Source organism: Sminthopsis crassicaudata, chromosome 5 (genome assembly GCF_048593235.1).
Source record: "Sminthopsis crassicaudata isolate SCR6 chromosome 5, ASM4859323v1, whole genome shotgun sequence".
In the NCBI taxonomy this organism is placed as follows: Eukaryota; Metazoa; Chordata; class Mammalia; order Dasyuromorphia; family Dasyuridae; genus Sminthopsis; species Sminthopsis crassicaudata.
Window position 1 is genome coordinate 203,276,052 of NC_133621.1, and position 125,134 is coordinate 203,401,185.

At 43.0% G+C, this 125,134-nt stretch overlaps 6 protein-coding genes and 3 long non-coding RNA genes across 9 annotated transcripts; 8 read left to right on the forward strand and 1 right to left on the reverse strand.

Annotated features, from left to right (window-relative positions):
* The first annotated feature begins 223 nt into the window (after positions 1-223).
* On the forward strand, positions 224-23,282 carry LOC141543766 (uncharacterized). Its single transcript, XM_074269492.1, has 22 exons — positions 224-457; positions 538-694; positions 1,835-1,960; positions 2,859-3,000; positions 3,872-3,903; positions 4,511-4,543; positions 10,632-10,679; positions 10,939-10,992; positions 14,107-14,160; positions 14,403-14,504; positions 15,757-15,864; positions 16,598-16,651; positions 16,876-16,974; positions 17,671-17,778; positions 18,642-18,695; positions 18,926-19,027; positions 19,762-19,869; positions 20,603-20,656; positions 20,881-20,979; positions 21,676-21,783; positions 22,641-22,694; positions 22,925-23,282. The coding sequence occupies exons 2-22, from the start codon at positions 592-594 to the stop codon at positions 23,113-23,115; spliced, it is 1,833 nt and encodes a 610-aa protein (XP_074125593.1). The 5' UTR covers positions 224-457; positions 538-591; the 3' UTR covers positions 23,116-23,282.
* A 72-nt stretch (positions 23,283-23,354) lies between these two features.
* LOC141543934 (uncharacterized) lies at positions 23,355-31,285 on the forward strand. The gene is made up of 13 exons (XM_074269599.1): positions 23,355-23,467; positions 23,657-23,868; positions 24,602-24,655; positions 24,880-24,978; positions 25,681-25,788; positions 26,643-26,696; positions 26,927-27,028; positions 27,763-27,870; positions 28,604-28,657; positions 28,882-28,980; positions 29,677-29,784; positions 30,646-30,699; positions 30,930-31,285. Exons 1-13 carry the CDS (start codon positions 23,355-23,357, stop codon positions 31,118-31,120), a joined length of 1,356 nt encoding a protein of 451 aa, XP_074125700.1. The 3' UTR covers positions 31,121-31,285.
* Positions 31,286-31,382: 97 nt separating this feature from the next.
* On the forward strand, positions 31,383-39,281 carry LOC141543935 (uncharacterized). Its single transcript, XM_074269601.1, has 13 exons — positions 31,383-31,512; positions 31,739-31,873; positions 32,607-32,660; positions 32,885-32,983; positions 33,676-33,783; positions 34,647-34,700; positions 34,931-35,032; positions 35,767-35,874; positions 36,608-36,661; positions 36,886-36,984; positions 37,677-37,784; positions 38,644-38,697; positions 38,928-39,281. Exons 1-13 carry the CDS (start codon positions 31,383-31,385, stop codon positions 39,116-39,118), a joined length of 1,296 nt encoding a protein of 431 aa, XP_074125702.1. The 3' UTR covers positions 39,119-39,281.
* A 76-nt stretch (positions 39,282-39,357) lies between these two features.
* Positions 39,358-47,279, forward strand: LOC141543936 (uncharacterized). The gene is made up of 13 exons (XM_074269602.1): positions 39,358-39,470; positions 39,660-39,871; positions 40,605-40,658; positions 40,883-40,981; positions 41,674-41,781; positions 42,643-42,696; positions 42,927-43,028; positions 43,763-43,870; positions 44,604-44,657; positions 44,882-44,980; positions 45,673-45,780; positions 46,642-46,695; positions 46,926-47,279. Exons 1-13 carry the CDS (start codon positions 39,358-39,360, stop codon positions 47,114-47,116), a joined length of 1,356 nt encoding a protein of 451 aa, XP_074125703.1. The 3' UTR covers positions 47,117-47,279.
* A 99-nt stretch (positions 47,280-47,378) lies between these two features.
* On the forward strand, positions 47,379-55,295 carry LOC141543937 (uncharacterized). Its single transcript, XM_074269603.1, has 13 exons — positions 47,379-47,508; positions 47,735-47,869; positions 48,603-48,656; positions 48,881-48,979; positions 49,672-49,779; positions 50,641-50,694; positions 50,925-51,026; positions 51,761-51,869; positions 52,604-52,657; positions 52,882-52,980; positions 53,677-53,784; positions 54,646-54,699; positions 54,930-55,295. The coding sequence occupies exons 1-10, from the start codon at positions 47,379-47,381 to the stop codon at positions 52,919-52,921; spliced, it is 885 nt and encodes a 294-aa protein (XP_074125704.1). The 3' UTR covers positions 52,922-52,980; positions 53,677-53,784; positions 54,646-54,699; positions 54,930-55,295.
* Positions 55,296-59,614: 4,319 nt separating this feature from the next.
* LOC141543938 (uncharacterized) lies at positions 59,615-67,216 on the forward strand. The gene is made up of 12 exons (XM_074269604.1): positions 59,615-59,867; positions 60,601-60,654; positions 60,879-60,977; positions 61,664-61,771; positions 62,609-62,662; positions 62,893-62,994; positions 63,728-63,835; positions 64,569-64,622; positions 64,847-64,945; positions 65,634-65,741; positions 66,579-66,632; positions 66,863-67,216. Exons 1-12 carry the CDS (start codon positions 59,615-59,617, stop codon positions 67,051-67,053), a joined length of 1,284 nt encoding a protein of 427 aa, XP_074125705.1. The 3' UTR covers positions 67,054-67,216.
* A 16,421-nt stretch (positions 67,217-83,637) lies between these two features.
* Positions 83,638-88,021, forward strand: LOC141542672 (uncharacterized). The gene is made up of 4 exons (XR_012482232.1): positions 83,638-83,735; positions 86,592-86,612; positions 87,792-87,823; positions 87,930-88,021. It is a non-coding gene; the product is annotated as an uncharacterized LOC141542672 (long non-coding RNA).
* LOC141542673 (uncharacterized) lies at positions 83,730-120,469 on the reverse strand. The gene is made up of 3 exons (XR_012482233.1): positions 120,405-120,469; positions 118,639-118,810; positions 83,730-84,094 (listed from the first exon to the last, which is right to left on the reverse strand). It is a non-coding gene; the product is annotated as an uncharacterized LOC141542673 (long non-coding RNA).
* On the forward strand, positions 88,893-102,267 carry LOC141542671 (uncharacterized). The gene is made up of 5 exons (XR_012482231.1): positions 88,893-88,926; positions 92,005-92,115; positions 93,582-93,621; positions 100,502-100,610; positions 102,109-102,267. It is a non-coding gene; the product is annotated as an uncharacterized LOC141542671 (long non-coding RNA).
* Positions 120,470-125,134: the final 4,665 nt, after the last annotated feature.

Genomic DNA, 125,134 nt, shown 5'->3' on the forward strand with positions numbered 1-125,134 from the left:
GACCAGAAGAATGTCTCACTCTAAACTTTTGTTGGTTTTGCCATTCCAAAACTTGATTTAAAGTATTATTTTGAAATTATTTGAAGGGGGATGTTGGGAAATTTCAGGTGAGTAGCTACCCTTAATCCCCCTGTCTTAACTACATGGTAAATTACTGGTAAAGTACAATTATGATATCTTCAAGAGCGATTCCATTTTTAATGTACTTTTAATGCAGGGAAAAGTATGTGGTCTATGTGGAAATAATAATGGAGATCTCAAGGATGATTTCACTACAAGGCATGCATCAGTAGCTGTTGGAGCATTGGAATTTGGAAATAGTTGGAAAACAAGTCAAGAGTGTTCAGACACAGTGGTACAAGCTTTTCCATGTGATTCTAATCCATATTGTAAAGCATGGGCTTTAAGAAAATGTGGAATCATCAGAGATAGCACGTTTAAAGACTGCCATAACAAGGTAACACTTTCGTCATTCTGTTATTTACAAAAATGTCCTTCCTGATTGCAGAGAAAACTCATATACTGTGTGCTGTTTAGGTCAATCCTGATGCTTACTATACAGCATGTTTGGAGGAAGCCTGTGCATGCGATATGGAAGGAAAATACCTTGGGTTCTGTACTGCTGTGGCCATGTATGCAGAAGCTTGTAGTGCAGTTGGAGTTTGTGTCTCTTGGAGAAAGCCAGACCTTTGCCGTAAGCAAAATAACAGACTGCAATAGCCAATATAACAACATTTTACATAGAACTGTTCTGCTCGGGGGGAAGGATTTTTTTTTTAAAAAGAATCACATTCTTTAAATAAGATTGTATAACTAGAAATGTTACTTGTTTGAGTAATTATTTGTTTTTGTGAGAACATTTTGACAGTGGTAGTGGTTCAGATTTTCAGTTTTCATTGCTCTTGTTTCTAAAAAGAATACCTGGATGGAAACAAATGCATGTCTACATGCATACGTACATACATACATAAATATATGTGTGTATGTATAATATATATCATATCAATAAATTCTTTTTGTATTTCTACAGATAATAATATCACTTAGTACAGTCCTGGATCTCTGAATCTCTACTCTAAGTAGTGAATTCCATTTCATTTCATTAAAAGTTAAAACTATTAGAAAGCTTTTGCATAATTCAATTCATTAAACATTTATTGAATGCCTATTAGAGGTCCAGTCCTGTGCTAGGCTTTGGGGGTATAAAGAAAAATATAAATTTATTTCTGCCTTCAAGTTGCTTACACTTGAGAGATACAAATTGTACAGAAATAAATAGTTATACAAAGCAATTTCAAGAGCGAAAGAGTGGTAATGACTGGAAAATCTAGAAAGGCCTAATGTAGGAAATAGCATCTGACTTAGTCTTGAAAATTCTTTGAGTAGTAGAAAATACCTTCCAGATTGGGGAAGTGGGAGAGAGGTGGGAGAGAGAGTTGTGCAAAAGCATAAGGCAGAAGATAGAATATCATGTACAGTGAGTAGCTAGGTCAGTTTGAATAAAATGAAGACTAACTTTAAAAGATTTTGCTTCTAGTGGTCAATAAATTACAGTTTTTGTTCTGGTCAAAGGAAAGTTCAGTTTTTCAAATGCAGTCTTAAGCAAAACTTAGAAACATATTTAGAACATCCTGTAATTTATCCCATGTGTTATCTTATAGATAATCTTTATGTAGAAAATAAAGTCAGAGGAATTGACTAGGAATGAATGAAATATTGTATAAATTCATTACCTCTTTCACATGAGAACTTTTTAAAAAAATCTATTTTGGTAAATGAAAGATTAAAGTTATCTCTCCACAAATGAAAGTAATTCAGCACAATTCAATTACAGCTGTCTATTGTGATTTTTACAATGCTCCTGGTGAATGCAGCTGGCATTATGAGCCCTGTGGAACAGTGAAAGCAAAAACATGCAAAGATCACCTTATTGGACAAAAATTTGCTACTCTTTTGGAAGGTAAGGAATTTTTTGATAAATTTCTGTGGAACATAAAGGAGTCTTGCTTTGTAAAACTGTAAGGTACTACATACAATTTATTTACAAAATCTGTTTTGCTCATTTCCTAACAAATAATGGTTAAAAAGTAAAAACATTTTTTGCAATACAATGTTAGCATTTGTGTAATGTATTAAGATTTGCAAAATGCTTTACATACACTATTTCTTTTTAATTTCACAACAATCTTCTTGAAGCAAATGCTATTATTGTTTACATTTTATAGATGAGGAAATTGAGGCAGAAAGTGTTTGAGATACTATCCAAATTCAAGGCTTCTTAATTCCAAATTCAACACTCTACCCATTATACCACCTGACAAATGGATGGATTTTGCCTTTAATAAATTCATTAAGGGAAACAAAAAAAATTACAATAGCCACACTTTTTTGTGGGAAAGTGATACAACTCAAAATAAAACAAGTTGATATCAAGAATTCAAAAGCCTAACATATCCAGAATATGAAATGTTAAGCCTTGAACTAATTGTTTATATCTTCTATATCTCCATCTATAATAACTGATATTCAGAATGATGATACTTCAAGAATCTTAATCACAAAAGAATATACTCCCTGTTGTAAGAATTTTGAAAGACTCTCATTAATGATACTGGAAATGAAAAAAAATTATTTACTGATACTTAACTCAAAATTTAATTATAATTTTATTATTCTAGTTAATTGAAGCTTTGTAGGAAAGATTTAGTCTGAGTCCTGTTGCTTTTATAAATTCTTCTAATATATGTGAAGTCTTGACATCATCTGTATTTGGCTATGGAATAACTAACTTTACCAAATAAATTTATACATGGTGATATCAATAGAGTTGCAATTAATTCAATAATTTTCATATACAGGTTGCTATGCTAAATGCCCTGACAGTGCCCCCTATCTGGATGAAAACACCATGAAGTGTGTCAAATTATCAGATTGCAGCTGCTTCTACAATGATGTAATACCAGCAGGTGGAATGATTGAAGATGAATGTGGAAGAACATGGTACAGTACTTATTATTTTTTCTAATATTCAATTCTCCATCTGAAATTTTATTCAAAATTAATGCACTGAATACATTTGGAATAGGGCATAGAGTGATAGATTTGATGTCAGGAGACCTGACTTTGAATCCCTCTGATATTCACTACTTCTTTTGACAATGGTTATGTTTCTCCATGACTTAATTTATGAGTGATTCTCAGTATTGGTGTATAGAATTCCCATATAAATGAAATCTCAGATCTTTGATATATAGTACAGACAAATGCATGTCATTTTCAATTATAATATTCATTAAACCAAATAACAGATTTTTTAAAAATAAATTATTAGTTGTGTATTTCTTGAATATTTATATCATCTCATCTGGATATAACTTTCTTAGATAATAATTTTCATAGTGCCAAATACTGGAGACATTTCACAAAAGTCTGTTAGTTAAACATATCACACTCCAAATATATATGATACCAATGAGGCTTCAGGGAAGAAAGTCCAATAGCTTATATTTTACAGCTTATATCTGTCAAAAAGCAGAATGGTGTTGGAAGGTGAAGATGCAGAAGTTAAATTCATGTCCTGCTCTTTGTTTTAAACTGTCTCTTTTTAACAAGGAATATCCATTGAAATAACTAGGAATGTTATGTAGTGTAATTGTAGATGTGAATTGTAAATTGTGGTTTTGTTTCTTCTTCAGTAGTAAGAACAAACATTACTGGTATTTTGAGAGTAGAGCCTTCAATTGTATTTCAATATTAGGCAAAAGTTATTTTTTTGACAGTAATTTAGAAGTGAAAGAGTATATATTCTAAAAGTCTACTTTTGTGAGGAGGAATGTTAATTATCATTCTTATTTTTTAATTTAACTTTCAGTTTTTGCATAGCAGGACAATTACAGTGCAATGGTGAGTAATTGTATTTTTTTTTCTCCAATTGATTTATGAAAGAATAGATGATGAATTTTCCCCATCAAAAATTCACACATTATAGAAAATATACACGCTATCCAACTTATTGTAAAAACAAAATTTAAAAGTGGACATGCACATGATTTACAATATTATCTCTGCTATCTCCTTGCCAGTACTATGTAGTCTGCTTCCCAAAGCCATTTCCTTCCTAGCATTTATTCTGGATAGTTGACACATGAATTGCTACTGAAATGAATTCCTACTATCTAGGATCTCACCTACTGAACTATCTCTGGAAGCCATGATGCAAAAGCTATGAACCTGATTATCAATCAAAGTATTCTAGAATGTGAATGGGGAACAGCTTAGAAAGAGTGACCAAGTCCACAAAAGAGTCAGTTAAGAGTGACATGCAGCCATGTGAACAAACATTTTGATATCTTCATTACTTCTGTATTACTTCTTGTTTATTTTCTCCTGAGAATAGAAAATGTCATTTCTAAAAAATTAAAAGAATAGAAATGTCATAGCAGATACAGGTTCTAAACCAGAAGATAATATTTTTTCTTTGCTTTTAATTGCTACTTTGTGATTATTACAGAAGCTACTACACGTCCTGCTTTGACAAGTTCAGGTAAATGCTTCGTATATTTATATCCAAGTACTTTTCAGTTTGCTATTGCATATTTTTTTTATAAGAAAAACCAAGTGATGAGCAATTTGGATCAGTCAATGTACTGAAAAAGAATTATTAAGTAATACATAACAAGAACTGGGAGAGATGATAAAGGATCACCATATTTTACATATTTAAAATATGTGATATCTACTTTCCATACTTAAGATTTCTAATTAGAATTCAGAATTTAGCTTAAAAATGTGAACCCTAGTGGAATGAGACATAGAAATGAAAGTTTCCATTGAAGAAAACTTTGTTGAGTTATAAAACACTGGAGTGAAATTTTATAGTACAGAAATAAAAGCAATTGACTTAATTTTTCCCCTAAAAATTTATTTGGTTGATTTTTCTTCTATAGGATTATTTCAATTATGCCCACACAATCATTCTAGCAGAAAACAAATTAGACCTCTTTCAAACTAACATTATAGTGAAGAGGACTCCCTTTTAAAAAGTTGTCTATACTTTAGAAATCTATATTCTCCTACCTCAATATGAAGAAAAATGACTATTCTAGGAGTTGCTATATTCTCCAAACATAATAATTTTCTATTGATTAACATCACATTTAGCCCTTTTAATCACAAATTTTGAAGTGAATATGGCACCAAGTATAATGTTATTTGCATTGTTGGAAAAAAAAAAAACCCTGGTTGATCCAGTGGATAGGTAGGTAGATAAATAAATATGGATATATATATGGAGAGAATTGAATGGAAATGGAAAGGAATATACCTATTTCTCAGTGATTCTGGTATCTTTGTAAAAGTATTATTATTATACATATATTAATACATAAAAACTTTATAGTTAAAAGCAAAAATAATAAAAATATGTTCAGATTATAATTCAGTAAAATTTTATTTAATGAGTACACCAAGGAAATATAGATTAAAAACTAATTGGAGATTAAACAATCTAATTTTTTAAAAAATCAGTGGATTAAAGAACAAACCATAGAAACAATCAATAATTTCATTAGAATGATAATGAGATAACATATCAAAACCTATAGGATACAGCAACAGCACTGATTAGAGGAAAATTTATATCTTTAAGTGCTTATATTAATAAAATAGAGAAAAAGCAGATTAATGAATTGGGTATGCAGTTTTAAAAAACTATTTACAATCTCCAGTTAAACATTAAATTGAAAATATTAAAAATTAAAGGTAAGATTAATAAAATTGAGAGTAATAAGAAAGCCTACCAAATTAATAAATAAAACTAGGAGCTGTTTTTATAGGGGAGGGAAATTAATAAAACTGATAAATAATTTGTTAATATAATTTTAAAAAGAGAAAAAAATCAAATCACTAGTAGTAAAAATTAAAACTGTGATTATCCTATTAACAGAGGTGAAGTTAAAGCAATTATAAGAAGTTATTTTGCCCAATTATATGTCAAACAAACTTCTTTTATGAAATATGATGCTAAACCAAGAAGAGTAAAAATAGAGAGAAAAAATTATATATCAATTTCATTAATAAATGTGGATGCAAAAATTCTAAATAAAATACTAGCTAAAAGATTATACTATATTACAAAGATATGTATTATTATCAAGTAAGAGTTATACCAGGAATACAGGAATGGTTTAACATAAGGATAATCTTAACATAATTGATCAGATCAATAATAACATAAAATCACAAATTTGTAAATAGCAAAATTATGTCAATAATTTTTAAGATCATATGATTTTATTATTAGATGCAGGAAAAGCTTTTGATAAAGTTCAACATTTATTAAAAACACTTGAAAATATTGGTATAAATGGATTTTTTCTTAAATTGACAAAGCATTGGCAAGTATTTGAAGCTTTTCCAATAAAACTAGATATAAAATAAGGCTACCCATTGTCACCAACTTGTTCAATATTGCATTAAAAATCTTGTCAATAACAGTAAAAAAAGAAAAATAGAATCAGGGAATGAGGTAATAAAACTATCTCTTTTGTAGATGATATGATGATATGCTTATAAAATCCTATATAAGATATAAAATCCTAAATACAAAACTAAAAAGTTGAAACAATTAATAATTTTAGTAAAGTAGCAGAATATAATATAAATCCACACAAATAACCTATATATTATAAACAAAACTCTATAAGAAGAAACAGTAGGATATGGGCATCTTTTTGAAGAACAAAAAGTCAAGAATATCATAGGAAAAAATGAAAAAAAATTAAAGGAAAGAGTTTTAGCAGTATCAGATCTTAAACTATATTATAAACTATGTAATAGTATAATCAAAATTATTTCATATTGGCTAAAAATGGAAAGGTAGATAAATGGAAAAGAGTAGACATACAATTTACGGCAGGAAATAAACATAATAACCTTGTATTTGACAAGTGTGATGATTCAAGATTTGGGGATAAGAATTCATTATTTGCTTAAAATTGTTGAGAAAGCTGAAAAGTAGTATGGCAGCTACTGAGCATAGACCAATATCATATTCCATTTACCAAGAAAAAGTCAAAATGGATTTATTACCTAGAAATAAAAGAGAACAAGAAAATTAGAAAAAATGGAACATACTATTTATCAGCATTATGAATAAGTGAATAATTTATAAATAAAGAAGAGGTGGAAAGCAAAGTAAAGTTTAAAGTGGATGATTTTGATTACATTAAATTTTAAAAGGTTTGTACAAATAAAATAAATATAGCCAATATTAGAAGGAAAGCAGAAAATAGGGGCAAGGATTTATGACAATTTATCAAATAAAGGTCCCATATTTAAAATATATAAAGAACTTTGTCAGATCTAAAAGAATATGAATCATTCCCCATTTTGATGAATGGTTAAACAACATGAACAGGCAGTTTTCCATTGCAGAAGTCAAAACAATTTATAGTCATATGAAAAATGCTCTAAATAATTATTGATTAGAAAAATTCAAATTAAAGCAAACTTTAGATATCATTTTATAGCTACCAGACTGGTTAAAATGATTGAAGGGAAAAACAACAAATGTTGGAGGGGATATGGAAAAATTAGGATGCCAATTCATTCTTGGTGAAACTGTGAATTGATCCAAAACTACTTTGAAGAACAATCTGGAATCATGCCCAAATAATTACTAAATTACCTATGCCCTTTCACCTAGCAATAACACTGGTGGGTTTATTTCCAAAGATGATTAAGGAAAAGAATCTAAATATTCCCAAATCTTTATAGCAAGTCTCTTTGTGTTGGCAAAGAACTGGAAATTCCAGGGAAGCCCTTCAAATGGTTAACGGGTTAACAAATTGTGATATATGATTTTTATGAAATACTTCTATACTATAAAAAAAAGATGAGCTCATTGATCTCATAAAAAACATGGAAAGACTTGCATGAAATAATGAAGTGCAAAATGAATAGAACCAAGAGAACACTGTATACAGTAACTGCAATATATTTTTTAAGACTAACTGTGAGTGAATAAGTTATTTTGACTATTATAAATACCCAAATTAACAATAAAGGATATATGAAGGAAGATGCTATCTAAAAGAAAGAAAGGTAGATCAGGGTCAGGTTGTAAAAAATTGTAAATACCCAAAGGAAAAAATTATATTCAATCTTAGAGGTTGCAGAAAACCACTGGAGTTTGAGGGACAAAGTCAAATCTGTGCATTAAGAAAATAATTTGGCTGGATTGCAGCCAAAGAAAGATTTGAGAGTAGGAGACTATTTAGGAAAAAGTTCACAAGAGCATGAACTAAGGTTGCGATTATGTAATAGTGAGAAAGCAAGAGAAATAATAAATATTGTGGAGTTAGAAACAAGGTTTTGTAATTGATTTTAAGTAAAATAAATCATATATAATAATACAGTATTTACATAAACAATAAAGTATTTATACTTAATATAATGTATATATAATAAACATGTGTTATCTATAATAATATAACTAGGATTATAATATATAATAATGTAAAAAAAAAACCTCCAGAGAAAACAGTCAACACATACTAGTCCAATCTCTATTTTCTATGTAGCTTCATATGTCACTTGAATTCTCTATTCATATGTACTAATTAACAAATAGTATGAAGCCTCTACTATGTCCCAGGGATACAAATACATAAATTAATCAATCCCTGCTATCAAGGAGTTTATATACTAATGGAATACATTATCTAATGTAATATATAACATATAAAATATTTATAAATTATATTACATATGCTATATACTATAGTATATATTACATCATGTATACATTATACATGATATAATATGTTATGTATAATATATTAAGTTTTATTTATATATAAAAACATATGTTATATGGCATAAATAATATATGATAATATATAACATAATACAGTATATAATATTATAACATAATATACAAATATATTAGTGCAAAATGAGTAGAGTATATATACAATTATATTTTCATATTATGTTATAATATATTCTGTATTAATATATTACATAAATATATATTACTCATATCTATTTAATGTATATGTAATTTACATATCATATAGAATTTGATGTATTATATTTCGTAATTATAAGAATAGAGATGATAATTGTACCAATTAAAGCTGAAAAGCTCATTAAGTGCAAAAGTATATAAAAAGAGAACTCAATATAAGTCCTTGAGGTAATCATACTAAGGGGGAATGTTATAGGCCAGAACTCTGAAACAAGAATTCTTACAAGGTGTTAAGTCAGTGGAATTGATGAGACAATGGTTATCTAGTTTAGAATGGTGCTTAATAGTTCTCTAAGTTCAGTATGATTGATTTAATTTTACAACAACTAATGGTTTCCTGGTGATATAATGATTGGCTTATACTCAGTGCAAAGCATATAAGCTGGGAGCTTATATGAGGAGAGAATAGAGACAGATTCATTACATCATCCACCTTTGTGGTGGCTGGAGGCTGAAGCAAAAGCCCTCGGACTCAAGACTCAGGGCCAGAGAAAGCAAGGCAAATTTACAACAAAAGCTGCCCCAAGACCTCCAGAAAACCAAACTAAGAACATTACAGGGGAGTGATACAGATGACAATTCAGTTAAGAAAATTATTTGCCCAAAACAGAATTGACATAGAGCAATGATCAAGCAAACTCTTAGAAAGAAACTGAAATTCTTGGTTGGGGTCAATGAGGCTGCATCTATAATAACAAACATAATTCAAAAAGCCAGGCCAGGTAAGGCCAGATGAGGCCAGGTAAGACAGAGCATGGAAATCTAAGGGGTTAAGATGAACCAGTAAACTAGTGCTGAGAGAACTGTATATTATTCATTAACCAAAATGATTAGAGTGGGGCAGCTAGGTGGCGCAGTGGATAGAGCACCAGCCTTGAATTCAGGAGGACCCGAGTTCAAATCTGGTCTCAGACAATTAACACTTCCTAGCTGTGTGACCTTGGGCAAGTCACTTAACCCCAGCCTCAAAAAAAAAAAAAAAAAAACAACCAAAATGATTAGAGTATCAGAGTCAATGCTTTTATGAACTTAACTTGATTCACCTGAACTTAAATCTTTCTATTATGAAAATTCAATGCCCTGCTTCAGTTAGGACTGACATGCCTTTGTGGTAAAAGGCTAATATTATTATATTGCCTTCTGGCTGTGTTATCCCTTGCCAAATCATGGACATGTAAATTGGTCACCTTTCTATTCTTAGATTTTTTTCCTTTTTTATTAGGAAATACCACACTATCATTAATTCAGATTATCACCAGCTCAAAAGGTACCATCTTAAGTGGCAGCTAAGTGGTACAATGAATATACCACTGGCTTTGATGTCAAAAGGACTGAAGGCAAATCTGGTCTCAGACACTAGACACTAGCAGTGTGACGTGGGCAAGTCACTTAATTCAAATTGCTTCACGAAAAAGAAAAACAAAAATAAAAATAAGGCATCATCCTAAGTAAGAAATCTCTTAGCAAATTGTCCTTCAGAAATTTCCTGATCCTACCATCAGTCCTTTTTGAGTATTAAAATGCTCAAGAAGTTTGAATTTAGTGAAAGGATTAAATTAATAATAAAGCATTAATATTGTTCTGCTTTTCTCTTCCTCAGAAGCTACCACTAAATCACTAGCCAGTCAAGTCACTGGAAGTAAATTAGGTAAGTGCTAGGCTTTTTTTCTGCATCATTTAACTATAAAATAAGATTCCCAAGTCATTGCCATTGTTATTTGTCAGATATTTGTCATTGACTTGGTTTGTAGAATAGCGAAGAATCACAGGAAAACAATTAATTTTCCCAAGAATTTCCCTAGAGGAATCCCTAAGAGAGGGCTTCTATTGCCTCTATACTATGATGGATTGGTACTTACACAGACTTAGATACTGGTAAGTTAGACTCATTTCCTTTTCCCTTCCAGTTACCAGTGGGCAAACATTGGACACAACTATTACAATGGGAAACCTCCAAACAGGTAAACCAATAGTCAAGTGGTGCATCTTAGTCAAATGTAAGTTCCTTAATAGGAAGATCTGTGTCAGTGTTGCCTTTGTATGTGTGAATCTATTTAATGTAAGGAAGCCTGGAGAAGTACCTTTCTGTGCTTCTAGATCTGTGAGGATCAGTTGTGGTATGTGCTCTGCTCATTGGGAAAGGGATACTGCCATGCTTATCCATTACCTTAACCTTTCCAGGAATGACTGGGACAGTTTTAGGTTGAATTAATACATATGGAAATTTCAGCACAGAGGCGATAGCCACCTGGAGCTGAAGCCTCTTCCTGCTCCTCTTTCAATTCCTTCCTCTTTCTATTCTGTAGCACATGATTCCTCTCCCTCCCTTCTACTCCATCCATTTAAATGCAAGTCTCCCTTTTATTTTCAGTGATGCAAACATGCTGCTCTCTCTCTTACACACATACACACACACACACACACACACACACACAACATGTTCTGTTTCTCTTCGGATTTCTTTTATTGGATGTTGTCAGCACAGACTTTCCAACATCTTTCAGATCCCAAGGCTCTCACTGTTTACTTTTTCCTGTGTTATTAAAGAGGTATATTTTCAGCAGGAGGTAATGGATGATCCATAGCTGAATATTAAGTCAGTAAGCTTTGTTCACAATTGGCTTGGTTTTTTTGAAATGTTACTACTAGACATTCTTTCCCCAAACTCATAGCATACTGCCAAATTATGAAAAATAAAGGACATGAGCAGCCAACAACAGCCCTCTTCTCCTTTTCATCAAATCTAAGAAAGTTCCTGAGGTTGGTGTGATGGCCACTGGATTTACCCTAGCAACCAGATTGTTGGAGTCCCTGAAACTCTATGCAGTGGTCTTCCTTTGGACTTGAAGATCAATAATGGCTTGACAATGCTCCACTTATAATAGAAAGACCATGGATTCTGACCTATTCCCCATTCTTATTGCAAACATTAATAGACTCATCTCTATCTCTCATCCCTGGAAATCCCAGCAAAGGAAATCCCAGATGGCTATCTGGGAATGAATCCTATTCCTCTCCCTCTTTTTCTTTTCCTCTTCTCAATTATTTATCCATTATAAAACATTCTTCCTCCCTCGTACTTTCTCTGGTTATTTCCATAAGCATATATCTGTTTTTTCCCGCTCTCTTATCTTCTATGATGTGAACAGAGATATACTCACTTCCAGACCCATTCAATAGTACCACCAACCTTGCCATTACTCAGGTTTATGTATTAAGTGCTATCCTTGATTCCTTACTCTTCAACATCTCATATATAATCTGTTCCTAAAACCTATTGATTTTACCATCATAACATTTCTCTTGTATGATCCCTTTTTCTCTCTAATTGCCAATATCCTGGTGGAGACTTTATTCAATGCATGAATTGATTTTCAATGAGCTTTCTGGTTGGTCTCCATTCTACAAATTTTCCCCACTTTTATCACTTCTCCACACAACTATCAAAATGATATTCCTAAAGTGCAGGGCTGATCATGGCAACTCTCTATTTAATAAACTCTAGTGATTCTCTATCACTTGGAGGTTCAATTATAAAATCCTCTATTTAACCCTCCCTATTACCTAACCCTTGAGATAATACAAGTAGCTTATGTAGTCATGCAGATATACACATGCAGACCTATTCATTAAATACATGCATCTAACCAAAGGTACATATCTATGATCTTAAATATATAACTGTGCAAAGAGACCAGTTCATCACTTTTCAGTTGTTCTCTGCTACTCAACCACCACCTGTTTCTCTGTTGTTGCCTGAAAAGCAACCACATCCATAGGAGTCAGTGGAAAAACATAACCTCCTTTTGATCTGCTGTTTTACCAAGCATTCTCACCCTACTGACAAACTTTGCTGCCAATCTTCCTAGGCATCTTTTTCATATCATTGTTGAGAGGTCTAGAAACTACCAATGCTGCTACTGATTCTGAGGTCCTGCTGAGGTACTGAGGCTGGGGCTAGGGCTGGGTCTGCACTGGGATTGCCAACTAGATTCCTACCCTGTTGCTACAGACCTTTTCTGCTGACCTTCTAAGTCTTCTTTGGTGTCTCTGGGCTGAGAAATCTGGAAGTCATCAGTACTATCACTGACTCAAAGGTTCCCAGACCTATTCCTGCTTTACTGGCACAGACAGGAGCAGGGCTTCATTGGACCAGCTTTCACCAAGACTTCACACCAGACTTCCACCCGGGTATCACAGACCATTTCTTCTGACTTTCTAAGTCATCTTTGACTGGAAAATGTTCTACTCTGTCTTTTTTGGTGTTCTGACATTCTAAAGTTTATTTAGAGTTATCATTTAAAGGAATTTGAAGCAGTTCAGAGAGATCGGGTGAGTTCCTGCCTTTACTCTGCCATCTTGGTTCTGCCTCCTACCTCAACAGTTTTCAAAAATATCTGATTTTTTAATCACTTTCTTTTAAAAGCTATATTTAAAATCTAACAACATCTAGGTTAAAAAGAAGTTGCTTTGTCTAATATTTCCATTAGAATAGTTTCTCAAATTTCACTACGTAAGAGAATTTAAACAAAAAAAAAAAACCCACTATAAACAATATCATGTATTTAAACAAGACAGAAAAATTCAGATGACATAAATTCAGTTAATTGCATTAAGGAATTATCCCATATGAAAATCATCAATCTTATTACTGCTACATTTTAAACCTAATTTAGAGTTGTCAGGTATGGGAAAATTGCATTCAGATCTAAGAATCACAGAAGTTTAAAGCAAGATCCCTTTCATGAGTAGATGAAACATATTTAGCTACATATAAAACCTTTTTAACTATATCTCCTCCACATTTTACTTTTAACTCACCATGCAAAATAAATTACTTAACTTTCCAAGAACACTCTTCCTCACAGTCAAATCAAGGTTACCCATTTGAACATTTGATTTTATAATACAGAACATATTAGACTTATATCACACATTACACTCACAATCAAACTCACAGAAACATATATGATTTGAGTGATTCAGATGTGCCAGTCATCTATTTAATTTAGGGAATGTTCAGAAAAGAGTGACAAAACATTCTTTTGATCTGAGTTTTTTCATAATTGTTGTAGGAACAAGTGGAACATCAACAGGAAGAATGGAAACCTTTGGAAGACCAAATGAAGGTAATTGAGGAAAGACAAATTTAAATTTTTTTTCAGCAGTGACTATGACAAAATAACTCATTAGGTAATCAACAAGCCTATATGGAAAGTAGCAATATGCATGAAAACCCTAAATTGACGAGGCAGTCAAATGTGGAAATTTTCCATCAGAGAATAGACTGCATATTTGCAAAAGAATTTCAAAATCCAGACCATTCCATGTCCATTAGCTATACATCTAAATATCCATATATTTATCACAGAAGGAGTCTTGAACCCAGGAATCAATCCAACAAACACAGCTAAAACCACCCCTAATGGAAGATCAACAGCTGACAGTGACAATTCAACTAGAGCCCTTCCAGGTGAGTGACATTTCATAGATGTGCTAAACACTTGGTATCTCTTCCAGCCAGCCTAGTTCTTGATGGAGCCTGTGTCAGTTGGGCCATGACTAAATTACTTCCCTTTGGGTATGAAAAGACAGGAGGCTCATCGACGTTCTTGGTTCACTGAGGACCAACATTTGAACTACCAAGTAACCTCCTCAGCCAAAGAAGTGGACAAGGAGTACTTCATTTTGATTCTGCCAGGCTACCTAGAACTTACCCAAGGGACTCTCATTTCCAACCATGCTAGCTTCAGAAAAGAAGAAAACTCATTTGTTTGGCAATGGAGCATACACTGGCAAGGCAACTAGCATTGTATTGGTTGAGGTGATCTGAGAATATGAAAGCCAGTCTTTCCAATTCTTACTCTCATTGGGAATGTATTTAAGAATAAAATTAAATTATGGGATTTAGAGATGATCTTTTCCTGTTTGCAAAAGTGCTACCTAAAACCCATTCTCTCCTTTCAATTCCTCTTCTTCAACCATGTTTGCTTCTTTCACTTGCTTTGGGGGTGGAATAAACAGAAATAAATAAATAAATAAACAAATAAACAAATAAATAAATAAACAAACAAATAAATAAATAAATAAATAAATGAATGAATGAATGAATAAATGAATAAATGAATAAATGAATGAATGAATGAATGAATGAATAAATAAATGAATGAATGAATGAATGAATGAATGAATGGATGGATGGATAGATAGATAGATAGATAGATAGATAGATAGATAGATAGATAGATAGATACATAAATGAAAAGCCGAGAAGGTGTTGATTGGCCTTCAATCTGTGGAGTTCTCTGTCTGGAGGCAGATGGCGTTTTCTAACCCAAGTGGATGGGGACTGCCTTGCCTCAGGACAGCCCTGCAGAGAAGCAAGGCTTTCCTAGACGATCATCATGCAAACTGGCTGTGGCTGGATACAATGTATTCCTGGCTCTCCTGCTTTCGCTCAGCCTCAGTTCATGTCAGTCTTTCCAGATCTGGCTGCAATCAGCTAGATCATCAGTTGTGATAGAATCATCCTATTGCATGACCTTGGGGGCCACCACTTATTCAGCCATTCCCTAAGGGATGGGCATCTACTCCTGTCCCCCACTGTGTGTCCCCACCAAGGGAGCTGCTCCAACCTCCTTCCATCCCAAACAGCTGCTTCCGTAGTTTCTTCCTTGCCATTGGCCCCTCTTCAACAGGGCGTTTTCCCTTTCTTCTCCGTGTAGAAGCCGCCACATCCGCTGGAGGCACGGGGACAAACAGAGCTGAAACCACTGCAACGGGAAGATCGGCAAGTGCGAGCTCCACCTCCACTGCCAGCACTCTCAGCCAAGGTGAGCCAGTGGAAGAGCAGACATCTGCTGAGCCTTTGCAAAGGCTAGCTCACCAAATAGAGCCAAGCCAAAAGCCAACTTCCTTGCCCACAGTGAACGCTTCTCTCTGCCCTGTGGCTTCCCAATCAGCCCCAGTAGGGAAGCTCCAAAGCAGCTTAGCATTGGTTCCCTGCTCGGGACACCCATTTCTCGGCTCCAAAGAGTCACTTGCTGGTGGTCTAGCTTGACCTTTCCTAGCGCTTTGTCCTTGGCCCTTCTTCTTGGCAAGGGAGCAGAGGGGAAGCCTTCTCTTCCTCATGGCTCCATTCGAATTGCTGAGGTTTTCTTTCTTTAAAACTCTCTATATGGCCAAGGCACCGATTGAAGCAGGAACCATCTCCTAAGAACGCCAAAAAAATGCGGCTGGCCAGCTGAGTCTCTTTGGCCTAGCTCTGCATTCTTCTTCCTCCACGTTTGATCTTTGCCCCCTCCTCTCCTCCACGCTCCACTTGCATCCCACTCTCCTGTTCCAAGGATACTCTTCCTTTCAGTCCCGCCAATGGGTCCTCTTTCCACATTTTGCTGTTTTCTTCGAGACACACAGACCCAATTCCCAAGGCACAAAAGCAGACACAGGCAAACACCCCTAGGATTTCAGCCCTCCAAGAGTGCATGTTGACACTTCCCTTCAGCATTGTGCAGAAGGTGATCACAAGACAGGTTTCTCACTTGACTTGTGTGCCCATTGTTGCAGGCCAAAGTGGAACCTCCTCAGCGCCCCAAGACAATTCTTCAAGTGCCAACCCAGGTAATTCTGAAAGGACTGCTTCAGCACCCTGTTGACACCACTCAGGAATAGAATCGGGAGGGCCCCTGGGAAACCACAGGCACACGTGATATCCTGGCCCGCCAATGTAGCCATGGGCCCTCAGAGATTCACGCCTGCTAGCCTCAAGGCATCTCCCCTCCAGGTGAGCGTTCCATGCCCTCTGCCTGTACATCTGATTCTCCCTTTCTCCTCTTTCCCAAAAGCAATGGTGACCTCAGGAGCCAGTGGGACAAACAGAGCTGAAAGCACCACTAAGGGAAGAACAACAGCTGGCAGCGGCCCTTCCACTGGATCCCCTCTAGGTGACGCACATTTCCCACCCATCATGGAGCCTTGCTGTCTCTCTCCTCCAGCCTTGCACTTTGATATATCTATATTTTTACATGCATATACGGAGAGAGATAGATATACATAAATATACATGAACACACACACACACACACATACACAGATATAGATATAGATATAGATATCTCATTGTCCATCCATAGTTTTATATTATGGTGGTTTGACATGGAGATTCCCTTTTGTAATACCCATTTCCTTCTCAATGATGTTGGGAGGGAAAAAGCAGAACCAAGGGAAAACAAGCTGAGTGAGAAGGAAACACTGGCCACAAAGAGGAAAGAGAGAGCATGTGTTCATTTTCACTCAATCTCCTTAGCTCTCTTTCTCGATGTCGATGGCCTTTTCTCTCCAAAGCTTCTTGGGATTGCCTTGCATCACTAAAGCACTGAGGACAAGCAAGTCTTTCAGGGTTCATCATCACAGAGGCTTCCTGGGATGGCGGCCACTGGATTCCTGCTTCAGCTTCTTTCGCTCAGCCTCAGTTCAGGGCAAGCTTTCCAGGGCTTTCTCCAATCCGCATTTTCCACTTTTTGGGTCACCACACAAAGAGCGGCTCCCAACTCCTTACACACCCAAGAGCTGCTCCATCAGCTTGTTCCTTGACCTTGCCCTGCCTTCAGCTTCGCATTTCTGCTGTCTTCTCCTCCTAGAAGGGGCCACATCTGCAGGAGCCATGGGGACAAACAGAGCAGAAACCACCCCAGCGGGAAGATCGCCATCTGCGAGCTCTAGCTCCACTTCCAGCTTACTCAGCCAAGGTGAGCTAGGGGCAGAGCAGAGATCTTCTGGGCCTTCAATAGATCCTTTGGAAGGTCTCCCTCGAGGCACAGACGGAAGCCAAAAGGGAGCCTCGTAACAGGCATGGCCCGCTGTACTCTCAATCCGTTGGTTTTCCTGGCGGTCAAAGGCTTCCAACTGCCATGGTGGAGGCAGCCCCCACAACCTGGGAAGCTGAAAAACAGCTTGCCATGTTTTCTCTCTGCTCGGGACAGCCCCGAAGCCTCACTTGCTGGCCCAGCGTGACCGTCCCCACAACTTGCGGCTTTGCCCTTCATCTGCTTCCCGGGCAAAGGGGCATATTTTAAGCCAGCTCTTGCTGTGGGGTCCATTACAATGGCGACCCCGATCTCGGAAACTTTGTACATGGCCAGGCCACACAATGAGGCAGGAACCATCTCCCCAAAAAAGTCCAGAAAGATTCAGCGGCTCAGCTGAGCCTGACTGGCCTCTCTCTACCTACTGTCTACCTCCACATTGGCAGCCGCACCTACTTGGCCTCTAGAATCCCAATCTGCTCTTCCAAGGACACTCTTCCTTTCAGGTCCAGCATGGATTCCCATTTTCACATGTGGCTATTTCCCCAGGCAGCACCCGAGACTCCCACACTACAATCACACTGACACACACATACACACACACACACACACACACACACACACACACACGCACACACTCACACTCACACACACCCCCAAGGAGCAAACACACGCACATAGACACATCCAAAGACAGATGGGATTTCAGCTCTCTGAGTGTGCATACCATCGAATTCCATTCGCTATGAGGCTGAGGGGGCTCCCAGCACGGGTTTCTCATCTGAGATTTGTCCCAATTGTTGCAGGCCCCGGTGCGACTCCCTCAGGGACCAAGGACAACTCTCGAACTTCCAACCCAGGTACTTCTGGTGAGATTGGCTCAGCACCCTGCTTCTCGTGTTACCCCTGTGCCCCCAGTCCGGCGAGCCAGACAGTCGCCCGAGGGCCCCTGAAAAACCTTGGTTGGCCCACACGTAGCCCTCTGCCCCCCAGAGTTCCGCGCCTGGAGCCCTCAAGACATTTCCACTCCAGATGACCATTTCATGGCCACTGCCTGTACATCTGATTCTCCCTTTCTCCTCTTTCCCAGGAGCAACGGGGACTACAGGAGCCAGTGGGACAAACAGAGCTGAAAGCACCACTAAGGGAAAGTCAACAGCTGGCAGCAGCAGTTCCACTGGAGCCCCTGCAGGTGACGCCCGCTTCAGAGAGAGCCTAAGCCCTGGCTATCTCTTCTTGCTACACTACTTCTTTTCTGGATATAGATATATACCTATATAACATTTTGCAGAACCAAGGGTGTTTTCCTGCTGTCACATGCATAGTAACCTTAGGAATACACAATTCCTTATGAACTCTGTTGGGAAGAAAAATGAGAACCCAGTGGAAAAATCACAAGAGAGACACAAATACAAACAGAAAAAAATAAATTAAATAAAACAAATAAATAAATAAATAAATGAAAAGCCGAGAAGGTGTTGATTGGCCTTCAATCTGTGGAGTTCTCTGTCTGGAGGCAGATGGCGTTTTCTAACCCAAGTGGATGGGGACTGCCTTGCCTCAGGACAGCCCTGCAGAGAAGCAAGGCTTTCCTAGACGATCATCATGCAAACTGGCTCTGGCTGGATACAATGTATTCCTGGCTCTCCTGCTTTCGCTCAGCCTCAGTTCATGTCAGTCTTTCCAGATCTGGCTGCAATCAGCTAGATCATCAGTTGTGATAGAATCATCCTATTGCATGACCTTGGGGGCCACCACTTATTCAGCCATTCCCTAAGGGATGGGCATCTACTCCTGTCCCCCCCTGTGTGTCCCCACCAAGGGAGCTGCTCCAACCTCCTTCCATCCCAAACAGCTGCTTCCGTAGTTTCTTCCTTGCCATTGGCCCCTCTTCAACAGGGCGTTTTCCCTTTCTTCTCCTTGTAGAAGCCGCCACATCCGCTGGAGGCACGGGGACAAACAGAGCTGAAACCACTGCAACGGGAAGATCGGCAAGTGCGAGCTCCACCTCCACTGCCAGCACTCTCAGCCAAGGTGAGCCAGTGGAAGAGCAGACATCTGCTGAGCCTTTGCAAAGGCTAGCTCACCAAATAGAGCCAAGCCAAAAGCCAACTTCCTTGCCCACAGTGAACGCTTCTCTCTGCCCTGTGGCTTCCCAATCAGCCCCAGTAGGGAAGCTCCAAAGCAGCTTAGCATTGGTTCCCTGCTCGGGACACCCATTTCTCGGCTCCAAAGAGTCACTTGCTGGTGGTCTAGCTTGACCTTTCCTAGCGCTTTGTCCTTGGCCCTTCTTCTTGGCAAGGGAGCAGAGGGGAAGCCTTCTCTTCCTCATGGCTCCATTCGAATTGCTGAGGTTTTCTTTCTTTAAAACTCTCTATATGGCCAAGGCACCGATTGAAGCAGGAACCATCTCCTAAGAACGCCAAAAAAATGCGGCTGGCCAGCTGAGTCTCTTTGGCCTAGCTCTGCATTCTTCTTCCTCCACGTTTGATCTTTGCCCCCTCCTCTCCTCCACGCTCCACTTGCATCCCACTCTCCTGTTCCAAGGATACTCTTCCTTTCAGTCCCGCCAATGGGTCCTCTTTCCACATTTTGCTGTTTTCTTCGAGACACACAGACCCAATTCCCAAGGCACAAAAGCAGACACAGGCAAACACCCCTAGGATTTCAGCCCTCCAAGAGTGCATGTTGACACTTCCCTTCAGCATTGTGCAGAAGGTGATCACAAGACAGGTTTCTCACTTGACTTGTGTGCCCATTGTTGCAGGCCAAAGTGGAACCTCCTCAGCGCCCCAAGACAATTCTTCAAGTGCCAACCCAGGTAATTCTGAAAGGACTGCTTCAGCACCCTGTTGACACCACTCAGGAATAGAATCGGGAGGGCCCCTGGGAAACCACAGGCACACGTGATATCCTGGCCCGCCAATGTAGCCATGGGCCCTCAGAGATTCACGCCTGCTAGCCTCAAGGCATCTCCCCTCCAGGTGAGCGTTCCATGCCCTCTGCCTGTACATCTGATTCTCCCTTTCTCCTCTTTCCCAAAAGCAATGGTGACCTCAGGAGCCAGTGGGACAAACAGAGCTGAAAGCACCACTAAGGGAAGAACAACAGCTGGCAGCGGCCCTTCCACTGGATCCCCTCTAGGTGACGCACATTTCCCACCCATCATGGAGCCTTGCTGTCTCTCTCCTCCAGCCTTGCACTTTGATATATCTATATTTTTACATGCATATACGGAGAGAGATAGATATACATAAATATACATGAACACACACACACACACACACATACACAGATATAGATATAGATATAGATATCTCATTGTCCATCCATAGTTTTATTATGGTGGTTTGACATGGAGATTCCCTTTTGTAATACCCATTTCCTTCTCAATGATGTTGGGAGGGAAAAAGCAGAACCAAGGGAAAACAAGCTGAGTGAGAAGGAAACACTGGCCACAAAGAGGAAAGAGAGAGCATGTGTTCATTTTCACTCAATCTCCTTAGCTCTCTTTCTCGATGTCGATGGCCTTTTCTCTCCAAAGCTTCTTGGGATTGCCTTGCATCACTAAAGCACTGAGGACAAGCAAGTCTTTCAGGGTTCATCATCACAGAGGCTTCCTGGGATGGCGGCCACTGGATTCCTGCTTCAGCTTCTTTCGCTCAGCCTCAGTTCAGGGCAAGCTTTCCAGGGCTTTCTCCAATCCGCATTTTCCACTTTTTGGGTCACCACACAAAGAGCGGCTCCCAACTCCTTACACACCCAAGAGCTGCTCCATCAGCTTGTTCCTTGACCTTGCCCTGCCTTCAGCTTCGCATTTCTGCTGTCTTCTCCTCCTAGAAGGGGCCACATCTGCAGGAGCCATGGGGACAAACAGAGCAGAAACCACCCCAGCGGGAAGATCGCCATCTGCGAGCTCTAGCTCCACTTCCAGCTTACTCAGCCAAGGTGAGCTAGGGGCAGAGCAGAGATCTTCTGGGCCTTCAATAGATCCTTTGGAAGGTCTCCCTCGAGGCACAGACGAAAGCCAAAAGGGAGCCTCGTAACAGGCATGGCCCACTGTACTCTCAATCCGTTGGTTTTCCTGGCGGTCAAAGGCTTCCAACTGCCATGGTGGAGGCAGCCCCCACAACCTGGGAAGCTGAAAAACAGCTTGCCATGTTTTCTCTCTGCTCGGGACAGCCCCGAAGCCTCACTTGCTGGCCCAGCGTGACCGTCCCCACAACTTGCGGCTTTGCCCTTCATCTGCTTCCCGGGCAAAGGGGCATATTTTAAGCCAGCTCTTGCTGTGGGGTCCATTACAATGGCGACCCCGATCTCGGAAACTTTGTACATGGCCAGGCCACACAATGAGGCAGGAACCATCTCCCCAAAAAAGTCCAGAAAGATTCAGCGGCTCAGCTGAGCCTGACTGGCCTCTCTCTACCTACTGTCTACCTCCACATTGGCAGCCGCACCTACTTGGCCTCTAGAATCCCAATCTGCTCTTCCAAGGACACTCTTCCTTTCAGGTCCAGCATGGATTCCCATTTTCACATGTGGCTATTTCCCCAGGCAGCACCCGAGACTCCCACACTACAATCACACTGACACACACATACACACACACACACACACACACACACACACGCACACACTCACACTCACACACACCCCCAAGGAGCAAACACACGCACATAGACACATCCAAAGACAGATGGGATTTCAGCTCTCTGAGTGTGCATACCATCGAATTCCATTCGCTATGAGGCTGAGGGGGCTCCCAGCACGGGTTTCTCATCTGAGATTTGTCCCAATTGTTGCAGGCCCCGGTGCGACTCCCTCAGGGACCAAGGACAACTCTCGAACTTCCAACCCAGGTACTTCTGGTGAGATTGGCTCAGCACCCTGCTTCTCGTGTTACCCCTGTGCCCCCAGTCCGGCGAGCCAGACAGTCGCCCGAGGGCCCCTGAAAAACCTTGGTTGGCCCACACGTAGCCCTCTGCCCCCCAGAGTTCCGCGCCTGGAGCCCTCAAGACATTTCCACTCCAGATGACCATTTCATGGCCACTGCCTGTACATCTGATTCTCCCTTTCTCCTCTTTCCCAGGAGCAACGGGGACTACAGGAGCCAGTGGGACAAACAGAGCTGAAAGCACCACTAAGGGAAAGTCAACAGCTGGCAGCAGCAGTTCCACTGGAGCCCCTGCAGGTGACGCCCGCTTCAGAGAGAGCCTAAGCCCTGGCTATCTCTTCTTGCTACACTACTTCTTTTCTGGATATAGATATATACCTATATAACATTTTGCAGAACCAAGGGTGTTTTCCTGCTGTCACATGCATAGTAACCTTAGGAATACACAATTCCTTATGAACTCTGTTGGGAAGAAAAATGAGAACCCAGTGGAAAAATCACAAGAGAGACACAAATACAAACAGAAAAAAATAAATTAAATAAAACAAATAAATAAATAAATAAATGAAAAGCCGAGAAGGTGTTGATTGGCCTTCAATCTGTGGAGTTCTCTGTCTGGAGGCAGATGGCGTTTTCTAACCCAAGTGGATGGGGACTGCCTTGCCTCAGGACAGCCCTGCAGAGAAGCAAGGCTTTCCTAGACGATCATCATGCAAACTGGCTCTGGCTGGATACAATGTATTCCTGGCTCTCCTGCTTTCGCTCAGCCTCAGTTCATGTCAGTCTTTCCAGATCTGGCTGCAATCAGCTAGATCATCAGTTGTGATAGAATCATCCTATTGCATGACCTTGGGGGCCACCACTTATTCAGCCATTCCCTAAGGGATGGGCATCTACTCCTGTCCCCCCCTGTGTGTCCCCACCAAGGGAGCTGCTCCAACCTCCTTCCATCCCAAACAGCTGCTTCCGTAGTTTCTTCCTTGCCATTGGCCCCTCTTCAACAGGGCGTTTTCCCTTTCTTCTCCTTGTAGAAGCCGCCACATCCGCTGGAGGCACGGGGACAAACAGAGCTGAAACCACTGCAACGGGAAGATCGGCAAGTGCGAGCTCCACCTCCACTGCCAGCACTCTCAGCCAAGGTGAGCCAGTGGAAGAGCAGACATCTGCTGAGCCTTTGCAAAGGCTAGCTCACCAAATAGAGCCAAGCCAAAAGCCAACTTCCTTGCCCACAGTGAACGCTTCTCTCTGCCCTGTGGCTTCCCAATCAGCCCCAGTAGGGAAGCTCCAAAGCAGCTTAGCATTGGTTCCCTGCTCGGGACACCCATTTCTCGGCTCCAAAGAGTCACTTGCTGGTGGTCTAGCTTGACCTTTCCTAGCGCTTTGTCCTTGGCCCTTCTTCTTGGCAAGGGAGCAGAGGGGAAGCCTTCTCTTCCTCATGGCTCCATTCGAATTGCTGAGGTTTTCTTTCTTTAAAACTCTCTATATGGCCAAGGCACCGATTGAAGCAGGAACCATCTCCTAAGAACGCCAAAAAAATGCGGCTGGCCAGCTGAGTCTCTTTGGCCTAGCTCTGCATTCTTCTTCCTCCACGTTTGATCTTTGCCCCCTCCTCTCCTCCACGCTCCACTTGCATCCCACTCTCCTGTTCCAAGGATACTCTTCCTTTCAGTCCCGCCAATGGGTCCTCTTTCCACATTTTGCTGTTTTCTTCGAGACACACAGACCCAATTCCCAAGGCACAAAAGCAGACACAGGCAAAAACCCCTAGGATTTCAGCCCTCCAAGAGTGCATGTAGACACTTCCCTTCAGCATTGTGCAGAAGGTGATCACAAGACAGGTTTCTCACTTGACTTGTGTGCCCATTGTTGCAGGCCAAAGTGGAACCTCCTCAGCGCCCCAAGACAATTCTTCAAGTGCCAACCCAGGTAATTCTGAAAGGACTGCTTCAGCACCCTGTTGACACCACTCAGGAATAGAATCGGGAGGGCCCCTGGGAAACCACAGGCACACGTGATATCCTGGCCCGCCAATGTAGCCATGGGCCCTCAGAGATTCACGCCTGCTAGCCTCAAGGCATCTCCCCTCCAGGTGAGCGTTCCATGCCCTCTGCCTGTACATCTGATTCTCCCTTTCTCCTCTTTCCCAAAAGCAATGGTGACCTCAGGAGCCAGTGGGACAAACAGAGCTGAAAGCACCACTAAGGGAAGAACAACAGCTGGCAGCGGCCCTTCCACTGGATCCCCTCTAGGTGACGCACATTTCCCACCCATCATGGAGCCTTGCTGTCTCTCTCCTCCAGCCTTGCACTTTGATATATCTATATTTTTACATGCATATACGGAGAGAGATAGATATACATAAATATACATGAACACACACACACACACACACACACACATACACAGATATAGATATAGATATAGATATCTCATTGTCCATCCATAGTTTTATTATGGTGGTTTGACATGGAGATTCCCTTTTGTAATACCCATTTCCTTCTCAATGATGTTGGGAGGGAAAAAGCAGAACCAAGGGAAAACAAGCTGAGTGAGAAGGAAACACTGGCCACAAAGAGGAAAGAGAGAGCATGTGTTCATTTTCACTCAATCTCCTTAGCTCTCTTTCTCGATGTCGATGGCCTTTTCTCTCCAAAGCTTCTTGGGATTGCCTTGCATCACTAAAGCACTGAGGACAAGCAAGTCTTTCAGGGTTCATCATCACAGAGGCTTCCTGGGATGGCGGCCACTGGATTCCTGCTTCAGCTTCTTTCGCTCAGCCTCAGTTCAGGGCAAGCTTTCCAGGGCTTTCTCCAATCCGCATTTTCCACTTTTTGGGTCACCACACAAAGAGCGGCTCCCAACTCCTTACACACCCAAGAGCTGCTCCATCAGCTTGTTCCTTGACCTTGCCCTGCCTTCAGCTTCGCATTTCTGCTGTCTTCTCCTCCTAGAAGGGGCCACATCTGCAGGAGCCATGGGGACAAACAGAGCAGAAACCACCCCAGCGGGAAGATCGCCATCTGCGAGCTCTAGCTCCACTTCCAGCTTACTCAGCCAAGGTGAGCTAGGGGCAGAGCAGAGATCTTCTGGGCCTTCAATAGATCCTTTGGAAGGTCTCCCTCGAGGCACAGACGGAAGCCAAAAGGGAGCCTCGTAACAGGCATGGCCCGCTGTACTCTCAATCCGTTGGTTTTCCTGGCGGTCAAAGGCTTCCAACTGCCATGGTGGAGGCAGCCCCCACAACCTGGGAAGCTGAAAAACAGCTTGCCATGTTTTCTCTCTGCTCGGGACAGCCCCGAAGCCTCACTTGCTGGCCCAGCGTGACCGTCCCCACAACTTGCGGCTTTGCCCTTCATCTGCTTCCCGGGCAAAGGGGCATATTTTAAGCCAGCTCTTGCTGTGGGGTCCATTACAATGGCGACCCCGATCTCGGAAACTTTGTACATGGCCAGGCCACACAATGAGGCAGGAACCATCTCCCCAAAAAAGTCCAGAAAGATTCAGCGGCTCAGCTGAGCCTGACTGGCCTCTCTCTACCTACTGTCTCCTCCACATTGGCAGCCACACCTACTTGGCCTCTAGAATCCCAATCTGCTCTTCCAAGGACACTCTTCCTTTCAGGTCCAGCATGGATTCCCATTTTCACATGTGGCTATTTCCCCAGGCAGCACCCGAGACTCCCACACTACAATCACACTGACACACACACACACACACACACACACACACACACACACACACACACTCACACTCACACACACCCCCAAGGAGCAAACACACGCACATAGACACATCCAAAGACAGATGGGATTTCAGCTCTCTGAGTGTGCATACCATCGAATTCCATTCGCTATGAGGCTGAGGGGGCTCCCAGCACGGGTTTCTCATCTGAGATTTGTCCCAATTGTTGCAGGCCCCGGTGCGACTCCCTCAGGGACCAAGGACAACTCTCGAACTTCCAACCCAGGTACTTCTGGTGAGATTGGCTCAGCACCCTGCTTCTCGTGTTGCCCCTGTGCCCCCAGTCCGGCGAGCCAGACAGTCGCCCGAGGGCCCCTGAAAAACCTTGGTTGGCCCACACGTAGCCCTCTGCCCCCCAGAGTTCCGCGCCTGGAGCCCTCAAGACATTTCCACTCCAGATGACCATTTCATGGCCACTGCCTGTACATCTGATTCTCCCTTTCTCCTCTTTCCCAGGAGCAACGGGGACTACAGGAGCCAGTGGGACAAACAGAGCTGAAAGCACCACTAAGGGAAAGTCAACAGCTGGCAGCAGCAGTTCCACTGGAGCCCCTGCAGGTGACGCCCGCTTCAGAGAGAGCCTAAGCCCTGGCTATCTCTTCTTGCTACACTACTTCTTTTCTGGATATAGATATATACCTATATAACATTTTGCAGAACCAAGGGTGTTTTCCTGCTGTCACATGCATAGTAACCTTAGGAATACACAATTCCTTATGAACCCTGTTGGGAAGAAAAATGAGAACCCAGTGGAAAAATCACAAGAGAGACACAAATACAAACAGAAAAAAATAAATTAAATAAAACAAATAAATAAATAAATAAATGAAAAGCCGAGAAGGTGTTGATTGGCCTTCAATCTGTGGAGTTCTCTGTCTGGAGGCAGATGGCGTTTTCTAACCCAAGTGGATGGGGACTGCCTTGCCTCAGGACAGCCCTGCAGAGAAGCAAGGCTTTCCTAGACGATCATCATGCAAACTGGCTGTGGCTGGATACAATGTATTCCTGGCTCTCCTGCTTTCGCTCAGCCTCAGTTCATGTCAGTCTTTCCAGATCTGGCTGCAATCAGCTAGATCATCAGTTGTGATAGAATCATCCTATTGCATGACCTTGGGGGCCACCACTTATTCAGCCATTCCCTAAGGGATGGGCATCTACTCCTGTCCCCCCCTGTGTGTCCCCACCAAGGGAGCTGCTCCAACCTCCTTCCATCCCAAACAGCTGCTTCCGTAGTTTCTTCCTTGCCATTGGCCCCTCTTCAACAGGGCGTTTTCCCTTTCTTCTCCTTGTAGAAGCCGCCACATCCGCTGGAGGCACGGGGACAAACAGAGCTGAAACCACTGCAACGGGAAGATCGGCAAGTGCGAGCTCCACCTCCACTGCCAGCACTCTCAGCCAAGGTGAGCCAGTGGAAGAGCAGACATCTGCTGAGCCTTTGCAAAGGCTAGCTCACCAAATAGAGCCAAGCCAAAAGCCAACTTCCTTGCCCACAGTGAACGCTTCTCTCTGCCCTGTGGCTTCCCAATCAGCCCAAGTAGGGAAGCTCCAAAGCAGCTTAGCATTGGTTCCCTGCTCGGGACACCCATTTCTCGGCTCCAAAGAGTCACTTGCTGGTGGTCTAGCTTGACCTTTCCTAGCGCTTTGTCCTTGGCCCTTCTTCTTGGCAAGGGAGCAGAGGGGAAGCCTTCTCTTCCTCATGGCTCCATTCGAATTGCTGAGGTTTTCTTTCTTTAAAACTCTCTATATGGCCAAGGCACCGATTGAAGCAGGAACCATCTCCTAAGAACGCCAAAAAAATGCGGCTGGCCAGCTGAGTCTCTTTGGCCTAGCTCTGCATTCTTCTTCCTCCACGTTTGATCTTTGCCCCCTCCTCTCCTCCACGCTCCACTTGCATCCCACTCTCCTGTTCCAAGGATACTCTTCCTTTCAGTCCCGCCAATGGGTCCTCTTTCCACATTTTGCTGTTTTCTTCGAGACACACAGACCCAATTCCCAAGGCACAAAAGCAGACACAGGCAAACACCCCTAGGATTTCAGCCCTCCAAGAGTGCATGTTGACACTTCCCTTCAGCATTGTGCAGAAGGTGATCACAAGACAGGTTTCTCACTTGACTTGTGTGCCCATTGTTGCAGGCCAAAGTGGAACCTCCTCAGCGCCCCAAGACAATTCTTCAAGTGCCAACCCAGGTAATTCTGAAAGGACTGCTTCAGCACCCTGTTGACACCACTCAGGAATAGAATCGGGAGGGCCCCTGGGAAACCACAGGCACACGTGATATCCTGGCCCGCCAATGTAGCCATGGGCCCTCAGAGATTCACGCCTGCTAGCCTCAAGGCATCTCCCCTCCAGGTGAGCGTTCCATGCCCTCTGCCTGTACATCTGATTCTCCCTTTCTCCTCTTTCCCAAAAGCAATGGTGACCTCAGGAGCCAGTGGGACAAACAGAGCTGAAAGCACCACTAAGGGAAGAACAACAGCTGGCAGCGGCCCTTCCACTGGATCCCCTCTAGGTGACGCACATTTCCCACCCATCATGGAGCCTTGCTGTCTCTCTCCTCCAGCCTTGCACTTTGATATATCTATATTTTTACATGCATATACGGAGAGAGATAGATATACATAAATATACATGAACACACACACACACACACACATACACAGATATAGATATAGATATAGATATCTCATTGTCCATTCATAGTTTTATTATGGTGGTTTGACATGGAGATTCCCTTTTGTAATACCCATTTCCTTCTCAATGATGTTGGGAGGGAAAAAGCAGAACCAAGGGAAAACAAGCTGAGTGAGAAGGAAACACTGGCCACAAAGAGGAAAGAGAGAGCATGTGTTCATTTTCACTCAATCTCCTTAGCTCTCTTTCTCGATGTCGATGGCCTTTTCTCTCCAAAGCTTCTTGGGATTGCCTTGCATCACTAAAGCACTGAGGACAAGCAAGTCTTTCAGGGTTCATCATCACAGAGGATTCCTGGGATGGCGGCCACTGGATTCCTGCTTCAGCTTCTTTCGCTCAGCCTCAGTTCAGGGCAAGCTTTCCAGGGCTTTCTCCAATCCGCATTTTCCACTTTTTGGGTCACCACACAAAGAGCGGCTCCCAACTCCTTACACACCCAAGAGCTGCTCCATCAGCTTGTTCCTTGACCTTGCCCTGCCTTCAGCTTCGCATTTCTGCTGTCTTCTCCTCCTAGAAGGGGCCACATCTGCAGGAGCCATGGGGACAAACAGAGCAGAAACCACCCCAGCGGGAAGATCGCCATCTGCGAGCTCTAGCTCCACTTCCAGCTTACTCAGCCAAGGTGAGCTAGGGGCAGAGCAGAGATCTTCTGGGCCTTCAATAGATCCTTGGGAAGGTCTCCCTCGAGGCACAGACGGAAGCCAAAAGGGAGCCTCGTAACAGGCATGGCCCGCTGTACTCTCAATCCGTTGGTTTTCCTGGCGGTCAAAGGCTTCCAACTGCCATGGTGGAGGCAGCCCCCACAACCTGGGAAGCTGAAAAACAGCTTGCCACGTTTTCTCTCTGCTCGGGACAGCCCCGAAGCCTCACTTGCTGGCCCAGCGTGACCGTCCCCACAACTTGCGGCTTTGCCCTTCATCTGCTTCCCGGGCAAAGGGGCATATTTTAAGCCAGCTCTTGCTGTGGGGTCCATTACAATGGCGACCCCGATCTCGGAAACTTTGTACATGGCCAGGCCACACAATGAGGCAGGAACCATCTCCCCAAAAAAGTCCAGAAAGATTCAGCGGCTCAGCTGAGCCTGACTGGCCTCTCTCTACCTACTGTCTACCTCCACATTGGCAGCCGCACCTACTTGGCCTCTAGAATCCCAATCTGCTCTTCCAAGGACACTCTTCCTTTCAGGTCCAGCATGGATTCCCATTTTCACATGTGGCTATTTCCCCAGGCAGCACCCGAGACTCCCACACTACAATCACACTGACACACACATACACACACACACACACACACACACACACACACACGCACACACTCACACTCACACACACCCCCAAGGAGCAAACACACGCACATAGACACATCCAAAGACAGATGGGATTTCAGCTCTCTGAGTGTGCATACCATCGAATTCCATTCGCTATGAGGCTGAGGGGGCTCCCAGCACGGGTTTCTCATCTGAGATTTGTCCCAATTGTTGCAGGCCCCGGTGCGACTCCCTCAGGGACCAAGGACAACTCTCGAACTTCCAACCCAGGTACTTCTGGTGAGATTGGCTCAGCACCCTGCTTCTCGTGTTGCCCCTGTGCCCCCAGTCCGGCGAGCCAGACAGTCGCCCGAGGGCCCCTGAAAAACCTTGGTTGGCCCACACGTAGCCCTCTGCCCCCCAGAGTTCCGCGCCTGGAGCCCTCAAGACATTTCCACTCCAGATGACCATTTCATGGCCACTGCCTGTACATCTGATTCTCCCTTTCTCCTCTTTCCCAGGAGCAACGGGGACTACAGGAGCCAGTGGGACAAACAGAGCTGAAAGCACCACTAAGGGAAAGTCAACAGCTGGCAGCAGCAGTTCCACTGGAGCCCCTGCAGGTGACGCCCGCTTCAGAGAGAGCCTAAGCCCTGGCTATCTCTTCTTGCTACACTACTTCTTTTCTGGATATAGATATATACCTATATAACATTTTGCAGAACCAAGGGTGTTTTCCTGCTGTCACATGCATAGTAACCTTAGGAATACACAATTCCTTATGAACCCTGTTGGGAAGAAAAATGAGAACCCAGTGGAAAAATCACAAGAGAGACACAAATACAAACAGAAAAAAATAAATTAAATAAAACAAACAAATAAATAAATAAATGAAAAGCCGAGAAGGTGTTGATTGGCCTTCAATCTGTGGAGTTCTCTGTCTGGAGGCAGATGGCGTTTTCTAACCCAAGTGGATGGGGACTGCCTTGCCTCAGGACAGCCCTGCAGAGAAGCAAGGCTTTCCTAGACGATCATCATGCAAACTGGCTGTGGCTGGATACAATGTATTCCTGGCTCTCCTGCTTTCGCTCAGCCTCAGTTCATGTCAGTCTTTCCAGATCTGGCTGCAATCAGCTAGATCATCAGTTGTGATAGAATCATCCTATTGCATGACCTTGGGGGCCACCACTTATTCAGCCATTCCCTAAGGGATGGGCATCTTCTCCTGTCCCCCCCTGTGTGTCCCCACCAAGGGAGCTGCTCCAACCTCCTTCCATCCCAAACAGCTGCTTCCGTAGTTTCTTCCTTGCCATTGGCCCCTCTTCAACAGGGCGTTTTGCCTTTCTTCTCCGTGTAGAAGCCGCCACATCCGCTGGAGGCACGGGGACAAACAGAGCTGAAACCACTGCAACGGGAAGATCGGCAAGTGCGAGCTCCACCTCCACTGCCAGCACTCTCAGCCAAGGTGAGCCAGTGGAAGAGCAGACATCTGCTGAGCCTTTGCAAAGGCTAGCTCACCAAATAGAGCCAAGCCAAAAGCCAACTTCCTTGCCCACAGTGAACGCTTCTCTCTGCCCTGTGGCTTCCCAATCAGCCCAAGTAGGGAAGCTCCAAAGCAGCTTAGCATTGGTTCCCTGCTCGGGACACCCATTTCTCGGCTCCAAAGAGTCACTTGCTGGTGGTCTAGCTTGACCTTTCCTAGCGCTTTGTCCTTGGCCCTTCTTCTTGGCAAGGGAGCAGAGGGGAAGCCTTCTCTTCCTCATGGCTCCATTCGAATTGCTGAGGTGTTCTTTCTTTAAAACTCTCTATATGGCCAAGGCACCGATTGAAACAGGAACCATCTCCTAAGAACGCCAAAAAAATGCGGCTGGCCAGCTGAGTCTCTTTGGCCTAGCTCTGCATTCTTCTTCCTCCACGTTTGATCTTTGCCCCCTCCTCTCCTCCACGCTCCACTTGCATCCCACTCTCCTGTTCCAAGGATACTCTTCCTTTCAGTCCCGCCAATGGGTCCTCTTTCCACATTTTGCTGTTTTCTTCGAGACACACAGACCCAATTCCCAAGGCACAAAAGCAGACACAGGCAAACACCCCTAGGATTTCAGCCCTCCAAGAGTGCATGTTGACACTTCCCTTCAGCATTGTGCAGAAGGTGATCACAAGACAGGTTTCTCACTTGACTTGTGTGCCCATTGTTGCAGGCCAAAGTGGAACCTCCTCAGCGCCCCAAGACAATTCTTCAAGTGCCAACCCAGGTAATTCTGAAAGGACTGCTTCAGCACCCTGTTGACACCACTCAGGAATAGAATCGGGAGGGCCCCTGGGAAACCACAGGCACACGTGATATCCTGGCCCGCCAATGTAGCCATGGGCCCTCAGAGATTCACGCCTGCTAGCCTCAAGGCATCTCCCCTCCAGGTGAGCGTTCCATGCCCTCTGCCTGTACATCTGATTCTCCCTTTCTCCTCTTTCCCAAAAGCAATGGTGACCTCAGGAGCCAGTGGGACAAACAGAGCTGAAAGCACCACTAAGGGAAGAACAACAGCTGGCAGCGGCCCTTCCACTGGATCCCCTCTAGGTGACGCACATTTCCCACCCATCATGGAGCCTTGCTGTCTCTCTCCTCCAGCCTTGCACTTTGATATATCTATATTTTTACATGCATATACGGAGAGAGATAGATATACATAAATATACATGAACACACACACACACACATACACAGATATAGATATAGATATAGATATCTCATTGTCCATTCATAGTTTTATTATGGTGGTTTGACATGGAGATTCCCTTTTGTAATACCCATTTCCTTCTCAATGATGTTGGGAGGGAAAAAGCAGAACCAAGGGAAAACAAGCTGAGTGAGAAGGAAGCACTGGCCACAAAGAGGAAAGAGAGAGCATGTGTTCATTTTCACTCAATCTCCTTAGCTCTCTTTCTCGATGTCGATGGCCTTTTCTCTCCAAAGCTTCTTGGGATTGCCTTGCATCACTAAAGCACTGAGGACAAGCAAGTCTTTCAGGGTTCATCATCACAGAGGCTTCCTGGGATGGCGGCCACTGGATTCCTGCTTCAGCTTCTTTCGCTCAGCCTCAGTTCAGGGCAAGCTTTCCAGGGCTTTCTCCAATCCGCATTTTCCACTTTTTGGGTCACCACACAAAGAGCGGCTCCCAACTCCTTACACACCCAAGAGCTGCTCCATCAGCTTGTTCCTTGACCTTGCCCTGCCTTCAGCTTCGCATTTCTGCTTTCTTCTTTTCCTAGAAGGGGCCACATCTGCAGGAGCCATGGGGACAAACAGAGCAGAAACCACCCCAGCGGGAAGATCGCCATCTGCGAGCTCTAGCTCCACTTCCAGCTTACTCAGCCAAGGTGAGCTAGGGGCAGAGCAGAGATCTTCTGGGCCTTCAATAGATCCTTGGGAAGGTCTCCCTCGAGGCACAGACGGAAGCCAAAAGGGAGCCTCGTAACAGGCATGGCCCGCTGTACTCTCAATCCGTTGGTTTTCCTGGCGGTCAAAGGCTTCCAACTGCCATGGTGGAGGCAGCCCCCACAACCTGGGAAGCTGAAAAACAGCTTGCCACGTTTTCTCTCTGCTCGGGACAGCCCCGAAGCCTCACTTGCTGGCCCAGCGTGACCGTCCCCACAACTTGCGGCTTTGCCCTTCATCTGCTTCCCGGGCAAAGGGGCATATTTTAAGCCAGCTCTTGCTGTGGGGTCCATTACAATGGCGACCCCGATCTCGGAAACTTTGTACATGGCCAGGCCACACAATGAGGCAGGAACCATCTCCCCAAAAAAGTCCAGAAAGATTCAGCGGCTCAGCTGAGCCTGACTGGCCTCTCTCTACCTACTGTCTACCTCCACATTGGCAGCCGCACCTACTTGGCCTCTAGAATCCCAATCTGCTCTTCCAAGGACACTCTTCCTTTCAGGTCCAGCATGGATTCCCATTTTCACATGTGGCTATTTCCCCAGGCAGCACCCGAGACTCCCACACTACAATCACACTGACACACACATACACACACACACACACACACACACACACACACACACGCACACACTCACACTCACACACACCCCCAAGGAGCAAACACACGCACATAGACACATCCAAAGACAGATGGGATTTCAGCTCTCTGAGTGTGCATACCATCGAATTCCATTCGCTATGAGGCTGAGGGGGCTCCCAGCACGGGTTTCTCATCTGAGATTTGTCCCAATTGTTGCAGGCCCCGGTGCGACTCCCTCAGGGACCAAGGACAACTCTCGAACTTCCAACCCAGGTACTTCTGGTGAGATTGGCTCAGCACCCTGCTTCTCGTGTTGCCCCTGTGCCCCCAGTCCGGCGAGCCAGACAGTCGCCCGAGGGCCCCTGAAAAACCTTGGTTGGCCCACACGTAGCCCTCTGCCCCCCAGAGTTCCGCGCCTGGAGCCCTCAAGACATTTCCACTCCAGATGACCATTTCATGGCCACTGCCTGTACATCTGATTCTCCCTTTCTCCTCTTTCCCAGGAGCAACGGGGACTACAGGAGCCAGTGGGACAAACAGAGCTGAAAGCACCACTAAGGGAAAGTCAACAGCTGGCAGCAGCAGTTCCACTGGAGCCCCTGCAGGTGACGCCCGCTTCAGAGAGAGCCTAAGCCCTGGCTATCTCTTCTTGCTACACTACTTCTTTTCTGGATATAGATATATACCTATATAACATTTTGCAGAACCAAGGGTGTTTTCCTGCTGTCACATGCATAGTAACCTTAGGAATACACAATTCCTTATGAACCCTGTTGGGAAGAAAAATGAGAACCCAGTGGAAAAATCACAAGAGAGACACAAATACAAACAGAAAAAAATAAATTAAATAAAACAAACAAATAAATAAATAAATGAAAAGCCGAGAAGGTGTTGATTGGCCTTCAATCTGTGGAGTTCTCTGTCTGGAGGCAGATGGCGTTTTCTAACCCAAGTGGATGGGGACTGCCTTGCCTCAGGACAGCCCTGCAGAGAAGCAAGGCTTTCCTAGACGATCATCATGCAAACTGGCTGTGGCTGGATACAATGTATTCCTGGCTCTCCTGCTTTCGCTCAGCCTCAGTTCATGTCAGTCTTTCCAGATCTGGCTGCAATCAGCTAGATCATCAGTTGTGATAGAATCATCCTATTGCATGACCTTGGGGGCCACCACTTATTCAGCCATTCCCTAAGGGATGGGCATCTTCTCCTGTCCCCCCCTGTGTGTCCCCACCAAGGGAGCTGCTCCAACCTCCTTCCATCCCAAACAGCTGCTTCCGTAGTTTCTTCCTTGCCATTGGCCCCTCTTCAACAGGGCGTTTTGCCTTTCTTCTCCGTGTAGAAGCCGCCACATCCGCTGGAGGCACGGGGACAAACAGAGCTGAAACCACTGCAACGGGAAGATCGGCAAGTGCGAGCTCCACCTCCACTGCCAGCACTCTCAGCCAAGGTGAGCCAGTGGAAGAGCAGACATCTGCTGAGCCTTTGCAAAGGCTAGCTCACCAAATAGAGCCAAGCCAAAAGCCAACTTCCTTGCCCACAGTGAACGCTTCTCTCTGCCCTGTGGCTTCCCAATCAGCCCAAGTAGGGAAGCTCCAAAGCAGCTTAGCATTGGTTCCCTGCTCGGGACACCCATTTCTCGGCTCCAAAGAGTCACTTGCTGGTGGTCTAGCTTGACCTTTCCTAGCGCTTTGTCCTTGGCCCTTCTTCTTGGCAAGGGAGCAGAGGGGAAGCCTTCTCTTCCTCATGGCTCCATTCGAATTGCTGAGGTGTTCTTTCTTTAAAACTCTCTATATGGCCAAGGCACCGATTGAAACAGGAACCATCTCCTAAGAACGCCAAAAAAATGCGGCTGGCCAGCTGAGTCTCTTTGGCCTAGCTCTGCATTCTTCTTCCTCCACGTTTGATCTTTGCCCCCTCCTCTCCTCCACGCTCCACTTGCATCCCACTCTCCTGTTCCAAGGATACTCTTCCTTTCAGTCCCGCCAATGGGTCCTCTTTCCACATTTTGCTGTTTTCTTCGAGACACACAGACCCAATTCCCAAGGCACAAAAGCAGACACAGGCAAACACCCCTAGGATTTCAGCCCTCCAAGAGTGCATGTTGACACTTCCCTTCAGCATTGTGCAGAAGGTGATCACAAGACAGGTTTCTCACTTGACTTGTGTGCCCATTGTTGCAGGCCAAAGTGGAACCTCCTCAGCGCCCCAAGACAATTCTTCAAGTGCCAACCCAGGTAATTCTGAAAGGACTGCTTCAGCACCCTGTTGACACCACTCAGGAATAGAATCGGGAGGGCCCCTGGGAAACCACAGGCACACGTGATATCCTGGCCCGCCAATGTAGCCATGGGCCCTCAGAGATTCACGCCTGCTAGCCTCAAGGCATCTCCCCTCCAGGTGAGCGTTCCATGCCCTCTGCCTGTACATCTGATTCTCCCTTTCTCCTCTTTCCCAAAAGCAATGGTGACCTCAGGAGCCAGTGGGACAAACAGAGCTGAAAGCACCACTAAGGGAAGAACAACAGCTGGCAGCGGCCCTTCCACTGGATCCCCTCTAGGTGACGCACATTTCCCACCCATCATGGAGCCTTGCTGTCTCTCTCCTCCAGCCTTGCACTTTGATATATCTATATTTTTACATGCATATACGGAGAGAGATAGATATACATAAATATACATGAACACACACACACACACATACACAGATATAGATATAGATATAGATATCTCATTGTCCATTCATAGTTTTATTATGGTGGTTTGACATGGAGATTCCCTTTTGTAATACCCATTTCCTTCTCAATGATGTTGGGAGGGAAAAAGCAGAACCAAGGGAAAACAAGCTGAGTGAGAAGGAAGCACTGGCCACAAAGAGGAAAGAGAGAGCATGTGTTCATTTTCACTCAATCTCCTTAGCTCTCTTTCTCGATGTCGATGGCCTTTTCTCTCCAAAGCTTCTTGGGATTGCCTTGCATCACTAAAGCACTGAGGACAAGCAAGTCTTTCAGGGTTCATCATCACAGAGGCTTCCTGGGATGGCGGCCACTGGATTCCTGCTTCAGCTTCTTTCGCTCAGCCTCAGTTCAGGGCAAGCTTTCCAGGGCTTTCTCCAATCCGCATTTTCCACTTTTTGGGTCACCACACAAAGAGCGGCTCCCAACTCCTTACACACCCAAGAGCTGCTCCATCAGCTTGTTCCTTGACCTTGCCCTGCCTTCAGCTTCGCATTTCTGCTGTCTTCTCCTCCTAGAAGGGGCCACATCTGCAGGAGCCATGGGGACAAACAGAGCAGAAACCACCCCAGCGGGAAGATCGCCATCTGCGAGCTCTAGCTCCACTTCCAGCTTACTCAGCCAAGGTGAGCTAGGGGCAGAGCAGAGATCTTCTGGGCCTTCAATAGATCCTTGGGAAGGTCTCCCTCGAGGCACAGACGGAAGCCAAAAGGGAGCCTCGTAACAGGCATGGCCCGCTGTACTCTCAATCCGTTGGTTTTCCTGGCGGTCAAAGGCTTCCAACTGCCATGGTGGAGGCAGCCCCCACAACCTGGGAAGCTGAAAAACAGCTTGCCACGTTTTCTCTCTGCTCGGGACAGCCCCGAAGCCTCACTTGCTGGCCCAGCGTGACCGTCCCCACAACTTGCGGCTTTGCCCTTCATCTGCTTCCCGGGCAAAGGGGCATATTTTAAGCCAGCTCTTGCTGTGGGGTCCATTACAATGGCGACCCCGATCTCGGAAACTTTGTACATGGCCAGGCCACACAATGAGGCAGGAACCATCTCCCCAAAAAAGTCCAGAAAGATTCAGCGGCTCAGCTGAGCCTGACTGGCCTCTCTCTACCTACTGTCTACCTCCACATTGGCAGCCGCACCTACTTGGCCTCTAGAATCCCAATCTGCTCTTCCAAGGACACTCTTCCTTTCAGGTCCAGCATGGATTCCCATTTTCACATGTGGCTATTTCCCCAGGCAGCACCCGAGACTCCCACACTACAATCACACTGACACACACATACACACACACACACACACACACACACACACACGCACACACTCACACTCACACACACCCCCAAGGAGCAAACACACGCACATAGACACATCCAAAGACAGATGGGATTTCAGCTCTCTGAGTGTGCATACCATCGAATTCCATTCGCTATGAGGCTGAGGGGGCTCCCAGCACGGGTTTCTCATCTGAGATTTGTCCCAATTGTTGCAGGCCCCGGTGCGACTCCCTCAGGGACCAAGGACAACTCTCGAACTTCCAACCCAGGTACTTCTGGTGAGATTGGCTCAGCACCCTGCTTCTCGTGTTGCCCCTGTGCCCCCAGTCCGGCGAGCCAGACAGTCGCCCGAGGGCCCCTGAAAAACCTTGGTTGGCCCACACGTAGCCCTCTGCCCCCCAGAGTTCCGCGCCTGGAGCCCTCAAGACATTTCCACTCCAGATGACCATTTCATGGCCACTGCCTGTACATCTGATTCTCCCTTTCTCCTCTTTCCCAGGAGCAACGGGGACTACAGGAGCCAGTGGGACAAACAGAGCTGAAAGCACCACTAAGGGAAAGTCAACAGCTGGCAGCAGCAGTTCCACTGGAGCCCCTGCAGGTGACGCCCGCTTCAGAGAGAGCCTAAGCCCTGGCTATCTCTTCTTGCTACACTACTTCTTTTCTGGATATAGATATATACCTATATAACATTTTGCAGAACCAAGGGTGTTTTCCTGCTGTCACATGCATAGTAACCTTAGGAATACACAATTCCTTATGAACCCTGTTGGGAAGAAAAATGAGAACCCAGTGGAAAAATCACAAGAGAGACACAAATACAAACAGAAAAAAATAAATTAAATAAAACAAATAAATAAATAAATAAATGAAAAGCCGAGAAGGTGTTGATTGGCCTTCAATCTGTGGAGTTCTCTGTCTGGAGGCAGATGGCGTTTTCTAACCCAAGTGGATGGGGACTGCCTTGCCTCAGGACAGCCCTGCAGAGAAGCAAGGCTTTCCTAGACGATCATCATGCAAACTGGCTGTGGCTGGATACAATGTATTCCTGGCTCTCCTGCTTTCGCTCAGCCTCAGTTCATGTCAGTCTTTCCAGATCTGGCTGCAATCAGCTAGATCATCAGTTGTGATAGAATCATCCTATTGCATGACCTTGGGGGCCACCACTTATTCAGCCATTCCCTAAGGGATGGGCATCTACTCCTGTCCCCCCCTGTGTGTCCCCACCAAGGGAGCTGCTCCAACCTCCTTCCATCCCAAACAGCTGCTTCCGTAGTTTCTTCCTTGCCATTGGCCCCTCTTCAACAGGGCGTTTTCCCTTTCTTCTCCTTGTAGAAGCCGCCACATCCGCTGGAGGCACGGGGACAAACAGAGCTGAAACCACTGCAACGGGAAGATCGGCAAGTGCGAGCTCCACCTCCACTGCCAGCACTCTCAGCCAAGGTGAGCCAGTGGAAGAGCAGACATCTGCTGAGCCTTTGCAAAGGCTAGCTCACCAAATAGAGCCAAGCCAAAAGCCAACTTCCTTGCCCACAGTGAACGCTTCTCTCTGCCCTGTGGCTTCCCAATCAGCCCAAGTAGGGAAGCTCCAAAGCAGCTTAGCATTGGTTCCCTGCTCGGGACACCCATTTCTCGGCTCCAAAGAGTCACTTGCTGGTGGTCTAGCTTGACCTTTCCTAGCGCTTTGTCCTTGGCCCTTCTTCTTGGCAAGGGAGCAGAGGGGAAGCCTTCTCTTCCTCATGGCTCCATTCGAATTGCTGAGGTGTTCTTTCTTTAAAACTCTCTATATGGCCAAGGCACCGATTGAAACAGGAACCATCTCCTAAGAACGCCAAAAAAATGCGGCTGGCCAGCTGAGTCTCTTTGGCCTAGCTCTGCATTCTTCTTCCTCCACGTTTGATCTTTGCCCCCTCCTCTCCTCCACGCTCCACTTGCATCCCACTCTCCTGTTCCAAGGATACTCTTCCTTTCAGTCCCGCCAATGGGTCCTCTTTCCACATTTTGCTGTTTTCTTCGAGACACACAGACCCAATTCCCAAGGCACAAAAGCAGACACAGGCAAACACCCCTAGGATTTCAGCCCTCCAAGAGTGCATGTTGACACTTCCCTTCAGCATTGTGCAGAAGGTGATCACAAGACAGGTTTCTCACTTGACTTGTGTGCCCATTGTTGCAGGCCAAAGTGGAACCTCCTCAGCGCCCCAAGACAATTCTTCAAGTGCCAACCCAGGTAATTCTGAAAGGACTGCTTCAGCACCCTGTTGACACCACTCAGGAATAGAATCGGGAGGGCCCCTGGGAAACCACAGGCACACGTGATATCCTGGCCCGCCAATGTAGCCATGGGCCCTCAGAGATTCACGCCTGCTAGCCTCAAGGCATCTCCCCTCCAGGTGAGCGTTCCATGCCCTCTGCCTGTACATCTGATTCTCCCTTTCTCCTCTTTCCCAAAAGCAATGGTGACCTCAGGAGCCAGTGGGACAAACAGAGCTGAAAGCACCACTAAGGGAAGAACAACAGCTGGCAGCGGCCCTTCCACTGGATCCCCTCTAGGTGACGCACATTTCCCACCCATCATGGAGCCTTGCTGTCTCTCTCCTCCAGCCTTGCACTTTGATATATCTATATTTTTACATGCATATACGGAGAGAGATAGATATACATAAATATACATGAACACACACACACACACATACACAGATATAGATATAGATATAGATATCTCATTGTCCATTCATAGTTTTATTATGGTGGTTTGACATGGAGATTCCCTTTTGTAATACCCATTTCCTTCTCAATGATGTTGGGAGGGAAAAAGCAGAACCAAGGGAAAACAAGCTGAGTGAGAAGGAAGCACTGGCCACAAAGAGGAAAGAGAGAGCATGTGTTCATTTTCACTCAATCTCCTTAGCTCTCTTTCTCGATGTCGATGGCCTTTTCTCTCCAAAGCTTCTTGGGATTGCCTTGCATCACTAAAGCACTGAGGACAAGCAAGTCTTTCAGGGTTCATCATCACAGAGGCTTCCTGGGATGGCGGCCACTGGATTCCTGCTTCAGCTTCTTTCGCTCAGCCTCAGTTCAGGGCAAGCTTTCCAGGGCTTTCTCCAATCCGCATTTTCCACTTTTTGGGTCACCACACAAAGAGCGGCTCCCAACTCCTTACACACCCAAGAGCTGCTCCATCAGCTTGTTCCTTGACCTTGCCCTGCCTTCAGCTTCGCATTTCTGCTGTCTTCTCCTCCTAGAAGGGGCCACATCTGCAGGAGCCATGGGGACAAACAGAGCAGAAACCACCCCAGCGGGAAGATCGCCATCTGCGAGCTCTAGCTCCACTTCCAGCTTACTCAGCCAAGGTGAGCTAGGGGCAGAGCAGAGATCTTCTGGGCCTTCAATAGATCCTTGGGAAGGTCTCCCTCGAGGCACAGACGGAAGCCAAAAGGGAGCCTCGTAACAGGCATGGCCCGCTGTACTCTCAATCCGTTGGTTTTCCTGGCGGTCAAAGGCTTCCAACTGCCATGGTGGAGGCAGCCCCCACAACCTGGGAAGCTGAAAAACAGCTTGCCACGTTTTCTCTCTGCTCGGGACAGCCCCGAAGCCTCACTTGCTGGCCCAGCGTGACCGTCCCCACAACTTGCGGCTTTGCCCTTCATCTGCTTCCCGGGCAAAGGGGCATATTTTAAGCCAGCTCTTGCTGTGGGGTCCATTACAATGGCGACCCCGATCTCGGAAACTTTGTACATGGCCAGGCCACACAATGAGGCAGGAACCATCTCCCCAAAAAAGTCCAGAAAGATTCAGCGGCTCAGCTGAGCCTGACTGGCCTCTCTCTACCTACTGTCTACCTCCACATTGGCAGCCGCACCTACTTGGCCTCTAGAATCCCAATCTGCTCTTCCAAGGACACTCTTCCTTTCAGGTCCAGCATGGATTCCCATTTTCACATGTGGCTATTTCCCCAGGCAGCACCCGAGACTCCCACACTACAATCACACTGACACACACATACACACACACACACACACACACACACACACACACGCACACACTCACACTCACACACACCCCCAAGGAGCAAACACACGCACATAGACACATCCAAAGACAGATGGGATTTCAGCTCTCTGAGTGTGCATACCATCGAATTCCATTCGCTATGAGGCTGAGGGGGCTCCCAGCACGGGTTTCTCATCTGAGATTTGTCCCAATTGTTGCAGGCCCCGGTGCGACTCCCTCAGGGACCAAGGACAACTCTCGAACTTCCAACCCAGGTACTTCTGGTGAGATTGGCTCAGCACCCTGCTTCTCGTGTTGCCCCTGTGCCCCCAGTCCGGCGAGCCAGACAGTCGCCCGAGGGCCCCTGAAAAACCTTGGTTGGCCCACACGTAGCCCTCTGCCCCCCAGAGTTCCGCGCCTGGAGCCCTCAAGACATTTCCACTCCAGATGACCATTTCATGGCCACTGCCTGTACATCTGATTCTCCCTTTCTCCTCTTTCCCAGGAGCAACGGGGACTACAGGAGCCAGTGGGACAAACAGAGCTGAAAGCACCACTAAGGGAAAGTCAACAGCTGGCAGCAGCAGTTCCACTGGAGCCCCTGCAGGTGACGCCCGCTTCAGAGAGAGCCTAAGCCCTGGCTATCTCTTCTTGCTACACTACTTCTTTTCTGGATATAGATATATACCTATATAACATTTTGCAGAACCAAGGGTGTTTTCCTGCTGTCACATGCATAGTAACCTTAGGAATACACAATTCCTTATGAACCCTGTTGGGAAGAAAAATGAGAACCCAGTGGAAAAATCACAAGAGAGACACAAATACAAACAGAAAAAAATAAATTAAATAAAACAAACAAATAAATAAATAAATGAAAAGCCGAGAAGGTGTTGATTGGCCTTCAATCTGTGGAGTTCTCTGTCTGGAGGCAGATGGCGTTTTCTAACCCAAGTGGATGGGGACTGCCTTGCCTCAGGACAGCCCTGCAGAGAAGCAAGGCTTTCCTAGACGATCATCATGCAAACTGGCTGTGGCTGGATACAATGTATTCCTGGCTCTCCTGCTTTCGCTCAGCCTCAGTTCATGTCAGTCTTTCCAGATCTGGCTGCAATCAGCTAGATCATCAGTTGTGATAGAATCATCCTATTGCATGACCTTGGGGGCCACCACTTATTCAGCCATTCCCTAAGGGATGGGCATCTTCTCCTGTCCCCCCCTGTGTGTCCCCACCAAGGGAGCTGCTCCAACCTCCTTCCATCCCAAACAGCTGCTTCCGCAGTTTCTTCCTTGCCATTGGCCCCTCTTCAACAGGGCGTTTTGCCTTTCTTCTCCGTGTAGAAGCCGCCACATCCGCTGGAGGCACGGGGACAAACAGAGCTGAAACCACTGCAACGGGAAGATCGGCAAGTGCGAGCTCCACCTCCACTGCCAGCACTCTCAGCCAAGGTGAGCCAGTGGAAGAGCAGACATCTGCTGAGCCTTTGCAAAGGCTAGCTCACCAAATAGAGCCAAGCCAAAAGCCAACTTCCTTGCCCACAGTGAACGCTTCTCTCTGCCCTGTGGCTTCCCAATCAGCCCAAGTAGGGAAGCTCCAAAGCAGCTTAGCATTGGTTCCCTGCTCGGGACACCCATTTCTCGGCTCCAAAGAGTCACTTGCTGGTGGTCTAGCTTGACCTTTCCTAGCGCTTTGTCCTTGGCCCTTCTTCTTGGCAAGGGAGCAGAGGGGAAGCCTTCTCTTCCTCATGGCTCCATTCGAATTGCTGAGGTGTTCTTTCTTTAAAACTCTCTATATGGCCAAGGCACCGATTGAAACAGGAACCATCTCCTAAGAACGCCAAAAAAATGCGGCTGGCCAGCTGAGTCTCTTTGGCCTAGCTCTGCATTCTTCTTCCTCCACGTTTGATCTTTGCCCCCTCCTCTCCTCCACGCTCCACTTGCATCCCACTCTCCTGTTCCAAGGATACTCTTCCTTTCAGTCCCGCCAATGGGTCCTCTTTCCACATTTTGCTGTTTTCTTCGAGACACACAGACCCAATTCCCAAGGCACAAAAGCAGACACAGGCAAACACCCCTAGGATTTCAGCCCTCCAAGAGTGCATGTTGACACTTCCCTTCAGCATTGTGCAGAAGGTGATCACAAGACAGGTTTCTCACTTGACTTGTGTGCCCATTGTTGCAGGCCAAAGTGGAACCTCCTCAGCGCCCCAAGACAATTCTTCAAGTGCCAACCCAGGTAATTCTGAAAGGACTGCTTCAGCACCCTGTTGACACCACTCAGGAATAGAATCGGGAGGGCCCCTGGGAAACCACAGGCACACGTGATATCCTGGCCCGCCAATGTAGCCATGGGCCCTCAGAGATTCACGCCTGCTAGCCTCAAGGCATCTCCCCTCCAGGTGAGCGTTCCATGCCCTCTGCCTGTACATCTGATTCTCCCTTTCTCCTCTTTCCCAAAAGCAATGGTGACCTCAGGAGCCAGTGGGACAAACAGAGCTGAAAGCACCACTAAGGGAAGAACAACAGCTGGCAGCGGCCCTTCCACTGGATCCCCTCTAGGTGACGCACATTTCCCACCCATCATGGAGCCTTGCTGTCTCTCTCCTCCAGCCTTGCACTTTGATATATCTATATTTTTACATGCATATACGGAGAGAGATAGATATACATAAATATACATGAACACACACACACACACATACACAGATATAGATATAGATATAGATATCTCATTGTCCATTCATAGTTTTATTATGGTGGTTTGACATGGAGATTCCCTTTTGTAATACCCATTTCCTTCTCAATGATGTTGGGAGGGAAAAAGCAGAACCAAGGGAAAACAAGCTGAGTGAGAAGGAAGCACTGGCCACAAAGAGGAAAGAGAGAGCATGTGTTCATTTTCACTCAATCTCCTTAGCTCTCTTTCTCGATGTCGATGGCCTTTTCTCTCCAAAGCTTCTTGGGATTGCCTTGCATCACTAAAGCACTGAGGACAAGCAAGTCTTTCAGGGTTCATCATCACAGAGGCTTCCTGGGATGGCGGCCACTGGATTCCTGCTTCAGCTTCTTTCGCTCAGCCTCAGTTCAGGGCAAGCTTTCCAGGGCTTTCTCCAATCCGCATTTTCCACTTTTTGGGTCACCACACAAAGAGCGGCTCCCAACTCCTTACACACCCAAGAGCTGCTCCATCAGCTTGTTCCTTGACCTTGCCCTGCCTTCAGCTTCGCATTTCTGCTGTCTTCTCCTCCTAGAAGGGGCCACATCTGCAGGAGCCATGGGGACAAACAGAGCAGAAACCACCCCAGCGGGAAGATCGCCATCTGCGAGCTCTAGCTCCACTTCCAGCTTACTCAGCCAAGGTGAGCTAGGGGCAGAGCAGAGATCTTCTGGGCCTTCAATAGATCCTTGGGAAGGTCTCCCTCGAGGCACAGACGGAAGCCAAAAGGGAGCCTCGTAACAGGCATGGCCCGCTGTACTCTCAATCCGTTGGTTTTCCTGGCGGTCAAAGGCTTCCAACTGCCATGGTGGAGGCAGCCCCCACAACCTGGGAAGCTGAAAAACAGCTTGCCACGTTTTCTCTCTGCTCGGGACAGCCCCGAAGCCTCACTTGCTGGCCCAGCGTGACCGTCCCCACAACTTGCGGCTTTGCCCTTCATCTGCTTCCCGGGCAAAGGGGCATATTTTAAGCCAGCTCTTGCTGTGGGGTCCATTACAATGGCGACCCCGATCTCGGAAACTTTGTACATGGCCAGGCCACACAATGAGGCAGGAACCATCTCCCCAAAAAAGTCCAGAAAGATTCAGCGGCTCAGCTGAGCCTGACTGGCCTCTCTCTACCTACTGTCTACCTCCACATTGGCAGCCGCACCTACTTGGCCTCTAGAATCCCAATCTGCACTTCCAAGGACACTCTTCCTTTCAGGTCCAGCATGGATTCCCATTTTCACATGTGGCTATTTCCCCAGGCAGCACCCGAGACTCCCACACTACAATCACACTGACACACACATACACACACACACACACACACACACACACACACACGCACACACTCACACTCACACACACCCCCAAGGAGCAAACACACGCACATAGACACATCCAAAGACAGATGGGATTTCAGCTCTCTGAGTGTGCATACCATCGAATTCCATTCGCTATGAGGCTGAGGGGGCTCCCAGCACGGGTTTCTCATCTGAGATTTGTCCCAATTGTTGCAGGCCCCGGTGCGACTCCCTCAGGGACCAAGGACAACTCTCGAACTTCCAACCCAGGTACTTCTGGTGAGATTGGCTCAGCACCCTGCTTCTCGTGTTGCCCCTGTGCCCCCAGTCCGGCGAGCCAGACAGTCGCCCGAGGGCCCCTGAAAAACCTTGGTTGGCCCACACGTAGCCCTCTGCCCCCCAGAGTTCCGCGCCTGGAGCCCTCAAGACATTTCCACTCCAGATGACCATTTCATGGCCACTGCCTGTACATCTGATTCTCCCTTTCTCCTCTTTCCCAGGAGCAACGGGGACTACAGGAGCCAGTGGGACAAACAGAGCTGAAAGCACCACTAAGGGAAAGTCAACAGCTGGCAGCAGCAGTTCCACTGGAGCCCCTGCAGGTGACGCCCGCTTCAGAGAGAGCCTAAGCCCTGGCTATCTCTTCTTGCTACACTACTTCTTTTCTGGATATAGATATATACCTATATAACATTTTGCAGAACCAAGGGTGTTTTCCTGCTGTCACATGCATAGTAACCTTAGGAATACACAATTCCTTATGAACCCTGTTGGGAAGAAAAATGAGAACCCAGTGGAAAAATCACAAGAGAGACACAAATACAAACAGAAAAAAATAAATTAAATAAAACAAATAAATAAATAAATAAATGAAAAGCCGAGAAGGTGTTGATTGGCCTTCAATCTGTGGAGTTCTCTGTCTGGAGGCAGATGGCGTTTTCTAACCCAAGTGGATGGGGACTGCCTTGCCTCAGGACAGCCCTGCAGAGAAGCAAGGCTTTCCTAGACGATCATCATGCAAACTGGCTGTGGCTGGATACAATGTATTCCTGGCTCTCCTGCTTTCGCTCAGCCTCAGTTCATGTCAGTCTTTCCAGATCTGGCTGCAATCAGCTAGATCATCAGTTGTGATAGAATCATCCTATTGCATGACCTTGGGGGCCACCACTTATTCAGCCATTCCCTAAGGGATGGGCATCTACTCCTGTCCCCCCCTGTGTGTCCCCACCAAGGGAGCTGCTCCAACCTCCTTCCATCCCAAACAGCTGCTTCCGTAGTTTCTTCCTTGCCATTGGCCCCTCTTCAACAGGGCGTTTTCCCTTTCTTCTCCTTGTAGAAGCCGCCACATCCGCTGGAGGCACGGGGACAAACAGAGCTGAAACCACTGCAACGGGAAGATCGGCAAGTGCGAGCTCCACCTCCACTGCCAGCACTCTCAGCCAAGGTGAGCCAGTGGAAGAGCAGACATCTGCTGAGCCTTTGCAAAGGCTAGCTCACCAAATAGAGCCAAGCCAAAAGCCAACTTCCTTGCCCACAGTGAACGCTTCTCTCTGCCCTGTGGCTTCCCAATCAGCCCAAGTAGGGAAGCTCCAAAGCAGCTTAGCATTGGTTCCCTGCTCGGGACACCCATTTCTCGGCTCCAAAGAGTCACTTGCTGGTGGTCTAGCTTGACCTTTCCTAGCGCTTTGTCCTTGGCCCTTCTTCTTGGCAAGGGAGCAGAGGGGAAGCCTTCTCTTCCTCATGGCTCCATTCGAATTGCTGAGGTGTTCTTTCTTTAAAACTCTCTATATGGCCAAGGCACCGATTGAAACAGGAACCATCTCCTAAGAACGCCAAAAAAATGCGGCTGGCCAGCTGAGTCTCTTTGGCCTAGCTCTGCATTCTTCTTCCTCCACGTTTGATCTTTGCCCCCTCCTCTCCTCCACGCTCCACTTGCATCCCACTCTCCTGTTCCAAGGATACTCTTCCTTTCAGTCCCGCCAATGGGTCCTCTTTCCACATTTTGCTGTTTTCTTCGAGACACACAGACCCAATTCCCAAGGCACAAAAGCAGACACAGGCAAACACCCCTAGGATTTCAGCCCTCCAAGAGTGCATGTTGACACTTCCCTTCAGCATTGTGCAGAAGGTGATCACAAGACAGGTTTCTCACTTGACTTGTGTGCCCATTGTTGCAGGCCAAAGTGGAACCTCCTCAGCGCCCCAAGACAATTCTTCAAGTGCCAACCCAGGTAATTCTGAAAGGACTGCTTCAGCACCCTGTTGACACCACTCAGGAATAGAATCGGGAGGGCCCCTGGGAAACCACAGGCACACGTGATATCCTGGCCCGCCAATGTAGCCATGGGCCCTCAGAGATTCACGCCTGCTAGCCTCAAGGCATCTCCCCTCCAGGTGAGCGTTCCATGCCCTCTGCCTGTACATCTGATTCTCCCTTTCTCCTCTTTCCCAAAAGCAATGGTGACCTCAGGAGCCAGTGGGACAAACAGAGCTGAAAGCACCACTAAGGGAAGAACAACAGCTGGCAGCGGCCCTTCCACTGGATCCCCTCTAGGTGACGCACATTTCCCACCCATCATGGAGCCTTGCTGTCTCTCTCCTCCAGCCTTGCACTTTGATATATCTATATTTTTACATGCATATACGGAGAGAGATAGATATACATAAATATACATGAACACACACACACACACATACACAGATATAGATATAGATATAGATATCTCATTGTCCATTCATAGTTTTATTATGGTGGTTTGACATGGAGATTCCCTTTTGTAATACCCATTTCCTTCTCAATGATGTTGGGAGGGAAAAAGCAGAACCAAGGGAAAACAAGCTGAGTGAGAAGGAAGCACTGGCCACAAAGAGGAAAGAGAGAGCATGTGTTCATTTTCACTCAATCTCCTTAGCTCTCTTTCTCGATGTCGATGGCCTTTTCTCTCCAAAGCTTCTTGGGATTGCCTTGCATCACTAAAGCACTGAGGACAAGCAAGTCTTTCAGGGTTCATCATCACAGAGGCTTCCTGGGATGGCGGCCACTGGATTCCTGCTTCAGCTTCTTTCGCTCAGCCTCAGTTCAGGGCAAGCTTTCCAGGGCTTTCTCCAATCCGCATTTTCCACTTTTTGGGTCACCACACAAAGAGCGGCTCCCAACTCCTTACACACCCAAGAGCTGCTCCATCAGCTTGTTCCTTGACCTTGCCCTGCCTTCAGCTTCGCATTTCTGCTGTCTTCTCCTCCTAGAAGGGGCCACATCTGCAGGAGCCATGGGGACAAACAGAGCAGAAACCACCCCAGCGGGAAGATCGCCATCTGCGAGCTCTAGCTCCACTTCCAGCTTACTCAGCCAAGGTGAGCTAGGGGCAGAGCAGAGATCTTCTGGGCCTTCAATAGATCCTTGGGAAGGTCTCCCTCGAGGCACAGACGGAAGCCAAAAGGGAGCCTCGTAACAGGCATGGCCCGCTGTACTCTCAATCCGTTGGTTTTCCTGGCGGTCAAAGGCTTCCAACTGCCATGGTGGAGGCAGCCCCCACAACCTGGGAAGCTGAAAAACAGCTTGCCACGTTTTCTCTCTGCTCGGGACAGCCCCGAAGCCTCACTTGCTGGCCCAGCGTGACCGTCCCCACAACTTGCGGCTTTGCCCTTCATCTGCTTCCCGGGCAAAGGGGCATATTTTAAGCCAGCTCTTGCTGTGGGGTCCATTACAATGGCGACCCCGATCTCGGAAACTTTGTACATGGCCAGGCCACACAATGAGGCAGGAACCATCTCCCCAAAAAAGTCCAGAAAGATTCAGCGGCTCAGCTGAGCCTGACTGGCCTCTCTCTACCTACTGTCTACCTCCACATTGGCAGCCGCACCTACTTGGCCTCTAGAATCCCAATCTGCTCTTCCAAGGACACTCTTCCTTTCAGGTCCAGCATGGATTCCCATTTTCACATGTGGCTATTTCCCCAGGCAGCACCCGAGACTCCCACACTACAATCACACTGACACACACATACACACACACACACACACACACACACACACACACGCACACACTCACACTCACACACACCCCCAAGGAGCAAACACACGCACATAGACACATCCAAAGACAGATGGGATTTCAGCTCTCTGAGTGTGCATACCATCGAATTCCATTCGCTATGAGGCTGAGGGGGCTCCCAGCACGGGTTTCTCATCTGAGATTTGTCCCAATTGTTGCAGGCCCCGGTGCGACTCCCTCAGGGACCAAGGACAACTCTCGAACTTCCAACCCAGGTACTTCTGGTGAGATTGGCTCAGCACCCTGCTTCTCGTGTTGCCCCTGTGCCCCCAGTCCGGCGAGCCAGACAGTCGCCCGAGGGCCCCTGAAAAACCTTGGTTGGCCCACACGTAGCCCTCTGCCCCCCAGAGTTCCGCGCCTGGAGCCCTCAAGACATTTCCACTCCAGATGACCATTTCATGGCCACTGCCTGTACATCTGATTCTCCCTTTCTCCTCTTTCCCAGGAGCAACGGGGACTACAGGAGCCAGTGGGACAAACAGAGCTGAAAGCACCACTAAGGGAAAGTCAACAGCTGGCAGCAGCAGTTCCACTGGAGCCCCTGCAGGTGACGCCCGCTTCAGAGAGAGCCTAAGCCCTGGCTATCTCTTCTTGCTACACTACTTCTTTTCTGGATATAGATATATACCTATATAACATTTTGCAGAACCAAGGGTGTTTTCCTGCTGTCACATGCATAGTAACCTTAGGAATACACAATTCCTTATGAACCCTGTTGGGAAGAAAAATGAGAACCCAGTGGAAAAATCACAAGAGAGACACAAATACAAACAGAAAAAAATAAATTAAATAAAACAAATAAATAAATAAATAAATGAAAAGCCGAGAAGGTGTTGATTGGCCTTCAATCTGTGGAGTTCTCTGTCTGGAGGCAGATGGCGTTTTCTAACCCAAGTGGATGGGGACTGCCTTGCCTCAGGACAGCCCTGCAGAGAAGCAAGGCTTTCCTAGACGATCATCATGCAAACTGGCTGTGGCTGGATACAATGTATTCCTGGCTCTCCTGCTTTCGCTCAGCCTCAGTTCATGTCAGTCTTTCCAGATCTGGCTGCAATCAGCTAGATCATCAGTTGTGATAGAATCATCCTATTGCATGACCTTGGGGGCCACCACTTATTCAGCCATTCCCTAAGGGATGGGCATCTACTCCTGTCCCCCCCTGTGTGTCCCCACCAAGGGAGCTGCTCCAACCTCCTTCCATCCCAAACAGCTGCTTCCGTAGTTTCTTCCTTGCCATTGGCCCCTCTTCAACAGGGCGTTTTCCCTTTCTTCTCCTTGTAGAAGCCGCCACATCCGCTGGAGGCACGGGGACAAACAGAGCTGAAACCACTGCAACGGGGAAGATCGGCAAGTGCGAGCTCCACCTCCACTGCCAGCACTCTCAGCCAAGGTGAGCCAGTGGAAGAGCAGACATCTGCTGAGCCTTTGCAAAGGCTAGCTCACCAAATAGAGCCAAGCCAAAAGCCAACTTCCTTGCCCACAGTGAACGCTTCTCTCTGCCCTGTGGCTTCCCAATCAGCCCAAGTAGGGAAGCTCCAAAGCAGCTTAGCATTGGTTCCCTGCTCGGGACACCCATTTCTCGGCTCCAAAGAGTCACTTGCTGGTGGTCTAGCTTGACCTTTCCTAGCGCTTTGTCCTTGGCCCTTCTTCTTGGCAAGGGAGCAGAGGGGAAGCCTTCTCTTCCTCATGGCTCCATTCGAATTGCTGAGGTTTTCTTTCTTTAAAACTCTCTATATGGCCAAGGCACCGATTGAAGCAGGAACCATCTCCTAAGAACGCCAAAAAAATGCGGCTGGCCAGCTGAGTCTCTTTGGCCTAGCTCTGCATTCTTCTTCCTCCACGTTTGATCTTTGCCCCCCTCCTCTCCTCCACGCTCCACTTGCATCCCACTCTCCTGTTCCAAGGATACTCTTCCTTTCAGTCCCGCCAATGGGTCCTCTTTCCACATTTTGCTGTTTTCTTCGAGACACACAGACCCAATTCCCAAGGCACAAAAGCAGACACAGGCAAACACCCCTAGGATTTCAGCCCTCCAAGAGTGCATGTTGACACTTCCCTTCAGCATTGTGCAGAAGGTGATCACAAGACAGGTTTCTCACTTGACTTGTGTGCCCATTGTTGCAGGCCAAAGTGGAACCTCCTCAGCGCCCCAAGACAATTCTTCAAGTGCCAACCCAGGTAATTCTGAAAGGACTGCTTCAGCACCCTGTTGACACCACTCAGGAATAGAATCGGGAGGGCCCCTGGGAAACCACAGGCACACGTGATATCCTGGCCCGCCAATGTAGCCATGGGCCCTCAGAGATTCACGCCTGCTAGCCTCAAGGCATCTCCCCTCCAGGTGAGCGTTCCATGCCCTCTGCCTGTACATCTGATTCTCCCTTTCTCCTCTTTCCCAAAAGCAATGGTGACCTCAGGAGCCAGTGGGACAAACAGAGCTGAAAGCACCACTAAGGGAAGAACAACAGCTGGCAGCGGCCCTTCCACTGGATCCCCTCTAGGTGACGCACATTTCCCACCCATCATGGAGCCTTGCTGTCTCTCTCCTCCAGCCTTGCACTTTGATATATCTATATTTTTACATGCATATACGGAGAGAGATAGATATACATAAATATACATGAATACACACACACACACACACATACACAGATATAGATATAGATATAGATATCTCATTGTCCATTCATAGTTTTATTATGGTGGTTTGACATGGAGATTCCCTTTTGTAATACCCATTTCCTTCTCAATGATGTTGGGAGGGAAAAAGCAGAACCAAGGGAAAACAAGCTGAGTGAGAAGGAAGCACTGGCCACAAAGAGGAAAGAGAGAGCATGTGTTCATTTTCAATCAATCTCCTTAGCTCTCTTTCTCGATGTCGATGGCCTTTTCTCTCCAAAGCTTCTTGGGATTGCCTTGCATCACTAAAGCACTGAGGACAAGCAAGTCTTTCAGGGTTCATCATCACAGAGGCTTCCTGGGATGGCGGCCACTGGATTCCTGCTTCAGCTTCTTTCGCTCAGCCTCAGTTCAGGGCAAGCTTTCCAGGGCTTTCTCCAATCCGCATTTTCCACTTTTTGGGTCACCACACAAAGAGCGGCTCCCAACTCCTTACACACCCAAGAGCTGCTCCATCAGCTTGTTCCTTGACCTTGCCCTGCCTTCAGCTTCGCATTTCTGCTTTCTTCTTTTCCTAGAAGGGGCCACATCTGCAGGAGCCATGGGGACAAACAGAGCAGAAACCACCCCAGCGGGAAGATCGCCATCTGCGAGCTCTAGCTCCACTTCCAGCTTACTCAGCCAAGGTGAGCTAGGGGCAGAGCAGAGATCTTCTGGGCCTTCAATAGATCCTTGGGAAGGTCTCCCTCGAGGCACAGACGGAAGCCAAAAGGGAGCCTCGTAACAGGCATGGCCCGCTGTACTCTCAATCCGTTGGTTTTCCTGGCGGTCAAAGGCTTCCAACTGCCATGGTGGAGGCAGCCCCCACAACCTGGGAAGCTGAAAAACAGCTTGCCACGTTTTCTCTCTGCTCGGGACAGCCCCGAAGCCTCACTTGCTGGCCCAGCGTGACCGTCCCCACAACTTGCGGCTTTGCCCTTCATCTGCTTCCCGGGCAAAGGGGCATATTTTAAGCCAGCTCTTGCTGTGGGGTCCATTACAATGGCGACCCCGATCTCGGAAACTTTGTACATGGCCAGGCCACACAATGAGGCAGGAACCATCTCCCCAAAAAAGTCCAGAAAGATTCAGCGGCTCAGCTGAGCCTGACTGGCCTCTCTCTACCTACTGTCTACCTCCACATTGGCAGCCGCACCTACTTGGCCTCTAGAATCCCAATCTGCTCTTCCAAGGACACTCTTCCTTTCAGGTCCAGCATGGATTCCCATTTTCACATGTGGCTATTTCCCCAGGCAGCACCCGAGACTCCCACACTACAATCACACTGACACACACATACACACACACACACACACACACACACACACACACGCACACACTCACACTCACACACACCCCCAAGGAGCAAACACACGCACATAGACACATCCAAAGACAGATGGGATTTCAGCTCTCTGAGTGTGCATACCATCGAATTCCATTCGCTATGAGGCTGAGGGGGCTCCCAGCACGGGTTTCTCATCTGAGATTTGTCCCAATTGTTGCAGGCCCCGGTGCGACTCCCTCAGGGACCAAGGACAACTCTCGAACTTCCAACCCAGGTACTTCTGGTGAGATTGGCTCAGCACCCTGCTTCTCGTGTTGCCCCTGTGCCCCCAGTCCGGCGAGCCAGACAGTCGCCCGAGGGCCCCTGAAAAACCTTGGTTGGCCCACACGTAGCCCTCTGCCCCCCAGAGTTCCGCGCCTGGAGCCCTCAAGACATTTCCACTCCAGATGACCATTTCATGGCCACTGCCTGTACATCTGATTCTCCCTTTCTCCTCTTTCCCAGGAGCAACGGGGACTACAGGAGCCAGTGGGACAAACAGAGCTGAAAGCACCACTAAGGGAAAGTCAACAGCTGGCAGCAGCAGTTCCACTGGAGCCCCTGCAGGTGACGCCCGCTTCAGAGAGAGCCTAAGCCCTGGCTATCTCTTCTTGCTACACTACTTCTTTTCTGGATATAGATATATACCTATATAACATTTTGCAGAACCAAGGGTGTTTTCCTGCTGTCACATGCATAGTAACCTTAGGAATACACAATTCCTTATGAACCCTGTTGGGAAGAAAAATGAGAACCCAGTGGAAAAATCACAAGAGAGACACAAATACAAACAGAAAAAAATAAATTAAATAAAACAAATAAATAAATAAATAAATGAAAAGCCGAGAAGGTGTTGATTGGCCTTCAATCTGTGGAGTTCTCTGTCTGGAGGCAGATGGCGTTTTCTAACCCAGTGGATGGGGACTGCTTTGCCTCAGGACAGCCCTGCAGAGAAGCAAGGCTTTCCTAGACGATCATCATGCAAACTGGCTGTGGCTGGATACAATGTATTCCTGGCTCTCCTGCTTTCGCTCAGCCTCAGTTCATGTCAGTCTTTCCAGATCTGGCTGCAATCAGCTAGATCATCAGTTGTGATAGAATCATCCTATTGCATGACCTTGGGGGCCACCACTTATTCAGCCATTCCCTAAGGGATGGGCATCTACTCCTGTCCCCCCTGTGTGTCCCCACCAAGGGAGCTGCTCCAACCTCCTTCCATCCCAAACAGCTGCTTCCGTAGTTTCTTCCTTGCCATTGGCCCCTCTTCAACAGGGCGTTTTGCCTTTCTTCTCCGTGTAGAAGCCGCCACATCCGCTGGAGGCACGGGGACAAACAGAGCTGAAACCACTGCAACGGGAAGATCGGCAAGTGCGAGCTCCACCTCCACTGCCAGCACTCTCAGCCAAGGTGAGCCAGTGGAAGAGCAGACATCTGCTGAGCCTTTGCAAAGGCTAGCTCACCAAATAGAGCCAAGCCAAAAGCCAACTTCCTTGCCCACAGTGAACGCTTCTCTCTGCCCTGTGGCTTCCCAATCAGCCCCAGTAGGGAAGCTCCAAAGCAGCTTAGCATTGGTTCCCTGCTCGGGACACCCATTTCTCGGCTCCAAAGAGTCACTTGCTGGTGGTCTAGCTTGACCTTTCCTAGCGCTTTGTCCTTGGCCCTTCTTCTTGGCAAGGGAGCAGAGGGGAAGCCTTCTCTTCCTCATGGCTCCATTCGAATTGCTGAGGTGTTCTTTCTTTAAAACTCTCTATATGGCCAAGGCACCGATTGAAACAGGAACCATCTCCTAAGAACGCCAAAAAAATGCGGCTGGCCAGCTGAGTCTCTTTGGCCTAGCTCTGCATTCTTCTTCCTCCACGTTTGATCTTTGCCCCCTCCTCTCCTCCACGCTCCACTTGCATCCCACTCTCCTGTTCCAAGGATACTCTTCCTTTCAGTCCCGCCAATGGGTCCTCTTTCCACATTTTGCTGTTTTCTTCGAGACACACAGACCCAATTCCCAAGGCACAAAAGCAGACACAGGCAAACACCCCTAGGATTTCAGCCCTCCAAGAGTGCATGTTGACACTTCCCTTCAGCATTGTGCAGAAGGTGATCACAAGACAGGTTTCTCACTTGACTTGTGTGCCCATTGTTGCAGGCCAAAGTGGAACCTCCTCAGCGCCCCAAGACAATTCTTCAAGTGCCAACCCAGGTAATTCTGAAAGGACTGCTTCAGCACCCTGTTGACACCACTCAGGAATAGAATCGGGAGGGCCCCTGGGAAACCACAGGCACACGTGATATCCTGGCCCGCCAATGTAGCCATGGGCCCTCAGAGATTCACGCCTGCTAGCCTCAAGGCATCTCCCCTCCAGGTGAGCGTTCCATGCCCTCTGCCTGTACATCTGATTCTCCCTTTCTCCTCTTTCCCAAAAGCAATGGTGACCTCAGGAGCCAGTGGGACAAACAGAGCTGAAAGCACCACTAAGGGAAGAACAACAGCTGGCAGCGGCCCTTCCCACTGGATCCCCTCTAGGTGACGCACATTTCCCACCCATCATGGAGCCTTGCTGTCTCTCTCCTCCAGCCTTGCACTTTGATATATCTATATTTTTACATGCATATACGGAGAGAGATAGATATACATAAATATACATGAACACACACACACACACACAGATATAGATATAGATATAGATATCTCATTGTCCATTCATAGTTTTATTATGGTGGTTTGACATGGAGATTCCCTTTTGTAATACCCATTTCCTTCTCAATGATGTTGGGAGGGAAAAAGCAGAACCAAGGGAAAACAAGCTGAGTGAGAAGGAAACACTGGCCACAAAGAGGAAAGAGAGAGCATGTGTTCATTTTCACTCAATCTCCTTAGCTCTCTTTCTCGATGTCGATGGCCTTTTCTCTCCAAAGCTTCTTGGGATTGCCTTGCATCACTAAAGCACTGAGGACAAGCAAGTCTTTCAGGGTTCATCATCACAGAGGCTTCCTGGGATGGCGGCCACTGGATTCCTGCTTCAGCTTCTTTCGCTCAGCCTCAGTTCAGGGCAAGCTTTCCAGGGCTTTCTCCAATCCGCATTTTCCACTTTTTGGGTCACCACACAAAGAGCGGCTCCCAACTCCTTACACACCCAAGAGCTGCTCCATCAGCTTGTTCCTTGACCTTGCCCTGCCTTCAGCTTCGCATTTCTGCTTTCTTCTCCTCCTAGAAGGGGCCACATCTGCAGGAGCCATGGGGACAAACAGAGCAGAAACCACCCCAGCGGGAAGATCGCCATCTGCGAGCTCTAGCTCCACTTCCAGCTTACTCAGCCAAGGTGAGCTAGGGGCAGAGCAGAGATCTTCTGGGCCTTCAATAGATCCTTTGGAAGGTCTCCCTCGAGGCACAGACGGAAGCCAAAAGGGAGCCTCGTAACAGGCATGGCCCGCTGTACTCTCAATCCGTTGGTTTTCCTGGCGGTCAAAGGCTTCCAACTGCCATGGTGGAGGCAGCCCCCACAACCTGGGAAGCTGAAAAACAGCTTGCCACGTTTTCTCTCTGCTCGGGACAGCCCCGAAGCCTCACTTGCTGGCCCAGTGTGACCGTTCCCACAACTTGCGGCTTTGCCCTTCATCTGCTTCCCGGGCAAAGGGGCATATTTTAAGCCAGCTCTTGCTGTGGGGTCCATTACAATGGCGACCCCGATCTCGGAAACTTTGTACATGGCCAGGCCACACAATGAGGCAGGAACCATCTCCCCCAAAAAGTCCAGAAAGATTCAGCGGCTCAGCTGAGCCTGACTGGCCTCTCTCTACCTACTGTCTCCTCCACATTGGCAGCCGCACCTACTTGGCCTCTAGAATCCCAATCTGCTCTTCCAAGGACACTCTTCCTTTCAGGTCAAGCATGGATTCCCATTTTCACATGTGGCTATTTCCCCAGGCAGCACCCGAGACTCCCACACTACAATCACACTGACACACACACACACACACACACACACCCACACACACACACACACACGCACACACTCACACTCACACACACACCCAAGGAGCAAACACACGCCCATAGACACATCCAAAGACAGATGGGATTTCAGCTCTCTGAGTGTGCATACCATCGAATTCCATTCGCTATGAGGCTGAGGGGGCTCCCAGCACGGGTTTCTCATCTGAGATTTGTCCCAATTGTTGCAGGCCCCGGTGCGACTCCCTCAGGGACCAAGGACAACTTTCGAACTTCCAACCCAGGTACTTCTGGTGAGATTGGCTCAGCACCCTGCTTCTCGTGTTGCCCCTGTGCCCCCAGTCCGGCGAGCCAGACAGTCACCCGAGGGCCCCTGAAAAACCTTGGTTGGCCCACACGTAGCCCTCTGCCCCCCAGAGTTCCGCGCCTGGAGCCCTCAAGACATTTCCACTCCAGATGACCATTTCATGGCCACTGCCTGTACATCTGATTCTCCCTTTCTCCTCTTTCCCAGGAGCAACAGGGACTACAGGAGCCAGTGGGACAAACAGAGCTGAAAGCACCACTAAGGGAAAGTCAACAGCTGGCAGCAGCAGTTCCACTGGAGCCCCTGCAGGTGACGCCCGCTTCAGAGAGAGCCTAAGCCCTGGCTATCTCTTCTTGCTACACTACTTCTTTTCTGGATATAGATATATACCTATATAACATTTTGCAGAACCAAGGGTGTTTTCCTGCTGTCACATGCATAGTAACCTTAGGAATACACAATTCCTTATGAACCCTGTTGGGAAGAAAAATGAGAACCCAGTGGAAAAATCACAAGAGAGACACAAATACAAACAGAAAAAAATAAATTAAATAAAACAAATAAATAAATAAATAAATGAAAAGCCGAGAAGGTGTTGATTGGCCTTCAATCTGTGGAGTTCTCTGTCTGGAGGCAGATGGCGTTTTCTAACCCAAGTGGATGGGGACTGCCTTGCCTCAGGACAGCCCTGCAGAGAAGCAAGGCTTTCCTAGACGATCATCATGCAAACTGGCTCTGGCTGGATACAATGTATTCCTGGCTCTCCTGCTTTCGCTCAGCCTCAGTTCATGTCAGTCTTTCCAGATCTGGCTGCAATCAGCTAGATCATCAGTTGTGATAGAATCATCCTATTGCATGACCTTGGGGGCCACCACTTATTCAGCCATTCCCTAAGGGATGGGCATCTACTCCTGTCCCCCCTGTGTGTCCCCACCAAGGGAGCTGCTCCAACCTCCTTCCATCCCAAACAGCTGCTTCCGCAGTTTCTTCCTTGCCATTGGCCCCTCTTCAACAGGGCCTTTTCCCTTTCTTCTCCGTGTAGAAGCCGCCACATCCGCTGGAGGCACGGGGACAAACAGAGCTGAAACCACTGCAACGGGAAGATCGGCAAGTGCGAGCTCCACCTCCACTGCCAGCACTCTCAGCCAAGGTGAGCCAGTGGAAGAGCAGACATCTGCTGAGCCTTTGCAAAGGCTAGCTCACCAAATAGAGCCAAGCCAAAAGCCAACTTCCTTGCCCACAGTGAACGCTTCTCTCTGCCCTGTGGCTTCCCAATCAGCCCAAGTAGGGAAGCTCCAAAGCAGCTTAGCATTGGTTCCCTGCTCGGGACACCCATTTCTCGGCTCCAAAGAGTCACTTGCTGGTGGTCTAGCTTGACCTTTCCTAGCGCTTTGTCCTTGGCCCTTCTTCTTGGCAAGGGAGCAGAGGGGAAGCCTTCTCTTCCTCATGGCTCCATTCGAATTGCTGAGGTGTTCTTTCTTTAAAACTCTCTATATGGCCAAGGCACCGATTGAAACAGGAACCATCTCCTAAGAACGCCAAAAAAATGCGGCTGGCCAGCTGAGTCTCTTTGGCCTAGCTCTGCATTCTTCTTCCTCCACGTTTGATCTTTGCCCCCTCCTCTCCTCCACGCTCCACTTGCATCCCACTCTCCTGTTCCAAGGATACTCTTCCTTTCAGTCCCGCCAATGGGTCCTCTTTCCACATTTTGCTGTTTTCTTCGAGACACACAGACCCAATTCCCAAGGCACAAAAGCAGACACAGGCAAACACCCCTAGGATTTCAGCCCTCCAAGAGTGCATGTTGACACTTCCCTTCAGCATTGTGCAGAAGGTGATCACAAGACAGGTTTCTCACTTGACTTGTGTGCCCATTGTTGCAGGCCAAAGTGGAACCTCCTCAGCGCCCCAAGACAATTCTTCAAGTGCCAACCCAGGTAATTCTGAAAGGACTGCTTCAGCACCCTGTTGACACCACTCAGGAATAGAATCGGGAGGGCCCCTGGGAAACCACAGGCACACGTGATATCCTGGCCCGCCAATGTAGCCATGGGCCCTCAGAGATTCACGCCTGCTAGCCTCAAGGCATCTCCCCTCCAGGTGAGCGTTCCATGCCCTCTGCCTGTACATCTGATTCTCCCTTTCTCCTCTTTCCCAAAAGCAATGGTGACCTCAGGAGCCAGTGGGACAAACAGAGCTGAAAGCACCACTAAGGGAAGAACAACAGCTGGCAGCGGCCCTTCCACTGGATCCCCTCTAGGTGACGCACATTTCCCACACATCATGGAGCCTTGCTGTCTCTCTCCTCCAGCCTTGCACTTTGATATATCTATATTTTTACATGCATATACGGAGAGAGATAGATATACATAAATATACATGAACACACACACACACACAGATATAGATATAGATATAGATATCTCATTGTCCATTCATAGTTTTATTATGGTGGTTTGACATGGAGATTCCCTTTTGTAATACCCATTTCCTTCTCAATGATGTTGGGAGGGAAAAAGCAGAACCAAGGGAAAATAAGCTGAGTGAGAAGGAAACACTGGCCACAAAGAGGAAAGAGAGAGCATGTGTTCATTTTCACTCAATCTCCTTAGCTCTCTTTCTCGATGTCGATGGCCTTTTCTCTCCAAAGCTTCTTGGGATTGCCTTGCATCACTAAAGCACTGAGGACAAGCAAGTCTTTCAGGGTTCATCATCACAGAGGCTTCCTGGGATGGCGGCCACTGGATTCCTGCTTCAGCTTCTTTCGCTCAGCCTCAGTTCAGGGCAAGCTTTCCAGGGCTTTCTCCAATCCGCATTTTCCACTTTTTGGGTCACCACACAAAGAGCGGCTCCCAACTCCTTACACACCCAAGAGCTGCTCCATCAGCTTGTTCCTTGACCTTGCCCTGCCTTCAGCTTCGCATTTCTGCTTTCTTCTTTTCCTAGAAGGGGCCACATCTGCAGGAGCCATGGGGACAAACAGAGCAGAAACCACCCCAGCGGGAAGATCGCCATCTGCGAGCTCTAGCTCCACTTCCAGCTTACTCAGCCAAGGTGAGCTAGGGGCAGAGCAGAGATCTTCTGGGCCTTCAATAGATCCTTGGGAAGGTCTCCCTCGAGGCACAGACGGAAGCCAAAAGGGAGCCTCGTAACAGGCATGGCCCGCTGTACTCTCAATCCGTTGGTTTTCCTGGCGGTCAAAGGCTTCCAACTGCCATGGTGGAGGCAGCCCCCACAACCTGGGAAGCTGAAAAACAGCTTGCCACGTTTTCTCTCTGCTCGGGACAGCCCCGAAGCCTCACTTGCTGGCCCAGCGTGACCGTCCCCACAACTTGCGGCTTTGCCCTTCATCTGCTTCCCGGGCAAAGGGGCATATTTTAAGCCAGCTCTTGCTGTGGGGTCCATTACAATGGCGACCCCGATCTCGGAAACTTTGTACATGGCCAGGCCACACAATGAGGCAGGAACCATCTCCCCAAAAAAGTCCAGAAAGATTCAGCGGCTCAGCTGAGCCTGACTGGCCTCTCTCTACCTACTGTCTACCTCCACATTGGCAGCCGCACCTACTTGGCCTCTAGAATCCCAATCTGCTCTTCCAAGGACACTCTTCCTTTCAGGTCCAGCATGGATTCCCATTTTCACATGTGGCTATTTCCCCAGGCAGCACCCGAGACTCCCACACTACAATCACACTGACACACACACACACACACACGCACACACTCACACTCACACACACACCCAAGGAGCAAACACACGCCCATAGACACATCCAAAGACTGATGGGATTTCAGCTCTCTGAGTGTGCATACCATCGAATTCCATTCGCTATGAGGCTGAGGGGGCTCCCAGCACGGGTTTCTCATCTGAGATTTGTCCCAATTGTTGCAGGCCCCGGTGCGACTCCCTCAGGGACCAAGGACAACTCTCGAACTTCCAACCCAGGTACTTCTGGTGAGATTGGCTCAGCACCCTGCTTCTCGTGTTGCCCCTGTGCCCCCAGTCCGGCGAGCCAGACAGTCGCCCGAGGGCCCCTGAAAAACCTTGGTTGGCCCACACGTAGCCCTCTGCCCCCCAGAGTTCCGCGCCTGGAGCCCTCAAGACATTTCCACTCCAGATGACCATTTCATGGCCACTGCCTGTACATCTGATTCTCCCTTTCTCCTCTTTCCCAGGAGCAACAGGGACTACAGGAGCCAGTGGGACAAACAGAGCTGAAAGCACCACTAAGGGAAAGTCAACAGCTGGCAGCAGCAGTTCCACTGGAGCCCCTGCAGGTGACGCCCGCTTCAGAGAGAGCCTAAGCCCTGGCTATCTCTTCTTGCTACACTACTTCTTTTCTGGATATAGATATATACCTATATAACATTTTGCAGAACCAAGGGTGTTTTCCTGCTGTCACATGCATAGTAACCTTAGGAATACACAATTCCTTATGAACCCTGTTGGGAAGAAAAATGAGAACCCAGTGGAAAAATCACAAGAGAGACACAAATACAAACAGAAAAAAATAAATTAAATAAAACAAACAAATAAATAAATAAATGAAAAGCCGAGAAGGTGTTGATTGGCCTTCAATCTGTGGAGTTCTCTGTCTGGAGGCAGATGGCGTTTTCTAACCCAAGTGGATGGGGACTGCCTTGCCTCAGGACAGCCCTGCAGAGAAGCAAGGCTTTCCTAGACGATCATCATGCAAACTGGCTCTGGCTGGATACAATGTATTCCTGGCTCTCCTGCTTTCGCTCAGGCTCAGTTCATGTCAGTCTTTCCAGATCTGGCTGCAATCAGCTAGATCATCAGTTGTGATAGAATCATCCTATTGCATGACCTTGGGGGCCACCACTTATTCAGCCATTCCCTAAGGGATGGGCATCTACTCCTGTCCCCCCTGTGTGTCCCCACCAAGGGAGCTGCTCCAACCTCCTTCCATCCCAAACAGCTGCTTCCGCAGTTTCTTCCTTGCCATTGGCCCCTCTTCAACAGGGCCTTTTCCCTTTCTTCTCCGTGTAGAAGCCGCCACATCCGCTGGAGGCACGGGGACAAACAGAGCTGAAACCACTGCAACGGGAAGATCGGCAAGTGCGAGCTCCACCTCCACTGCCAGCACTCTCAGCCAAGGTGAGCCAGTGGAAGAGCAGACATCTGCTGAGCCTTTGCAAAGGCTAGCTCACCAAATAGAGCCAAGCCAAAAGCCAACTTCCTTGCCCACAGTGAACGCTTCTCTCTGCCCTGTGGCTTCCCAATCAGCCCCAGTAGGGAAGCTCCAAAGCAGCTTAGCATTGGTTCCCTGCTCGGGACACCCATTTCTCGGCTCCAAAGAGTCACTTGCTGGTGGTCTAGCTTGACCTTTCCTAGCGCTTTGTCCTTGGCCCTTCTTCTTGGCAAGGGAGCAGAGGGGAAGCCTTCTCTTCCTCATGGCTCCATTCGAATTGCTGAGGTGTTCTTTCTTTAAAACTCTCTATATGGCCAAGGCACCGATTGAAACAGGAACCATCTCCTAAGAACGCCAAAAAAATGCGGCTGGCCAGCTGAGTCTCTTTGGCCTAGCTCTGCATTCTTCTTCCTCCACGTTTGATCTTTGCCCCCTCCTCTCCTCCACGCTCCACTTGCATCCCACTCTCCTGTTCCAAGGATACTCTTCCTTTCAGTCCCGCCAATGGGTCCTCTTTCCACATTTTGCTGTTTTCTTCGAGACACACAGACCCAATTCCCAAGGCACAAAAGCAGACACAGGCAAACACCCCTAGGATTTCAGCCCTCCAAGAGTGCATGTTGACACTTCCCTTCAGCATTGTGCAGAAGGTGATCACAAGACAGGTTTCTCACTTGACTTGTGTGCCCATTGTTGCAGGCCAAAGTGGAACCTCCTCAGCGCCCCAAGACAATTCTTCAAGTGCCAACCCAGGTAATTCTGAAAGGACTGCTTCAGCACCCTGTTGACACCACTCAGGAATAGAATCGGGAGGGCCCCTGGGAAACCACAGGCACACGTGATATCCTGGCCCGCCAATGTAGCCATGGGCCCTCAGAGATTCACGCCTGCTAGCCTCAAGGCATCTCCCCTCCAGGTGAGCGTTCCATGCCCTCTGCCTGTACATCTGATTCTCCCTTTCTCCTCTTTCCCAAAAGCAATGGTGACCTCAGGAGCCAGTGGGACAAACAGAGCTGAAAGCACCACTAAGGGAAGAACAACAGCTGGCAGCGGCCCTTCCACTGGATCCCCTCTAGGTGACGCACATTTCCCACCCATCATGGAGCCTTGCTGTCTCTCTCCTCCAGCCTTGCACTTTGATATATCTATATTTTTACATGCATATACGGAGAGAGATAGATATACATAAATATACATGAACACACACACACACACACAGATATAGATATAGATATAGATATCTCATTGTCCATTCATAGTTTTATTATGGTGGTTTGACATGGAGATTCCCTTTTGTAATACCCATTTCCTTCTCAATGATGTTGGGAGGGAAAAAGCAGAACCAAGGGAAAACAAGCTGAGTGAGAAGGAAACACTGGCCACAAAGAGGAAAGAGAGAGCATGTGTTCATTTTCACTCAATCTCCTTAGCTCTCTTTCTCGATGTCGATGGCCTTTTCTCTCCAAAGCTTCTTGGGATTGCCTTGCATCACTAAAGCACTGAGGACAAGCAAGTCTTTCAGGGTTCATCATCACAGAGGCTTCCTGGGATGGCGGCCACTGGATTCCTGCTTCAGCTTCTTTCGCTCAGCCTCAGTTCAGGGCAAGCTTTCCAGGGCTTTCTCCAATCCGCATTTTCCACTTTTTGGGTCACCACACAAAGAGCGGCTCCCAACTCCTTACACACCCAAGAGCTGCTCCATCAGCTTGTTCCTTGACCTTGCCCTGCCTTCAGCTTCGCATTTCTGCTTTCTTCTCCTCCTAGAAGGGGCCACATCTGCAGGAGCCATGGGGACAAACAGAGCAGAAACCACCCCAGCGGGAAGATCGCCATCTGCGAGCTCTAGCTCCACTTCCAGCTTACTCAGCCAAGGTGAGCTAGGGGCAGAGCAGAGATCTTCTGGGCCTTCAATAGATCCTTGGGAAGGTCTCCCTCGAGGCACAGACGGAAGCCAAAAGGGAGCCTCGTAACAGGCATGGCCCGCTGTACTCTCAATCCGTTGGTTTTCCTGGCGGTCAAAGGCTTCCAACTGCCATGGTGGAGGCAGCCCCCACAACCTGGGAAGCTGAAAAACAGCTTGCCACGTTTTCTCTCTGCTCGGGACAGCCCCGAAGCCTCACTTGCTGGCCCAGCGTGACCGTCCCCACAACTTGCGGCTTTGCCCTTCATCTGCTTCCCGGGCAAAGGGGCATATTTTAAGCCAGCTCTTGCTGTGGGGTCCATTACAATGGCGACCCCGATCTCGGAAACTTTGTACATGGCCAGGCCACACAATGAGGCAGGAACCATCTCCCCAAAAAAGTCCAGAAAGATTCAGCGGCTCAGCTGAGCCTGACTGGCCTCTCTCTACCTACTGTCTACCTCCACATTGGCAGCCGCACCTACTTGGCCTCTAGAATCCCAATCTGCTCTTCCAAGGACACTCTTCCTTTCAGGTCCAGCATGGATTCCCATTTTCACATGTGGCTATTTCCCCAGGCAGCACCCGAGACTCCCACACTACAATCACACTGACACACACACACACACACACGCACACACTCACACTCACACACACACCCAAGGAGCAAACACACGCCCATAGACACATCCAAAGACTGATGGGATTTCAGCTCTCTGAGTGTGCATACCATCGAATTCCATTCGCTATGAGGCTGAGGGGGCTCCCAGCACGGGTTTCTCATCTGAGATTTGTCCCAATTGTTGCAGGCCCCGGTGCGACTCCCTCAGGGACCAAGGACAACTCTCGAACTTCCAACCCAGGTACTTCTGGTGAGATTGGCTCAGCACCCTGCTTCTCGTGTTGCCCCTGTGCCCCCAGTCCGGCGAGCCAGACAGTCGCCCGAGGGCCCCTGAAAAACCTTGGTTGGCCCACACGTAGCCCTCTGCCCCCCAGAGTTCCGCGCCTGGAGCCCTCAAGACATTTCCACTCCAGATGACCATTTCATGGCCACTGCCTGTACATCTGATTCTCCCTTTCTCCTCTTTCCCAGGAGCAACAGGGACTACAGGAGCCAGTGGGACAAACAGAGCTGAAAGCACCACTAAGGGAAAGTCAACAGCTGGCAGCAGCAGTTCCACTGGAGCCCCTGCAGGTGACGCCCGCTTCAGAGAGAGCCTAAGCCCTGGCTATCTCTTCTTGCTACACTACTTCTTTTCTGGATATAGATATATACCTATATAACATTTTGCAGAACCAAGGGTGTTTTCCTGCTGTCACATGCATAGTAACCTTAGGAATACACAATTCCTTATGAACCCTGTTGGGAAGAAAAATGAGAACCCAGTGGAAAAATCACAAGAGAGACACAAATACAAACAGAAAAAAATAAATTAAATAAAACAAACAAATAAATAAATAAATGAAAAGCCGAGAAGGTGTTGATTGGCCTTCAATCTGTGGAGTTCTCTGTCTGGAGGCAGATGGCGTTTTCTAACCCAAGTGGATGGGGACTGCCTTGCCTCAGGACAGCCCTGCAGAGAAGCAAGGCTTTCCTAGACGATCATCATGCAAACTGGCTCTGGCTGGATACAATGTATTCCTGGCTCTCCTGCTTTCGCTCAGGCTCAGTTCATGTCAGTCTTTCCAGATCTGGCTGCAATCAGCTAGATCATCAGTTGTGATAGAATCATCCTATTGCATGACCTTGGGGGCCACCACTTATTCAGCCATTCCCTAAGGGATGGGCATCTACTCCTGTCCCCCCTGTGTGTCCCCACCAAGGGAGCTGCTCCAACCTCCTTCCATCCCAAACAGCTGCTTCCGCAGTTTCTTCCTTGCCATTGGCCCCTCTTCAACAGGGCCTTTTCCCTTTCTTCTCCGTGTAGAAGCCGCCACATCCGCTGGAGGCACGGGGACAAACAGAGCTGAAACCACTGCAACGGGAAGATCGGCAAGTGCGAGCTCCACCTCCACTGCCAGCACTCTCAGCCAAGGTGAGCCAGTGGAAGAGCAGACATCTGCTGAGCCTTTGCAAAGGCTAGCTCACCAAATAGAGCCAAGCCAAAAGCCAACTTCCTTGCCCACAGTGAACGCTTCTCTCTGCCCTGTGGCTTCCCAATCAGCCCCAGTAGGGAAGCTCCAAAGCAGCTTAGCATTGGTTCCCTGCTCGGGACACCCATTTCTCGGCTCCAAAGAGTCACTTGCTGGTGGTCTAGCTTGACCTTTCCTAGCGCTTTGTCCTTGGCCCTTCTTCTTGGCAAGGGAGCAGAGGGGAAGCCTTCTCTTCCTCATGGCTCCATTCGAATTGCTGAGGTGTTCTTTCTTTAAAACTCTCTATATGGCCAAGGCACCGATTGAAGCAGGAACCATCTCCTAAGAACGCCAAAAAAATGCGGCTGGCCAGCTGAGTCTCTTTGGCCTAGCTCTGCATTCTTCTTCCTCCACGTTTGATCTTTGCCCCCTCCTCTCCTCCACGCTCCACTTGCATCCCACTCTCCTGTTCCAAGGATACTCTTCCTTTCAGTCCCGCCAATGGGTCCTCTTTCCACATTTTGCTGTTTTCTTCGAGACACACAGACCCAATTCCCAAGGCACAAAAGCAGACACAGGCAAACACCCCTAGGATTTCAGCCCTCCAAGAGTGCATGTTGACACTTCCCTTCAGCATTGTGCAGAAGGTGATCACAAGACAGGTTTCTCACTTGACTTGTGTGCCCATTGTTGCAGGCCAAAGTGGAACCTCCTCAGCGCCCCAAGACAATTCTTCAAGTGCCAACCCAGGTAATTCTGAAAGGACTGCTTCAGCACCCTGTTGACACCACTCAGGAATAGAATCGGGAGGGCCCCTGGGAAACCACAGGCACACGTGATATCCTGGCCCGCCAATGTAGCCATGGGCCCTCAGAGATTCACGCCTGCTAGCCTCAAGGCATCTCCCCTCCAGGTGAGCGTTCCATGCCCTCTGCCTGTACATCTGATTCTCCCTTTCTCCTCTTTCCCAAAAGCAATGGTGACCTCAGGAGCCAGTGGGACAAACAGAGCTGAAAGCACCACTAAGGGAAGAACAACAGCTGGCAGCGGCCCTTCCACTGGATCCCCTCTAGGTGACGCACATTTCCCACCCATCATGGAGCCTTGCTGTCTCTCTCCTCCAGCCTTGCACTTTGATATATCTATATTTTTACATGCATATACGGAGAGAGATAGATATACATAAATATACATGAACACACACACACACACACACATACACAGATATAGATATAGATATCCCATTGTCCATTCATAGTTTTATTATGGTGGTTTGACATGGAGATTCCCTTTTGTAATACCCATTTCCTTCTCAATGATGTTGGGAGGGAAAAAGCAGAACCAAGGGAAAACAAGCTGAGTGAGAAGGAAACACTGGCCACAAAGAGGAAAGAGAGAGCATGTGTTCATTTTCACTCAATCTCCTTAGCTCTCTTTCTCGATGTCGATGGCCTTTTCTCTCCAAAGCTTCTTGGGATTGCCTTGCATCACTAAAGCACTGAGGACAAGCAAGTCTTTCAGGGTTCATCATCACAGAGGCTTCCTGGGATGGCGGCCACTGGATTCCTGCTTCAGCTTCTTTCGCTCAGCCTCAGTTCAGGGCAAGCTTTCCAGGGCTTTCTCCAATCCGCATTTTCCACTTTTTGGGTCACCACACAAAGAGCGGCTCCCAACTCCTTACACACCCAAGAGCTGCTCCATCAGCTTGTTCCTTGACCTTGCCCTGCCTTCAGCTTCGCATTTCTGCTTTCTTCTCCTCCTAGAAGGGGCCACATCTGCAGGAGCCATGGGGACAAACAGAGCAGAAACCACCCCAGCGGGAAGATCGCCATCTGCGAGCTCTAGCTCCACTTCCAGCTTACTCAGCCAAGGTGAGCTAGGGGCAGAGCAGAGATCTTCTGGGCCTTCAATAGATCCTTTGGAAGGTCTCCCTCGAGGCACAGACGGAAGCCAAAAGGGAGCCTCGTAACAGGCATGGCCCGCTGTACTCTCAATCCGTTGGTTTTCCTGGCGGTCAAAGGCTTCCAACTGCCATGGTGGAGGCAGCCCCCACAACCTGGGAAGCTGAAAAACAGCTTGCCACGTTTTCTCTCTGCTCGGGACAGCCCCGAAGCCTCACTTGCTGGCCCAGCGTGACCGTCCCCACAACTTGCGGCTTTGCCCTTCATCTGCTTCCCGGGCAAAGGGGCATATTTTAAGCCAGCTCTTGCTGTGGGGTCCATTACAATGGCGACCCCGATCTCGGAAACTTTGTACATGGCCAGGCTACACAATGAGGCAGGAACCATCTCCCCCAAAAAGTCCAGAAAGATTCAGCGGCTCAGCTGAGCCTGACTGGCCTCTCTCTACCTACTGTCTCCTCCACATTGGCAGCCGCACCTACTTGGCCTCTAGAATCCCAATCTGCTCTTCCAAGGACACTCTTCCTTTCAGGTCCAGCATGGATTCCCATTTTCACATGTGGCTATTTCCCCAGGCAGCACCCGAGACTCCCACACTACAATCACACTGACACACACACACACACACACACACACACACACGCACACACTCACACTCACACACACACCCAAGGAGCAAACACACGCCCATAGACACATCCAAAGACTGATGGGATTTCAGCTCTCTGAGTGTGCATACCATCGAATTCCATTCGCTATGAGGCTGAGGGGGCTCCCAGCACGGGTTTCTCATCTGAGATTTGTCCCAATTGTTGCAGGCCCCGGTGCGACTCCCTCAGGGACCAAGGACAACTCTCGAACTTCCAACCCAGGTACTTCTGGTGAGATTGGCTCAGCACCCTGCTTCTCGTGTTGCCCCTGTGCCCCCAGTCCGGCGAGCCAGACAGTCGCCCGAGGGCCCCTGAAAAACCTTGGTTGGCCCACACGTAGCCCTCTGCCCCCCAGAGTTCCGCGCCTGGAGCCCTCAAGACATTTCCACTCCAGATGACCATTTCATGGCCACTGCCTGTACATCTGATTCTCCCTTTCTCCTCTTTCCCAGGAGCAACAGGGACTACAGGAGCCAGTGGGACAAACAGAGCTGAAAGCACCACTAAGGGAAAGTCAACAGCTGGCAGCAGCAGTTCCACTGGAGCCCCTGCAGGTGACGCCCGCTTCAGAGAGAGCCTAAGCCCTGGCTATCTCTTCTTGCTACACTACTTCTTTTCTGGATATAGATATATACCTATATAACATTTTGCAGAACCAAGGGTGTTTTCCTGCTGTCACATGCATAGTAACCTTAGGAATACACAATTCCTTATGAACCCTGTTGGGAAGAAAAATGAGAACCCAGTGGAAAAATCACAAGAGAGACACAAATACAAACAGAAAAAAATAAATTAAATAAAACAAATAAATAAATAAATAAATGAAAAGCCGAGAAGGTGTTGATTGGCCTTCAATCTGTGGAGTTCTCTGTCTGGAGGCAGATGGCGTTTTCTAACCCAAGTGGATGGGGACTGCCTTGCCTCAGGACAGCCCTGCAGAGAAGCAAGGCTTTCCTAGACGATCATCATGCAAACTGGCTCTGGCTGGATACAATGTATTCCTGGCTCTCCTGCTTTCGCTCAGCCTCAGTTCATGTCAGTCTTTCCAGATCTGGCTGCAATCAGCTAGATCATCAGTTGTGATAGAATCATCCTATTGCATGACCTTGGGGGCCACCACTTATTCAGCCATTCCCTAAGGGATGGGCATCTACTCCTGTCCCCCCTGTGTGTCCCCACCAAGGGAGCTGCTCCAACCTCCTTCCATCCCAAACAGCTGCTTCCGCAGTTTCTTCCTTGCCATTGGCCCCTCTTCAACAGGGCCTTTTCCCTTTCTTCTCCGTGTAGAAGCCGCCACATCCGCTGGAGGCACGGGGACAAACAGAGCTGAAACCACTGCAACGGGAAGATCGGCAAGTGCGAGCTCCACCTCCACTGCCAGCACTCTCAGCCAAGGTGAGCCAGTGGAAGAGCAGACATCTGCTGAGCCTTTGCAAAGGCTAGCTCACCAAATAGAGCCAAGCCAAAAGCCAACTTCCTTGCCCACAGTGAACGCTTCTCTCTGCCCTGTGGCTTCCCAATCAGCCCCAGTAGGGAAGCTCCAAAGCAGCTTAGCATTGGTTCCCTGCTCGGGACACCCATTTCTCGGCTCCAAAGAGTCACTTGCTGGTGGTCTAGCTTGACCTTTCCTAGCGCTTTGTCCTTGGCCCTTCTTCTTGGCAAGGGAGCAGAGGGGAAGCCTTCTCTTCCTCATGGCTCCATTCGAATTGCTGAGGTGTTCTTTCTTTAAAACTCTCTATATGGCCAAGGCACCGATTGAAGCAGGAACCATCTCCTAAGAACGCCAAAAAAATGCGGCTGGCCAGCTGAGTCTCTTTGGCCTAGCTCTGCATTCTTCTTCCTCCACGTTTGATCTTTGCCCCCTCCTCTCCTCCACGCTCCACTTGCATCCCACTCTCCTGTTCCAAGGATACTCTTCCTTTCAGTCCCGCCAATGGGTCCTCTTTCCACATTTTGCTGTTTTCTTCGAGACACACAGACCCAATTCCCAAGGCACAAAAGCAGACACAGGCAAACACCCCTAGGATTTCAGCCCTCCAAGAGTGCATGTTGACACTTCCCTTCAGCATTGTGCAGAAGGTGATCACAAGACAGGTTTCTCACTTGACTTGTGTGCCCATTGTTGCAGGCCAAAGTGGAACCTCCTCAGCGCCCCAAGACAATTCTTCAAGTGCCAACCCAGGTAATTCTGAAAGGACTGCTTCAGCACCCTGTTGACACCACTCAGGAATAGAATCGGGAGGGCCCCTGGGAAACCACAGGCACACGTGATATCCTGGCCCGCCAATGTAGCCATGGGCCCTCAGAGATTCACGCCTGCTAGCCTCAAGGCATCTCCCCTCCAGGTGAGCGTTCCATGCCCTCTGCCTGTACATCTGATTCTCCCTTTCTCCTCTTTCCCAAAAGCAATGGTGACCTCAGGAGCCAGTGGGACAAACAGAGCTGAAAGCACCACTAAGGGAAGAACAACAGCTGGCAGCGGCCCTTCCACTGGATCCCCTCTAGGTGACGCACATTTCCCACACATCATGGAGCCTTGCTGTCTCTCTCCTCCAGCCTTGCACTTTGATATATCTATATTTTTACATGCATATACGGAGAGAGATAGATATACATAAATATACATGAACACACACACACAGATATAGATATAGATATAGATATCTCATTGTCCATTCATAGTTTTATTATGGTGGTTTGACATGGAGATTCCCTTTTGTAATACCCATTTCCTTCTCAATGATGTTGGGAGGGAAAAAGCAGAACCAAGGGAAAACAAGCTTAGTGAGAAGGAAGCACTGGCCACAAAGAGGAAAGAGAGAGCATGTGTTCATTTTCACTCAATCTCCTTAGCTCTCTTTCTCGATGTCGATGGCCTTTTCTCTCCAAAGCTTCTTGGGATTGCCTTGCATCACTAAAGCACTGAGGACAAGCAAGTCTTTCAGGGTTCATCATCACAGAGGCTTCCTGGGATGGCGGCCACTGGATTCCTGCTTCAGCTTCTTTCGCTCAGCCTCAGTTCAGGGCAAGCTTTCCAGGGCTTTCTCCAATCCGCATTTTCCACTTTTTGGGTCACCACACAAAGAGCGGCTCCCAACTCCTTACACACCCAAGAGCTGCTCCATCAGCTTGTTCCTTGACCTTGCCTTGCCTTCAGCTTCGCATTTCTGCTTTCTTCTCCTCCTAGAAGGGGCCACATCTGCAGGAGCCATGGGGACAAACAGAGCAGAAACCACCCCAGCGGGAAGATCGCCATCTGCGAGCTCTAGCTCCACTTCCAGCTTACTCAGCCAAGGTGAGCTAGGGGCAGAGCAGAGATCTTCTGGGCCTTCAATAGATCCTTGGGAAGGTCTCCCTCGAGGCACAGACGGAAGCCAAAAGGGAGCCTCGTAACAGGCATGGCCCGCTGTACTCTCAATCCGTTGGTTTTCCTGGCGGTCAAAGGCTTCCAACTGCCATGGTGGAGGCAGCCCCCACAACCTGGGAAGCTGAAAAACAGCTTGCCACGTTTTCTCTCTGCTCGGGACAGCCCCGAAGCCTCACTTGCTGGCCCAGCGTGACCGTCCCCACAACTTGCGGCTTTGCCCTTCATCTGCTTCCCGGGCAAAGGGGCATATTTTAAGCCAGCTCTTGCTGTGGGGTCCATTACAATGGCGACCCCGATCTCAGAAACTTTGTACATGGCCAGGCCACACAATGAGGCAGGAACCATCTCCCCAAAAAAGTCCAGAAAGATTCAGCGGCTCAGCTGAGCCTGACTGGCCTCTCTCTACCTACTGTCTCCTCCACATTGGCAGCCGCACCTACTTGGCCTCTAGAATCCCAATCTGCTCTTCCAAGGACACTCTTCCTTTCAGGTCCAGCATGGATTCCCATTTTCACATGTGGCTATTTCCCAAGGCAGCACCCGAGACTCCCACACTACAATCACACTGACACACACACACACACACACACACACACACACACACACACGCACACACTCACACTCACACACACCCCCAAGGAGCAAACACACGCACATAGACACATCCAAAGACAGATGGGATTTCAGCTCTCTGAGTGTGCATACCATCGAATTCCATTCGCTATGAGGCTGAGGGGGCTCCCAGCACGGGTTTCTCATCTGAGATTTGTCCCAATTGTTGCAGGCCCTGGTGCGACTCCCTCAGGGACCAAGGACAACTCTCGAACTTCCAACCCAGGTACTTCTGGTGAGATTGGCTCAGCACCCTGCTTCTCGTGTTGCCCCTGTGCCCCCAGTCCGGCGAGCCAGACAGTCGCCCGAGGGCCCCTGAAAAACCTTGGTTGGCCCACACGTAGCCCTCTGCCCCCCAGAGTTCCGCGCCTGGAGCCCTTAAGACATTTCCACTCCAGATGACCATTTCATGGCCACTGCCTGTACATCTGATTCTCCCTTTCTCCTCTTTCCCAGGAGCAACGGGGACTACAGGAGCCAGTGGGACAAACAGAGCTGAAAGCACCACTAAGGGAAAGTCAACAGCTGGCAGCAGCAGTTCCACTGGAGCCCCTGCAGGTGACGCCCGCTTCAGAGAGAGCCTAAGCCCTGGCTATCTCTTCTTGCTACACTACTTCTTTTCTGGATATAGATATATACCTATATAACATTTTGCAGAACCAAGGGTGTTTTCCTGCTGTCACATGCATAGTAACCTTAGGAATACACAATTCCTTATGAACCCTGTTGGGAAGAAAAATGAGAACCCAGTGGAAAAATCACAAGAGAGACACAAATACAAACAGAAAAAAATAAATTAAATAAAACAAATAAATAAATAAATAAATGAAAAGCTGAGAAGGTGTTGATTGGCCTTCAATCTGTGGAGTTCTCTGTCTGGAGGCAGATGGCGTTTTCTAACCCAAGTGGATGGAGACTGCCTTGCCTCAGGACAGCCCTGCAGAGAAGCAAGGCTTTCCTAGACGATCATCATGCAAACTGGCTCTGGCTGGATACAATGTATTCCTGGCTCTCCTGCTTTCGCTCAGCCTCAGTTCATGTCAGTCTTTCCAGATCTGGCTGCAATCAGCTAGATCATCAGTTGTGATAGAATCATCCTATTGCATGACCTTGGGGGCCACCACTTATTCAGCCATTCCCTAAGGGATGGGCATCTACTCCTGTCCCCCCTGTGTGTCCCCACCAAGGGAGCTGCTCCAACCTCCTTCCATCCCAAACAGCTGCTTCCGTAGTTTCTTCCTTGCCATTGGCCCCTCTTCAACAGGGCGTTTTGCCTTTCTTCTCCGTGTAGAAGCCGCCACATCCGCTGGAGGCACGGGGACAAACAGAGCTGAAACCACTGCAACGGGAAGATCGGCAAGTGCGAGCTCCACCTCCACTGCCAGCACTCTCAGCCAAGGTGAGCCAGTGGAAGAGCAGACATCTGCTGAGCCTTTGCAAAGGCTAGCTCACCAAATAGAGCCAAGCCAAAAGCCAACTTCCTTGCCCACAGTGAACGCTTCTCTCTGCCCTGTGGCTTCCCAATCAGCCCAAGTAGGGAAGCTCCAAAGCAGCTTAGCATTGGTTCCCTGCTCGGGACACCCATTTCTCGGCTCCAAAGAGTCACTTGCTGGTGGTCTAGCTTGACCTTTCCTAGCGCTTTGTCCTTGGCCCTTCTTCTTGGCAAGGGAGCAGAGGGGAAGCCTTCTCTTCCTCATGGCTCCATTCGAATTGCTGAGGTGTTCTTTCTTTAAAACTCTCTATATGGCCAAGGCACCGATTGAAACAGGAACCATCTCCTAAGAACGCCAAAAAAATGCGGCTGGCCAGCTGAGTCTCTTTGGCCTAGCTCTGCATTCTTCTTCCTCCACGTTTGATCTTTGCCCCCTCCTCTCCTCCACGCTCCACTTGCATCCCACTCTCCTGTTCCAAGGATACTCTTCCTTTCAGTCCCGCCAATGGGTCCTCTTTCCACATTTTGCTGTTTTCTTCGAGACACACAGACCCAATTCCCAAGGCACAAAAGCAGACACAGGCAAACACCCCTAGGATTTCAGCCCTCCAAGAGTGCATGTTGACACTTCCCTTCAGCATTGTGCAGAAGGTGATCACAAGACAGGTTTCTCACTTGACTTGTGTGCCCATTGTTGCAGGCCAAAGTGGAACCTCCTCAGCGCCCCAAGACAATTCTTCAAGTGCCAACCCAGGTAATTCTGAAAGGACTGCTTCAGCACCCTGTTGACACCACTCAGGAATAGAATCGGGAGGGCCCCTGGGAAACCACAGGCACACGTGATATCCTGGCCCGCCAATGTAGCCATGGGCCCTCAGAGATTCACGCCTGCTAGCCTCAAGGCATCTCCCCTCCAGGTGAGCGTTCCATGCCCTCTGCCTGTACATCTGATTCTCCCTTTCTCCTCTTTCCCAAAAGCAATGGTGACCTCAGGAGCCAGTGGGACAAACAGAGCTGAAAGCACCACTAAGGGAAGAACAACAGCTGGCAGCGGCCCTTCCACTGGATCCCCTCTAGGTGACGCACATTTCCCACCCATCATGGAGCCTTGCTGTCTCTCTCCTCCAGCCTTGCACTTTGATATATCTATATTTTTACATGCATATACGGAGAGAGATAGATATACATAAATATACATGAACACACACACACACACAGATATAGATATAGATATAGATATCTCATTGTCCATTCATAGTTTTATTATGGTGGTTTGACATGGAGATTCCCTTTTGTAATACCCATTTCCTTCTCAATGATGTTGGGAGGGAAAAAGCAGAACCAAGGGAAAACAAGCTGAGTGAGAAGGAAGCACTGGCCACAAAGAGGAAAGAGAGAGCATGTGTTCATTTTCACTCAATCTCCTTAGCTCTCTTTCTCGATGTCGATGGCCTTTTCTCTCCAAAGCTTCTTGGGATTGCCTTGCATCACTAAAGCACTGAGGACAAGCAAGTCTTTCAGGGTTCATCATCACAGAGGCTTCCTGGGATGGCGGCCACTGGATTCCTGCTTCAGCTTCTTTCGCTCAGCCTCAGTTCAGGGCAAGCTTTCCAGGGCTTTCTCCAATCCGCATTTTCCACTTTTTGGGTCACCACACAAAGAGCGGCTCCCAACTCCTTACACACCCAAGAGCTGCTCCATCAGCTTGTTCCTTGACCTTGCCCTGCCTTCAGCTTCGCATTTCTGCTTTCTTCTCCTCCTAGAAGGGGCCACATCTGCAGGAGCCATGGGGACAAACAGAGCAGAAACCACCCCAGCGGGAAGATCGCCATCTGCGAGCTCTAGCTCCACTTCCAGCTTACTCAGCCAAGGTGAGCTAGGGGCAGAGCAGAGATCTTCTGGGCCTTCAATAGATCCTTTGGAAGGTCTCCCTCGAGGCACAGACGGAAGCCAAAAGGGAGCCTCGTAACAGGCATGGCCCGCTGTACTCTCAATCCGTTGGTTTTCCTGGCGGTCAAAGGCTTCCAACTGCCATGGTGGAGGCAGCCCCCACAACCTGGGAAGCTGAAAAACAGCTTGCCACGTTTTCTCTCTGCTCGGGACAGCCCCGAAGCCTCACTTGCTGGCCCAGCGTGACCGTCCCCACAACTTGCGGCTTTGCCCTTCATCTGCTTCCCGGGCAAAGGGGCATATTTTAAGCCAGCTCTTGCTGTGGGGTCCATTACAATGGCGACCCCGATCTCGGAAACTTTGTACATGGCCAGGCCACACAATGAGGCAGGAACCATCTCCCCAAAAAAGTCCAGAAAGATTCAGCGGCTCAGCTGAGCCTGACTGGCCTCTCTCTACCTACTGTCTCCTCCACATTGGCAGCCGCACCTACTTGGCCTCTAGAATCCCAATCTGCTCTTCCAAGGACACTCTTCCTTTCAGGTCCAGCATGGATTCCCATTTTCACATGTGGCTATTTCCCCAGGCAGCACCCGAGACTCCCACACTACAATCACACTGACACACACACATACACACACACACACACACGCACACACTCACACTCACACACACCCCCAAGGAGCAAACACACGCACATAGACACATCCAAAGACAGATGGGATTTCAGCTCTCTGAGTGTGCATACCATCGAATTCCATTCGCTATGAGGCTGAGGGGGCTCCCAGCACGGGTTTCTCATCTGAGATTTGTCCCAATTGTTGCAGGCCCTGGTGCGACTCCCTCAGGGACCAAGGACAACTCTCGAACTTCCAACCCAGGTACTTCTGGTGAGATTGGCTCAGCACCCTGCTTCTCGTGTTGCCCCTGTGCCCCCAGTCCGGCGAGCCAGACAGTCGCCCGAGGGCCCCTGAAAAACCTTGGTTGGCCCACACGTAGCCCTCTGCCCCCCAGAGTTCCGCGCCTGGAGCCCTCAAGACATTTCCACTCCAGATGACCATTTCATGGCCACTGCCTGTACATCTGATTCTCCCTTTCTCCTCTTTCCCAGGAGCAACGGGGACTACAGGAGCCAGTGGGACAAACAGAGCTGAAAGCACCACTAAGGGAAAGTCAACAGCTGGCAGCAGCAGTTCCACTGGAGCCCCTGCAGGTGACGCCCGCTTCAGAGAGAGCCTAAGCCCTGGCTATCTCTTCTTGCTACACTACTTCTTTTCTGGATATAGATATATACCTATATAACATTTTGCAGAACCAAGGGTGTTTTCCTGCTGTCACATGCATAGTAACCTTAGGAATACACAATTCCTTATGAACCCTGTTGGGAAGAAAAATGAGAACCCAGTGGAAAAATCACAAGAGAGACACAAATACAAACAGAAAAAAATAAATTAAATAAAACAAATAAATAAATAAATAAATGAAAAGCCGAGAAGGTGTTGATTGGCCTTCAATCTGTGGAGTTCTCTGTCTGGAGGCAGATGGCGTTTTCTAACCCAAGTGGATGGGGACTGCCTTGCCTCAGGACAGCCCTGCAGAGAAGCAAGGCTTTCCTAGACGATCATCATGCAAACTGGCTGTGGCTGGATACAATGTATTCCTGGCTCTCCTGCTTTCGCTCAGCCTCAGTTCATGTCAGTCTTTCCAGATCTGGCTGCAATCAGCTAGATCATCAGTTGTGATAGAATCATCCTATTGCATGACCTTGGGGGCCACCACTTATTCAGCCATTCCCTAAGGGATGGGCATCTACTCCTGTCCCCCCTGTGTGTCCCCACCAAGGGAGCTGCTCCAACCTCCTTCCATCCCAAACAGCTGCTTCCGCAGTTTCTTCCTTGCCATTGGCCCCTCTTCAACAGGGCGTTTTCCCTTTCTTCTCCGTGTAGAAGCCGCCACATCCGCTGGAGGCACGGGGACAAACAGAGCTGAAACCACTGCAACGGGAAGATCGGCAAGTGCGAGCTCCACCTCCACTGCCAGCACTCTCAGCCAAGGTGAGCCAGTGGAAGAGCAGACATCTGCTGAGCCTTTGCAAAGGCTAGCTCGCCAAATAGAGCCAAGCCAAAAGCCAACTTCCTTGCCCACAGTGAACGCTTCTCTCTGCCCTGTGGCTTCCCAATCAGCCCAAGTAGGGAAGCTCCAAAGCAGCTTAGCATTGGTTCCCTGCTCGGGACACCCATTTCTCGGCTCCAAAGAGTCACTTGCTGGTGGTCTAGCTTGACCTTTCCTAGCGCTTTGTCCTTGGCCCTTCTTCTTGGCAAGGGAGCAGAGGGGAAGCCTTCTCTTCCTCATGGCTCCATTCGAATTGCTGAGGTTTTCTTTCTTTAAAACTCTCTATATGGCCAAGGCACCGATTGAAGCAGGAACCATCTCCTAAGAACGCCAAAAAAATGCGGCTGGCCAGCTGAGTCTCTTTGGCCTAGCTCTGCATTCTTCTTCCTCCACGTTTGATCTTTGCCCCCTCCTCTCCTCCACGCTCCACTTGCATCCCACTCTCCTGTTCCAAGGATACTCTTCCTTTCAGTCCCGCCAATGGGTCCTCTTTCCACATTTTGCTGTTTTCTTCGAGACACACAGACCCAATTCCCAAGGCACAAAAGCAGACACAGGCAAACACCCCTAGGATTTCAGCCCTCCAAGAGTGCATGTTGACACTTCCCTTCAGCATTGTGCAGAAGGTGATCACAAGACAGGTTTCTCACTTGACTTGTGTGCCCATTGTTGCAGGCCAAAGTGGAACCTCCTCAGCGCCCCAAGACAATTCTTCAAGTGCCAACCCAGGTAATTCTGAAAGGACTGCTTCAGCACCCTGTTGACACCACTCAGGAATAGAATCGGGAGGGCCCCTGGGAAACCACAGGCACACGTGATATCCTGGCCCGCCAATGTAGCCATGGGCCCTCAGAGATTCACGCCTGCTAGCCTCAAGGCATCTCCCCTCCAGGTGAGCGTTCCATGCCCTCTGCCTGTACATCTGATTCTCCCTTTCTCCTCTTTCCCAAAAGCAATGGTGACCTCAGGAGCCAGTGGGACAAACAGAGCTGAAAGCACCACTAAGGGAAGAACAACAGCTGGCAGCGGCCCTTCCACTGGATCCCCTCTAGGTGACGCACATTTCCCACCCATCATGGAGCCTTGCTGTCTCTCTCCTCCAGCCTTGCACTTTGATATATCTATATTTTTACATGCATATACGGAGAGAGATAGATATACATAAATATACATGAACACACACACACACACATACACAGATATAGATATAGATATAGATATCTCATTGTCCATTCATAGTTTTATTATGGTGGTTTGACATGGAGATTCCCTTTTGTAATACCCATTTCCTTCTCAATGATGTTGGGAGGGAAAAAGCAGAACCAAGGGAAAACAAGCTGAGTGAGAAGGAAGCACTGGCCACAAAGAGGAAAGAGAGAGCATGTGTTCATTTTCACTCAATCTCCTTAGCTCTCTTTCTCGATGTCGATGGCCTTTTCTCTCCAAAGCTTCTTGGGATTGCCTTGCATCACTAAAGCACTGAGGACAAGCAAGTCTTTCAGGGTTCATCATCACAGAGGCTTCCTGGGATGGCGGCCACTGGATTCCTGCTTCAGCTTCTTTCGCTCAGCCTCAGTTCAGGGCAAGCTTTCCAGGGCTTTCTCCAATCCGCATTTTCCACTTTTTGGGTCACCACACAAAGAGCGGCTCCCAACTCCTTACACACCCAAGAGCTGCTCCATCAGCTTGTTCCTTGACCTTGCCCTGCCTTCAGCTTCGCATTTCTGCTTTCTTCTCCTCCTAGAAGGGGCCACATCTGCAGGAGCCATGGGGACAAACAGAGCAGAAACCACCCCAGCGGGAAGATCGCCATCTGCGAGCTCTAGCTCCACTTCCAGCTTACTCAGCCAAGGTGAGCTAGGGGCAGAGCAGAGATCTTCTGGGCCTTCAATAGATCCTTTGGAAGGTCTCCCTCGAGGCACAGACGGAAGCCAAAAGGGAGCCTCGTAACAGGCATGGCCCGCTGTACTCTCAATCCGTTGGTTTTCCTGGCGGTCAAAGGCTTCCAACTGCCATGGTGGAGGCAGCCCCCACAACCTGGGAAGCTGAAAAACAGCTTGCCACGTTTTCTCTCTGCTCGGGACAGCCCCGAAGCCTCACTTGCTGGCCCAGCGTGACCGTCCCCACAACTTGCGGCTTTGCCCTTCATCTGCTTCCCGGGCAAAGGGGCATATTTTAAGCCAGCTCTTGCTGTGGGGTCCATTACAATGGCGACCCCGATCTCGGAAACTTTGTACATGGCCAGGCCACACAATGAGGCAGGAACCATCTCCCCAAAAAAGTCCAGAAAGATTCAGCGGCTCAGCTGAGCCTGACTGGCCTCTCTCTCTCTACCTACTGTCTCCTCCACATTGGCAGCCGCACCTACTTGGCCTCTAGAATCCCAATCTGCTCTTCCAAGGACACTCTTCCTTTCAGGTCCAGCATGGATTCCCATTTTCACATGTGGCTATTTCCCCAGGCAGCACCCGAGACTCCCACACTACAATCACACTGACACACACACATACACACACACACACACACGCACACACTCACACTCACACACACCCCCAAGGAGCAAACACACGCACATAGACACATCCAAAGACAGATGGGATTTCAGCTCTCTGAGTGTGCATACCATCGAATTCCATTCGCTATGAGGCTGAGGGGGCTCCCAGCACGGGTTTCTCATCTGAGATTTGTCCCAATTGTTGCAGGCCCTGGTGCGACTCCCTCAGGGACCAAGGACAACTCTCGAACTTCCAACCCAGGTACTTCTGGTGAGATTGGCTCAGCACCCTGCTTCTCGTGTTGCCCCTGTGCCCCCAGTCCGGCGAGCCAGACAGTCGCCCGAGGGCCCCTGAAAAACCTTGGTTGGCCCACACGTAGCCCTCTGCCCCCCAGAGTTCCGCGCCTGGAGCCCTCAAGACATTTCCACTCCAGATGACCATTTCATGGCCACTGCCTGTACATCTGATTCTCCCTTTCTCTTCTTTCCCAGGAGCAACAGGGACTACAGGAGCCAGTGGGACAAACAGAGCTGAAAGCACCACTAAGGGAAAGTCAACAGCTGGCAGCAGCAGTTCCACTGGAGCCCCTGCAGGTGACGCCCGCTTCAGAGAGAGCCTAAGCCCTGGCTATCTCTTCTTGCTACACTACTTCTTTTCTGGATATAGATATATACCTATATAACATTTTGCAGAAGCAAGGGTGTTTTCCTGCTGTCACATGCATAGTAACCTTAGGAATACACAATTCCTTATGAACCCTGTTGGGAAGAAAAATGAGAACCCAGTGGAAAAATCACAAGAGAGACACAAATACAAACAGAAAAAAATAAATTAAATAAAACAAATAAATAAATAAATAAATGAAAAGCCGAGAAGGTGTTGATTGGCCTTCAATCTGTGGAGTTCTCTGTCTGGAGGCAGATGGCGTTTTCTAACCCAAGTGGATGGGGACTGCCTTGCCTCAGGACAGCCCTGCAGAGAAGCAAGGCTTTCCTAGACGATCATCATGCAAACTGGCTCTGGCTGGATACAATGTATTCCTGGCTCTCCTGCTTTCGCTCAGCCTCAGTTCATGTCAGTCTTTCCAGATCTGGCTGCAATCAGCTAGATCATCAGTTGTGATAGAATCATCCTATTGCATGACCTTGGGGGCCACCACTTATTCAGCCATTCCCTAAGGGATGGGCATCTACTCCTGTCCCCCCTGTGTGTCCCCACCAAGGGAGCTGCTCCAACCTCCTTCCATCCCAAACAGCTGCTTCCGCAGTTTCTTCCTTGCCATTGGCCCCTCTTCAACAGGGCCTTTTCCCTTTCTTCTCCGTGTAGAAGCCGCCACATCCGCTGGAGGCACGGGGACAAACAGAGCTGAAACCACTGCAACGGGAAGATCGGCAAGTGCGAGCTCCACCTCCACTGCCAGCACTCTCAGCCAAGGTGAGCCAGTGGAAGAGCAGACATCTGCTGAGCCTTTGCAAAGGCTAGCTCACCAAATAGAGCCAAGCCAAAAGCCAACTTCCTTGCCCACAGTGAACGCTTCTCTCTGCCCTGTGGCTTCCCAATCAGCCCAAGTAGGGAAGCTCCAAAGCAGCTTAGCATTGGTTCCCTGCTCGGGACACCCATTTCTCGGCTCCAAAGAGTCACTTGCTGGTGGTCTAGCTTGACCTTTCCTAGCGCTTTGTCCTTGGCCCTTCTTCTTGGCAAGGGAGCAGAGGGGAAGCCTTCTCTTCCTCATGGCTCCATTCGAATTGCTGAGGTGTTCTTTAAAACTCTCTATATGGCCAAGGCACTGATTTCTTGAGGAAAAATGATAAAAAGGTGGATTACATCAATACCAATCTAAAAACAACAGGAAGCATCAAATGTAATGGGAATATACTAGAATCTTTCTTAGTTGAATAAAGAATAACGTAAAGTTATCCACTTTATTTTATAAATTTGACGTATTCTAGAAATGCTAGCAGGAAAAAAAAAGAAAACCATCAAAATAGGTAAATTCAGAGATGCTTTGCTCCTGACATGATGATTTGCTTAGAAATTCCCAAGGAATCATCAAAAATATTAAGATAATACCTTAAACCAAATTATAAAATAAAATGCAAACCTCAAAATCATTTTTACATTGATATGAATATCCAAGAATCAATAATTGCAAGGAAAAATTCATTCAAATGAGTATAAAATGTACCAAGTATATGATTAAGTTATTTATGTCTAGAAAGTACTTCTACATATTTAACAATAAAGTTCTTCTTAAGTAAGTTTCATGCATATGAGTAGGAGATGTGTTTTTTAGGTTTTTTCCTTATTTAATCTTTTTAAAAATTTTTTCTCCAGGTACATGTGAAAGAATTCTTACATTTGTTTTTAAAACTTTTAATTCCAGATTCTCTCCCTTCCTCCCTACCTACCCCCCATTGAGAAGGCACACGAGGAATTGAATGAAGTGAATGCAAAATATTTCCACAAAAGTCATGTTACAAAAGGAAACAAAGATCTGCCCCCCAAAAAAATTATCAAGAAAAATAAAATAAATAAAAAAGAATGCTTCAATTTGTATTTAGACATAATCAGTAGTTTTTTTGGGTATGGATAACATTTTTCATCATAAGTCCTTCATAGTTGTCTTGGATAATTGTATTGATGAGGATGGCAAAGTCATTCATGGCTATTCATCTAGGGGATGTATTTTTAACCAAAGGACAGAAAAAAAATTAAATGGCAAAATAGAATACTTTGATTAAATAAAACTGAAAAGTTATCAAACAAAAAAATTGCTCTGATACAAGAAAGGAGGAGTCAACTTTTAAAAAAACCTTTCTATCAATTTTTTTTAGAAAAGATTTGGTATCTAAGTTATATAAAGAATATAACAGTATATGTGTGTATGTGTGTGTGTGATCAATACAGATCTTATAGCTAGATAGATATTACATGTCATAAGCCATTCCTCAACAGAAAATAGTCAAAGCATATAAACAAAAAATTTGTCAAAAGAACAAATGTTCTGTAATTGTGTAATAATTAAAGCATATATTTCCCAGGACTACTGTGAGGTTTTAAGGAAATTATTTTTGTAAAATGCTTAACATAATGTTTGGCTTTTAGTAGGCACTTAAAGAATTTGTTACCTCTCTTACCTCAAGAGTGAATATTGCAAAATTTCACAACAGGAATGACCTCAAAGAAGAGATATAGGAAAAAGACTTTCTCACTCCATTTCTTTGCAAAAATGGGAAGTCCATACATAGTGAAACACTGCACTTTTTTGCCTTTTTCTTTGTGTACAATAGTTTTTCTGGCTTTTTCTCTACTTCCTCTTTTTTTCTTAAAAAAAACACATTGTTTTTATATGAGATGGATCCTTCAGAGGACTAAAGGAGGGGAATAATAGAAAAATTACAACAAAATTAAAAGCAATAAATTTTACTTTGAATAAAGATATAAATTATAGATGTAGAAAATTTTATAAAGGGCTGGAGAAAAAGTTACCAAAAGATTAACTTTATATACTTGTGACTTTTTAAGATTATTTCTGAATTTTTAACTATTTCGTCCATTTAGATATTTTTCCACAACTTAGCATTCTCCCTTTCAGGATCACATCAGGCAAAATAATGTCTGCAGTTCCCTCTTATGGGTATTTTGATTTTAAACCTCCTAGGACCTCACCCATAATGTTTGGTACCAATCTTGTATCCAAATCTCATAGAATTTTGTTCTGCATGTAGTCAAATGATCCCTTGAAGTTGGCTGTTATTTTATGATTTGTATTTCAATAATATATTAGGATTTTAACAGATTAAGCTCTTCTGCTTTAAAATTATGGTGACAGAGTGGTAATAAAGGGGCAGAGAATACTATGAATTGCACTGGGTTTAGACTGTGTAAATTTTCATTTGATTGTTGGTATTCTCAATGTGAAATTCTTAATGATAAACAAGTGGATATAGTGTTGGAGTATAAAACTCTTAGCTCTGGAACACCAAAAGAACTGTCAAGACCCCAAAGAAAGATCCTCTATTATTGGAATTCCAGAAACCATGACTGATTGGTAGGGAAAATTTAGGTAGGGTGGGACAGGATATCACAGATCATAGTATTGTAGGTGACTGCTTACTCTGCTTACTTGTGAGTGTGTAATTATTTGCCATTGTTTTTTAAAAATGGAATAATGAATCAGAGAAAAATAGATAAGAGGACTATTTTATGGATTAATTAATGAATTTGTAGTCTACTAGAAGAGTACTATAGTAGTTTTAGAAACTAATACAATATTCTTATTTTATATAGGATGTCTAGGACCAGCCCCAGGTAAGGTTATTGTAAATTTCACCCCTCTCTCTCCATTTTGTTGCCCATGTATCAAGAATGTGCATATATGCACACACACACACAAAGACACAAAACATACCCACAATAATTATTCTGAATTTAAAATTCTTATTGTAAAAATATTTCAGTGATCATATCAAAAATTAATTGTGGGATTTTGACTTTTTAATAGCAAAATTAGGCATTAGGGAATAAATTAATTTATAAATTACTGGAATATTTGAATAACATCTTTCATTGATATAAGGAAATTACAATAAATGATTTTGTAGCAATCACTGATTAGATTGAAAATATAAACTAGATGAACTATAGGAGAATCTCATTTAATATTAAAATTATGTTTGCATTTATCTTCATCAAAATAATGTTAGGGGGCAGCTAGGTGGTGCAGTAGATAGAGCACCAGCACTGAAGTCAGGAGGACCTGAGTTCAAATCTTACCTCAGACACTTAACATTTCTTAACTGGGCAAGTCACTTAACCCCAATTGCCTCAGCAAAAAGCACAATAATAATAATAATAATAATAATAATAATAATAATAATAATGTTAGTAAATAACCTAACCATGTGAAGGTTTTATTTATTTTCTTTCTAACACAGGACATATCTAATTTTCTTAAGGTGAAAGTAAAGGAAATAGGCTTAAATTATATTATAAAACTATTTAGTTAACAGTAACAAAGTTACCTCACTTCTTTAGGTCTTAGTATCCTTATCTGTAAATTGTTAGAATCCGAATAAAAGATAAATGTCTTTTTGAGATCTAAAAGTCAGTTTAGATTCTAGTTAGATAAAAGTAAGAGCTTCTTATCATCAAGAAATATTAAACTCTGACATTCAAGGAAACTCAAGGAATCTTTTTTGGACATGTAAAAATTGTTATCTGTAATTGCTAGAGGTAGTTCAGAGATGATTAATCTCTATAGATATCTCATATAGACAATCTCATATAGACAATCTATAAACAGTGGAATAAATTTTTAACACTTCCAATTCTTATCTTTCTATGACTCAAAAAAGCTTTTATTTAAAATTATTATTAATATACTATTTGTATTTAACCTACTATGAATATTATGTTTTACATTTAGAAATGTCAACTGATCATATTATATATAATATCTTTAAATCATTTCTTATTTCACTTTTCTAGTATGTCATGGGCCATTAGGTGAAGAAAAATCTGTGAGTACATGTTTTCATTCCATTGTTGTTATTTGTCTTTCATAATTTCACATGTACTAGTAGCCCTGAATTTAATTAGATTTCTAAGAAATCTTTGTACTCATAGCCTGGAGACACATGGATTATAAATTGCCACCAGTGTACCTGCAGTGATGCAAGGACTGTAGACTGTAAGCCCAGGACATGTCCCATTCTACCCACCTGTGCAAATGGAGAGAAGTTGATACAATACAAATCCAATGAATCTTGCTGTGAAACTGCATATTGTGGTATGTATTTTTCTTTTTTTTCCCTCTTTATATTTGTTATTGATATTTTCTATTTTTTTTACATCACTGTTATTTCCAAGAATTCAATCCCATTCCATCTACTTGTTACATTGTAAAATTGTTACCTTGTGAAAATAATCAAGGAAAACACATTAATGCATTTGGCCATATATGAAACCATATGCCTCATTCTATATCTTTAGTGCACTGTTTCTCTGTTACGTAGAGAAACATGTGAAAAATCTTCTAAAGACAGGATTGGTCACTGCATTACTCAGAGATCTAATGAATTTCAATGTTACTTTCCTTGACATTATTTTGGCCATCATTGTTTTTAATAATCAACAAATTATATTAATATATTTATATTTAAAATATGTAACAAAGTGCATTGATATACTTTGTTCTGCATCAGTTGTTTTCCTTAGTTTCTCTGAATTCTCCATTTGGCATAAATGTTTTTAAGGGATAACATTATTTCATTTATTTCATATACCACAATTTATTCACCCTCTTCTCAAGTACACACCCTAATTTTTTCACAAAATGATTGGACTAATTAATAGCTATTCCATAGATAAAATAATATCTGTGGACTGAGTCAAAATATGAATTGGAAAATGTGAATACTATTAGTATACAGTAATAAAAAATGGTGATGATTGCTTAGAGGAAGGCATTATAATGTTTGACACATGTATAATAATATTTTCCAATTTTATTTACCATTATTTTATTTTCATATTTTATTATGGGACTGATTATTCTGGTACTGAATATTGTGATTGCCTTTCAGAGCCAAGAACATGTTTTCACAATCACATGGATTATAAGGTAAAATCTTTGTCAATTTCCAAATGTTTTAGTTATCAGAAATAGTTAACTAGCATTTATATAACATTTTAAGGTTTGCAAAGTACTTTACAATGATTATCTCCCTTTAGGCAAGGGATAACCTGGGAGATAAGTGTAATTATTATCCTTATTTTACAAATGAGGAAACTGAGCCAGGCAGAGATTGTGACTTTCCTAGAATCATACAACTAGTAAGTTTCTGACATCACATTTGAACTCACGTCTTTTGATTCCAGAATTTTAGCCATTGCATTATTTAGAAAATACATAAATAAATCTGTGAGTAAAAAATTAAATAACTGAATAAATAAATAAGTTATCCAATGAAATATTTCTAAATAACTTCAGCAATACCAAAGATAATTTTCATTTTAAAAAGTCAGTGATAACAATAATAACAAAATATAATAAGCTTTCTTTTCCCCAAAAAGAATTTCAAAAGGTCAAACAAGTACTACAAATCAATGCTCTTAAAAAGAGAAAATGTAGATATATATATAAAACTCCAGGACAAGAGGTTGTTTTTCTTGTTCAAGCATTTCAATTGTATTTGACTCTTTGTGACATTATTTGGGATTTTTCTGGCAAAGATATTAAAGCATTTTGCCATGTTCTTTTCCAGCTGAGGAAACTGAAGCAAACAGTTGAGTGACTTGTCCAGGGTCATATAGCTAGTAAGTGTCTGAGGTCAGATTCAAATTCAGGAAGAAGAGTCCAGCATTCTATCCACTATGCCACCTAATTGCTGGAGTGGGGATTATTAACAGAATAAAGTGTGAAAATTGCCTAATGAAGCAGACATAACTTACAGCATTCACATTTTTAGTATTTTAAGTGAAACTAAAACTGGGAAGAACTGACATTCACACTATCAGAAATTAGTTCAGCAAACACAAGATCTACCCCCTCCTTATGTAGAAACTATATAGTTTATAAGAACCATCAAGTGATATAGTCCATGCAAAGCTGAATTTTGACAAACAAAATTGACATCTTGGCAAGCTTAAACTTTTCAGACAAAAATCTTTTCTGGGTTTTGCAATTACCTAAATGATACATCTGATATTAATATTAAGCATAAATAATCTAGTAATAAAAACACTAGTATATCCATAGGAACATACATAGAACCTATCACTTCTACAATGATAGTCCTGTATACATTTAAAATTTTTTGCTACAAATAACAAGAATTTTAAAGTGCCTATTATATTCCAAGTTTTTATAAATATTTTGCTAATATTTATAAATATTCTCTCATTTTATAAATTTTATACATATTATTTAATCCTCAAACTATCTTGGAAGGTCAGTGTTATTAATAGCCCCTTTTTTGCAGTTGAGGAAACTGAGGCATTCAGATATTATGTGAATTGCCCAGGGTCTCACAGCTAGCAAATGCCTGAACCTATTATATTCGAACTCTTCCTTAAGCCCTCCAGGTTTTGCTCTCTAACCACTGCACCACCTGAGGCAACTGGTTCCAATTGGTTTCTTGTTTGTTCAGTCCTTCAGAGAAAAATTATATTGCTAACAACAGGAAATACAGAGCTTTGTAGTTGACAAAAAATTCTGACATGATAGAGATAATAAGCATGTATTTTAATTTATAATTTATAATTCTGTTTAAAGCAGAAAATGTACCACAATACAAACCTCAGTTAACCAGTAAGTTCTAGCTAAAGAATATTTTGGTTCATTGAAATTTCTATTAGCAGAAAATACTTTCCCCTAAAATATTTTAGTTTACTTTCCTGCCTGTAAAACCTTCTCATACACCATTAGATAAAAACATTTTTTCCCCTTCAGAGTTTTCCAAAATACTTTGTTTTGATCTTTCCTTCTTCCCCAATACACTCTCACTGCATATAACTGTTTTCATTTTCAAAAATTCACATTTCCTCCTAGTAGACTATAAATTCTTCAAATTCAGGGATTATGTATTTTCTTTTTGATCACTGTCTAGAATGGTAGCTTGCACATGTTGAAGTTCAGTGGTTAATGCTTTATGACTCCATGAACCATAGCATGCCAACATTGCCCATAAGGTTTTCTTGGCAACAAAACTTAAGAAATTTGCTATTTTCTTCTCCAATGGAGTAAGACAAACAGAGGTTTGGGTGATTGGCCCACTAACTAATAAATGTCTGAAGCTGGATTTGAACTCAGATCTCCCTGACTTCAGACCCAGCACTCTATACACTGAGCCATCTAGCTGCCTCTAACCTTGCACATAGGTGCTTAATAAATCTTGAATAGATTGAATTATAGTACAATGAATTTAATCAAATTCTAATTTGATGATAAAATATTTTTCAATTTATCATTGCCACCAAACAGAATGTGAACTTATTCAATGTATAGAGGTACAAGGTATGGAGCTACATCTGCACTGACCTTGGGACATATTTTCTATGTCACTTTATTTTGATTATGTTGTGCTCTCACAAACTCTCTATGATCATTTTTTTTCTTGTGACTTACCTGTTTTACCTCAAGTGGGCAGAGTTAGGGTTACCTTAAGATCTTATTAGATTTTTGTTAATAAATTCTCTACTAAAGTATTACTACCAATGTTTCATCATAGTACAGAGGTGAACCTGAATTCTTGGAAGATGTGCAAATTTTGACATATTCTATCAAGGATTCAAGTGCACCAAGTGATGGATACATGTTAGTTTTCTGTGGATCAACCTACTAAGGTTCAGAGATAAATGTTATCAAATTATTTGCCAGATGGTGATTTTTTTCTATCATAGAACTATTCAAAAATGGTTCACTACTATGGCAGGATTATGAGGGAAGACAATACCTATGTTGACAAAAGTTTTGAAATAAAACAATCTCAATGCATGAAGAAATTGATGAAAATTCTCTTTAAGCTCAAACGTGTATCTGAATAGATGTTTTCCTTTTTTTGTGAAAGTATTTTCTATCTTATTTAGGAGGGTTTTCACTGGAATCTTAAAGTGAAAAGAAAAAAAATTATGTCTCCATTTTAGTAATAGCAGGATACAAGGTCTAATGATAATATGTTTGTGATGCTTTTCCCCCCAGATTGGTGCATCATTTGATGATCCCCATAATCCATGTGTGTCCTATTTGTGTACTCCAAATGGCTTTGTCACAACAGTTCAAGATTGCCCAGAGCAAAGTTGGTGCTCAGAGGTATATCAGTCTATGAAACTAATAAATGAAAATAATCACTTTAAAAAAAAAAGCAATTATCTTCTTTCTCTTTCATAAAAATTTTGGGTCTATCATGGATAAATTATTTTTGTGCCTTGTAAAAGTTCTCTGAAGAACTTACTTTTGTCTAATGCCAAATAATCATATATATGTACACATTTGTAAACTTTGCTGACCAAATATATTTTTCAAGTTTATAACATGTTTTCAGTATTTATATAGCTGAAACAAGCCTTATAACATAAAAAAATGAGAGAAAGCTCTTAGAAAGTTTTTCTACTAAAAAGGAAAGTGATCAATTTCCTCCAAAAACTTAGAATTGCAATAAACTAATTTAAAATATAGATACAAAACACACACTTATACACACACACATATGCACAGATTACAAAGTTTAGCAATAGATGTGTGTGGGAGTGAAAAGAAAAAGGAAAAATGATCTAAATGAAAGTGCTTATCTTAGATCTAGTGGAGTATCTGAGTGAGTGAAATAAGGTTAATGCTTAAAAATGAAAACAATTGGAGTTTATGATTGTTTATCTGTTGAAAATAAAGGAAATCCAAAATTATATTTAAACTAGAATTTTTGTAAAATCCATGTACTTAAGTGAAATAAAAGAATGAATCAAATATAATATATAAAGATTTACAAAGCATTTAATGTACATTATTTCATTTGATCACATATATATTTACATACTCTGTATTTTTACCTGATGTTACTTAATTCTACTTCATAATTGTAAGTGATTTACAATAGAGTTGTCACATGAGTAATTAATTAGTTCACTGATAAAGGTGGTATTCGTGACAAAATCATGCATTTGTAATATAGTACAAAATATTTAAAATAATGGTTTGTTGAAGGAAAGCAACAGAAATAGCAAAGTTAACATTGAGATGTTTCTAAAAGAATTAAAGTAAGAATATAATTTACTAACTTAAAAGTACTACTAAAAACCTTAAACTTTAAATATTTTACATTCTCTTTTTTCTTTATATGGGTTTTATAACATTTTAAAATAAATTTATTTTTAATAATAACTTTTTATTTTCAAAATATATGCAAAAATAGTTTTCAACATTCACCTTTGCAAAACTTTGTGTTGCAAATTTTTTCTCCCTTCCTTACTCCCACCTTCTCCCCTTGACAACAAGTAATTCAATGTATGTTAAACATGTGCAATTCTACTATACATATTAAAATTCATTTAGATAATATTTTGGATTTCCTTTTTCTTCTATAAATTAAAAAATTGAAGCACCCAGTTTTATTTTCAGTTAATGTTTCATTTTTTTAACTTTAATCTTACCTCACTCAACATTTCCTATCTGGGTCTAAGATGAGTATATTAATATACTCATCTTATTTAGTGAATCAATGATAATGTACAAAAAGACATTTCTGACAAAAACTTTTCTACTTTTTCCCCCTTCCTTTCTAGGAAAACAGAATATATGATTCAAAAAAATGTTGCTATACTTGTGAGTATTCTTATTACTATTATATAATTCCATCTTCTGAAAATAATAGTTTATTTCAAATGATATTACAATCCACATGTAGAAAACTTCATGTAATGAAGTATATAATGTAAGTTTTCTGATTTTCACTAATTACAGAATATCAATATTCAATTAAAAGAGATCTCAGAGATTGCATGGTGGATAAGATGGTGGGTTCAGTGTCAGGAAGTCCTGGGTTCAAACCTAGCTGCAAACATTTATTTAGCTCTATGACATTGAGCAAGTCACTTAACCTCTGCTGGGTCATTTTCCTCATCAGTAAAAATGAAGATAAATATAAAATTCCTTACTTCCCAATCTCATTATGAGGATCAATTGAGAAAATATTTGTAGATTAGATCCTATATAAATGCCAGCAATTATTATTGCTGTTGTTGTTATTATTATTATTGCTCATCTATGAAAAAGAATCCGTCTCTACTGCTTTGTTGCACCAGCAGATTTTATAAATATGCTATATATTTCTTTATCCAAGCACAGGGGCGAAAACATACCATTTGGTTGTCCATTTGTCCCATTAGTAGCTACTCTTTGTATCTAGCCAGTTTCTATTACACCTAGTTGTACTATCATAAAATCCATATCTCTCCATCTTTTCCCAGATGGATAACACAAGAAACTTTATACCTATAATATTGCCATAATAACCCTATTAAAAATGACATTTATTTTTGATGACAAGCTCTTGATGAAGTCCAACTAGCTTAGTGATCACTTTCTTTTTTTTTTAATTAAGCTTTATTTTATTGATATATTTAATTTTTAGATTATAAACATTTATAGATTATTCATACTTTATGAAAACTCATTTATAGCAAAGCAATACAGTTAAACTAATAATAGTGACAGATATTTAATGTTCATGCAATATTTCATATGTATATTTTAAAACTTATTTTTCAGGAAAATTAATAGAAATCCATTTTCTCTCAATTCCATTCATTTAAAAGAAAGAATTTCTTATCACAAATACACAGTCAAGTAAAATAAATTCCCTCAATGACTGCATGTATAGCCTATCTATCTATCTGTATGTTGGTCTATATGTCTATGTATATATGTGTGTGCATGTCTATATGTATTTGTGTGTATGTACAAATACGTGTATATATATGTGTTATATTGTTATCTACATATTTATTGAATATATTTTATTCTGTAAATCAGTCACTTCTTTGCAATGGAACTGGCTATTAAAAACTTTTGAGAGATATAGTTCTGGGTAATTTAATAATGTTATTAACAAAGCAAGCTTGTTTATTAATAAAAGAATGATCATTTAGCCATTTCTCTCAGACAAAAGACAATCATGGCAGTGGACACACAGTTTATATACCTTGGAAGAATAGGTGTTCAATAAGAGGCTGGAAGTGATATCATATCAACCTTTCACAAACAGATTATCTCTGTACCCAGACTACTCCCAGCCTTGGACAATCTATTCAAAGAATATATGACCCACATAACCCTGAGAACACAATGGTTAGTCCTCTTATACAAGTGAGCAAGAAAGTTAGTTCAATCTCATTATCAGCAAGAGACTGAGCTTTTAAAAAATCAGGACTGCAGAAAAAGGGATCTCCACAAATCATTGGTTATCAATAATCATTTCTCTTATTCCCCCATTTGATTCTATTGAGAGATGTGACCTCCTCAATGCATTGCTAGCTGATATGACAAACACTCCATCATGGTTTTCTAACTTTGAGACTTAGAAGGGAACCAGTGTGAGAGGAAAAGGGAAAAGCTTTGACAAAATCAGAGGTGAAAATCCCTTTTGATAACATTTTGAATCAAAGGGACAATCTCCTTTGATAAGTAGACCTTACAGATAGAAGGTGCAAAGGGGGAAAGTACAATAGCAAAATAAAAGTCTTCTCCCTCTGATTCTTTGGAAACATCTAATACAGCACTCTGGTTTGGGTATGGTCTCAGAAAAGGTCACTTGTAGAAATTCTCTGCTACAAATTTTCTACAAAATTGGTCTTAACATGTTTTTTTAATTTACTTTGCCAATAATCAGGTCAAATGATGAACATCAGTTCAAAACTTTTTTCTATTACTAGAAAATTAAGTTTGGAGCCTTTTTTAGACCAGGGAATTTATATTTTTAGGTTAGCTAATTGTCATGCTGTTATACATAGGAAACTCAGATACAAACAGAATATGAGAACCCAATTTTTTATACTTGGCATTATTCATTCCCTCATTAGGAGGATGATAGTCCACTAAGGAATTAATAATAGAACACTTTTTAATAAGAAGATAAACTCTAATGCAAAAGTGAATTCATTTAAAAGTTGCCAGATTAGCTTCATTAATAACAAAAAATTCTAAGATGGGATATATAAATGCATTGCATAATCAATTTTAAAACAGTGCATATGAAATAAGTTATTTGTAATAAAACATTTCAACTTCTATGTCCAAGTGAATAACCCCTAACAAAAGGAGATATCTTATAAGACATTTAAAAGAGAACACAAGCTATTCTTCTTCTAAAAGGACTAATTGTATCGATACTCGTTTCCTGAACACAGAACTGAGATAGTTATGATACTCACTAAAAAAAAAATCATATTCCAGTTTCACAAATCTTCTGTATTATTTGTCTAATAATCCCTATATCATCATGAGAAATTAAGGGACCTTAACTTACACAAGAAAATATAACTAGTAACAGATGTCAAGACTAAATAATGAGTTCATTGTTTGGAATATAGAAAGGACTAAAATTCTAGGCCAAATAGCTAAAATTTTGTATCTGCATCTTATTACAGTAACTCAGATGTAGTTTAGCATTAACCAAAACAACAAAAAAAATCTAATATTGTCTTCTTACTGATCATATAACATAATTATAGAAAAAGGCTATAAAATTCTAGTGTTCAATAATCTTGATGTTGATTCAAGACAAAAGTTATATAAATAGACAAATCCATTGAGTCAGGCTTAAAATCAGACAGAAGAAATATTTTCTATTCCAGAGGAAATGATATATTGGGAAAATTGAGTCAGAAGAATTCTACCTTAGCCCATGACAAAAGTCCTTAACCCAGTCTTTCCCATAAGAGCCCCACTTGTAGTTCATGAATGCAAAACCCTAGAAGGTTGCTGGAATGATTGATTCATTGGCTCAATAGTATTCCTTGTTTATCATACCTGGAATTAAATTAAATTTAGTTTAGAATAATATCAGTTAACTGTCCTCTAGTCTTAAATAGAAAGTTCTAATAATCAAATTTTCAAATGGTTTCAGCTCTTGAGGATCACATATCCTAGATAATAAATATTGACTCTCATCTCACATTAGTAATGGTTAAGACATTCATCACAGAAAAATCACAATTTATCTTCATATAGCTAGTACTCATGCTAAGTAGGTGCTTTTTATCCCTAAATTCAACATTACACAAATTATTTTATTCTAAATTTTTAGTAACAAATAACAAAAAGCTTGGGATGGGATGTGTAAATATATATTAATCCCAAATTGTATGCAGAAAACAGATCATGTGAGACATTTTCTACAGCAAAATACGTTCGATTATTAGACATCTTCAGAATCCTTGAAACAATGAAAACATCTTTAAAGTGACTCAAAGAGTTTGCACATCCTTCTATATATGATTTAATCTAAGATTAAATAACACACATAAGTAATCATTTCCTCAACCACAGCAATATTCTAACCTTATACTGTCTATTTGGAATAGTCTAAAATAATAATAAGTATATTTCCCTATTTTTCTCTTTTGATTAAATCTATTTTAGCTTTAGCTGTTTCTGAGATCATGATTACTACCCCTATTTGTTTACATAATAGATTCTAATCCTGATCTTTATTTTATGTTTGTGTATCTCTTATTTGTGATCTTTCCTGACTTCTCTGCTTTACTTCTACTTAATGACTTGCCCTCCTATCACTTAACCTAGCTCCCTCCAAGGATTCTTCCCTTCTCTTTCCCCCCAACTTTCTCTTTGCCTTCTTGTTTCTATCTGAATTTAGAAGACTTTTATAGCCTTCCAAATTTATATGTCTTTCCCTCTTTATCCCATTCCCATTAATATATACACACTTCTGCACCTCCTTACCCTAGTCTCTCATCATCTTTTTTAATTTACAAATTTAGGAGACTTTTCTTCCATTCTAAATGTTTACTCTTTAACCCAAATCTGATGTGAATAGGGTTCCCTTTAAAATCTCTACCTTCCTTATTCCCTTACCCTCTTAATTCTCTCTAAATTTAGAAGACTTGTATGCCTCTCCAGATATACATTGTTCCCTCTTTAACCCATTTCTGATGAGAGTAGGGTTCCAGAACTACCAGTATTCCTTCCCCATCTAATTCTCCTGTATCAGTTCTTCTCCTACACCTCATTTGTAATAATTACCTTTTTACCTTCTCCTGAATGGTTTTGTTTTTTAGGATCACATCATACTCATTCATCTCTTCTCCAACCTTTCTTTTGAACTACCCAATTATTAATTACAATCTTAAATATATAGTTTAATTTTCTATTTATAAAAAAGTTAATAATTTGTCCTCATTGAGTCCCTTGTAATTAATCTTTGAAGTTTATATTTCTCTTGGATCTTTCATGTCAAATTTCTTATTCTTTTTGCAACAAAATCTTAAAAGTCTGGTAATTCATTAAATATCATTTTTTGTTGTTCAGGATTATACTTAATTTTAATGGGTATGACATTTTCAATATATTGTGTTTCAAGGCCTGTGGTCCAGTGTCATTCTAATTGTGGTTCTGCCATAGTTGTTGTTGTTGTTGTTTTTTTTTCTTGTTGCTCATATTATCTTGGATTTCAGAATTTGGCTATGATATCCCTTCCTTTTAGGATATTTTTCAACTTGTGATTGCTGGATTTTTTTTTCTGTTCCAAGTTTCCCCTCTTGATCTCATACTTCAAGACAATTTTCTTTAATTATTTTTTATATTATTGAATCAAGATTATTTTTAGTGTCTTTGACCTTTTTTTTTTTGGACCTTTCAGGTGGTTCAATTGTTTTTATGTTTTCTCTTCTTGATCTGTCCTCCAGATCAGCTATTTTTCTCATAAGATGTTTACATGTTCTTTTTTTTTTTTCATTCTTTGTATTCCATTTTATTATATCTTGGTTTTTTTCTAACTTTGTCGATTTTGGAGTCATTTTCTTCCTTAAGATTCTGGATCTTCTTTTGCAATTGATTGACTTTCTTTTCATAATCTTGTTTTTCTTGGAATGTTCTTGTTCTTTTTAAATTTTTCCTGAATTTCTCTTATATGATTTCTAAAGTCTTTTTTTGAGTTCTATGAATTCTTCTTGCCCAGTGAACATTTGACATTACTCTTTGAGATAGGACAAACATTTTTTGCTTCAGTATCATTCTTCAAAGACAAACCCATCTTCTCTATTACCATAGTAACTATGTTTGAGTTCTTTCTCCTTTGACTCGTCATTTTTAAATTTATAGTAGCTTGTTATTATAATTATCTCTATTCTTGGGATATGGTGCCTCTGACCTAAGATCCTTCTTACTGTTATTTTTTGAGCTTTATCTTGAGTCTAACCTCTGCACTCCTTTATCCCACTAAGCCAAAGCTAAGGTTCCCTGGCACACTATGTTGGAAATGTCTTACTTTCTAAGAGTAAGGCTTCTACATATACCCTTAATTTCTCCCCTTCTGGCCTGGAACTGAAACCAAGAGCTCAGCTTTCCTGTAAGTGCCCATAGCCAAAGGCTATGGATATTACTATCCTCCACCCCTGCCTCTGCTTCTACTCTCAGAGTTCCTTCTCATTGAGGACCAGGTCTCAGCAATATAGGTGAACCTGGCATTCTTTGTCAGCAGATGTTTCCCCAATCATCCCCTGTTCAGATGCCCAACCCCTCAAACTGTCTAGAAGGTAAAAATTCCAGTAGCTGAGGCCAGCTACCTTCCTACCCAGGTACCCCAAGTGCTTTTTGCTTGCTTTTTCAGCAGAGCCACCCTGGAGGTGTTTATAGTTCACTCCAGTCAAACCTCCATTCTGGGATCTTCTCTAGCTGTCTCAGGAGAACCACTGTTCTGCCCCAACTCTTGTTTATTTCTACTACTTTATATTTAACTTGACATGCTATTTGTGGAGGAAATCTAGAGAGCTTGGAATTTTCTGTCCTAGTCAGTTATTTTCCCCAGAATTTTCTTTCTGTGTGTTTTCACAAATTTATATTCAGTCACAAGGAGGATCAGTTAAGAAAGACAGTACAAGGATAATTAAGTACAATGCATCATAATTATTTGGCCGGGGGGGGGGGGGGGAGAAATCTATTCTTCATTAGAAAGTTATAGTGGAGCGTTACATTGTTTGAGATGTTTTCAGGTTTTTCTTTATAAAATGAAAGAATTTCTGATGTATTTTCCAGCTGAACATTTTTCAGCTAATGATGCATTAAATTTTTAAAAAAATTTGACCAGTTTGATAGGCAACATGTTTATAATGCATTTGTTTAAAAGAACATTTAATATATGTGAATTGCCATTGTATCTTGACCAACAAGTGTAGGAAACTTCTTGATGAATTTTTAGTTTGATAGTATTTTGCTATTAGCATTTGATGATTTAAAGTTCCAGTGGTCCTCAAACTTTTTAAATAGGGGGCCAGTTCATTGTCCCTCAGACTGTTGAGAGACGGACTATAGTAAAAACAAAAACTCACACTGTCTCTGCCCCTCAGCCCATTTGCCATAACCTGGCGGGCTGCATAAACGTCCTCAGCAGGCATATGGCAGGCCGCAGTTTGAGCACCCCTGATTTAAACCATTACTTCTGCCAATAATATTCCTTTTTTTTTTTTAGGTAAGGAAGACTGTAAGCCAGTTCCTGTGAATGTAACTGTTAAATACAAAGGCTGTATGAAGAAGACTGAAATGGCAAAATGTAGTGGGAAATGTAAAAAAATGACCACGTAAGTAAAGTTTTCTTTCTAACCATTTAGGATAGGACCTTTTAAACTGTTTAACTCCAAATTAAACTTTATGAACTTTTTTCAATTCTCAAATGGATCTGTATATGAATACTGATCTAATACAAGGTCTTGCATAAAGTGATGCATCTGCAACTTATCATTATATACCTGTGCATATAGTACAACTTTTATATGGCAAAGATATTACATGAAATAAAATTATAAAGACTTGATTCAATATTTTTAAGACTAATAATAAATTTTACATTTTTAAGAATAAAAATGTAAATTTTCAATTCATATAATTTTTAAAAATCTTTGTAGCCATTGTGTGAATGCTCATTAAGTAGTCTACATTTGCCTTCCATAGTTTGGAGAATATTTTGGAGAATATGTTTGGAGAATACTTTGTGTGTATATATACACATATATATGTTTTTACATTGTTTCTTTGGATACTCTAACATTAGAACAAATACACAGAGTCAACGCTTAGGCGTTGCAAACATTAGACATGTAAATAGGATAATAATAGGTAGGGTAGAAATGCCTGTGATAGTAGGGCAGATGAAAGGGGCAAATAGATTTTCGTTCATTTTTTCTTTCAGGGGAATGGAATTTCTGGAAGTTTGAGTATTTCCAGTGGCAGCAATAGTCATATACTATATTTAGACATTTTCATGTCTGATTTTCATGTGGTAGTTTATAGTATGGCATATATGGCAGCATCAGTTTTTCTTTTTTAATTTGTTGAAACTATCTACTAATACTCATTTATATTAGAAATTTATAGGGAAAGGAAAAACATTTATATATATATGTATATATGTATGTATGTATGTATGTATGTATGTATGTATGTATGTCAGACACTGCATTAAGTTCTTTTACAGACATTATTTAATGTAATCCTCACAACAACCCTCGTAGTGGGTGGTGTTATACCCTTTTAAAGAAATAGTTGAATATATGAGATTACTTGTCATCTAGGGAAGGAGGAGGGGAAGGCAAGGAAAAATGAACACACAAGGTTTTGCAAAGGTTAATGTTAAAAACTTATTCATGTAAATGTTTTGAAAATTAAAAAGCTCTAATAAAAAGAGAAATAATTGAGGAAACGAAGGCAGGTGGAGATTAAATAATTTACCTAAGCTATTGTCTGGGGACAAATTTGAACTTAGGACTTCCTGAGTCAAGGTCCAATGATTGATTCACTGTCTTACAAAAGGAGAAAAATACAAACTAGAAAAAGATGTGGTTTTTGGTGAAGAGCAGTAAGACCATATTAATTACAAATAAGAGAAATCTGACATTTGCGCACAGGATTAACTGAAGGGGAAGAAGAGAATAGAAAAGAAAAAACCACTAGGAGGACATTGTGCTACTCCAGATGTATAACAAAATTGTTTATACTCACTTGATATCATTGGAAATAGTCACTCATGGGTCTTTAATACAAAAGTTCTAAAATGACTGATCATATTGTCTTTTCTTTTAGATATAACTATGAGACATTTCAATTGGAAACCTCCTGTACGTGCTGCCAAGAAGATATGTATGAGAAGAGAGAAATCACCCTTAGTTGTCCTGAAAATAAAACATTGCCTTACACATATAGACATACTATCTCTTGCTCATGCAAGAATCTTTGTTCAAACTCTACAAGTACATCTTAATTTAAAGGTAGAATACCTTTATTATTGGTAACTATGAATTAGATATTTACAACTATGAAAACCTAGTCAAAAAGTGAAGACAAAAATTTATTCTCTATGCTAAAAAATGTAATGGTATTCAAAGTATTGACTTCTTTTATTTTTTCTTATAATAAATGCTTCTTTGCTCAATATCAGTGTGAATGGATCTTAATTTAACGGCATATGGTAGTAGAACATTGCAATGCTGTAAGGAGAAACATGTTAGTATTTCAAACATTACTAAGGCTCACTCAGAAGTGTCAATGGGAAAAGGGACTCAATGAAACTTTCCCCAATCTTCACTCCCAATTCCTGATTATTTTACTTGTCCTTGAAAAAACTCCCTGTAGTTTGTCTGGAAGCACACGAAGAAGAAAAAGTCTTAGATGCATACTCTTCATCATATTAACCATGCCAGCCACAGAAAGCAATTAGTCACTGCACTTAGACTGACATCTTCAGATATAGCCAAATCGCGGGTACCTTCTTTGATCTGACAATAAAAGAATTGAGACATAAACCCAGAGATACAAGCTGCCTATTAGGGCTATAGGAAGTCAATCTTGCAGGATAAGCCAGATCTGAAACAGAAGGGGATTCTAAAGAGGCTGAATTAGCAACTTGTAAGATTTATGTCAGCTGGTGATGGAAGGACAAACTTCCCCCTTCAGTGGTTCCTTGCTCCACTTGTCAGTGTCCATGGATGCCCTTTTCTGAAATGGAAACTGATATCAAAGACTTTTTCCATGGACTTTGTGTAGAGGCAGTGCATTTGTTAAAAGATCGTGTAGGATGAAATAATGGGAATGGATTAGTTAAGTTTTTCTCCCCTCAAGATACATTTGAAATTTTGAAAAGAAACAGAATGCTGATGATTCAACTTAAAGTCAACCTGCACACAGAAAGGCAGTGGATAGTTGCTGGAGGCCATATCACTTTCAAGCCAAAAATTTTTACCTCTCAGACTGTCAAGTGGGGTTGAGTGGGGATTTGAGTCTGGGAAGACAAAGTGAACCCTGGCTGATTGAGAATGCCAGATCCAGCTGTGCTGCTGAGACACAGCCCTGGGCCAGAAGGAACCAGCACCTGGTGAGTGCAGAAGCAGTAGATCAGGGACACTGCTGGCCTTGGGTATTTTCAGGAGGATGGAGCTCTTGGTTTAGGATTGCTGCTGTGTATGAAGAACTGAAGGGAAGTTTGAGACACCATCCCCCCACCTCACTATGAGAGAGGTTATACTAATACCTCTTATTTAAAAAATGAAACAGCAAAGAAAAAAGAACCCCATCATTGAAAAATATTTTGGGAACAGGGAAGACCAGGACTGATCTTCAGAGGAAGATGTATTATGTTTTATTAAAAAGAAAAGAAAAGAAAAAGGAAAAAAAAAGAAAAAAAAAGAAAAAAGATTCTACCCCCAAAAGTAATGTGAAATGGCTCCTTGCCCAGAAAAAAAATTATAGAAGAACTCCACAATGAATTTAAAAAATCAAATAAGAGACAATGAGAAAAAACTAAATAAAAAACTTAAAACCACCCAAGAAAAATAAGATTGTGAAAAAAAAAGTTAACCAATTAGAAAAGGAGATACAGAGTCTCAAAGATGAAAATAACCTTTTAAAAATTAGAACTGGGCAAGGGGAAGCCAGTGAAGCTATGAGAGATCAAGAAATAACAAAACAGATTATGAAGAATGAGAAAATAGAACAGAATGTGAAATATCTAATAGAAAAACAACAGATCTGGGGAACAGATCAAGAGAGAGAAAATATAAAAATAATTAGACTGCCAAAAAGTTGTGACCAAAAAGAGAACTTTGACACAATAATGCAGGAAATAATCCTAGAAAATTGTCCTGGAGTGACAGAACAAGAGGGGAAAGTAGAAATAGGAAAAAATCCACCAATTGCCACCTTAAACAGATCCTTTGTGGAGAACAAATGGGGATATTATTGTTAAATTTCAAAAACCCCAGATCAAAGAGAAAATTTTGCAAGAAACAAACAAACAAAAAAACAATTAAAATACGCTGGAACTACAATTAGAATTGTACAAAACTTACCAGCAGCTACAATAAAAGACCAAAAGTCTTGGAATCACATCTATAGACAAGCAAAAGAACCAAGCCTGCAGCCAAAAATATCATATCCAGCAAAATTATCTATAATTTTTCCCTGAGGCAATTGGAGTTAAATGACTTGCCCAGGGTCACACAGCTAGGAAGTGTTTAAGTGTCTGAGGTCACATTTGAACTCAGGTCTTCCTGACTTCAGGGCTGGTGCTCTATCCACTGCACCACCTAGCTGCCTCAAAATTATCTATAATTTCCAATGAGAAAAAAAAAATTCAACAAACTTGCAGATTTTCAGGACTTTCTAGCAACCAAACCCAAACTTAACAGAAAATTTGACATAAAAGAGCCAATATCAAAGAACAATTTTAAGGAACTCAAGATGGACAAATTGTTTAAATATGGATAAATTGTTTATTTTTTTTACATGGGAAATGTATATTTTATGTTTAAGAATTTACATCAACAACAGGGTAAGCTCAAAAGAAAGATTGGCAGAGTAAAGGTAAAAATAATCATGTTATACAAATGAAATTCGGAGGAAGAACAGACACAGAGGCATCAGAAGAGGGAGGATGACTCATAGCTCTGAAAACCTACTGACATTGGGAATGAATTCAACAGGCAACAATACATATATACCATGAAGGGAATAGCACCCTCCAAAATCTATAAGGAAATAAGGTGGGAAGGATTGGTGGATGGGGAAGCAAAAAGTGAGGGAAGAAGACAAAGGAAGGATCCATGGGTTGATCCCTCCATCCATCCCCACAGGTTGGGGGAAGTTAAGTAATAGTAGGCCAAGTTATGGAGCAGAATTTAATGAAAGTCAGCAGGGATAGGAAAGACGTGTATATGTGGGATATATGTGTGTGTGTGTTTGTATATATCTACATATGTACACATAAATATACCTTTTCTTAACTGTAGCTTATTTGAGGTCGGGGGGAGGGATGAAAGGGAGGTATGTGTGTGTCGGTGTCTGTGTGTGTGTGTGTGTGTGTGTGTGTGTGTGTGTGTGTATGTATATATCTCCTTTCTTAAGTACAGCCTACTTGTTGGGGGGGGATGGAAAGGAGGGGAAAATAAAGTAAAAGCAGAGAAAAAAAATTTACAAGGAAGTAAAGAAAAGACAGATACTCAAGAATAGAATTTCTTCTATGCTTTCTTAAATTGGTATTTGTTGTTATATATTTTTAATCTTCCCTGATGTTTGCCTCGGCACATGATAATGTTCTCTTTTGTTTGGGTTCATTTTGTTTTGTATTGCTTTTCTGTTTTTCTTTTTGCTTATTCTGTTTCTTCAAATAAAATAAATTTAGAAAATTAAAAAAAAAATAAAATGTACGTGGTTACAATGAACCTTGCCTATAAAATAATATAAAGCACATATGATAGGTAAAATCAAAAAGGATCTAGTGAATTAAAGGCAGATTCAGAGCCATAAAAATACCCAAACTAGATTTCCATAATTGTATATTTTTTCTTTTCTTTCCTTGCCCAAAATATCTAGTCAATTTTAAATTAAGGTTAGCATTCAGGTTCCATAAGTTGAGCAAGTTTCAGGTAACTGAAAAGGAGAGTAGTGTTAGGAGTTTGCAAGCTGAGAACTCTCTGGTAAGCCGTATGGAAATTGTAGCTTTTCAAAAGTCAAAAACATATACACTAAATACTCTCTCAGAAAGATCACTTAAGGGGTGGCCAAAATATGTGCAACAATATAGCTGCTTGATTAATTAACAAAGTGACACTCTGTTTTATTGTTGGTTGAAGAATTCAGAGAAACTAGCCAGGTACAATTGCTGTTAGATTTGTAGCACCACCAAGTATACAATTATCCCACGCTACCTACCATATTAGCAATAATACCACCTAATTTTAAAGCCGCTCTAATCCAAAGATCCCAAAGCATAACAGTTTGTGCAACTTTCCAAAGAAATAGGTCCTACAAGATAGTGTGGTATCTCATATCAAAAATCCAACTCCAACACTTAATAAGTAAGTGGACAATTTTGGAATGTAATTTGTCTGTGGGACAGTTTAATGGGGGTCTAAGAAGTTGCTTCCCTGAATAGGGAATGTGAGGGACTAGGCTGGACATAGAATTGTACTCAGGGATGCTTCCACTTCCAGGGCTTCAGTGTTTATTTTTTTTTTTTTCTTAAGGAGAAGTTGATATCCATTCTTTGCATAGCCCTCCCTCAGTAAAATCCATTTCAGCTACATGTCATGGCATCAACTCCCTGATGTCACAGTCCTCTTCAAGAACAAAGGACATACAACAATCTCTGTGAATTGAAGTAAGAACTACCCTAATGGGAATCTACCTGGAACTAGCCAATTTTTCTTTTTCTCTTTCTTTTTTTCTTCCTTTTTTCTCCTCCCTTCTTTTCTGCCTTTCTTTTCTTTCCTTCTTTCCTTCCTTTTTTCTTCTTTTTTTCCTTTTTTCCTCTCTTTCTTCCTTCCTTTCCCTTCCTTCTGTCCACCATCTCATTAATTGTTCACTGATTAGAGCTTATTTTCACCTGTCAGGGGCACTTTTCCAACGGTATTTAAGCATTCAGTGATCTCCATGATTTGTTCCTGGTTACCAAGAGAAAACACTGACCATCAGTTTATTCACTATTAGCTAGCCTAATTAACAGGTTAATTACTAATTACCAGAAACTCTGTTTCTTGAACTTTTCATTTTTCTCAAATGATTGCAATTTTGGCAGTCTTTAAACTAAGTGAACATACTCCAATGCAAGATGACTTGACTATGAGGGTGAAAGCAATAGAGGATTTTTTTAAAGTGTTGAAATATGTAGTTTCAGATTAAGAAATGAAACAGACCAAAGACTTGATTTGAGCTTATTTATGAATTATTACAAAAATGAAAATGAAGAGCAGAATCACCTCATGAAACAATAAAGGGCAATGAAATAAGCTTGAAGAAAATTTGGAGAGAGACCAAACTAAATCAGATTATGCCAAGAGTATTTCTGGAGATAATGGTGTATAAAAGGAAAAACCTTGGCTTTAATGTGAAAGGACTTGGGCTCAAATCCCAGCTATGCTCACTTACTAGATGTATGAAGGTAATCAAGTAACTTAATCCCACTAAACATGAGATGGGAGGATTCTGAGAAGATGGTGGAGTAGGTTGGTAAATTTCACTCTTCTGATTTCCCCCACAAAGAGAACAAATTTGTGCCTCAAGACGAATTCATGAAAAATCAAGAATAATTGGAATAGAACAGGGGTTCTGCTGATTCAACCCAAGAAGATCTGAAGAAAGATCTAGGCTGGGATTAACCCAAGTGAAGTGCAAAACCTCCAGCTAGCTCCACTGAAACAGTAAATGGGGAGCCCCTGGGTCAACTGGGTGTGATTGGAACCTTAGCAGGAAACTTTCACCTCCTGGATTGTTTGTGGACTCAGAGTCTGAATTGGGGAAGACTGAGGGAACCTCAGCTAATTAGAAATGCCACACTCAACTATGGGAACAGGGAAGACCAGGGTTCATTTTCAGAGGAGGACACTGAAGTAAAAAAAAGCTTTCATCTCTAAGAGTAATGTGAAATGGCTCCCTGCCCAAAGAGAATTTATTGAAGAACTCAAAAAAGAACTTAGAAGTAAAATAAGAGACATTAAGGAAAAAACTAAAAAAAATAAAAATAAAAACCATCTAAGAAAAACAAGATTATTAAAATAAAGTTATCCAACTAGATAAGGAGGTACAGAAGCTCAAAGATGAAAATAACTCTTCAAAAATTAGAATTGGGCAAGGGAGGGGGCAGCTGGATGGCACAGTAGATAGAGTACCAGCCCTGAATTCAGGAGGACCCAAGTTCAAATCTGGTCTCAGACACTTAACACTTCCTAGCTATGTGACCCTGGGCAAGTCACTTAACCCCAGCCTCAGAAAAGAAAAAAAAAAAAAAAAGAATTGGGCAAAGGAAAGCCAGTGAAGCTACGAGAGACCAAGAAATAACAAAACAGATTATAAAGAATGAGGAAATAGAACAGAATGTGAAATATCTAATAGAAAAAACAACAGATCTGGGGAATGGATCAAGAAGGAGAAAATATAAGAATAATTGGACTAACTAAAAATTGTTATTGACATAATAATGCAAGAAGTAATATAAGAAAATTGTCCTGGAATGATAGAACATGAAATGGGAAAGAGAAAAAATCCACCGATCACCTCAACAAAGAGATTCTTTGTGGAAAGTTGCACAGGAATATTACTGCCAAATTTCTAAACTCTCAGATCAAAGAGAAAATGTTTTAAGGAACAAGAAAAAAACAATTCAAATGTGCTGGAGCTACAATTAGAATTGTACAAGATTTATCAGCAGCTACAATAAAAGACTGCAGGTCCTGGAATCATATCTACCAACAATCAAAAGAACTAGGTCTGGGGCCAAAAATATCATATTTGGCAAAATTATGTATAATAGTGAAAAAGAAAAAATGAATATTTGATGAACTTGCAGATTTTCAGGACTTTCTACCAACCAAACTCTAACATAAAAGAAAATTTAACATAGAGCAAATATCAAAGAGCAATTTCAAGGAACTCAACATGGATAAATTAATTTTTTTACATGGAAAATTTATAGCATATGTTTAAGGTTGACATCAACAATACAACAGCTCAAAACAAAGATTGGGGCAGAGTCAAAGTAAAAATAGTAATTATATTATACAAATGAGGTGCAGAGAAGAATAGACAGAAGCATTGGAGGAGGGAGGAGGGCTTATAGTTCTGAAAACCTACTCACACATTGGCAATGGGTTAAATAGGCCATGAGATATATATATATATATATATATATATATATATATATATATATATATATATATATATATATATATATATATATATATGTATATATATATATATGTATATATATGTATATATACACATACACTATGAAGGGTATAACACCCTCCAAAATCTATTAAAAATAAGGGGGGAGGGATAAATGGATGGGGAAGCAAAAAGTGAGGGTAGAAGACAAGAGAGGGATCCATGGATAGGGAGTGGTAAAGTAATAGCAAGGCAAATGAGCAGAATTAAAGCCAAGGTCAGTAGGGATGGGAAAGATAGATATGTAACTTTTTGTAGGGGTATGTATGTATGTATATATCCACATATGTATATATAAATACATCCTTTCTTAACTATGGCCTGCTTAGGGGGTGGGAGGGGATGAAAGAGGAAAAAAAGAATAAAAGTAAAAAAGATGGACAGCAGAGAACAAAAGAATAATTTACAAGGAAGTAAAGATGAACATTCATGAATATAATTTCTTCTACTAATACATAAATTCTTGAACTGGTATTTATTTTGAATCCTTCCTGATATTCTGCTGGGCACATGACAATATTCTCTTTTGGTTTTTATTCCTTTTTCGTTTTTGTTTTTTCTTATTCCGTTTCTTTTAATAAAATAAATTTTGGGGAAAAAAGACATGAGACAATACAAAATTATATTTTTACTATAGATGGAACAAGGACAAGAAAGAGATGTGAAATGGAAGAGCTCTACTAATACTCCTATAAGCAATCTCTTTTTATCATTAAATACAGTAGAACCAGCACATTCACAATATCTAAGTTCCTGATACTTTATGTGAGGAAGAAAATGAAGTCAGAAACTTCTATACAGTTGGACTAGACTACATAGACATTGAAAGTATTTATGCTAGAAGCAACACAATTTCAAAGTCAAGTCAGAGGTTAATTTTCTCTATATCTGTTTTTAAAAGTTTAGAGTTTTTATTTTTAAACATCCTTTTCTTTTTAAATTTTGAATTACAAATTTCTATCTCTCTCCTATGCCATTTTCTACTCACTAAGAAAGCAAGCAATATGATAAAGTTATACATGTGAAATCATGCAAAACATATTTTTTAAAAAGCAAGAATATAACTCATTTCCCTTTCCCAAGTATGTCCTTCTTTTTCCCTCTTCATTTTTTTTTCTTTTGGCTATAATGCCAACATGGCCTATGTTTATGTTCTTTTAACTGTTCTAATAATAATAAAGCTCTTGAGAGTAAGATGTATCATCTTCCCATACAGGAATATAAACCATTTTACTTTATTGAATCCCTTATAATTACTCTTTCATGTTTACCTTCTTATGCTTCTCGAGTCTTCTGTTTGAATGTCAAACTTTCTATTCAGCTCTGGTCTTTTCATTAGGAATACTTGAAAGTTCTTTATTTCCTTAAATATGCATTTTCCTTTACAGTATTACATTAAGTTTTGCTGGGTAGGTTACTCTTGGCTGTAATTCTAAATCCTTTACCTTCCAGTATATCACATTCTAAGTTCTTTGCTTCTTTTGTATAGAATTCACTAAATCTTGAGTGTGGTTCCATGATATTTGAATTCTTTGTAGTTGTTAGCAATATTTTCTCCTTGGCTTGGCAACTTTGGAATTTGGCAGGAATATTCCTGGGGATTTTCATTTTAGGATCTTTTGCAGGAGGTAACTAGCAGGTCTAAGATATCAACACTCTTTCTTACATCTTTCTTCTATTTTTTGCATTCTTTTGACTGTTTTGTTTTTTCTTGAAGTTTCATGAAGTCATTAGTTTCTTCTTGCTCAATTCTAATTTGTAAAGAATTATTTTCCTCAGTGAATTTCTGTACTTCTTTTTCTATTTGCCTAAGTCTGATTTTTAAGGAGTTCTCTTCAGTGAATTTTTGTGCCTCTTTTATCATTAGGATTTAACATTAAAGCAGAATGCTGAAAACACATGGATCAAGGAGAATATGAGTTAAAAATCTGATCTCTCTGTAAATTTGTTGGCTGTATGATTTTAGGCAAGTAACTCCTTCTCTGTTTAAGTTAACTAATCCATAAAAAGGATAAAATGATACCCTCTTCCAAAATCACATGATTGTAAAGTACTTAACATAATACCTGGCATGTAGTAAACACTATATAAATATTAATTATTGTTACTTCTTTAATTGAATACTGCACTAGGTTTTTGATGTGATTAGTGTAAAATGCCAAAGGTGATAAGATAGTTTTCTATGTAAGATGATTTGAAAATGTATTTGACTGATTCAATGTCATCTGACTAGTAGTTAGTTTTATTTTATGCTTTAGATTAATGATAAATGCTTTTAAGATGATAAGATTGTGTCATTGAATAATTGAACTCCTTTTGATTTGGACACCATGAGTCACTAGAGGCTTTTATAGAATGTTAAAATCTGCAAAGTATTTAATTGGGTATATTTTAAAGGGGAAGAATATTAATTTTTGGGGGGGAAAGAAGAGAGAGAGACAGAGACAGAGAGTTTGTAAATCTCCTTATTTGTAAACTTACCAAATTCCTAGGGGCCATCAGCTTAAGCAAGGTCATAAAATCTTATCAGCCTTTTAAAAGACCTCGTAAACTGATTTTTTTTGTTGAAAAAATGAGATGCCCTCTTCTATTACAAATATCTTTTGACAAAGGAAAGATAATCTACAAGTTTGCTTTATAGCATAGAAGTGCTTTATGTGATAATTTGTGATAATGAAAATGATGAAGTTATTCCTGGAATAACACATATGGAAGTTACATCTTGAACAAACTTAATCTTAACAGATTTCAGGCTTAGTTCTGCCTTCTGTGATACTTTAATATTTAGTTTTTCATTTCTCAGTCATTATTTGAATTTCTTAAATGTTATCAATGAAACAATTTGTTAACATATCACAGGAGAATTAAAAGTATGAAACAGAAGTTTTTTCCTTTATGAGGTTTAAATCTAATATGAAAAATGAAATAAATGAACACATCTTAAATCAAATAATAATGGAATTGATGTCAATTTAAAAAGCACTTACACTTAGCTCACATGTCTACTTTGGCTTCAGAAAGGACCATGGAACAGTCACTAAAGTGTTTGCTACCCAACAACTCCCGAAAAAATTCCAGGAGCAAAACAACTTTCCTTAATCTGAGCAAAGCCTTTGATACTGTCAGTCACCTGGGCTTATAGGAAAATTATGCCAAAATTTGGTTGCCTGGGGAATTTCATCAATTTCATGATGGCATGCTTGCCTGAGCTCTGGAGAATCAAAAGTTTTCTTGCACTTTGCTAGTCACCAGTGGAGCAAAACAATTCTCTGTCTTGGCTCTTATGGTTTTTAACATGATATTTTCAGAAGTGTCATCAGATATCTTCAATGACCAAGAACATGGCAGAAAGATCAGCTACCACACTGATGGTAAATTATTTTAACCTGAAAAGACCATAAATCAAGACTAAATAGTCTCAGAGAGAGAGTTGGTACATGATTTTTTGTTCACAGATGTTTGTGCACTCAATGTAACCTTTGAAACTGAAATGCAACAAAGTATAGGCCATTTTTCTGTTGTTTGTCCTCTAATTTTGACCTAACTGATAACAACAAGAAAACACAGGTGTTCCACCAGCCAGTGCCACATCAGCCATACATGAGACCATCAATTACAGCAAATTAAAAGTTTTGAATACTGTGGATAAGTTCACTTATCTTGACAACATACTGTCTATGGATATACACATTGCCAAAGCTATCTCAGGGTTTGGGAGATTACAAAGGAAGTGCACAAAAGAAGAGGTATTAGACTTCCTAGAAATCTAAAGGAATACAGAGGCATTGTACTAATTTCATTGTTTGTATGTCTATGAAATGGAGACAATATACCAGCACCATGCCAGGAAACTGAATTATTTATATTTGAATTTTCTTAGGATGATTCTGAAGATCATTTTGAAGATAAGGTACCAGATATTGAGATCCTTTCTTGAGTTAAACTGCCAAGCATTCCAACTCTACTGTAAAGAGCACAATTCTGATGGGCTGAATTTGAATGACAAATGTATTCTTGCCTAAAAGACTATTTTCCAGAAAACTCATACAAGGCAAGAGCTCAGATTGAGGTCAGAAAAAGTGATACAAGAACACTTTCAAGATCTCTCTGAGTAACTTTGGACTGCACAACATGGGAGACATTGGCACAGAACTAGTGAGCACAGCATGCCCTCATCAAAGAAAGTGTTGTATTATAAGAGCAAAGCAGAACCAAAGTAGCTCAAAAGAAATGTGTGCTCAGATTTAGAGGTATACTTGTATTTCCAATCAATTATTCCATTTCAAAATTTCTTTGGTGAGAGTTGCAATTATTCAAGTTTTTTGTTCTGCCAATTATTTTTATGTGAGTCATAAATTCTTCTTTAATCATTTTTATTCATCTTTAAAATGATATCACCAGATATTATCTTTTCCTTTACTTTGTGCATTCCTGAATTTCTTACCTGAATTTTTCTTTCTTTTCTTATTCTTACTTTTTTATTCCTTCCTTTCATTATATTTGTTTGATTTGTTTCAGTTCTACCTGTTCATTTAGTTGATATTTTAATTAATGTTTTTAAGCCATTGCTAAAGAAGATATAATAATAAGTTTTTATTCATGTCTTTCATTTCAAAAATCACCATAATTATCTTCACTGTTATTACTTCTCTCCCCCCAAAATACCCATAGCATATAATAAACAGTAATTTTTAAAAGGGAAAAAATAGAGACTCCCGGCCAATATGGCAGAGAGGATACACACATCTACTTAATCTCCATCTTTGCTCTCAGAATTTATTTCATGACAAGGCCTTGGAATTAGTGTTTGACTGAAAAAACAAACAAACAAACAAAAATCAAATAATTACCAACAGAAGATATCCTCAAGATTCGGCAGAAAAGGTCTGTTTTTGCTCGTGGGTGGGGATGGTTAGATCAGGCGCAGACTGAAGACAGGTAGGCAGTGGCAGCTTAGCAGACAGTGAGAGTACAGAGCTGACTGAGGGGGGTAGAGTGTGATTTCAGCCGTTTCTTTGGGGAGATCTTTACCACAGTGTAGATACTTTGCCCTGGCAGCAAGTCAGTAGACCAATAGAGGAGTTGTAAACAAAGGAGGTAAAGACCATAACGATGAAAATCTAGAGTCTCTAGGGACTTGGCCACACCCATCCAGAGTATCTCAGCACACTCTCAGAGTCTCAGAGCACAGATGCAGCACAACCATTTTTGTTCTGCTTGTGCCTCACTGCTGCCCCCCCAGTCTGTAGAGGAAGCCTGGTAACACCATCCAGCCCCTGCCTCCCACCTCCCAAAAATTCAGACTGCATTTGTTTTTCTTGTTAGTTAGTTTGTTTTTTTAATTCTTCTCTGACAAAATGAGCAAAAAATTAAAATGGACTCTTAACTATTGATAGCTTCTATACGGATAGAAAGCAGACTTTAAACCCTGAGGAGACTAAATACAGATTGTCTCCAGATGAATCCCCAAAAGGGGATATGATCTGGTCCTCAACACACAAGACTCTCATAGAAGAAATTAAAAAGGCTCTTAAAAGAGAGTTAGAAGAAAAGTGGGCAAAGGAAAGGGAAGCTTGGCAAGAGGGTCTGGATAAGTCATCCCACTCATTTAAAGATAGAGTGGACAAAGAAATCAAATCCTTGAAAAACAGAATTAGTGAACTGGAAAAAGAAAATAGCTCTCTAAAAAATAAAATTGGCGAAATGGAAAAAAATTCCATAGAACAAAACAACTCACTTAAAAACTCAATTGGACAATTAGAAAAAGATATTAAAAAGTGAGTGTAGAAAATAATTCATTGAAAATCAGAATTGAACAAATGGAATTGAATGACTCAAGGAGAAACAAAGAACCAGTCAAGCATTGAAACAATGGGAAAAAATGTCAAATACCTTTTTGGGAAAACAACAGACCTGGAAAATAGATTTAGGAAAGACAATCTGAGAATTATTGGACTCCCTGAAAAATATGATGAAAAAAAAAGCCTGGACACTATTTTCAAGGAAATTATCAAAGAGAACTGCCCAGATGTTATAGAAACTGAGGGTAAAAATAGACATTGAAAGAATTCATTGATGACCTACTGAAAGGGACCCTAAAATCAAAACTCCAAGAAATATAGTAGCCAAATTCCAGAACTATCAAACCAAGGAAAAAATACTGCATGCTGTGGGGAATTCAGATATAGAGGAGCCACAATAAGGATTACCCAGAATCTAGTAGCATCCACATTAAAGGATCGAAGGGCCTCCTGATATTCCAAAAGGCTAAGGAACTTGGTATGCAGCCAAAAATAATTTACCCATCCAAAATGAGCATTTTTTTCCAAGGAAGAAGATGGACTTTCAATAAAATAAGTGAATTTCATCTATTTCTGATGGAGAAAATGGAACTAAACAAAAAGTTTGATCTCCAAATATAGAACTCAAGAGAAACCTAGAAAGGTAAAAAGAAATCTTGGGAACCATATTTCTGCTATAAAAATATATAAAAACACATGTATAATTTGTCCTAGAAACTAGAGGTGGAAAGGAAATTGTACCAGAAAAAGGGCAAAATGGGGGTACTACATCTCACAAAAAGGAAAAGGAAACCTATTATATCTGAGAGAAAGAATGGAGGGGGATAAACAACAGTGTGTATCTTACTCACATCAGAATTGGCTTAAAGAGAAAAATTTTAGACATATTCAATTTATGGTGAAACTTCTTCCACCTCATTGAAGAGTGAAAATGGAAGGAGTAAGCTAAGTGGAAGGGAATACAGAAATTATGAGGAAAAGGGGTAAAATAGGGGGAGGAACTCTAAGGTAGGAGGAGGGATACTAAAAAGGGAGAACTGAGAAAAGCAAGTGGTGCTCACAAGTTTAATACTGGGGAGGGGGGGTAAAGGGGAAAGAAAGGAGAAAAGCATAAGCAGGAGTTAATAAGATGGCAAGTAATACAGAATTAGTCATTTTAACCATAAATGTGAATGGGGTAAACTCCCCCATAAAGAGAAAGCGGTTAGCAGCCTGGATTAAAAGCCAGAATCCTACAATATGTTGTTTACAGGAAACACACTTGAAGCAGGGTGATACATACAGAATAAAGGTAAAAGGTTGGAGCAGAATCTACTATGCTTCAGGTGAAGTCAAAAAAGCAGGGGTAGCCATGCTGATCTCAAATCAAGCAAAAGCAAAAATTGATCTAATTAAAAGAGACAAGGAAGGGCACTATATCTTGCTAAAGGGTAGCATAGACAATGAAACAATATCAATATTAAACATATATGCACCAAGTGGTGTAGCATCCAAATTCTTAAAAGAGAAATTAAGAGAGCTGCAAAAAGAAATAGACAGCAAAACTATAATAGTGGGAGATCTCAACCTTGCACTCTCAGAATTAGATAAATCAAACCACAAAATAAATAAGAAAGAAGTCAAAGAGGTACATTGAATACTAAAAAAGTTAGATATGATAGATCTTTGGAGAAAACTAAATGGAGACAGAAAGGAGTGCACTTTCTTTTCAGCAGTTCATGGAACTGATACAAAAATTGACCATATATTAGGACATTAAAAACCTCAAATTCAAATGCAGTAAGGCAGAAATAATAAATGCATAGCTTTCAGCCCATGATGCAATGAAAATTACATTCAATAAAAAGCCAGGGGAAAATAGACCAAAAAATAATTGGAAACTAAATAATCTCATCCTAAAGAATGATTGGGTGAAACAGCAAATCATAGACATAGTTAATAACTTCATCCAAGAAAATGACAATAATGAAACAACATACCAAAATGTGTGAGATGCAGCCAAAGCAGTATTAAGGGGAAATTTTATATCTCTAGAGGCCTACTTGCATAAAATAAAGAAAGAGAAGGTCAATGAATTGGGCTTGCAATTAAAAATGCTTGAAAAGGAACAAATTAAAACCCCCCCAGTAAACACTAAATTTGAAATTCTAAAAATAAAAGGAGAGATTAATAAAATTGAAAGTAAAAAACTATTGAATTAATTAATAAAACTGAGAGTTGGTTCTATGAAAAAAATCAACAAAATATATGAATCCTTAGTAAATTTGATTAAAAAAAGGAAAGAGGAAAATCAAATTGTTAGTCTTAAAAATGAAAAGGGAGAACTCACCATTAATGAAGAGGAAATTAGAGCAATAATTAGGAGTTACTTTGCCCAACTTTATGCCAATAAATTCGATAACTTAAATGAAATAGAAGAATACCTTCAAAAATATAGCTTGCCCAGATTAACAGAGGAAGAAGTAAATTGATTAAACAGTCCCATCTTAGAAAAAGAAATAAAACAAACTATTAATCATTTACCTAAGAAAAAATCCCCGGGACCAAATGAATTTACATGTGAATTCTATTAAACATTTAAAGAACAATTAACTACAAGTAAGGAAAAAAAATCAGCACAACTAATTGATACAATGAAAAAGTCCCAAAATCTATACGATGTGTAATATCTAAGGACTTCCCACTTCTATAGAGGAGTGTGTTAGGAGTGTCTTCTCATATTTCTTTGAGTCATCCTGGATCTTTACAATTTTGTTATATTCATTCTTTATTTGGAAGTATATGATTGATTTTTCCATGTATATTATTGTAGTTATTATGTACATTGTTTTTTCTTGGCCATGATTGCTTTCCTTTGCATCACTTTGTGTAGCTATTTCCATGGTTCTCTGAATCTATCATGTTCATCATTCCTTACAGCACAGTAATATTCCATTCATTACATTCATGTATCACAATTTGTTTAGTCATTTCACACTCGCTGGGCATCTACTATGTTTCTAATTCTTATCTATCACAAAAAAGCACCAATGTGATTATTTTGATATTTTATAGGAATTTTTTTCTTATCAATAACTTCCTTGGGGTATAAGCCCCAAAACAAAATCTCTAGTTCAAAAGCTATGGATATTTAGTCATTTTATGTGTATAATTCCACTATTTCAGAACTCCAACAACAATGTATTATTGTGCCCATAATTTCTCTAATATTGATTATTGCTCTTTTTTGTCATCTTTAAAAATTTGCAGAGTAAGACGAAACCTCTGAGCTGTTTTGATGTGTATTTCTTGTATTACTAATGATGGTGAGCTTTCTTACATATGATTTTAAATAGTTTGCATTTTCTCTTTTGAGAATTGTTTTTTCATATCCTGGACCACTTATCCACTGGGACATGGCTATTAGTTTTATACACACACATATATACACTTATATACATATATAAGTACTTATGAATATAACCATACATAATATTCACATTACATATATATATGCCCAAAGTTAACATTTCTAAGACATATATTTTTAAATATTTTAAACATGTCAAAATTTAAATTTAAATATTCTAAATATATTCAAAAATATGTAAGTACTTACATCAGGCAGCACCACATCATCCATATGTAGAACCATTGATTACAGCAAATGGGGAAGTTTTGAATGCTGTAGATAAATTCATTTATGTTGGCAATATGCTTTCCAGGAATGTCCACATTGATAATGAGATTGAAGCATACATTGCCAGAGCTAGCTCAATGTTTGGGATGCTCTGAAAGAAAGTATGGGAGAGAAGAGGTATTAGACTGTCTAGTACAGATCTATTGTGTAACCTCACTATTGTATACCTATGAAATTTGGACAGTATAGCAGTGCCATGCCAGGAAACAGAATTGCTTCCATTTGAATTGTCTTAGAAAGAATCTGAAGATCATCTGGTAGGATAAGATACCAGATGCTGAGGTACTTTCTCAAATTAAACTGTCAAGCATTCAAATTCTAAGAGTGCAACTTCATTGGTTGGTTACATTATTTGAATACCAAATATACACTTGCAAAAAAGACCATTTTATGAAGAACTCATCAGATCAGAAAAAGTGATACAAGGACACTCTTAAGAACTTCAGATTTGATTGCATAACATGGGAGGCACTGGCACAGGACCAGTCAGCATGGTATGCCTTTATCACAGAAGGTGCTGTGCTCTATGTACAAAACAGAATTGAAGTAGCTCAGAAGAAAGGTGAGATGCACAAAGTTAGAGAAGAAAACTCAAATGTTCATATGGACTATTTCTGCCTGACCTGTGGCAGAGGATTCTGAGCTCAAACTGATCTGCTCAGCCACAGTTAGATATAATAAAACTTGACTCTAATATAGTATTGACATTTTTGATCCTCTTTGAGAACAAAGGATAACAACCAACAAACTATTCATATATCTTGGATATCAAATCTCATCAGAAAAATTTATATAAAGTTTTTCCCCAATCTGAGCATTTCCCATTTTATCCTAGATGCGTTAATGTGAAGAAGTCGAATTAGAATGTATTCTGAAAAAATAGTCTAATGTATTGGCCTACTGCAGTTTCTGCTAGAGTATTTTCGCATTTTCCCAGCAGTTTTTTTTTTTTTGTCAAATAAGGAATTTTTTTCCTAGATAGTTTATGTTTTCCACTTTATCAACAATTAAGTAGGTAATTATGAAGAACAATTTGGAATTATGTACAAAAGTCTAACAAACTGCATCCAGTGCCACTACTGGATCTATATTCCAAAGAGATCATAAAAGAGGGAAAAGGACCCATATGAGCAAAAATGTTTGCAGCAGTTCTTTTTGGGGTGACAAGGAATTGGAAACTGAATGGAGGCAATCAATTGGAAATGGCAAAATAAGTTGTGGCATTTGAATGTAATGGAATATATTGTTCTATAAGAAATGATAAGCAAACTGATTTCAGAAAAGCCTGGAAACCCTTACATGAACTGATGCTGAGTGAAGTGAGCAGAACCAAAAGAACATTGCATACAGTAACAGTTAAGACTGTGTGATGATTAACTATGACAGATTTAGCTCTTCTCAGCAATACAGTGCTCCAAGAGAATTCCAATAAATTTGAGTTGGAAAATGCCATCTCCTGGGGGCAGCTAGGTGGCGCAGTGGATAGAGCACTAGCCTTAAATTCAGGAGGACCCAAGTTCAAATCTAATCTCAGACACTTAATGCTTCCTAGCTGTGTGACCCTGGGCAAGTCACTTAACCCCAGCCTCAGGGGGGGGAAAAAAAATAAAATAAAATAAAATGCCATCTCCATCCAGAAAAAGATCCAATGAGACTGAATGCAGATCAAAATATACTATTTTTACCTTTTTTGTTATTTTCTTCTTTCTTATGGTTTTTCCCTTTTATTTTGATTTTTCTTTCACAACCTGAGAAACATGAAGTAGGTTTAAAATGATTGTACATGTATAATGTAAATCAAATTGTTTGCTGTCATGGGGAAGAGGGGGAAGTAAGGGAGGGAGAATACTCAAAATCTTACAAAATTGAAAGCTGAAAACCATCTTTAAATGTAATTGGAAAATAAAATACTATTAAATGAAAAAAAAAAAAATAGGTGGTTAGTTCCATTTTTCCAGTTCTCTCTTGTCTAATATGTTCCATTGATCTAGCTCTCTATTTTAAACCATTATCAGATTTTTTTTAATGACTCCTATTTTATAATATAGTTTTAGGTCTGGAAATGTTATTACTTCTTTATCCCTATATACTTTCTTTTGTTCCTTTCCCTTCACATTCTAGATCTTTTGTTTTTAATAAGAAGCAAACAAGATGCTATGCTTCAAAGATTTATTGAGATCCCTCAAGGGCAACATTTTTAAATACCTACCCAGCCTATAAAAGAACATTCTTTTCCATATGTGGTTAACTGACTGGAATCAGTTACATGGAACCTATACATGCTTCACAGTTTCTCCAAGTGACTTCCCTTGCAGGTCATCATAATTCTCCAAGAAGTAGATTTCACAGTTTCACTACATACAAAGGCACTCGCTTCCATTTATATTCTCAACTCTGAGAAATTTTCAGTTCTCTGCAAATAGACAGGACTATGTTTTGGACACATTCCTGTCCCCAATCCAGATGGGGTATCTAGTCAGGCATAAGCATTATCTTTTTGCTTGCTTGCTCAGTGCCATAAAGCAGTCTCAAAGCAAAGCAGCGAAATGTTATGCCATCTTTCATGTTTACATAAAAATTATGATTGACTCCACTACAAAATTGCATAAAACAACAAACGAGGAACATTTCACAAAGTTATCCAAATATAGTTTGTTTACAATATTTATCAATATTTACCTGATTTGGCATCTGAATGGCCTTCCTCGATCCAAATGCAAAAGAAAAATAAAAAACTTTTCTTTATTTCTGAAGGAAAAGTGATCATTATAGAACTATCTAGTTCAACCCTCTCCTAATGAATTTGGGACCAGCAAGCTGACTGGAAGTTATTCCTCGACTCTTAAATAAGAAAGTAAACCAACTTGGTATTCTGCCTATAAATTACTCTGGGTCCCAAGGGTTGCATTATTTCATCCTCTCCCTATATCCAAACCCAGAGGATTCCAGACAAAGTCTAGAATAAATTACTGGCATTTGCTTTCCCGTGATTTTAGAAAGTTCTGAGACTTATTGGTCATTTCAGGTTTTTAGAAAACTCATATTGTCCACTTGAATATCTTGATGGTTCCCATCAGGATCTGTTTCTTTCAAGTGATCCCAGCATAGTCTTTTGCACTGGGAAAAAGCTGACTGTACAGCAATATTTCTCTGTCAGGCTTTGTGACCTTGAAAAGCCCAGGTTTCTGTATATCTCTGTCCACCAAAAAACTAGACTGAATGGAGCCTTTGGCAGGCACCAATATGTAGTCAGAATAAGTAACTGTTAGGATTCTAGAGCTTTAAATTTCTTTGAGCAGTCATTCATTATTCCACATTTGAAAAAGCAGTTGTTTATTTGTTACTGGGTCCTACTTGCTTCTGAACAGATGGCACAAGGTCCTACAATTATCCTTTGTCCAGATTTGTCCACTATAGGTTGGGAGATAGTGATGATTCTTTTAACAAGAGGAATAGAAATATGAGGCTTCTATTATTAAAGGAAAAAGGTACATTAAAAATCATGATTGTCTTTGTCCCTCCAGTGTTAGTGTTCTTCACAAACAGGCATCTTTTATTCCAGAGATTAAAGCTTCAGTCTAGACCCTAGTGCTTCCTCCACTGATTCTCTATCCCAGATAGAGAAGTTGACTCCTGAAGAAAACCATTTTGCCTGACTTATGATGGTTTTATCTGCTACAAGAGAGATATATGAAACTGGATGTCAGTGGCACTATCTAGGCACAAAGAATATTATAAGAAATGAGGATCTTGATAAGTCTTTACAGGGGGTTCAGCTTTTGGCTTCATGAATAGAATATGGGAGATCCTTGATGGGAATTTAGAACTTCATCTGTACTAATTCCTGGGCAGCAATCATGACCCTGGCTAAGTTGTGTGAGAGCTGGGTAGCAAAGGACTGGACAATCAAATGCTATCTTTTGAGGTCAGGATTAATGCCTCCTCCTGCATAGTTATTTGTGGGACATATCAGCATTCATCAGGGATACCATATACTAAACAATAAGTATGAAGATGTTATGAGAATAGCAGAACCTGGGGAATGAGTCCACTGCCAATATATACATTGGCATAGTGATGTCATGTTAGAAATAAAACCAAAGACCTACCTACCTAAAGCTTGTAGTCCTTGAAAAAAGCCTCCTGATCATCTAAAGGCACAAAAATTTCTATCAACATGAAGTCAAGATCCCTCAGACTCATTTCTGACACTATATGTATCATCATAACCTTAACCATTTCCATCTTTGATGATCCATATTTTCACATGGAAAAGAAGGCTTCCAGAGAAGCAAAGTATCACTGTATCCTTGTAACATACCCTTGTTTCAAAGACAAAGTAAACTTCCTTTTGTTATCTGTGACATACAGTGACTCCTGAGTGACTCTTTTCATTCTAACATGGACTTAAATTAAGACAATGTTAGTCCTCCCTTTAATATTATCTCAGGAAAGCTAAGTATCTATCACATTCCAGAGCATATGAGACTTCTGCACACAAGGATTACAGTCCTGAGAAGTGAAAGAACCCCACCCTTTATACTCTAGTGAGAAAACAATTATTTGAAGGTGAAAATCTATCAAGATATCCTAAATGCAAAAGGCCATCCAGATCAGTTCTAAACAAATTTTTCTTAATATGTCTTTCTAAATATGGCACACCACAGTTTCACTATGGCTCTATGTATCATAGGTTATCTCTTTAGAGGTCTAGACAAATTTTCTCTAGGTCTTTATTCCAAAGGGCACCTGAAAATTTCTCCCAAGGGAAAATTGTCCCACTTGGGACAATGCAAATAAAATCTAGTTGAAAAAATATCAGTAGGCAAAAAAAGAAAAACAGGTCAAATGAGTCGCAAAAACTAGTAAGATTTCTGTCCTCCCCCCCTTCCCCAAAAAACTGAAGTTTATAGGAACACTTGCAAGCCTTACTTTATGGACTTGCAGAGCACAATGACTTCATAATAAGGCAAATATTCTACTCTAGGATTTTATAATTGTATTTTTCAACTCAATATCAGCATTTTAGGGATTCAAACTCCATATTTTTCATATCAGATTCAATATGAATAAAGATTCAATAATGTAGGAACAATCAGTAAACATTCAATTAATCATCAAATGCATGGAACTGACTTATAAGGATATATTTACTAGAAAAGTGGCTGTTCAGTTACAATCTAAAATTTTTATTTGCCAGTTTCTCTAGGATCTTTAAAACTAAGGTGTCCAAAATTGAAAGTCAAAGGATTTCCACAAGCATGAAGGGTTTAACTTTATTCCAAAGAAGGAATATGTATACTTTGGCCCTCTTTCTCAGAACCAAGCAGGCTACATCTCCCTTGGAAATAATCCTTAGAGCTGGGATAGAAGCTTTTTGTACCTTCTTTGGCTCAAGCTCTCACTCTGTGTTCCTTCCATTGTTAGGAATGAGAGACTGGTACCTCAGTTCCTTTAACCACTTTACATTTGATGCTTCAAAGATATAACAATAGCATATCTGAACTTCCCTAACTAGAGGCATACAATCCCTGATAACGCCTTAGTCTCTGAAAGGAATAGATTTAAAATTTAGCTCAGTTTTTAAGTCAAACTTCTCAGTTTGGTCCTACCAAATTCACATTCAAAAGCTGGATCTCAGTTAAATGAGCCTTCCTCAGTTTCCCCAGACCTAGGTCTAAAATGTTACTCTTTACTTTTTGAGGTATCTATACTATCTGCAACACCCAGAGAACCAGAACACCATTTGGATTCACTCCGTTTTTGTTTAGGATTCTATTTCTGTTTCACTGAAAACAGGAAATGAATGCTTTGAAAAATTAGGAAATATGGAGTTTCGGTTTCTTTAAAGGGAAAAAAAAAAACCCAACCTCAATTCAATTTACGAGCCCTTGTCTCACTCCCCCAATTCATGGTTCTACTTACTCAGATTATCTAACTGCTACCAGCCTGGGGCTCTAGAATTCAGGAGACGTGGAAGGGGGTGGGGGAAAGAATAGGAGTGGAGAAAACAAATTCTACTTAACTTTGCCTAATGGACACCCCTGGTCAAGTAAGAAGCTAAGCAGATGGCCCTGCTTCTCTTTACCAGCAATCCAATTGCTTGACCTTCAGCATTCCAGACAGATTCCAGTTGTGTGTTGGGACCTAGGAGGAGGGTAGAGGAGGAGGAATTCAAAGAAATTCAGCGTTTTACTTAAATCCCCTTCCAAACATTCTACCAGCCAGTCAAAGAAGTGAAATTGGCAGGACACAGTGCGTTTGATCTTGGAAACTGGTGTCTTTACCTTTTCTTACTACAATACATCAGCATAATTTATAACAGAAACTGGGGGCGGTGGCTAGTGGGGGCGGGGTGGAGGCGGGAAGGGAGAGAAGATGGCTCTGCCCTTTAGAACTTAAACTCTTGTTTAGG

What these genes read in the sequence shown, in the direction of transcription:
- LOC141543938 (XM_074269604.1), top strand. Translation starts at nt 59,615, where the DNA reads ATGGGCATCTACTCCTGTCCCCCCTGTGTGTCCCCACCAAGGGAGCTG. An exon ending in TTCCACTGGAGCCCCTGCAG is followed by an intron (nt 62,995 to 63,727) that starts GTGACGCCCGCT and finishes TTCTCCGTGTAG; the next exon opens with AAGCCGCCACATCCGCTGGA. An exon ending in TTCCACTGGATCCCCTCTAG is followed by an intron (nt 64,946 to 65,633) that starts GTGACGCACATT and finishes TTCTCCTCCTAG; the next exon opens with AAGGGGCCACATCTGCAGGA.
- LOC141543937 (XM_074269603.1), top strand. Translation starts at nt 47,379, where the DNA reads ATGGGGACTGCCTTGCCTCAGGACAGCCCTGCAGAGAAGCAAGGCTTT. An exon ending in TTCGCTCAGCCTCAGTTCAT is followed by an intron (nt 47,509 to 47,734) that starts GTCAGTCTTTCC and finishes CCTCTTCAACAG; the next exon opens with GGCGTTTTCCCTTTCTTCTC. An exon ending in TTCCAGCTTACTCAGCCAAG is followed by an intron (nt 49,780 to 50,640) that starts GTGAGCTAGGGG and finishes CAATTGTTGCAG; the next exon opens with GCCCCGGTGCGACTCCCTCA.
- LOC141543934 (XM_074269599.1), top strand. Translation starts at nt 23,355, where the DNA reads ATGGCGTTTTCTAACCCAAGTGGATGGGGACTGCCTTGCCTCAGGACA. An exon ending in CTCTCGAACTTCCAACCCAG is followed by an intron (nt 26,697 to 26,926) that starts GTACTTCTGGTG and finishes CCTCTTTCCCAG; the next exon opens with GAGCAACGGGGACTACAGGA. An exon ending in TTCCACTGGATCCCCTCTAG is followed by an intron (nt 28,981 to 29,676) that starts GTGACGCACATT and finishes TTCTCCTCCTAG; the next exon opens with AAGGGGCCACATCTGCAGGA.
- LOC141543766 (XM_074269492.1), top strand. Translation starts at nt 592, where the DNA reads ATGGAAGGAAAATACCTTGGGTTCTGTACTGCTGTGGCCATGTATGCA. An exon ending in GAGAAAGCCAGACCTTTGCC is followed by an intron (nt 695 to 1,834) that starts GTAAGCAAAATA and finishes ATTCAATTACAG; the next exon opens with CTGTCTATTGTGATTTTTAC. An exon ending in TTCCAGCTTACTCAGCCAAG is followed by an intron (nt 17,779 to 18,641) that starts GTGAGCTAGGGG and finishes CAATTGTTGCAG; the next exon opens with GCCCCGGTGCGACTCCCTCA.
- LOC141543935 (XM_074269601.1), top strand. Translation starts at nt 31,383, where the DNA reads ATGGGGACTGCCTTGCCTCAGGACAGCCCTGCAGAGAAGCAAGGCTTT. An exon ending in TTCTTCAAGTGCCAACCCAG is followed by an intron (nt 36,662 to 36,885) that starts GTAATTCTGAAA and finishes CTTTCCCAAAAG; the next exon opens with CAATGGTGACCTCAGGAGCC. An exon ending in CTCTCGAACTTCCAACCCAG is followed by an intron (nt 38,698 to 38,927) that starts GTACTTCTGGTG and finishes CCTCTTTCCCAG; the next exon opens with GAGCAACGGGGACTACAGGA.
- LOC141543936 (XM_074269602.1), top strand. Translation starts at nt 39,358, where the DNA reads ATGGCGTTTTCTAACCCAAGTGGATGGGGACTGCCTTGCCTCAGGACA. An exon ending in TGGCTGTGGCTGGATACAAT is followed by an intron (nt 39,471 to 39,659) that starts GTATTCCTGGCT and finishes GTCCCCACCAAG; the next exon opens with GGAGCTGCTCCAACCTCCTT. An exon ending in CTCTCGAACTTCCAACCCAG is followed by an intron (nt 46,696 to 46,925) that starts GTACTTCTGGTG and finishes CCTCTTTCCCAG; the next exon opens with GAGCAACGGGGACTACAGGA.